The 136802-nt window shown below is 53.4% G+C and overlaps 29 protein-coding genes and 1 non-coding gene across 30 annotated transcripts; 7 read left to right on the forward strand and 23 right to left on the reverse strand.

Moving 5' to 3' along the window:
* Positions 1–5553: 5553 nt before the first annotated feature.
* GLRG_03686 (methyltransferase domain-containing protein) lies at positions 5554–6162 on the reverse strand (the record flags this gene model as incomplete). Its single annotated transcript, XM_008094371.1, has 1 exon — positions 5554–6162. One exon carries the CDS (start codon positions 6160–6162, stop codon positions 5554–5556), a length of 609 nt encoding a protein of 202 aa, XP_008092562.1.
* Positions 6163–9465: 3303 nt separating this feature from the next.
* GLRG_03687 (uncharacterized protein) lies at positions 9466–9752 on the forward strand (the record flags this gene model as incomplete). The annotated part of the gene is made up of 2 exons (XM_008094372.1): positions 9466–9689; positions 9740–9752. The coding sequence occupies 2 exons, from the start codon at positions 9466–9468 to the stop codon at positions 9750–9752; spliced, it is 237 nt and encodes a 78-aa protein (XP_008092563.1).
* Positions 9753–12157: 2405 nt separating this feature from the next.
* On the reverse strand, positions 12158–12481 carry GLRG_03688 (uncharacterized protein; the record flags this gene model as incomplete). The annotated part of the gene is made up of 2 exons (XM_008094373.1): positions 12158–12330; positions 12412–12481. 2 exons carry the CDS (start codon positions 12479–12481, stop codon positions 12158–12160), a joined length of 243 nt encoding a protein of 80 aa, XP_008092564.1.
* Positions 12482–18085: 5604 nt separating this feature from the next.
* Positions 18086–20085, reverse strand: GLRG_03689 (uncharacterized protein; the record flags this gene model as incomplete). Its single annotated transcript, XM_008094374.1, has 2 exons — positions 18086–19401; positions 19491–20085. The coding sequence occupies 2 exons, from the start codon at positions 20083–20085 to the stop codon at positions 18086–18088; spliced, it is 1911 nt and encodes a 636-aa protein (XP_008092565.1).
* Positions 20086–20543: 458 nt separating this feature from the next.
* On the reverse strand, positions 20544–22146 carry GLRG_03690 (glycosyl hydrolase family 18; the record flags this gene model as incomplete). Its single annotated transcript, XM_008094375.1, has 5 exons — positions 20544–20984; positions 21086–21174; positions 21296–21654; positions 21729–21874; positions 21952–22146. The coding sequence occupies 5 exons, from the start codon at positions 22144–22146 to the stop codon at positions 20544–20546; spliced, it is 1230 nt and encodes a 409-aa protein (XP_008092566.1).
* A 1025-nt stretch (positions 22147–23171) lies between these two features.
* Positions 23172–25501, forward strand: GLRG_03691 (LysM domain-containing protein; the record flags this gene model as incomplete). Its single annotated transcript, XM_008094376.1, has 4 exons — positions 23172–23284; positions 23356–24336; positions 24404–24529; positions 24622–25501. The coding sequence occupies 4 exons, from the start codon at positions 23172–23174 to the stop codon at positions 25499–25501; spliced, it is 2100 nt and encodes a 699-aa protein (XP_008092567.1).
* Positions 25502–25678: 177 nt separating this feature from the next.
* Positions 25679–26654, reverse strand: GLRG_03692 (uncharacterized protein; the record flags this gene model as incomplete). The annotated part of the gene is made up of 3 exons (XM_008094377.1): positions 25679–25807; positions 25870–26084; positions 26162–26654. 3 exons carry the CDS (start codon positions 26652–26654, stop codon positions 25679–25681), a joined length of 837 nt encoding a protein of 278 aa, XP_008092568.1.
* A 1787-nt stretch (positions 26655–28441) lies between these two features.
* Positions 28442–29829, reverse strand: GLRG_03693 (3-isopropylmalate dehydrogenase; the record flags this gene model as incomplete). Its single annotated transcript, XM_008094378.1, has 5 exons — positions 28442–28677; positions 28735–29455; positions 29539–29610; positions 29682–29702; positions 29779–29829. The coding sequence occupies 5 exons, from the start codon at positions 29827–29829 to the stop codon at positions 28442–28444; spliced, it is 1101 nt and encodes a 366-aa protein (XP_008092569.1).
* Positions 29830–30582: 753 nt separating this feature from the next.
* Positions 30583–33051, reverse strand: GLRG_03694 (PHD-finger domain-containing protein; the record flags this gene model as incomplete). Its single annotated transcript, XM_008094379.1, has 3 exons — positions 30583–30766; positions 30841–32907; positions 32996–33051. 3 exons carry the CDS (start codon positions 33049–33051, stop codon positions 30583–30585), a joined length of 2307 nt encoding a protein of 768 aa, XP_008092570.1.
* Positions 33052–41657: 8606 nt separating this feature from the next.
* On the reverse strand, positions 41658–43660 carry GLRG_03695 (uncharacterized protein; the record flags this gene model as incomplete). Its single annotated transcript, XM_008094380.1, has 3 exons — positions 41658–42008; positions 42082–43349; positions 43390–43660. 3 exons carry the CDS (start codon positions 43658–43660, stop codon positions 41658–41660), a joined length of 1890 nt encoding a protein of 629 aa, XP_008092571.1.
* A 7929-nt stretch (positions 43661–51589) lies between these two features.
* GLRG_03696 (uncharacterized protein) lies at positions 51590–52357 on the reverse strand (the record flags this gene model as incomplete). Its single annotated transcript, XM_008094381.1, has 1 exon — positions 51590–52357. One exon carries the CDS (start codon positions 52355–52357, stop codon positions 51590–51592), a length of 768 nt encoding a protein of 255 aa, XP_008092572.1.
* A 1344-nt stretch (positions 52358–53701) lies between these two features.
* Positions 53702–56067, forward strand: GLRG_03697 (uncharacterized protein; the record flags this gene model as incomplete). The annotated part of the gene is made up of 3 exons (XM_008094382.1): positions 53702–53741; positions 53798–53876; positions 53943–56067. 3 exons carry the CDS (start codon positions 53702–53704, stop codon positions 56065–56067), a joined length of 2244 nt encoding a protein of 747 aa, XP_008092573.1.
* A 662-nt stretch (positions 56068–56729) lies between these two features.
* Positions 56730–58583, forward strand: GLRG_03698 (major facilitator superfamily transporter; the record flags this gene model as incomplete). Its single annotated transcript, XM_008094383.1, has 3 exons — positions 56730–57112; positions 57170–57695; positions 57744–58583. The coding sequence occupies 3 exons, from the start codon at positions 56730–56732 to the stop codon at positions 58581–58583; spliced, it is 1749 nt and encodes a 582-aa protein (XP_008092574.1).
* Positions 58584–58959: 376 nt separating this feature from the next.
* Positions 58960–59565, reverse strand: GLRG_03699 (uncharacterized protein; the record flags this gene model as incomplete). The annotated part of the gene is made up of 1 exon (XM_008094384.1): positions 58960–59565. One exon carries the CDS (start codon positions 59563–59565, stop codon positions 58960–58962), a length of 606 nt encoding a protein of 201 aa, XP_008092575.1.
* A 2767-nt stretch (positions 59566–62332) lies between these two features.
* GLRG_03700 (uncharacterized protein) lies at positions 62333–63841 on the reverse strand (the record flags this gene model as incomplete). The annotated part of the gene is made up of 6 exons (XM_008094385.1): positions 62333–62951; positions 63007–63064; positions 63148–63252; positions 63341–63496; positions 63570–63588; positions 63824–63841. The coding sequence occupies 6 exons, from the start codon at positions 63839–63841 to the stop codon at positions 62333–62335; spliced, it is 975 nt and encodes a 324-aa protein (XP_008092576.1).
* Positions 63842–65887: 2046 nt separating this feature from the next.
* Positions 65888–65959, reverse strand: GLRG_13096. The gene has a single exon. It is a non-coding gene; the product is annotated as a tRNA-Thr (tRNA).
* Positions 65960–66254: 295 nt separating this feature from the next.
* GLRG_03701 (WSC domain-containing protein) lies at positions 66255–68262 on the reverse strand (the record flags this gene model as incomplete). The annotated part of the gene is made up of 2 exons (XM_008094386.1): positions 66255–67981; positions 68037–68262. 2 exons carry the CDS (start codon positions 68260–68262, stop codon positions 66255–66257), a joined length of 1953 nt encoding a protein of 650 aa, XP_008092577.1.
* Positions 68263–69570: 1308 nt separating this feature from the next.
* On the reverse strand, positions 69571–70053 carry GLRG_03702 (uncharacterized protein; the record flags this gene model as incomplete). Its single annotated transcript, XM_008094387.1, has 1 exon — positions 69571–70053. One exon carries the CDS (start codon positions 70051–70053, stop codon positions 69571–69573), a length of 483 nt encoding a protein of 160 aa, XP_008092578.1.
* Positions 70054–71995: 1942 nt separating this feature from the next.
* On the reverse strand, positions 71996–75434 carry GLRG_03703 (eukaryotic translation initiation factor 3 subunit A; the record flags this gene model as incomplete). The annotated part of the gene is made up of 3 exons (XM_008094388.1): positions 71996–74947; positions 75013–75276; positions 75432–75434. The coding sequence occupies 3 exons, from the start codon at positions 75432–75434 to the stop codon at positions 71996–71998; spliced, it is 3219 nt and encodes a 1072-aa protein (XP_008092579.1).
* A 2916-nt stretch (positions 75435–78350) lies between these two features.
* GLRG_03704 (GGL domain-containing protein) lies at positions 78351–78750 on the forward strand (the record flags this gene model as incomplete). The annotated part of the gene is made up of 2 exons (XM_008094389.1): positions 78351–78511; positions 78630–78750. The coding sequence occupies 2 exons, from the start codon at positions 78351–78353 to the stop codon at positions 78748–78750; spliced, it is 282 nt and encodes a 93-aa protein (XP_008092580.1).
* A 2832-nt stretch (positions 78751–81582) lies between these two features.
* On the forward strand, positions 81583–82546 carry GLRG_03705 (selT/selW/selH selenoprotein domain-containing protein; the record flags this gene model as incomplete). Its single annotated transcript, XM_008094390.1, has 2 exons — positions 81583–81678; positions 81965–82546. The coding sequence occupies 2 exons, from the start codon at positions 81583–81585 to the stop codon at positions 82544–82546; spliced, it is 678 nt and encodes a 225-aa protein (XP_008092581.1).
* A 1478-nt stretch (positions 82547–84024) lies between these two features.
* Positions 84025–85263, reverse strand: GLRG_03706 (calcineurin-like phosphoesterase; the record flags this gene model as incomplete). Its single annotated transcript, XM_008094391.1, has 4 exons — positions 84025–84123; positions 84189–84488; positions 84569–84970; positions 85084–85263. 4 exons carry the CDS (start codon positions 85261–85263, stop codon positions 84025–84027), a joined length of 981 nt encoding a protein of 326 aa, XP_008092582.1.
* A 6577-nt stretch (positions 85264–91840) lies between these two features.
* On the reverse strand, positions 91841–95545 carry GLRG_03707 (PHD-finger domain-containing protein; the record flags this gene model as incomplete). The annotated part of the gene is made up of 3 exons (XM_008094392.1): positions 91841–92927; positions 92979–94012; positions 94070–95545. 3 exons carry the CDS (start codon positions 95543–95545, stop codon positions 91841–91843), a joined length of 3597 nt encoding a protein of 1198 aa, XP_008092583.1.
* A 4744-nt stretch (positions 95546–100289) lies between these two features.
* Positions 100290–100643, reverse strand: GLRG_03708 (uncharacterized protein; the record flags this gene model as incomplete). Its single annotated transcript, XM_008094393.1, has 1 exon — positions 100290–100643. One exon carries the CDS (start codon positions 100641–100643, stop codon positions 100290–100292), a length of 354 nt encoding a protein of 117 aa, XP_008092584.1.
* Positions 100644–101881: 1238 nt separating this feature from the next.
* GLRG_03709 (leucine Rich Repeat domain-containing protein) lies at positions 101882–104546 on the reverse strand (the record flags this gene model as incomplete). Its single annotated transcript, XM_008094394.1, has 2 exons — positions 101882–104419; positions 104514–104546. 2 exons carry the CDS (start codon positions 104544–104546, stop codon positions 101882–101884), a joined length of 2571 nt encoding a protein of 856 aa, XP_008092585.1.
* A 6814-nt stretch (positions 104547–111360) lies between these two features.
* Positions 111361–111690, reverse strand: GLRG_03710 (uncharacterized protein; the record flags this gene model as incomplete). Its single annotated transcript, XM_008094395.1, has 2 exons — positions 111361–111532; positions 111587–111690. The coding sequence occupies 2 exons, from the start codon at positions 111688–111690 to the stop codon at positions 111361–111363; spliced, it is 276 nt and encodes a 91-aa protein (XP_008092586.1).
* A 7099-nt stretch (positions 111691–118789) lies between these two features.
* On the reverse strand, positions 118790–119818 carry GLRG_03711 (uncharacterized protein; the record flags this gene model as incomplete). The annotated part of the gene is made up of 1 exon (XM_008094396.1): positions 118790–119818. The coding sequence occupies one exon, from the start codon at positions 119816–119818 to the stop codon at positions 118790–118792; it is 1029 nt and encodes a 342-aa protein (XP_008092587.1).
* A 1263-nt stretch (positions 119819–121081) lies between these two features.
* GLRG_03712 (biotin-requiring enzyme) lies at positions 121082–122281 on the forward strand (the record flags this gene model as incomplete). Its single annotated transcript, XM_008094397.1, has 1 exon — positions 121082–122281. The coding sequence occupies one exon, from the start codon at positions 121082–121084 to the stop codon at positions 122279–122281; it is 1200 nt and encodes a 399-aa protein (XP_008092588.1).
* A 3310-nt stretch (positions 122282–125591) lies between these two features.
* On the reverse strand, positions 125592–126149 carry GLRG_03713 (uncharacterized protein; the record flags this gene model as incomplete). Its single annotated transcript, XM_008094398.1, has 1 exon — positions 125592–126149. The coding sequence occupies one exon, from the start codon at positions 126147–126149 to the stop codon at positions 125592–125594; it is 558 nt and encodes a 185-aa protein (XP_008092589.1).
* Positions 126150–130854: 4705 nt separating this feature from the next.
* On the reverse strand, positions 130855–132640 carry GLRG_03714 (CoA-transferase family III; the record flags this gene model as incomplete). Its single annotated transcript, XM_008094399.1, has 2 exons — positions 130855–132200; positions 132250–132640. 2 exons carry the CDS (start codon positions 132638–132640, stop codon positions 130855–130857), a joined length of 1737 nt encoding a protein of 578 aa, XP_008092590.1.
* Positions 132641–136802: the final 4162 nt, after the last annotated feature.

A 136802-nucleotide genomic window follows, 5' to 3' on the forward strand; every position in this document is an offset into this window, starting at 1 on the left:
TACTTACTAATAGGTAATATATAGTTACTACTATAAAGAAAAGCTTTAAATAAAGACTTTAACCTTTAATTTATACCTACTAATTACTAATATAGAGAGCTTAGACTTTAGGATTATTAGTATATAAACTAATAATACTATTACTTTTTTAGATAAATCCTTTTCTACTTATAAGGCTAATAAGCTTACTAAGGCTATATTTACTACTAAGGAGAAGTTAATTCTTACTATTAATAACTTACTTACCTTTAATAGTAGTATAGTATCTCTAACTACTAAAAGGAAAATCCTTTTCTAATAAAAAAGCTAAAGTAAAAAACTTTAACTTATTAATAAAGAATCTTTATAAGTACTTAAGTAGTATATTAAATAATAGGCCTATAGTATATATATTATATTAGTTTACTAGCCTAAAGTATACTTTAACTACTTTATTATAGTATAATACTAATTACCTAACATAAATAAGATTAAGGCACTTAACTATTATATTATATAGTAAATAAATAACCTTAACTATAGTTTATTATTTTACTTACTTAACTTTAAATCTATAAAGCTTTTTATTTTTATAAATAGATTATTTATAAATAATAAGGACTTTACTTTATAACTAGAATTTATTATTATTTTTACTAATAAGGTACCTATAAGTACTACTATAGGTAATAGATTTACTATAACTAGTAATATTATTTACTTTAGCTTAATAAAGTATAAGTAAGTTACTTAAAGTGTACTAGCCTTTAAGATCTATAGTATAGTTACTAATACTAATATTACTTATACACTTAGTATAACTATTATAATAATTACTAACTACCTTAAGCTACTATATATACTAATAATCTTTTATACTAACTTATACTTACTTTATAAGTGCCTTATTAAGCTTAGGACTATAAAAAAAAAAGGCTTATAATTAATATTATAGCCCTTTAGTAGTTATATAAGTAATATAAAGTCTATAAGGTATAATAAATATAAGGTAATAATAATCTTACTAATAGATTTACTAAATTATTACCTAATAAGGCGCTAGAATAACTAGTTAGAAATAGGATAGTTTAGATTAGTATAGAGGGATAGGTTTCTTAAGCTATATAATAGATTATATAGACAAAAAGTATTAAATACTTTTATGCTTTTAATTTTTATTACGTTTTTAAGCTTTTTAGCTACTAGGTAGTATTTAGGCTATTTATAGCGATTTTTTTTTACTTTAGAAAGTTACTAGTGTTAGGATATTTAACTATTTAATAGTAGAGCTAATCTATAGTTATATGATTTACTATTATATAACTTACCCTAGTGGCTTACTTATACTACTATAAATATTTATAGTAATAACTTCTTCTTCTTTTTCTTATTATTTATCTTAATAAGTAACTAGTAGTTAATTAAACTATTACTGCTTTATAATTATAATCCCTATAATACTAATAATAATATTAATAATAATCTTATAGTTAAAGTTATATTTATTATTATATAGAGTAAATTTAAAGTAACTAGGCGCTTTTATATTTATTTAGTAGTAATAGTAGACCTTAGTTAATTTCTTTAAGGCTGTAATCTTAACTTTATTACTAGATTATTAGAGGATATAATAAAGCCTTTAGACTAATAGGTAGCTAAAGTAATAATAAATTTACTATAACTTATTATCTATAAGATAGTAGTAGGTAATACTTTGCTTATATTAATTAAGCAGTATCTATATATAGCCCTATTTCTAGATAGTAGGTATAATAGTGTTACTTTAGATTAGCTTATTAGTAAGGTTATTAAATTTAATACTATACTAATCTATATTTATAAGGTAAAGTAGAAATAGGGTATTTAATAGTATTATATAGAAAGTTAATATACTAAAGGGGGTTAGTATATTAATTACCCTTTATAATTTAAAGTAGTTACTACTACTAAAGTAGATTTTTACTTTACCTACCTATAACTTATTTATAGCTAGATTTCTTTTTATTTAGTAGTAAAAAGTAAGATACTACTTATATCTAGCTATTAAATGTTTAGCTACGCTAGAGTTAGGCATAATACTATAAAATAAGATAAATAAATATTACTTATTAAGAGTAAAAACGTCTATATTAGGTAGCTTATTATTATATAGATTCTTATATAGGGAGTTATTTTTTATAAGAAAATAGGTTATAGATTAGTTATATAGTAATAAAAAGAGAGTAGGCCTATTAATAGTAGATAAGTTAAAGAATATTATTAATATATAAAACGTAGTGCCTAATTCTTTATCTTTATTACTTTTTATATAGTTACCTTTTTTATCTAAAGTAAATAGCTTATATCCCTTAAAGTTAGTTATAAAGTAGTTAAAGGCTTTAGGTAAAAAGTCTGTTAGATACTACTTTTTATACTTATAGTAGGCTTATTACCTTTTATCTTTTAAGTGCCTTATTAACTAATAGTTAGGCTTACTATATATATAGCACTTCTTTATAAATAATAATAAGGGTAAAGGGGGTGCTTATTACTATAGATTACTATTAAAAAGGCGCTATAGTGTAAAGTTACTATAGCTATAGTTACGTTAGCTAAATTACTAGTAACTTTACTAGCTATTATAAGTATAGTTAGTTTAGTATTAATTATCTACTTCTTTAGTTAGGTATTAATATATAGGTTATTTAAATTATATTATATTACTAATTACTAATTAAAGCTAGCTATATATACTAGTAAACGTTAAAGATAGATTAAAAAAGGTAAGGGAGCACTTTTTTATTTTATAGTAAGAGTTAAGTAATTAGTTATAAAGGGCTATATTAGATAAGGTATTAATCCTTATAACTATTCTTATAAAAGTAGTTACTCTCTTAATAAGTAACTTTAGGTATTTAGCTTTACTTTTATTTAGATTATTTAAGATAGTCCTTATTAAATTAGTCCTTTATAGCTTAGTAAGGTAGGCCTAAAAGGTCTCTTTATTCTTAAAATTACTTTTTATTTATATAACTATAGTAATAAAGTTAGTTTAGTTATAAAGATAGTTAGTATAGTACTTTATAGCCTTACCTTTAAGTATAATAAAAAAGGCGCTTATAAAGTGCTCTTACTAAATCCTAGCCTTTACGTAGTAGTTATAAAAGATTATAAGCTTTAATTTAAGTAACTTATATACCTCTTTACTATACTTTATCTTATTAAGATATAATTTAATAAGGTTAGTAAGCTAGTAAGTTACTAGTAAGGTAGTAGTAACTAGTATAACTAATAGGTAAAAGTAAGCATTACTTACTTACTTAAATAGTAAAAAAATAAAATTTAGATTATTATATAATAAGGCTAGATTAATAGGCCTTTATTAACTTTTTTAGACTTAAGTAACTTATACTAAGGAGGTAATAATATAAGAGGGGCCTAGTTAATCTTATATTAATATTATTTTTAGTAGTAGGTCTATAATATTTCTTATAAAGTTAGGTTTATTAATCTTTAAGTAAAAATCCTTACTTTTTTTTTTTTTCTTCTTTAATATCTTTAAGCGTCTACGCCTTTAGATTATTAGCCTTAAGGGTATAGTAAATTTATTTAGTAATAGTTAGTAACTTTACTATTAATACCTATATACCTCTATATATTAGGTAGTCTCTAAATTTAATAATAGTTTTATAGGTAGTACCCTTAAAGGTATTAAGTAATTATTCTTTAAAGTCTTTAGTAGTATATCTCTATAGTTATTAACTATATAGCTATATAAAGCTATATTATATTATTTAAAGTATAATAATAGTACTTAAGGCGTTATATTACTTAACTTAAGTAAGGCTATTAGAAATATTAGCTAAATTAGTTATACCTTATAGTTATATAATAATAAAAGGCTAGCTACGCTTTAAGATAAAATATAAATCCTTAATATCTTATAAATAGATATACTTTTTTACTTTAGCTAGCGCCTATAGTTTATTTTACTTCTTACTTAGTTTTTTTTTTACTATAGTTACTTTTTATTAGCCTTACTAACCTCTTAAATATAAGCACTTACTTTTTACCTATAAGGTTAGAGGTAAATCTATATATTAGAGGAATTACTACTATTAGTATAAATAATAATAAAATAAGTAAATAAATAATATAATATAAAAAGGTATAAGTAAGAGATAAAGTAAATAAAAAAATAAAATAATAAATAAATAGATAGTAGTAAATAGCTTTAAAGAGGCCTTACGCTTTAGTAACATAATAAGATAGCTCTAAGGAGGCCTTACGCTTTAGTAATATAAAAAGATAGCTTTAGGGAGGCCTTATAGTAAATCTTACTTAAAAAATAAGAGGAGATATACACTATCTCTAAAAGGAGATATATATAGACCTTACTTTTTAGTAAGTAAGATACTATAGTTAAAGAATTTTTAAAAAAAAAAAGTAAAAAGTTAAGGTTATATACCTTACTTAAAGGTAAATAATAAGTAGTCTTTTTAAATTAATTAGGATAGTAAAGTTAAGTAAAAGTTATATTAGTTACTAATAACTATACCTTACTTAAAGAAAAAGAAAAAGTAAAAAAGATAGTATAGTTATTAATAAGTATTTAAAAAATAAAAAAAAGTAAGTAAATTAAAGTAATATAAGTAACTTTTACTTTTTTTACCTTACTTAAAGAATAAAAAAAGGTATACTTACTAAAAGTAACACTTAGCTACTAATTATCTAGTTAAGGGAAAAAGTTATAATTACTATAAGCTATACCTAGCTAATAATATAATATTAGAAGTATATAGAGGTAAGATTAGTAAAAGCTATTTACTTATAAATACTATATTAAAAGTAAATTACTTAGGTAGTTCTTACTTAACTACTTTATAGCTAGTCCTATTAGTAAGATCTTATTTAGATAAGAACTTATAGAAGTTTATTTACTTATAATTTTATATAGGCTATTACTACTATAATAAAATAAAAACTTAGTAAGATAAAAATCTTAATAATTAAAGGAAAAAAAAGTTAAAAGATAAAAAGAAAAAAAACTTAAAAAAACTTAGGTATAAAAAAAATAATTATACTAAATACTATAAAGGTTATTAGTAAGTAAGTAGTATATAAAAGAAAAAACTTCTCTAAAAGTAATAAAGTTAATAGTAGTAATAGTAGTTATTATATAGTAAACATAAGGCTTAAAGGGTTATTTACTAGGTATTATAAGATCTTAAGTACTAATAATCTTTAGGCTAGGTAGCACTTTAATACTTTAATCTAAGCTACTATAGTAAGTAAAGTATTATAAGCCTCTTTTAATAATCCTTACTAATCTATAGTAGTAGTAACTATAAAGTTAACTACTAATTAGTATTAGTATTATAAAGATTATAATTATAAAGTAGTAATAGTTTAATTAACTACTAGTTACTTGTTAAGATAGATAATAAGAAAAAGAAGAAGAAGTTGTTGTTATAGATATTTGTAGTGGTGTAAGTAAGCTGCTAGGGTGAGTCACGTGATAGTAAATCACATGACTATAGATTGGCTCCACCATTGAACAGTTGAATATCCCGACATATAGTCTTGGAACTCCGCCTACCTGTTGTTGTTCAAGTTTGTATAGATGTTGTTCACGAGCTTTGGCCAGTCGGCGATGGATAAGGCAAGGTACCTTAAGAAGATGAAGTCGTACGAAGGACCGACCCATGCGCTTTCGGCATCGTCAATCTCAAATCTGACATTTGGCGGGACAAACTCCGGTTGAATGGCACTCAAGTCAATACCAACAACCTCCGCGTTGGGGAACATGTCGCCAACCTCGATTGCCCATATACCCGTGCCGGTGCCCACGTCCAGGATGCGATGGGTCTTTTCCGTGTCGACAGGGGCCAGGAAGAGGCTGCCAATCGTCTTCACCACCAGGGAATGGCTGAGGTCGAGCCTGTCCATTTCCCTCTTGTCATTGGGGAATTGGTACGAGCCGGACCGGTATGCATGGTATCGACGGCCGTACTCCTTTGGGTAGTCGATAATACTGGAGGTCAAGGACGCAGTATACGAAGAGAGTCGGTCTTCAATTGCGGAGGCATCGTCGGTTAGGAATGCCTCATCAACCTCGATGGAGGAAGGGACGTCTTCGACAGTGACCGTATTTGGCGACGGCATGGATGAGGCTGTTGCAGGATTCGCACCGGGCTCAGACATGATGTGAGCAGAAGTCGGGCAGGTGATGTCTCGGAGAAGAGTTGTCGGAAATTTTGTGCCACAAGCCCAGGTTTTTATCGTAAATTAGACAGCTTCCTATGTTACTCTACCCCTCACCTTGGCGCCCATAGTGCTTGCGTTGTTGGTAATGTTGGTTGAAGTTGGATGAAATGGCCCCGCCGTGCGAGTATCTTATCAACCAACATTGCACTCTTGGGTATCTGCAACTTAGTTGGTGTTATCAACTTGCGGAGCTTTCAATCCACGATGAATACTTTCATGGCTAGTGCACATCTTTTCACTAGTCAAACTGGTCCTGTCTGTCTTGCTCCGGTTGCCGAGCCGTTCTATACTTGATGGCATTACTACCTGATTCTTTCATGAGAGAGCTCCAAACCGTACTGCCCACGGTATCTTCTGTAACATGATCAAGACACAGAATTTCCACGCGCAGCTCTCTTCACCCTGCCCCAGGACCGGCATACCGCCTCCATCAACAGGTGGTGTCTTCTCTTATGCGGTTCTAATTTGATAAATCCCGGCGACATTGACGAAGTGAAATCGCCCAGAGGCTCATCGACAAACAATATGACGACTTGATATGTTGAGTCGGGCTGCCGCACCAGAGGAATGTTTCGAAGTGCAAGTATTTGTTGCAGCAACAATCGGAGTGCCCGCAAAGCCGGGATGCTTGGTCTTGGAGATTGACGGAGTGGCCAGCTGAGATGACTGCCAAGATGTTGCTCACGTTATAAATGGCTCGCCTCAGTTCCTTTCAGGAGGTGTGATTCTCTCCCCTAAAAGATATAAAGCTCGTGGTGTCGGTCTTATTTGCACCTTTGAGTGACGAGCTCATACCTTTAGTAGGCGTCAGTACTGCTATAAAGTCTTCAGCTAGGTAAAGTCACAGTATCGGTATTAGCAAAACCTCATGTCACTTAAAGAAGGTTGAAAACGGAAGAAGGGAGTTGTACAGTAGTGTAGATAGAAGTAGGTTGCTAGAGGGCCCTCAGCATTTTTGTCCATGTAGTAGGGCCAGCTGCCATTTGGACCGGCGCGATCAAACTAGGCCACCAGCTCGTCGTCCCGGCAATGGTCAGGAAGCCAAGAAACAGAAAGAGTATCGTATTTGCACCCAAGATCGAGGGCTTCAGAGATAGACGAACCGCAGTAGCAGGTGATAGCCTGTGGTAGTCGTGGTCCTGTATTCTGCAAGCCCACGAAGTATGCTACCCCGGAGAGGCCCAGTATGGTTAGGAGGGCATGACAGACTAGAGTGCAGGAAGAGGCGAGCGCTGTTAAGTAATGCTTCGCCGGCGAGTCTGGCACCTCCGAATCATCTCCATTGCAGCTAGGTTTATGTCTTCTGCTGTGTTTGGTAGAGAAGAGTAGTTGGCCTTGTTGCTTTCAAACACTGGAAATGCATCGCGAGGAAAGTCGCTTCGACTGATGCGTGTTACAACTTTCAAAGGACAAAGAAGAGGAACCTCAGAAGAGAAGACATGAAATTTGGATGATCTTGTAGGCCTGGCTAGACAAGAGGTTCGCTTTTGTGGCGATTGCGTTATCTATACAAACTTGGACTAGAGTAGAAAACAGACAGATCGTCCAGCGAAATGATAAATCCAGTTCATGACAGGATATCTGCAAGTGAATAATAGAATGAGACAAGGGCCGAGACTCCTCTAATCAGAGATGTGCGGCTTGGAAGCAGTACGATGGAGGTCGTTGGAGTAGTCACGATGCCCTCCGAATTCGTCCCATTCCGAGAAAGACGCATGTATCAAGATAGGTTGGTTTGAAAACTTATGAGGTCTTGTTGGTTTGGATCTTACCCCCTGTTATTTGTGCCGCACATTCTCGCGCCTGCATGTCCCGGATACCACAGCAGCTTACGCGAATAGGAAAGTCAGCAGTGAATTAGACCGGGGTGGAGTCCAGACTTGACAAAGGGCGGCCGATTCATTGCCGCCTGTCATTAATATGCCATGCTTTAAAGTCGTCCTTCGTATGCCTTCGTAGTATTGCGTCTTTTCTCTCCAACTTCATTTTGCACACACCCAGTTTGCGCCCCAAACCCCATCGCAAGCCATTGAGTAAGCGCATAGATCCCTGCGTCATTCATATACTTGTTTCAGTCAGCAACTGAATTTTTGTTTACACAGAACAACTCTGTCAAAACCTCTCGCTCCACAATGGCGTCTGAATACGAGGAGATCAGCGCCGAGACATCATCCCTAAACGAGGAGCTCTCGCATCTTAGAATGGAAGATCTAGATGCAGAAGATTGGGTTCATCGGATGAGAGCGAGGCCTCAGCTGAAGCCTTCGACACTACTCTATGTCTTTTCTGCAATTGTCATAGTGAAGACTTAGACGACAACCTTGATCATATGCGAAAGCGGCACGGCATGACCATCCCCTATCCTGAGAGCTTGATAGTCGACCTCGAGACATTGCTCAAGTATCTCCACCTTGTGACCTACGAGTACACCGAGTGTCTCTATTGTGGCTCAATCCGGAATACTCCACAGGCCGCACAACAACATATGACTGGGAAGGGGCACTGCAGAATCGATATTGACAAAGAGAACTCCGAATACAAAGACTTTTACGACCTTGAATCCAAACCTGACTCGGATGACGGCCGCTTTGTTGGCCCGAGACGCGAAGACTTTGTGGACGTGGAAGACGAAACAAGACACTTGCCGTCGGGGAAAACGGTCTCCCACCGGAACGCTAAGAAAGTTCGCGATCATCGAGATTCGAAGTCGAGAGAAAGAGACCAACAGTCTCTCCCTTCTGGAAGAGGGGGGGGGTGCTTCCTGGACCTAACTGATTCGGCTCTGGTGACCAAGAATGGGAAGAACAAAGACCTGGTTGTGTCTAAGGAGAGCAATAGCATGTTCCACAAGCAACTGGCATCAATGAGGCAGGGAGATCGGTTGGCTCTTGCTCACTTGCCTCTTCCACAGCAGAGTCGCTGGTTGCTAAAGCCAAGAAGCAACAAGAGATTTGGAACCGCTTCGAAAACGACCAAGCAATCAAACTTCAGTGTAAAGCTAGGGGATAATGGTTTGTTGTCGCTCCTGAACCTGGCAGCGATGTCTGGGATGATGCACCTCTAGGGTGTTCTGCTAGTGTGGAGCAGGACGAGGAAGGTTAGGGATTAGCGGGCGTGGTAATATGTATATGACTTATTCGAGGTCGACCCCGATAATTTCAACTCCCTTGCCCTCTCACAACCCACACCTCATCGAAGCAAAACGCCGTATCCCCCTCAATCCATCAAACTTTTCACAAGATGTCTGAGGCAGAAAATCCCTGTCCAACCTACGAAGCCCTCCGGGCCAGCCCGATCACGGTGGTCGCCGCACCCAACAGCGTCGAGCTGCTCTTCATGACGTTGCAGGGCACCGTGCAGAGCGCCATCGAGGTGCTTTCCGACCCAAGGGACTCAGACACGCGGACACCCTACTGCGACCAGGCAACCGGGACGTACCACCCTGTCAGCGCGCCTAGGACTAGGTACCTCTCTCCTCCCAGCAAGATAAATAGAGGTGCTCACCAAGACACAGCTACACTGGCTGATAGCGGCAAGGTCAGAATCCGGAGACTTTGCCGCGTATCACGAGCGGTTCCACCACGAAATAGCAAAGATACTGTCACGGGTTAGAGCACACAGCAGGGCATATATGGATTCAGGTCTAAAAGGCTTAATTGAATGTAAGTGAAGGTAACGAAAGTGAGGTCCTATATATATAGGGAACGAATGTGAAACACCACGTTATATAGCACCTGACAGTGCTGTTACATATGGTGGAAATGCATGAAGCTATCGTGACACATACACTGCACGTGCGGCAACAGAAAGACCCCCACACACCTATTATAGTGCCAAAAGGTTAAGCAGAAAACGTGTGTCCTATAGTCTCACGAGCTAGGGCATATCACTTTATTAGACAGGTGATGGAAGATTTCTCGGGCTTTATTGCACTGCTAACTAACACAAAATTCTATACTAGTATATGCCTTAGGGCATAGACATATGTACCTAGCATGTTATCCTTTTCGGCTATTACTATATTATAGCCCCTAGACGTATAACAGCTAAGACAGCTAGCGCAGGCGTTTATTAGGTGGGAACGCTAATCAGTAGAGGACTCTATTATAGGCAGCTTACAGCCTTATTCTTGCGCCTACTTACATATATAGCTAGTACCAAGGCCACAGTAGCTAGGATAGTAGTGCTAGACGTGACAATAGACTACTAACTACTATAAGCATGAACGCGCCGTTGGAGCAATCGCGCAGGCCGTACCTGAAGTTGAAGTTGCTTCAGAGACAGGCTGGGTCTTCGCTAGAGCAGCTCAGCTCGGACCACTATTCCAGCATGTTGTTGAAGTAGGTCTAGCCGCATAAGGGCAGGGAGCTGAATTTGATGGTTGAAGTGGGGGGTGCGGTGGCTTTCTTGGATGTACAGGTGGTTGTGGTATGTGTTGTAGTTGCTGTGCCTGCAGAAAATGTGGCGGAAGAGGATTTGGATAGGTTTGAGGAGGTAGTCGTTGTCTATACACACAGTGCGGTCAGTACTAAAAAACAGACGATAGGATAAGACAAGAAGAAAAGCGATTGCCTTACTAACACTATAATCTAACGCAAGGACACTAGAGATATTACCCTTACCATAACACTGGCTGTATATAACGTTCTAGGTGTAGCTATTATTACTACAATATATACTGTTAGGCGTATTCCCCCTTATCTAGTCATATGGTGTCAGTTTAAAGTTGCAGTTACTAGAGAAGTACATGTACGGTAGGTGCTACAGAAGTTGTCACTAGTGTTGCAGGCGCCGTCCAGGTTGCAGCAGTTGCCCCACTTGCCGGCGTACAGCTGGAGGCTATGGTTTAGGCTGCAGGTACTGGCGGCGCAGTCATCACTACGTCATGACACACCAAGAAGTCAGTTTCCTCGTTTTTATAGTATAGCATCTTTAATGTCAATTTAGGGATGTTTCATTGGCTTCTGCCAGTAGATGGATGGCACCACTATTATTGTGGAGACGCTCAATATCTTAGCGCTACTACGTCAAGAGTGCGCGATCCCGTGTGAGGACAAGAACAGATTTATAGACAGACGGGCCTGCGCTAAGTGATCTACGTGCATCACTAATACACGATTGGTTTTTCCTTAAGCTTAGAGTGGAGGAAACTACTCATTATTGGAGTTAAGGATATTTACTTGTTGTCTCCCTTTCTCCTTCTGGCTAGTACATAAAGTTCCTTCACAGGCATTCATTCGTTATCACTGTTGTTCTTCAGTAAGGCTTATTGCCAATTATGATGAACTATAAGACCGCATTATGAGTGATGGATACAGATAACATAGGAATCTTTAAATCAGTAGTGAAGGTGTAATACCGTGCACCCTAGTTGTTGGTTTTTTCCCCCCCAACTGCTCAATACTTTTGCAATTGTCCAAGTATGTGTGCCCATTTCACGTGGCTGCTTGAAGGATGGAGATATTACGATTGAATGAAGGGAGGCCCTGTTGATGCTGGCACTTGCTTGATGTCGTACTCACAGTTGAACCCTACCTGCATTGTATCGAGCGCACTGTAGTCTGGACACTGGGGCTCTTTGCCACATACCAACGTCATCAACGAATCCCTATTATTAGTTCACAACAAGTCTTGTACAGATGCAAAAGCGTCAATTTCGCTGTGGAACATGTAATTATTTAACTTTCAATATAACAAAAGACTTGTTAGTTAAGACAGGTTTGAGCACATGCCCAGTAATCACAGCTCAAATCCCGAACAGTCACAGCGTCTACTGTCACATGAGCACGCACCGGTGGCCAAGTAAGCATGGTCATGTCTTCAGCAATCTTATTAGTCGTAATAATTAATATTCTGAACGATCAGCCAAATGACCGTGGCCTCCAATCCTTTCTAACAACCCCGATCATAGAAAAAAAGTCCATCAAAGGCTCTAGTTGGGCCAGGGCTTGCCGCCGGGGTACCAGTCCTGGTTGCCGCAGCGGGCGGGGAAGCCGGGGACGCTGGGGGGGACGCTGCCCCAGGTGCAGCGGCCGAAGCAACACTGCTCAGCGCGCTCGCAAGGCGCGGCATCGGGAAGGCATTGCTGGCGAACCTCGAGAGGAGCTATGTGCGAGTTAGTTCCTGTAAATAAATGGTTCCAGTTCCAAAAAAAAAAAAAAAATGGACAAGGGCACTACTACGTACGAGTTGTGCTGGGGGCAGCGCTGACGGCCGCGGCCATGGCCGTGGCGATGATAGCGAGGGAGAACTTCATGTTGATGGAATGTGAAAGGATATGATCTTGTTGAAATGGTTGAGATGTTGAAGCGCTAGAGTGGTGGATGAGGGATAAGACAACTTGCTCAATGGAACTGGAGAGCAACGATGCTATTTATATTATAGACGATTGTCGAGCATTCGCAGACCGAGTCCGAAGTTGAAGTCCGAGTTGGTGACTGAGCCTTAGAAAGCTGGAATGCTAGTTTCTTGGCGGGATGGATACTCCGCTTTAATGACATGTCACCAGCGATAATGTTGCTTTCTATCGGCCATGTTTCCCTATGGAGCTAAAAAGGCTGGGCGGGCAAGGCGCGCAGTTTGGGCATACTAAATCATCACATCAATGCCTTCTGCAACGAGACGGAGCCTCCAACCTAGTATACCCCGCAAGAACAGCCAGTCACAAGCCAGTCAGACTTGCTGTAACCCCGGCCACACTACATCTCGTACATCGGCAATCACCTACAAGCGACCGTTAATCCGCACATTATGCACCACCATTACCTCCAGGCGAAAAGTCCGTGGTGGCATGCTCGAGACCGAGTTTCCTACTCTGGAGGAGGCTTAGTGGGCTCTGCCTCGGTACAGCACGGACCAATATCCCGCAATGGGAAAGGAGTGCATTCAACAGTACGCATCCGGTATGCAATTAGTACTATTTACCCCAAGATGTACGGAGTAGGGTGTACTGTACCCGTCTCGCATGATCAACTTTTTAATGGACCGTTAATTTCCCATTGTCCACCTTCCTGTCCTGTCTGTGGTAAATGAAAGTACTTGTGTCAGTCAAGTTCGAATCCTATCAGCGTCACATTTTGGCGGAACTTGACTGCTTCTTTCTGTTTGTTGATCTGCCAAGGCTCTCCCATAACGGAGCAGTCTCATCCTGGGAAACGATCATCCTCCAGTCGTCCTGTCAGGCTTAGCTAACATGATGGAGTCCAGGGCCAACCCGGCCTATTACGCGGGAAGTACGTCTCTAAGCGAATCAAGCATAACTTGACAGGAATCGGCCCTTGCGACTGGGGATTGCACACTACCCTAATATGCAACGTTGCGGTGCATTCGAGCCGCTTGCTGGCAGTGGGATCGGACCGGGCTGGTGTTCTCCGAAAGTAACTATGAATACGGATACGTTCGCAACCAACACGGATCTTTTTGGCTGGTTTCGAATTTGGCCCGATAATTCTGATGGGCAGGTTTGTCGCGGCATGCTTCACCAAAGCATCATAATACACGCGCGCAAAGAGGCCCGCAAGCAACCTTCTCACCTCTCCCATCATTCGCGGTCGGCTGCTGGCCATCTGGCCTCATAGCTAGTCCTGCTTCTATCAGAAAGGACCCGATAGAGTCTCCTGCAAACCGCTTGACTAGACTACCTAGTGGATCCTATAGCGGATCCTTGAACCCATATTTGATGGTGCCATAGAATTAGTAAACCATGCCAACTGTCAGGCCATCCAGTTGATTACAATGCATTTGTAAGATTACAGCAGTCCGATTTCAGCATTAATTGAATGGCCGAATGCCGTATCAATAACATCACGATACGCATTGTGTATGAGCTGGGGTGATGCTGCATGGCAGGCTAACGATAGAGTGTTTTAGCTCCCACAATGCCTAAAAGATCATTAATAAGGGTACATGTATGAAATCAGGTAGATTGCTGCCAGGAAACGTCCGAGAATGCAGGAGAGTCCACGGGCTTCAAAATAGCCTTGGAAATAATTGACCGCGCCATGAACGTAAAGTGGTGGGCTGTAAAGCCCAGCTCCTCTGCTACCCGGCGGTATCGGTGCATTATTCAGGCCTCTGTCCTTCCCCTGCCACTCGATATGGGAAATGACAAAAGCTCACCGACAGTTGTGCTCAAGTACAATGAGATCTTCATGAGTTGTTTTGAGAAGTTAATCACGGACAAGAGACCCAGTTCGACGTCTTCGCTTCCGTCGCATGGATCATGATCGCTTGAAAACAGAGGCCCATCGTCCAAATCTTGGAGCATTGGCGGCGTAGATCAGATTACTTGCTTGATCAGTTGGCTACTTTATATCACACAAAAGTTACGCCACAGTAGCGCGTGCGTCGTCATCATCTTTACTATCGCTATGTTTATTCCGAGCTCACACATCGTAATAACAGTTTATGCTGACATCACCGTAAGGCACGCATGATGTTCCGCGACCCAGTGAAAGCCGGAATGAAGACTAAGTGCTATCTGCCACAATACCCGGAATATTGACCATCTTGTTGTCTATATAGATAGGGCAGGATACCGCAGTATTACAATTACCTATTGCCGTATTAGAATCTAGACCTACCTATACCTGCGGTGTTGTACCGCTGGGAAAGTCACTTGGGTGGCCAGCAGTTGGACGTACAGAAGATGCCGCACATGAGGGATAGGGCGAAATTTGCGAAAATAGAAGCTCTGCAGAAGGTTATTCTGTCTATGGCGGTTGGTATACAGTTCATCGTGTCAGAGACCGAGGACTTGGAGAACTACAACTACAGACTGTTGATTAATAACCACAAGATGCCGTTGAGACTGCCCTCTGAATCCTATAGAATAGATCCCCATCTATCCCTCTCCCATTCTAGATTATAGAACTACGATTTAAAGTATATATATGCACTGTATTTACAAAATATTATGTACTACTAGGGGGGGAGGAGCAGATAGCAAAGGAGGTCCAGCTATATCAAAAGCCCGCCTAATCATAGATTGGAATTCCAGGAGGCGCAGCATCTCATCTTCGATCCAGAACCAGCACAGCAGAGGCTGTTCACAAGAACGAGGCTTTAAGGTACATCATCAAATCACACTGCCTGTGTATATTCAACTGTTAGGCTAGGAAGTAACAAATCTAATGTCTTTCTAGCCAAGTCTTTGACATTTAGGTCTAGCAAGTAATATATAGTCGCAATCTAGGAAGGCAAGTAAAGTCTAAAGTCACTTAGCACAACTGCAACAACAGACCCTTCTCATACCCATTATTTATCTCTGCTTCCTACTTGCCTCTTAGTTAGGTTAACTCTTTAACAGCTAATCATTCTTGAATAGTCAAGTATAAGATAGTGAAACGTTCTTGCTGTTCTGATTTCTTACTATTAAGCTTGCCTTATCTTGTCTTTGTCTTTTTGTTTGGAAAGATGTGTGATGTTCCTAACTTTGTCAGAGACAACGATGACGAAGACAATGACAATGAAAACGAAGACGAGGACGGAGAGATAGCCGACGCCTAGATACACTGTAAGTTATATCTCTTTCACTTCTTAAGCCGAGCTGACAAACAATAGTAACTTACGGTACCACTTACAACATCAACTATAATATTCTTTCATCCCGCCTATGGCGCTGGCCTCCTCGTGGGAGGCGGGGGTAGCAGTCGGGAGCAATAATCCGGAGGGCTAACGGCGCCAACCACAACAATATCTGAGCTCTATTACTCTTCTTACGGACAACTTTATTCTTACCCTCTGCATACCTCGAACACGACATTAGCAACTAGTAGTCACGCTCCCTCGGGCTCATCACCTGGTCGTCTTACTTCTCTAAACCGGTCGCCTCCTGTTCTCTCTAAGCTCGTCACTCATTCAGCTACCTCGGGCTTCTTGAACGAACTTTCGTCGAGACAGCAGATGCCACCAACGGTCACGGTGGCTTGAGTTGTACAAGCCAGCATATCAGCACTGCTACTTGGAATAGAATAGTCCAACGAGAAACGAAGTCATAGAAATAATGAGCCGGGATCTTTCCAGCCATGATTTTGGCGAAACGCTGCTCAGAATCTCCTGCTCAGAACTCCCAGCACGTTATTGGCTGGTACATACATAACCTCAACATGACACACGCAGGCAAACCATGTGTTGCCGTCCTGTCCACTTGTACAACAATCTGATGTCTGGTTGAGTTACATGCATCATGCTACCGGCCGTTCCGCAGCGGCCATGTCCTGATATAAGGCCCGACTAGGCGCCAGAGACATCAAAACTGTCACAATATATAAGGCTTTAGTTACAACCCTGTAACCGACAGCGTCGTTTTATTACGTAGCAAAAACCCTTTGGTACTAAAACCAAGTGCCCTTCTTGAACTGGGGTGTCATATGCGTGTCAATTGCTATACCTTGGCAAGCTACCTTAGATCAGCCGATTACTACAAAGGTAATATCACAACCTTCATTCATTGACAGAAATTTAACCTGGTTGAGTGTACGAATGACGACCTGTATTGTGGGTTACAATATTGAAGTTGTTTCTGAGTCCTCAGAGTTCAATTGTCGAGCGTAGAACCCACAACGATAGACATATTATTAGAGATGACGGCAGTTTCTATTCGACTCCGTCCCGTGCCGGCTATCCGTTTCCCGCACTTCGTATTAGCGCACAAACGCACAACTTATTTATCCAATAGTTCCCGTTCTAGGTCACATCAAACGAGGAGAGGGTCATACGTATAATACCGACGGATCTGAGGGGTAGCCGGGCGCCCTGAAACGACTCTTCAATAAGGGGGCTTGCTAGCGTCCACAATATTGCACCTGACAACCTGAGCTTGATTTAGTGGTAAGTTCTCACGAGCTAGAGCACAAAGCAGGTAGGGAGATACGAATGAGTGAAGAAAAGGCTTGTATTGTGGGAAGATGAATCTCCCGGGTGGAGGGCCCATATAAAGGGGGCCCTCGAGCTCGTTCATGTGACATGGCACGTGGTGTGGCTGACGACAACCGTCACACATACACGAGCCTCCTGTGATATAAGTGTTTCTCAAGGCTCCGTGTTGAGTTGATGAAACTATTGAAAAGTTGTCTCATCTGATGCAATAATATGTGACCTAGTTGGGTGATCATCAAATACTGCGTATTTTCCCGACAGCGCTGCCAACTGAATCTTTGTACAGAATCAAGCGCCCATTTCCTTGCCTAAGACAGACAAAAAACAACAAGGAAATCCACTGCGGTAAGAAGATCGCTTCTCCTATGGGCCCTATTACATAGGGATGTGGATGCGTTCCAGATGCTTGTAGCCCTTGATGCGGGCTGGCGGCCATACTGGTTCTGGGGGCCGCACACCCCTGTTATCACTGCTGGAAGGCGGCCTCTAATACGAATCACCACGAAGGAGTGGCCTTCAAATCCTGTATTCCCCTTACCTACTAAGAACCTAGGATAGCATACTTCAATAATGACTACTGATCTATAACTTTTTGCTTGTTACTATAGTAATCTAAAAGTAATAGATATCCTCCTCTGTAAAACAAACAGATTTACTTAATATAGAGAAGGTTATTACTCCAACTACAGCAATGTTAAAGACGCTAGGAAATAAGCAGTCAGCTGGTCTAAACCTCTGTTAGTAGCACGATACAGGTGGTTTAGAAGTGGCGGTTAGTAAAATTAGTTTGCCTAACTAACTACTAGGTTCCGAGATGTTTAATCAATATTATATTCAAGAAGTTCAACAACCCTCAGGCCGCCTCGATATATGAGGCTACAGACTGGTAAATACCTTGGACCCAATACGTGTTGCCGGGGAGTAAATATACTGTAGATTCCGTGTATCCGACCCCAACATGTAATGTTTGATGAGGGATAGATCAGTCCTCATATCCAATATCCTCCTCCTCGTACACGTACTCCATTTCGGGAGCCGGTGTAATCAGGGCCCTAGCTTCCTCGTGTATCGAAGAGGCTGTCTCCAACACGTTGGTGAGCGACGTGGGGAGAGCATCGAACGGCGTGGCGAACGCGACGACGTCGACAGGCACGGTGGCACTCGGGTTGATCAGCGGCAGAGAGTTGACCCCGAGGTCACCCAGATCGCCATCGCAGTCGCCGTCCTCGCAGCGCAGGAAGCCCAGGCCCTCGAGCAGCTCCTCGTCGGTCGCCTTGCGCGTGGAGTTGCCCTCGTCGACCCAGACGTCCTCGGGGTCGAACGTCGCCGGGTCGAAGTCGTCTCTCTTGTTGAAACCGGGGCGGTTGGTCTTGCCGGCGACGATGTTGGCGGGGGGCGCGTTCCTGTACAGGCGCGTGTTCCTCTTGCTGGCCGGGTGCGCGTTGTACCAGGGGTCGTTGGTCATCAGCGCGAAGCCTGGGTCGTCAATCAGCGTGCTGGGCCAGCACGGGTTGGCGGGGATGCCGTCGTCGGCGAGGGCGTCCGCGGCGGCCATGTTGGTGAACTTCATCTTCATCACCCTGGTGGTCGCTGTGCGCGTCACCACGAACTTGGAGACGACGCGCTTGCAGTTCCGGACGACCTTGGCCAGACGCCGCCCCTGCTCGGGCGACAGCTTGTGCTGGGCGGGACAGACGCCCTTGAAAAGCTGGCCGGCGCCTGCGTTCTGCCCGCCGGGCACGAGACGGATCCATTGCCTCATGTCCCGACCCTGCCAGATGGCGGCCGGGGGGTACTCGTCGCGTTGGCAGTTGATGTTCCGGGCCTGCATCCAGCCATTGATCCACTTGGTATTGTGATCCTTGTGGTACTTCTCGACAACGGGCCTGATGCCACCGCCAGCCGCCGTGGTGCAGGTGAGGACATCCATGCCCCTCTGGTTGTTGATGACGGACCGGTAGTGCAGACACGGTTGGGGGTACAGCCCGCCGTTGCACGTCTTGGTCACCGTCTGGCGCTTCTGAACGAGCCGCGTCGAGGTCTCCGACTTGGGCCGGAATGCCGCGCGCTTGACAAGGCCGTTGCCCTTGAGGTCGCAGTGACTGTCTTTCTCGTCCGCCTTGTCCGACTTACCCCGGTCGCCACGATCGTTTTTCGAGGTGAGCGGCTTGTCGAGCTTGACGTCGTAGTCCTTACCTTGGAATTTGAAGATAGACTTGCCGGCCTTGGCGATGCCTTTGGCGCAGAGATTGGCGAGCGCCGGAACTGCGGCCTGTATGGCGAGACGAACGATCCATCCTGGTGAAGAGAGGGGTTGTTAGTATCCGCCAATGTTGAGAGATGAGATTGGGGAGGGGTGAGTTGTTAGTGCGGACTCTGGGACTTACCAACAATGGGAATGAATGTCAAAGGCGTGAGTGCGGCCGTGATGGCAATACGACAGAACGCCTTTGCAGCAACCTCGAGGGCCAACGCTTCGGCAGCAGCAATCGCAGCGTCAGCCGCCTCGTCCTTGATCTTCTCCTCCATCTGCTCCTTGCTAATGGGCGGCATGAAGCCTGCACAGCAGTAGCTCTGGGTACCTCCGCTGCAGGTCTGGTCCTCCTTGTCGCTGTGGTGGTTCGTGTTCTGCGTGAGCTCTGTTTCTAAATCGGCGCAGCCTCCTGTGCAGGCCAAGCCTAGTCCGCGGTATCCCCTCCATCGACATTTGCCCATGGTGGTTCCCTTGTTACAGCAGAGGGTGCGGTACTTGTCCTTGGGGCACCTGTCCATGGTGGAAAGAGACCCCGGCTGTCCGTTCATCTGGGTTGCCTCATGGTCGCCTTTCCGGCAAGGTTCACCACACTTGGTGGTGTAGCACACGCCCTTGACTTCTTCGTCTGCAATCATGTCCTCGGACAAGGACACCTCCTCATCCGTCCAGTCCTCAGGATATTGCAAGCTCTTACTATCCTGGTCCACCTGGTCTAAAGCCCAGATCATGGACCCTCCTACACCGATGTGGATTAGTATGGGTTATAACGTTCTCTAGTCTAATAATTTTCTTTTGTTGACATATGGTAGTCGATACGGGCTTGGGTTGACTCTTCTTACCTAGACAACGAGAGTTGGCGAACGACTTCTTCTTGAGCAAAGTTTCGGCGTCATCGTATGAAACCCACTGATCATTGTCCCAATGGATCCCTGTTTCGGCGGCATTAGCGCAGGCATTGGAGGTTTACAGTCGCTCGCCGCAATAAACTCACACTTGACTCCGGCCTTATCATCGGATTGGGGTTTGAGGTCTTTTTCCTCGATGATGTCAAAGATCTCTTGGAGAGTCAAGATGCCGGAAGCCTTGGAACACGGGCCCTCTTTCGCGCCACCCGTGAACTGGCAGACACCGTTCGGCTTGTTGCAACTCGGATCCTTCAGGGTGAACGAGCGGCCATAGTCTGTTCCTAGGTCAGCCATTGTACCGATGAGGCGAGAGAACAGAATAAACATCTGGCTGGCTGCTTACATCCTTGACCGAGGACAACCTTCTCGGGCTTGAGGCCCGCACGCCAGAGGAGATCCAAACCCATGTCGATCTCAGTGAGGTTGGTGTGTGCTGCGACAATAGGTCCGACGAACTTTGAAGCAGCATCCCACACGCCGTGGATGTCGTACGACATGATGTTGAACCAGTCGACATATGGCTGCATGCCAGCGAGATCAAAGTTCTGGAGGTACCAGTACGATGCAGGCAGAGTGATGGAGTAGCCAAAACGACTCCCGAACGCAGCCTTGATGTCTTTGCACAGCAGCACAAAGTTGGCAGTGTCGTCTGCGGTTCCACCGCGATCACCTGGGTCCTTGTCAGACGATTGTAGGAATTTAAGGGTGATGAAACCTACTAGCTGTTGGATACTCCCAGTCGAGGTCCATTCCATCGAATCCATAGCTCTGGTTGTCCCACACGTTAGCTCTCGTTCGTGACCTAGGTTAATGGCGTTCTCACCTCCATGAACTTGATCAGACCATCAATAAACATCTTTCTGTTTCCCGCACTCGAGGCCATGGTGCTGAAGGCCTTTTGGTATGGGCCGGCTGCGAGTGCATAGAGAGTTAGTCACCTGAATATAAACTGATCAATGCAAGGCAATGAATCAGATAGGGATCCGAAACCCCGAGACATTGCACAGGTTAGATTGTATGACGGGGCGCTTACGGTCGTTAAAAGACCAACCACCAACACTGACCCAAGTCTGTAGGCCAGCCTTCTTTTCCTTCAGCTTGGTGAAACGGTTGAGGAGGGTGCCAGCGTTCTTGTCCATGGGAACGATCTGAAACGATGACGGATCGAAGAAGACAAAAGCAAAGTTGATGTGAGTAAGGCCATCCAAGTTGAGGTCCTCGGGCGAAACGGCGCTGCAGGCTCGTGTGTTGGCCCATGATTCATAGTAACCGATGGTCCGCTTGTTGATGCTGCCGCCGTCCTTGCTGCAGGAGGGCCGCTTGACGTCGCCACAGCCACCGAATCCCTCCTGGCATCCGGCGTCACAGAAGTCAGAGGTTGAGCCACAGAAACTGGCGGGACAATGTCAGCTAGCTCCGGGTGTGGGGGGGTCTCTCAGCCGAGGCGGTGGAATCGGTGGACTTACCCAAACTTTGAGCAGCAAACACCAAGAGGACACGTCTGTTTACCAGGCTTGCCGTACTGGCCACACTCGGCTTTGGCATCACAGTTGGAGGTGCAGTTTGCGGCGCCACATTCCGAGGGGGAGTAACCGCAGAGACCGCTGCCGTTCTAGACGGCAAATCAACGTTAGATGAAGGAATTGCCAACACTGTATAATGTCAGAATGAGGAAGTATGGTAACATACACCACTGCAGCAAGCGCCGTTTACACATGGCGTGTTTGCATTGCAAGTTCCGACTGGAAGCTCGAGGTCGTCGGCGGCAACAGTGTTTTGCAACAGACCATAGGCAGAGTTGAGAGCAAAGTAAGATTCTGCAATGGCTTGGTGTAAAAGAATGGACAGGACCAAAGTGGTCCAAGAAGTCTGAGGAAGACGCATGGCTAGACAGACCAAGTGGCAGAATAGCCAGAAAAAGAGTGTAAGGGGGGGGGGTTAAAGAACGACTGTGAGCAAGACTCTGCAGACCTCGTTCATCGTGTGGGCAGCCATGGTCATTTAAGAAACTCGTTCTGAATCGAGATACCGAACTCACTTGCCTCGCAATCGTTCAAGATCCTTCAATAAGGAGAGCGGGACAGCGGCGCCACCCGGAATGCAGGGGTATCGCGCACCGCCTTTCGGCACGAGAATTAGTTCCTGCGTCTCGAGGGGTCGGAGACGGAATCTTTTTGCGGAAAGCTCGCGTCCGCTGGGGGTTCGGGCTAGATGCCCCAAAGGGGTTATCAACTGACTCAAATCCTACGAGCTCAAATGCAACCTGTAGCAACTAGTGCTTACTCTGAGCCATGTGATAAGCTTATTCTCGCCCTTGAGATAGCCTTTCGGGCCGCATAGGCTACCGGCTTGCAGAACCTGTTTTCGTATGCAGGGCACGCGTAGGATGCAGAACCCTGAACTCGCCACCTACCAAATGAGCCCATTAGTCCTTGGCAGCGACTATGTGGTCTAGACATCGTGGAATTGGACCGAGAAGTACCGCGACGGGTGCCTGATTAAACAAGATTTTACCTACCATCAGGATGCAGATTTACCCCTTACTATTGCATCGAACCCCATGATCCAGAACCTGCAGGACTTTTGAAATCACCCACTTTCGGCGTGGTAATATTGCTGCCTACCTTAGTGTCAGGTACTAGGCTCTTGGCAGGGAAGTGTGAAAAGATGCTGCCTGTGTCGTCCGAGTCGAAGGACAGTTGCGAATATGGAGTTTAACGCAAAGGGGTTGTTATTCCCGGTGCATCCAGACCCGGTGGAGTTTTGGGAACTCGAAGAGGGCTCTTATTAGGACTTGGACAACCTATTCATCCGGTCCTTGCAACAGCCTACCTGCTCACGCTTCATCACTCGCAAACTGCACTCTTTTGTTTGTGACGATGGTGTCTGCAAAGTCTACACTTGCCGTGATGGCACTTTTGCCGTTTGCCTTGGGCAAGTTGGGTTTCCAACTATATCCACTCATTCCTACTCAGCCCATGGCCGAGATGCTCGGCGTCAGTGAGAACTGCGTCAAGGCGCTGTAAGTCCTCTCACACGTCTTCTACTTACATCCCGAGTGCCCCAGACATCTGATTCGTCTCCAATGACTAGGAACACTACGTTGCCGTGTGATGATGACCTCTTCAGGTGGACTGTCAAGGTCGACGACGTCTACTGGACTGAGCAAGACGTCAGCACCCTTTGCGTCCCGGACTGTCAAGCCGACGCCCGGACATGGACGGAGACCGTCGCCTCCGCCTGCTCCGAGGACTGGCTCGTCGTCGGCGACCGCGCCGTGCCGGCCGAGACTCTAAGTCTCCGGTTCGTCGAAGGCCTGGAGATGGCCTGCTTGCGCGACACAGGCAGCCAGTGGTGTCTCCCCGCGTCCTACAACTGGACCGGCTCGGACGTCGTGCAGGTCGACTGCGCCGCAAACCCCGCCGACCCGTGGTGCATCAACCCGGCCAACGTGTCTGCTGAGAACAGCCGCATCTCCACCCTCTATGACGACGACCTCTTGTGCTCCGAGTGTTTCCTCAACATGATGTACCGCAGGGTGACCTCGGAGTTCCTCCCGGACACTGACCACTCTGACTACCTCGTCAGCGAGTTCCAGGACATCCAGTCTGTCTGTCAGACGAGCGTCGGCCCCCTGGCGACGCGCGCCGTCCCGCTGTATCCCTACGCATCGGAGCTGCAAGAGCTCAACGAAACGGCGCCGGAGCCGACAGGTACCCCGTCCACCGGGGCACCCATCGTTGGAGATGACGGTCTTCCCTGGGACCCGGAAGAAGACCCCGATGATCCCGGCATCGACGAGGAGATTCCCGACGGCGAAGAGGACCCCGATGAAGCCGAGCCGGAGCCGGAGCCCGCCGAGCCCGTCGTGCCCACCAACTGCACCGCACGTGCTGTCGATGTCCGGTACGCAAGCCTGGACGGTATCGAGGCGTGCAACGAGCTCGGCGAGGAGTATGGCGTCGCGACGGGCCAGCTCATGTACGCAACCGGCGCAGACGATTGTTACTCGTACGACTTTGTCTGCGTACCGGAGGCCTGTCAGCTGCTCCGCGTCAATGCCGGGGACACTTGGTACGTGTCATACACACGTTGTCGCTGAGAAATCAAGTCGTTTGAAAGGCTGCTAATACTTCGACAGCGAGACTATTTCGAAAGCCATCTCCAACGACACAGATCCAGTAAGCGTGGCACAGCTCATGACTTGGAACCCCAACCTCATGGGTGCTTGCGACTTCCTGGCCGAGAGCCAGTACATCTGCATCTCGTAAGTGAATACATCATGTTTCAACGCCATTGCCTTGGCCATCATTTCCTTGCCCATCTCAAACCTGAAAACCTAACGTCCGTTTCTCTCAGACGACCTGGCGGCACCTGGGTCAAGCCCCCCGATGCAGATATCCCCGAGAACTCGAACGGACCAGTCCGCGGTGGTCCGGGAAGTACCGAGACCCTCCCCATCGTCACGGACCCCTCCACCGTCCCGGACGACCGCAAGCAAGAGGGCATCCCGGCCAACTGCAACCGGTTCGTCAAGGCGGACAACACAGCTGCCTCGTGCTGGAAGATCGGCAACGACGCCAAAATCACCCAGACGCGGCTGTGGGAGCTGAACCCGGCCCTCGGTGCCAACGGTGAGCACTGCGGCACCCAAATCTGGCTCGACTACTACTACTGCGTCGGCACGGCCGAGGACGGCACCACCACCCCGACGTCTACGCAGAGCGGCCCCGCCACGACCGCCTCGGCGACGGCCTCGTCGGTGCCTAAGCCGACGCCGCAGCACGAGGGCACCGACCCCACCTGCAACAAGTGGACGCAGGCGGGCGATGGTGCCGGGTGCTGGCAGCTCGCCACGGACGCGGGCGTCGACCTCGCCCTCTTCTACAAGTGGAACCCCGTCCTGGGCGCCGACGGCGAGAACTGCGGCAGCATGATCTGGCCGACGTACTACTACTGCGTCGGCGTCTCATCCGCCGCCGTGACACCCACTACCACAGTGGCACCCCCGGCGACGACGACGGCCCCGGCCAAGCCCACCAACACGCAGGCCGGGATCCCGGCCAACTGCAGCCGATTCGCGCAGGCCGGAGACGGCGCGTCGTGCTGGCAGCTCGCAAGTGACAACGGCATCGACCTGTCGGTCCTGTTCGCCTTGAACCCCGTCCTTGGGCCCGCGGGAGAGAACTGCGGCACGCAGATCTGGCCGGACTATTACTATTGTATCGCGACAAGTTGAGCTGGTGACGGGACGACGTAAAGACCGCGTCCACTGTGGTGGATCAGGTGTTCATGTACATATATATCCATGTCATTTGTCTCAAATTCTGGTGTGCTATAGAATTGGTGATTATCACAATCAGAGACCGAATCGAAACCGTGTACTGCGATGCTATAGCAAGGAGAAACTCGCCCGTCAATCCTCGTCTGACCAATCGTACTGGTCATTCATAATGGCTGCGCGCGCTGGCACGGCAGCCCGGAGAAACTCCTCCTTTCTGAATGCGCTCGGCCAGCCGTACTCGCGGTACAAACTCTTGATTGCCTGTTACCTGTTAGACACTTTCCGGTGGATCGACTGGGGCGTGGGTGCATCATCAGACTCACCTTGGCTTCCGCGTCCTTTGGGGCACAGATGGCGGCCCCGAAATTCCCCGCCGCGGGTGCTGGGACCAGCTTTAGGGATGAGATTTCATCATGCATCTTGTCGAAGAACGTCTTGAATGAGAGGGCCTTTGCGCCAAGCCACGGCTTGTCCTCTTCCGCCTCAGGCGGTGCGTCGTCGTATAGATAGTAGTCATCTCCTTGGGGGTAGACGCATCCTGTAGGTAAGGTAAAGCAAATCCTCCGTCAGCACGTTCTGTCAATGAATTAGAGAAAAGAGATGGGGAGGTCTAACCTCGCTCCGTATCAATCACCCAAATCACACCAACCTCTGCCTCCTCGTGTGTCAATGAGATGATGTGCGGCGGCACCGGCTTGTCGAACGGCCCCAGACCGAGCATGGCGAACGGCAGCTGGTGCCAGTTTGGATCCTCGTCCTGTTCAGGCTGCCATTTGTTCCTGAGGTACGACCGGACCATCGTCTCGTAGTAGACCATGGCATCGTCGTCTGCGGCGTCGCTGCCGGGAGGGCCAGCCCGCGGATATGGGAGGTGCCGCAAAAGGTCTATAACCGTCTCCGACCGGCCCAGCGTCTGCAGCGCGTCGACGTTGAGCTCCGCATTGGACCATCCCGCTGGCTCTGGTGGTCCCTGAACGGCCTCCGGGTGCAGATGGCCCATGTCGACAAGCAGCTGGTAGTGGCGCTTCACAAGCTCGACGAGCGCATCGCGGTCGTAGCCAAAAACCTCGGGCGGCTCCCTAGCAGGCTTCTTCTTGCGACGGAACATGGCTGTGTGTGTAGGGGGGGACGGATGGGTATCAGGGGATATACGTGCGAGAGGAAGGGCAGTTAAAGAGAAACACAGATTAATAGTTGATGATGCTCGGCTCAAAGCATTTCACAGGTCGCAAAACACGTGTGAAGACAAGGAGGGAATGAATGCTTGTTATGTACCTTATCGACTTTTCTCAAGCGGTGTAGATGTATGGTTAGCTTGTTATTCCCGGGATGAGGAGGGGGCGGGGTCAATGGTTGCCAAGCACAAACAGCTTGCTGCCTGCTGCAAATCTCCCCCCTGGATACATGCGCAGGGGTGTTTTTTTGCCTCTGAGAGATCTAGATTGGGCGACAAATCTCGACGAGTATCCGCGTCTCGGTGGCAGAGAACTAGCACCGGCGGCATCGGGAAACATTTGTCGTATTTTCTATACATCTGCCTGTGTGATACGTATCAGTAAGTTTTGCAGAATGTTTAGAAGCGGCGGCCATGTGGCCATCAAACGCCGGTTGCCAAACTCTTCTCGTCGCCGTGACATTGATCGCTGCCAGTTTTTCATTTGGTCAATGCCACAAAAGTCGATACCATTTCACAAGGCTTATGACCCTCAGTTGTCCTGGTTTGACATGACATGGGTTTACCGAGCAAGGAGAAACATGAATCCCGGCTTATTCTCTCATTTCAGCTCAAGATCGGTAAAAGGTTTCTGCCTGGTGATGAAACCCATGGCAGGCGATGAAAGCTCATAGGCCACTTAACAGCGACTATGCGATGATAACGGAGATCCCCGAGAACTGTCTGTGTATGGCCTTGTGAAGACAACGGAGCATGGATAATGTCGTCTTCTGAGATTTGATGATCCGATCCACCCGTCTCTCAATCAATTGAAAGTAAAACCATAAAAAAAGAAGGAGAAAAGGGAATACTAAATGTGGCAGTTGTATATTACTACAAGAACCGGGAGCCAACCCCGGACATGGTGTACCACCTATTAAAAGAGGGGGAAAAAGATACTATTGACTTTTCCCAGCGTGGAGCGCCTGACAATTGATAACAAGAAGACGAGGCTATCGCGATCGATCCTAGATATAGATACGACGCTTCGGAAATTCTGCTTGGGGAGACTGGATACATGCATAGTAGAATTGTCCATAAGCCGTAGACTAACCTTGTTTTCTACAATGGGCACCTTCTAGCCTGCGCCGAGGACAAGCTACACAGGACTCGCGTCGAATTCTTAGGCATCATCAAGAACACCCCTCAATACCAATATGGGACCCCAGCCGTAGCCAACAGTTGAGCAAAAGACCGTCTTAGGACACACTTAAACGCGACTTTATGCAGGCGAACTACAACTCTGGCGAGTTTGCCAGTTTTGCGGTAAACGAGCATCTACATCTTCTTCCCCTACATGCCTGTTGTGTATTTTATTATCCAGTCCTAAATTTGGAGGAGCTCAAGTTCTCAGGATGGCAAGAAGATCAAGCCAAACGAGACCTAGAGCAACATCCGGAGCTTGGAAAGTGTTGGGAGGGCGACAGCCTAAGTGAGGCGTTCGCAGGAGCCCACGGCCAAAGAACAAGGCCATAACCATCGAAAACACGTGAAGGATCCTCGTGACAGTAATGTAACCGAGTCTCTCATCTTTACCTCAATAAAACCGGGCCATGTCCAGCAAGCTATACAAAACTCCACGCTCCAGACAGGCCTTGGGTGCTTCTTTTTTTCATCATCTTTACATTTTGACTTCAAACCCGCCCTCGCCGATTAATTCTTAGATGACGACGTTGAATCCCCTATGCCTTGAGGATCTTGTTCAGCTCCGTGACGATGGCATCGCCGACCTCCTGGGTGCCGGCGGTGCCACCGAGGTCCTTTGTCCTTATACCGTTGTCGATGACGGCCTTGACGGCATCCTCGACGGCCTTGGCCTCCTTAGGCAGGTTGAGAGAGTAGCGCAGCATCATGGCGACAGAGAGGACCGTACCAATGGGGTTGACGATGCCCTTGCCGGAGATGTCGGGGGCAGAGCCTGCACGTCGTTAGCACATTCGGAACGAGACAATGGTAGAATTGAGGGCCGACGTACCGTGGATAGGCTCGTAGATACCGTTGCACTTGCCCTTGCCGTCGGGAATGCCGCTCAGGCTGGCACTGGGCAGCAGACCGATGCTGCCGGGGATGACACTCGCCTCGTCGGAGATGATGTCACCAAAAAGGTTGCTCGTAACAACGACACCGTTCAGCGCGCGGGGGCTCTTGACGAGCAGCATGGCGGCGGAGTCGATGAGCTGGTGCTCGATCTTGAGCTGGGGGAACTCCCGCTCGAACAGCTCCGTAATGACCTTGCGCCACAGTCTACTCGTCGCCAGCACGTTGGCCTTGTCCAAGCTCCACACCGTCTTCTCGCCGCGGGCAATGGCAAGAAAGCCCGCCAGGCGGCCGATCCGCTCAACCTCCTCGCGCGAGTACGGCTCGCTGTCCCACGCCTTGCCGTCGCCCGTGTCCTCCTTGCGCTCGCCAAAATAGATGCCGCCTGTCAACTCCCGGACGATGACCATGTCGGTGCCGCGGCAGACCTCGGCCTTGAGGGGAGAAAAGTCGACGAGGGCCTCGGAGGCGAAACTGCAGGGGCGCAGGTTACCGTAGGTGCCCATTTCCTTGCGAAGCTTGAGAAGCCCCTGCTCCGGGCGGACGGCGCCGGTACCCCATTTCGGGCCGCCGATCGCGCCGAGAAGAACGGCATCGGCTCCGTTGGCGGCGGCGAGGGCCTCGTCAGTGAGAGGGGATCCGGTGGCGTCGATAGAGGCCTATTCGGGCGTGTTGTCGTCAGTGTGTGCTCCTCAATTGGGTCATCTGCTGGGCGCGGTCGGGTGGATTGCTTGGGACTTACACCGCCGAGGAGGTGATCCTGCAAGTTGAACTTGCCGGCCGAAGGGCTATTGGCCTCAATTGTCTTGAGCACCTATGAAAGACGAGAATTAATCAGTCTCATGGTGCATGCCTTTCTGCTGACGATTGAGTCCATCGGCCTACCTTGACAGCCTCCGCGACGACCTGGAATAGGGTTTGATTAGCTTTCTTGCCCCCTCATCTCCTCGCGTCTGCCGAGCGAAGCTCCTGTTAGGCTCACCTCGGGACCACAGTGGTCGCCAGCAAACACGACAATGTTGTGCGTCGCCATATTGAATATGATTGGGAGGGAATGGGCGTTCGTAGGGAGGCTTCTAAAGAAGAAAGGGGTATCTGCGCAATGGGAGAAGGAAGGTTGTCGAGGAGAGAAAGTGTGAACAGCGAACGACTTGCACCGGTAACCTAAACAGATGAGCTGCGGCCCCGCATCCCACACAAGATTTAAAAAGTGCAGGCCCGGCCTCAACCCCGCCTTCCGAAGTCGGAGGCTCAGGGAGCTGCGAGCTCAGCTCTTGCCCCGCAGCCCCAAACACCCCGCAAAGCTTCGGGGCTTAGTTCGGCTTCTAGCGGTGCCCGGTTCGTTCCGGTTTCCACAAATTCGTCTTCTTCCGTCCACCTCATCCGACGACGACCATTCCCATGTACGTAGGGTGGATTTGGGCAGAACGACACAAGTCAACGACCTGCCCGTGGTATTACCGGATTCGTTTTCCGTCCTCGGGTAGAACACATCTACTGAACACTGATCTCATCACAGTTTGTCTTCCCCATTTGACGGCGACCTGTGCATCGTCACTTTACCTCAGAGCGCCTCGGAGCGAAGTCTCAGCATCATCTCATTGGTTATTTATCATTAAGCCGCAAGTTTATACTTGGGTATCATATGTACTCATCAATATCCAAGATGATTTGATGGCGAATCGCCCCGTCCTCTTTCTAGACTTTTTGTTCTTTTTTCCCCTGAGTACCATCATCGGCTTTATCGCATCTGGTCATTATCATTCAGCTCGACCGCATCCATGGATTACCGGAATGATTTGCGAGCCAGAGGGCTTGCCCCTGATGGACCCAGCGCCGGGCCATTGCCGCGCAGCCGACCACCCCGCATGTTGGGCGTGTTCGAACAGAAAGCACAGATATATACAGTTGGGATCGTCCGCCTGGAGATGTTGATGCACAAACCATGAAGCCACATTTCGCAAGATTCGCTGTCCGACTGTCAGTCCCGGTCAAAGTGAAGACATCCTGTGTAGGCTGGCTGGAAAGGGATCGGGCAACATACCATTGAACCATGTACTCTCCTTGTTTATTTGCTCCGTTCCGACAAACGCACCGAACGTTATAGGTCGCCTTTGTTGGAGACGGAAGGCTGACTTCGGTGAATGCTGTCGGCGACACCAGCCCCCCATGGCTATCTTGAAAACTCCCGGGCGCAAACAGCTGTGACGCTTGGCTGGACGGGGCCTGCGGCCCTCGCCTCTGCCTGTTCTCGACCAGCTTCCGTAGTTCGCTTGCTGCGTCGCCACCCTTTCCTTGCGGCTCGTGCATGATGGTCTCCGCTTCACTCTCGGCGTCATGTTGCGAGACTGACGCACCGAGGCTGCTCGAGCTGTGTTCGCTGACACTTCTTCTAGATGAGTGGAACACAGAAGCGGAAGATGGTCTTCGAGGGTCGGGTAGTGCAAAAGAGGTATTCCGGCTGGGGATGATGATTGGCTCGTCGTCTGTTGAAGAGTCGTCGTCGTCCGATTCCCAGCTCTTCTCCCTCCGTGGCATCTCCCGGGTTATCGGTCTTCTCTGCGTGTTACTGGCCATTGGGTCGTCCAACACCATTGTGGCCTCTGCCCTTGCTCTGCCTTTCGAATCGATAGTGAACTTGACAGCGGTCCGCGTGCGCGGGGGGGTTGCCTCGGGTATCGAGGTCAGGCCGGAAGGACGAGAATGGTGGTGTTTGAGAGGCGATGTCCTGCCGGAGGGACGGCTCGGTGGCCGGCCCGGGCCAAATGCTGGCCCGTTGGTGGCCTGCGGTCTTGGTTGTATGGCTGGGGCGAGTTTGGGCAAAGCTGCCTTTGCCAATCCGCGGCGCCCTCGGTTCTCGCTGACACTGCGCTGCAGGCCGTTTGAGCGGCTGTGTGACTTGGCGGGCGAGTTTATGGATGTATTGCCGGTTGGTCTACCAGTACCCAGCTCCTTCGTACTGAAGGAACGCCGAATGTCGGTGTGCATTGGTGCTCTGGATTGGGATTCCGCAACAGCAGCCAAGGCGAACTGGGCTGAGCCTTGCGTCATGGGAATGGCGGTGTTCATGCTAGAAGACGACGGTCGGCCAAACAGCAGGCCCGGATCAACTCCGCCCGGGCTCCCGAGGCCAAAGGGGTCGTCCACCGATGTCGAGAACGAGGTCGATGACATCGACATGTCTGCTGAGGCGGAGTGAATAGCATGCATGGCAGGCTTGGGAGCCAAAGGCCGAGTCCGCTTGGTAGGCTGAGAGCTCTCCTGACTACTTGGAGGTGGCAGAGCACTTGCCTCCTGGAACATTTGCGAAGCGTCGAACGACGGCATGTGGCGGTGACCCGAGGTGTGGAATACATTGGGGCCAAAAGAAAAGTCGATATCCATTCCTGACATGTCTGGACTCGGATCCCAGAAGCTCGCAGAGCCATTTGCCGGACCGGTCAAGGGGAACCCGAACATATCGGTGGCGTTCACAAAGGCCGCTGCCATGTTGGGGTGTTGTGGGGTCCCGGAAAAATCTGGCTGGCCGTAGCCGTGATCATTTTGCATATTGTCGGCCTGGAGCTTTGAAACCAGTTTCCGGCCGCCTTTGTGGGAAGATGGAGGAGGAGTGGCCGTCTGCCCGTTCAGGTCCGCGACGCTCTCCCTGCCTTTGGACTTTTCTGACACCACGCCCTGCGATACGGTCTCTGGGTTCGGCGGCCCGCCCTTTAGGCCAGGAAGCTCGGGTTCTTCGTTCGGGGGTTTGGGAGAGGAAGGCAGTCGTTGAGCGGCAGCAACTGGCGGCAAGGGTAGGTTGGGATTGGGCGAGAAATGGTTGGCATGTGTTGCTATCTGTGCAGCAAGGCTCTCGGCGGACAAGGGCCTCTTCAGGGTGGCCGAAGGCGGATACGTAGTGGTGGAAAAGTCGGGGAAGGAGCCCGGAGAAGCTCGAAGATTGCCGGGGGTTGTATTGAAGACGGAGTATTCCTCTGCAAAGCGAGGCGTCCAACCGCCAGCGTCGTCAAAGTGGCCTTGTCGCTGTTTGGGGGTCTCGAAGACGGGACTCGGGAACGTGGCGGAGGTGGGAGTCTGTTTAGGTGTGGGCGATTGAGCGTTTGGGTTTCCAAAGCTACAAACGAGTTTAGGTTAGCCAAGGAGGTTCTGGCAGGAAAGCCGGCCTGTTGATCTTGCGGCCTGTTGGGAGGCAGAAGACCAACGTGAACGGGGTAGGCTGGTTGAAATCTTGCCTGGACGCCAACTGATCCCCACTCATAGCAGTTCTACTGTAGTTCACACAACCCTAACTCGACATAACGTGAACCACCGTCACCAAGCGGAATTGTCGCGTTTCGAAGATGCTGAGCGGTTCCGAGCAAGGCCAGAAAACGCCCAAGGGTCGCAATCGGGTTGGAGGCGAGCAGAGGCAGGGCGGCGTGAAGTTGATGGATCGGCTCGTGAATGTAGATATGTGGGGCTGCCCAGGGTCGTATTTCATTCATTGATCATTACAGTGAGGTCGAAGACGGTAGAGTCATCAACAGGGAAATAAAGCGAGGGACGAAGAAAGGACTTGTGTGAACAGAAGCGTTTCCAAGTCCTTGATCCGAGGCAGGGTGGCTGGGAGTCGAGGGGGCGGTTTGCGGTTTGCAGGCAGGGAGGTCCGTGAGGTCAGGAGAGACAGCGAGCGTAAGCGTACCAGTGGAAAAGAGGATACAGAAGCAGAAGGATATCTAGTCGTCAGAGTCGCGAGAGAGCAGAGCAACAGCCTTGGCCGTAATACTAGGCATGCACAGCGCAGAATCGGAGGTTGCCGCAGCACGAGAGGAAGGAGGGGGGGGAGAGGAGGAAAGGAACGTCCAAGGGCCAATGATTGACCGTGAGAAGAAGAAGAATGAGAGAAGGAAGGTAGCAATAGCAACTACAGAGAGCTGCAGGCAGTTGCAGGAGCAGGTATGTAGAGTAGCAGTTGACAGTAACCGTACCTCGCTGTGAAGAGGCGTAGGTAACCTCAGGACGGCGCACAACGGTACGTAGAGAGGCACAGCTAGGCAGAGATGGGGTTTCCCCCTTCCCCTCGTTGGAGACGTGTTGATGCTTGGTAAATTTTTTTGATATGTGTGCACGGGTACATGAGGGTGAGGTACCTCGAGTTAAGGCAACCCGGTGGTACCTATCTTGGTGGCTAATGCGTTCTATTGGCGGAGGACGACGTGACAGGAGCACTGTCCAGCGGAGCACAGCGCACCTGGTGTGACTAGACTGCCCACTATCCGTGATAAGCTACAGGCTCTGCTAGGAGCTTCCCGGGGAACGACGGTTGCTCATCTCGTTGAAGGTTCGGTCAATTAAACCAAGAGACGTTTGCTTCTTGACCTCGTTCGCCCTCCCGTCCGTTGTTTCTCTCTTTCTTCGACATGGAAGCCACCTGCGTCTGCACATGACAGCACTCGCCATGACATGACGCCCCTTAACGGCGTTGGCTGCTTCTAGACCCCCCCCATCGATGCAGTTTGAGTGGAAACCGACTGTACAGGACCATAGGTGTGGCTCAGGCAGGCAGCGAGTAGTGGGAAGCCACGCTGGGAACCTCTAATGGCCGAATCATCATGAGCGCACTGGCGCTGACAGCGAGATGTTTCCGCCTGAGGGGTGCCGGAATCACAGCCGACTCTCGCACAGATGATGACGCTATGGTGCAGTGATGGCACGTCAAGGTCCTCCTGGAGGAAACAGCGGCGCATACTCGGGGTTTCAAGGTTCGCAACGATCGGATAATGAGTGGGATGTACGAATACCAGTACATGGCAATAGGCTTTCAGCCAGCCAACATGGAATTGCAAACTGGCGTCTGCCAATCAACGCACCCAAAGCAAGGGCAACCGACTAATGGCGCAATCCGCAGCAGAGAGACGGGCCTAGCCAAGGGCATGATGCTTCGACCCGGGTAGCTCACAAGTACCAACTGTTACTGCTGCTGTTGCTGCGGTAGGGAGACGGCCGATAGCAGGGAAATGCGATGAACTCTAGGGGCTGAAGAAAGGGCTTGCTCCAAGGATGTTCCTGAGTGGAATGGGCTTGTTTTTTGGGGGAGCCTGCGGCCAAGACATGCAAATCAGCATCTGCCCAACCACATGGGAATTGTTCTGGCCGGAGAGACTCGGTGACATGCGGTCGGTCCATCACTGGCTTCGCCTTACAGTATCCATCGAAGGCGGCGTCTCGGAACCGCTGTGCCTAGTTATGTTTCATCCTAGGCCGAACATCAGTTTGCTGAGCCGGTTGCTGGTTGCAACGGCTCGGCTGCCGAGCAAGCGAAATGCCCAAATGTGATGGGAAGGGATGGATCGTCTGCAGAGTCATGCAAGGTACTTGGCCAAGCCAGAGGCAGCCATATCTTCCGCAACTGCACTACAAGGCGAGTGGGGAAGCCAGATACACTCCCCGTACAGATATACACATATACCTACCTGCCTACCTCCTCCTACCTACCTCCTACCCACCTAGAGGTAAGTAGGCAGGCAGGGAGAGAGAGACTTCCCGCAGACAGGGAGAGGCAGGCAGGGACGACCTGCAGAGCGCCATCCATCCACAACTCGGCTGTAATCCTGCGCCGACCTGCGAACGAATGTACAGTACGGAATTTGGTTTACAGCCAGCCAGGAATGTCTGTCTGGGCAGCTAATGACAGGCTGCACTAGGAGCGATAGCCGTCGTCAGCAGCAGTTAGTTGTAGGATGAAGTGACTACCTAGCCATTTGGATAATCGTCCCCGCTCAACAATCAGTTATCCATCCGATCCGTACGGATACACTGCCTCACAACCACACTCATGGCGTCATTCCACGGCCTCAAGGGACGACCGACCCGGCAACCCCCCAGAATCGTCCCGTCCCCAAGACGACTCCCTTGCCGGACTGGTCACCAAGACCTCCGACGCATGCAAGCGGCGTGTGTGAGTCAACACGGCGCGCTGCGCTACCGGTACTAGCCCCGTCCGTCGTGCTCTCTCGCAACGCGCTGCACCTGATCGCATCGTAAAGCGCCTGTGTTTGCGTCAAGCCCACTGGACAGGTAGGAGCGGCGAGTGCTGGATCAGGGTACTCGTTTTTATTCGGTTGCCGAATCAACCCCCGCCATCGTGTCACTCGACGAGCTCCTCGTGGTGATGCCACTTGCGAAGGACGAGCCCTTGCTGACGTCTTCGCTCTGGCAAAGATGAATCAAGCCAAAGGCCGTCATCACTCGAAAGAGTATCCACTGTTTCGGAGCTGGCTGCAAGTAAGCTTCAGCTGTGCCTGGCCAGGGGCTTCTCCCCTACCACCGCAATGAAACCTTGCGGATGCAACTTTGCATCCTCAAACCCGGGACGGATTGGTTGGAGAGACAACGTAGGCAATGAAGCCCTCTATCAGATACCAATGGAGCGCCGAGGCGGTTGCCTTTTTAGTAAGACGAGGAGCCTCTTTTCCAACAATCGTCTTCTTTCCCATGACGGCAGAATGACAAGGGGAACTCAAGCCTCTGCCGAACAGGTCGACCAAAGGGGCAGAGTGAGACACTTTGCCGGCCGCTCGAGCATCAACACCGGTTACTAATTGGCCCCGCAGCTGACCGTAGCTGACCTCTTACCCTTTGTTCGCGCTTCAACCTCCTTTCGGCAACTGCACCCCTTGACTATTTCTGCAGGATGCCGATGCGGAGCGGGTATCTCACAAGTTATTAGCATTCTCTAGTAAGGCGGTTGGGGCCTCCTGACACTTCTCACCACTCATCCCAGAGTTATGAGCGCGGACGGGGCCTGACAGAACAAACTAGCGCCAAGATCCAGTCCAGTCCTCATGCTCAACACTCGTCGTGGTGTGTTATAATAGATAACGGGACTGCACTCAACGGCCATGTCCCAAAGTCAAGTTGCGCAACCCTAGAGGCCAACATGCCTGACTGTTGTTAAAAGGCGGTGCACGGAACAATGCTTGTTGGTTTGGCTGTCGGAGAATGTCAGAGTCACAAGCGCCTGACGTGTAGTTAGCGCCATCGGACGAACTTTCACGGCGAGAGCATACTGGCAGGCGCCTGAGCCGCACCTCAGCAAATAATTCGGCAGTCTCCAGGCCAGTTCTCGTGTCGCTAGCCGGATAGTATAAGCACAAAAGCCGCCGCGGAAGAGTACAAATCATGCCGTAGTATGCAGGTATCAGACGAAATGGTGTTTAGCTGAACGGGGCAAGAAGGACATCGGACGGTCTGGTATCTACACACACCATTAGTGGTCGGTCGCAATTGATTGGGTTCGCTCGGCACTGCTACGATTGGCGGTCCATTGGTCCCCCATCGTGTATCAACACCATTATCATCATCATTGCTGCGGGCTATTATCTCCGGCGTTCGGCATGAAGTGATGCTGGCTGGATGCCGACAGCCAAACATCCCCCCGCCACCTTGCTACATATGCGGAGCCATTCGAGCCACTTCAGGCAATTGAGGACAGCAGCCCGGCTCGAAAGACAAAGTCCCATCAATAATTCCATCCAGGGAACCAGGAAAGCAAACATCAATCAAATCGATTGGCTGGCACTACTTCATGACAGCTGCCATGTGTGTGGTGGGGAGCTGCGTAAGCAAAAGCTGTTGCCGGCCTGTCATTGGCTCATCGTCACTGCAGCTGCAAGGGGTTTTTAAGTGGTTGCAGTTGAATGCTCATTGGGTGATGAGACCTGGGTAGGCCATAAACCTGCACCGGCTTGTTTTACGCAGTACGGAGTACTCCGTATAGCAACGAAGTACCTCCAGGTCTGCCCACCCAATATGACGATACAGGTACTGTGCTAACTTTGGACATGCTGGAAGTTATTAATGGAAGGCGCCCCTTTCACTAACAGTCGGGTCCCTGCCGCCCCCCGAAACCCCGCTTCTTCGCGAGACCGCCGCAGCACCATCCAAGACCTAAACAGTGGCAGGTAGGTGCCTTCGAGTTTCTGTTCAGGGTGGCCGGCCGGGGCGTGGCATCGACGCCGACTCCCTCGCCAGCCGTTCCCGACCTGAGCGATTACCCCCCTGTTTTGTTCCTGGATCATCCCGTCCGCGTCGTCCGCGTCCAACCGACAGGGCTTAACGAACAGCCGGGATACGACTTCGCACCACCAGCGCACAGAACGGACATCACCAGTGGGGAGAGGGGGAGGGGGAGGGGGAGGGGGTGGATGAGGATCAGCTGCACGGCGGACGAAAGAAGGCGCGCAGCAATACCTACCACGGCCAGGGAACCATCTCAGCCGTACCCGGTTTTTGCGTCATCCTGTTCCGCGGTTAACTGCTTCCGTAGGGCGAGAATAAACACGATCGTCCGCCTATCGCCTTTTCGGTCCGCCAGATGCCGCCATATGAATGGTGCAGTACTACGTAGAGGAGGGAGAGCCTGTGAGCCGACCCCTCGGATACATAATGGCGGCGTCTTCCAGTCGAGACGCATGAATTTGGGAAATTGGAGAGAACCGGGACTCCCCTCCTCTGGCATCGCCCACTACCGTCGCGGACAAAAACCGTTGGTGGCCTCTCTTGCCCAAATAGATCGTCTTACTTCCGGGATACCTGTCGGATCGAAACAACCATCTATCTTTAGCAAAGAAAGACGGAGAGGCGTCACAGGGGAGGGGGGTGTGAAAAGTTTTGCAGAGTGGTTTCCTGGAAGAAATCCACGGGGGGAGGGGATCTCCAAACGGGCCTTCTCCGTGAGTTGTGATGGAAGGGCTAGTCTCTGGCGCCCAGTTCTCTCGCCCGGGACTGCCGTCCTCCATCGAAACGAGAGCTTGTTGCAGCCCCCAGTCAACCAAGCAGTCACTCAGTCAGTCAGTCGTCCTGGGGATCCCTCGACCAGGCCCTCATCAGACAGACAAGCCGGTGCGGCCCCTGAGTCGTCCAAAGTCTTCGTCCCAACATTAGCCGCCGTCACCCCAATTCTGCCCGGCACTTTGCCGTCCGTCCGTCGTCGTCGTCGTTTGTTTCCTGGAGCGGTGTATAGAGAGACCCCGTCGATCACGCGTTTGTACTGCGTTCGAGAAGATGATCCACCGAAGAACCGCGCACAACATGCTACCCGGCCCGCCCTTGAGTCCGCCCCTCCCCTCCACTCTCGAGTAGAGCACTGGAACAGTAAAACCCCCCTCAAGACACTGGATACCTACATGATGCTCGGGCACGTAGTCATACCTCCCCCCTCCCCCCGCCGCCCTCGGTCACCGTCGGCGGCGGGCGGGCAGTCGAGGCGAACGAAACGGTGGTCTCTCCCGATAGCGTCCACCGGTCACTCCGGGTTCCTGGTCCATCCATCCCACCATCCACCGGCCTATCTGGTTCCTGGTCTGATGTTCTTCCTCCGCAAGCCCTGGTTCTCTAGCGTGCTCTTCGACCCCCGACAGCCGGTGGGGAGCAGCCATCTGACCTTGTGAAGGGAGGTGGGGGTACGAGACTAGTAGGCAGAGCCAACAGGCAAACTTCGTGGCCTACCTAGCAGCATCAGCCCCAGTCGGCAGTTGGTCGTTCCTGGACCATACCCTTTCGGAAACGCAGATCGCAGGGCAGGGCTGCGTGGTGGAACACCACCACGGCGGCGGCGACGACGACCAAAGCCAAGTCCACGACACGCTGCACCCCAAATTCCCGTGCCCGCGGCCCAGGCCCAGGCCCAAGCCCCCCCGGTCCCTTCGCTCGGCGTACCTACCTCCTCCACCGATCTTACTCTCCTAATCGGCATCGAGGCGGTTCCCCTTTTCTCCTTTCTGCCTGCCTACCTTCCTGTTTCCTGTCCCGCAAAGGGATGAGTCCGGACGGCAGGCCCCACCCTGGAATACATGGCTCTCGAGTCAACGCATGCCACGTCTTCTTCCCAACCCTCTCGGTATCCCAGTTCTCTTAACCCCCCTTCCCTCCTTCCCCCCCCCTCCCCCCTCCCCCCTCACCCCGGTTGCTGGTAGAAGGAAACCGTGACTCTAAACCCGCTAAGTTTGCTGGACCGGGAGGGGGTGAAGGTAGCAAGGGCCGTCCGGCCCCCACGCTCTCTCCCTTTTCTTGAACCATTCCATGTTTTTTCTTTCGACAGCTTCGCGGCCGGGGGGGTTGTTCATTCACGGCGAGGTTTCATGAGACGGTTATACAAGGCGGCGATAATGGCCAAGGGGGGGGGGGCTTCGAGGAGTCATGGGGGGAATGCAACAGAAAGCGAGGTCGCGCGGGTTTCGGTTTGGAACAGAACCAGAAACCCCTCGCCGGGCGGCCCTGTCGGCTTCGTTGCCGCCCTCCCTCTTTGTGGGACGCGTGTGTCACAAGCCTGAGTGACCCTGACCTCTCAGTGCCGCGTCGGTCATCTGGCGCAGGAGGAGGAGGAGGAGGAGGAGGAGGAGGAGGAGGAGGAGGAGGGAAACGACCAAATCTCGCGAAAGATCACCAAAACTGCCTAGTTCTGAAATGGGCCGTTTGTTTGATTCCTCATTCTGCGCGTGGTATTGAGTGATGGAGATAAACGGGGGGAAAATAAGAAATTCTAACTGAGCACTATTTCACCAAGAGGATTTTTGTCCAACGATAACATTTCCTTTCCCTTCCATTCATATGATGGCATTGTCGTCCTTCCTCGTCCAGTGACTTTCAAAACAAGATGAATCCTTCCCGTTCCTTTTTTTTATCCGCGTCCTCCCTCCCCAGTTGTCGGTTCGCCTCGTCGTCCCTTTTTTCCCCCAAGTTCCCGTGAGTGAGTAAGGTATAGAGAGAGTAAAAAATAAAAAATAAAAAAGGAAAGGAACTCCCATGTATTTCCACCTTTTCCTCCCCTTGATATCATTGGTATGTCCTCCTCAAACAAAAAGAAACAAAAAAACGGAACAGCAGAAAAACAAATCAGGAAAAAACGAAACAAGGAGACTGGACGGCCCACGATTCTGGGGCCGTAGGTACATACCACCTATTTAGCTATCTACGATTAGGTTTGTCCTGGACAGAGTCCGCGACGAAGAAAAAGGAGTAAGTGGATAACCAAAAACTTGCGATTCGAGAAGGAGCGAGCAAGAACCAGAAAAATAATACCAAAAGACCTTCCTTGAAACAGGCCGGGAACTAGCCCCTTTCTCTTCCTGTGGCATTCGTTTTGGGTATGGCTGGCCGGTATTGAACTCTGCACTCTGGATTGTTCGTGTGTCGGGCGGGCGTAACAGCAAAAACTCGAATCCATTCCTCCGCTTGAACGTGGCATGAAAGACGTACAGTCGTGCTTTACTCATGCGTCAATTCAGCGTAGACAACGGCTGACGAGAACGAAAAGAAAAGGAAAAGGAAAGAGAAAAGTAGAAGAAGGGCAGGAGGCTTCAATCGTGATGGTCGTGCCGGTAGGTAAGGTAGTAGATATTTTGGAAAATCGTCCATGACACAGTTCTTCTCTTTTCTCCATCTCTTTCCTTTCCTCCTCTTCTCTGGATTAGGGGGGGAGGATGGCTGAGCGGTCAGACCCATGCCCAATCCCCCTAGCAAACAAATAAGTCCAACAACCCTCGAGTACCTCTCCCACAACTCTTCCGTTCCCCTTCTCCAAGGTTTTTCTCGTGATGCCCGTGTCTATAAAAGGTAAGGTCAAGGGGAAAGGCTTCATTGTCATTGTTTTTCATGACGTTTCGGATCGGCGTGTTTGTACCACAAGCACGCGCTGCGGCGGAGGTCAAATTGTGTAAAAAAAATAAAAGATAAAAGACAAGGCAACAACAAAAAAGAAGTGGTATCAGTCGTGTGCAATGTTTTTTTTTTTTTTGGCGGGGGGGGGGGGGGGGGGGGGGTGCGGTTTTGCAACCAAATAATCTCGAGATCAAAGATGGGTGGCAGCAACGGCTGGGCTCGCCATCAAATCATGCCAGGCATGCCCTCCAAAGGATTGATGACATTCCCCGACTGTCCGTGGCTCGCTCCCATTTGTGCATGGATCTGTGGCATGGGCGGCGGCACCTGTTGAAGGTGTTGGTGTTGTTGGTGATGGTGCTGCTGTTGCATCTGAGCGGGCGTCGGCGTGTTTGTGCCGGCCACCGCCGACGGGGTCATCTGGGGTGTGATTGGGGCCTGCTGTGGCATGGAAGTCGCCGACTGTTGTTGCGGCTCAACCTTTGGCTTGGCCATCTGAGACGCCGCCAAGTTGCGGTTGTGGTTGCTCTCCCGTCGACGCTTTGGCGCGTCCTTGATCTTAGGGTGGGTGTGACACTAGAGAGGAGACGAGTTAGTCGCTGCTGTGACGCATGGCGGTTTTGTCACGGCCGGGTGCCGCGTTACATACCTTGTAGGCGTGTCTGAACCACGTGGTGCCCTTCTTCTTGCTGCTAACGAGTGCAATCCAATCATTGCAGCTGCCGCACAACCCTTCCCAGACGTCCGGGTTACCGTCCATTCTGCGAGTCTCCTGGGGCTCCTGGAACGGGTTGCCGGTGGCGGCGCTGATGCCGTGGGTGAACGACTTGTCGTACCAGAATGCCGAGTTCTTGAGCACCAACCAGCGGCCGGGCTTGCAAATTCCGCACCATCCCTCACGCTTGTTGCCGTGGCCCCTCACCCATCTAGGGGTGTATAGGTCGCCCTCGAACCGCAGTTCTTGCTCGTGCGGGACGAGATCCGGGTCGGACGGGTTCATGTCTTCAGGTGGAGGCGGGATCTGTTCCTCGTGCAACGAAGCGTAGAGGTCGGGCGGGTCTGACAGGTCCGTGTAGTGGCTGTGAAGAGAATGGGGGTCGGCATTGCTCTGAAGCATACGGAAGAGGCCATGGGACAGTAGCGGCGGCGGGGCCTCGAAGTGATGGGCATCGGGATGGAAGCCGTTGGACGGCAACTGGGATGGCAAGAGCATGCTGTTCATGCTGTTCCTCTGGTACTGCGGCTGGGCAGCCATCATGAACGGGTGGTGCTGCTGGGCTGCTTGGAGGTTGGTGAAGTTGAGAGGGACCTGCTGATGCTGGATAGTGGGCGACGAGTGTCTAGAAGACATGCGCTGGTGAGCACCGAAGGCGTCGTGACCGGGATGGAACACGAACGGTGTTTGACGCCGATTCTGTTGGGTTCCATACGATCCTGTCGACCATCTCTTTGTCGTTCCACGCTCAACGCTGTACGGAGCAGATCGCATTCCCGGACGTGGTGATGGAGAGGCGCGGCCACGGCTCTGGGTCCTGACGAGTTCAGATCGGCTTTGAGGGGTCATTCGAGGAGACGCCACGGGCGATAGTTGCGTCGACGACATCAGCGAATTGCGGTTAGACGGCGGGGGGTAATCTGAACTGAATGACGGTGCCTCTGACAGAGCAGCGGAGAAGTCTTCGTAGGATGGCATGTCGGATAGAGCACCGGATGTCGACATGGTGAAGGATGAGCCCGACATGCGCCTTGGGTTGGGGCCACAGTCGAAGTTGAAAGGCTCGCCTTCTTGTTGCTGGTATCTCAAGTCAAGAACGGGAATAGCCTCATCCGAAGTGTACGCTTGGCCAATCATATCAGTGTCCAGGTTGGGGAATTCAAAGGTTTCCTCGCAGGGCTTGTGGTTCCAGTCTGGTAGTACTGTTAGCATGCGAGGTAACCTCTGGCGAGGTCGACTCACTATTCTCCATCGTGGTGACGGGGTAGAAGTCTTGCTGGTGAACCGAGACGGGGCGGGACATGGCGTCGCTTGGAGTCTGCTGCATCGGAAGGGGCGAAGAGTCCCACGAGGTGAGGGCGCCGTAGTCGTCGCCCAAGCTGTAAGAGAAGCCCTCGTGGATAGTAGCAGGACGGGGCCGCATGCCCTGGGACGTCGGGGTAGTCCAGACTCCAGTGGGCGCTCCTACGCCCTCTTGTTTGATGGGCATGTCGTTACCGTTCATGTTGATCATGGGCGTTGTGCGAGGCGGAACGTCTCTTCTGAACTTGTTGTTGGGGTTGAAAGTGAAGGAAGGTGTCTGTATTTGGTGCCGACTAAATCGTACTTGTAAGTCATGTATGCCGGAGGCTGCAGGGACGGATTGGGTGCCTACAGCTGTGCCTGAGCAGAGTCCATGGTGCTTAGACAGGAGGAGGACAAGGGAGCGTGCGGTTAATCAATTATTGGGTCGATGCTGAACGGGGACGGTGGGTTGTTAGCATTGATCCTCGGACGAGGGGCACCAAGGGTGGCAGTTGCATCTAACGGCAGTCGCAGAGGGGGGGGGGGTGGAGGTCCCACAGTGCCCACGTAGCGACGAGCGCGATCCTACAGGACGCCGACTGGGAAGCACTTCCAGGAACTTACTTGGAAGAGTCTGGCGCAGTGGCCAACCTCGGCGGAGGGAGACAAATAATCGCCGAGCCAGGCGAGTAATGGGCGGGCGGACAGGCGTGCGTGGTTGCCGCTTGCTGGGAGCAGGGGAATGCGTAGATTTCTCTCTCCCCTTTCCTTTCTTGACGCTTCTGGATCTCTTTTCGTCCCTCTTATATTGCAGGGCGTGCCGTTTGGTAGTGAGCGTTAGGGACAGGCGGGTCCTCGCGATGAGGCTAGTGACGGTGGTAGCGAGAGGCGGTCGGGGTTCCCGTCCTTGGATAGACTGCGAGGTGTAGAAGGTGAGTGGTGGCGGGCAATTGTGTGCCGGGGCTATGTAGGAGTAATGTATAAATTCGTACGATACTCGAGGCAGCAGGGTAAAGGAGCGTGAGGAGTTTGCGGTAACGGGCAACCTCGTTTGATGACTTGGTGACGAAGATGAGAAAGCGGTGATCGTCTGGGTTCCTGGCAGGGTGAAGAGAGCCAGCTCCCGGAGAGTAGGTATTATAGATGAGAAGAGGCAACACCCCCTCGGGAAAAAGAAAAAAAATAGTATTATAGGTTACAAGGCTCTCTCTCCCTCTCTTTTTCCGAGTCAAAGAAAAAAGGAGTGACTAGCAATGGTAGTCAAGAGCAATGAGACCTTGGTAAGTGGGACGCAAAAGGAGAGCAAGAAGAAGACAGGTCGAGGGGCGGTGCAGACGGATCCTGGAGGTATAAAAGAAGTAGTGTGGGAAAAAGAAGCATCATCCATGAACAAACCAATAGGTCTGCACGGTCAGGTTCGGAACGTCAGTTGGGGCTAAGCCGGATTCCCTGGTACAACCCTCTTCCTGTCTGTGAACCTGGGGGGCGCGGCGGCAGAGGCAAGCGTGCAAGAATGGTGCTTGGCCTGGCTCAGTAAGAAGAGAAAGACGCAAGGGCGACTATTGCAGGGATGTATTTCTGGTGGTGGACAAGGTCACATCTGTTCGTCGATGTGGATGTGTGGGAGCGAGATGCCGATGAGCCAGGGAGCGGCCTAACTCCCACCTGCTTTTGGAAATCGAGGACAAGGATCAAACAAGCCAACAGGGCTATACCCAGGTTGTGAATGCGTGTTCATAAACTATGTATATGGCACGAACTCGGTACTGCAAGAAAAAATGCGTGATTGGGAAGTGGAGAGGCGAAATCTAGTTGAGGAAGAGACAGAGAGAGGCCCGGATGGAGAGTGGAAGGACTGGGAGGGAAAGAGCTGACGGTGGTGTGGAGAATCCGAGGGACTGAGAGCCAAATTTGGGGGAAGGAGGGGGGGGGGGGGGGGGCGTGGAGGAGCAAAAGAGATACTTGAGATGGAGTAAAAAAGAAAGGCGAAAGGAGGAGCCCATGAACAGAACGGACAGCCAGCCAGTCGTAGAGAAGCAAGTGATGGGATGGAAAAAAATAAAGGGAAAAACCAAAAAGAGGAATGACTTACCGGATGGACGTTCACCTGCGGTTACCGTAGCCCATACAGTACCTACCATGGCGATTATTTCCTTCCAAAGAGCCCATCCATCTTGTTATACGGATACACCTACATGACCTTTTCACACAACACCCTCCCTCTTCTAGATCTTTAGACCCCCCTCCCCATTTCCGCCTCCTCGTGTCCTCTCCATATTGTGCACTCACGGCGGTGCAGGTGTGGATTTGTAGCAGAGATACTCGTCGTGACGAATATAGGACCTAACTTGGGCGACGGACCACCCGCTGGATCGCCATGTAGGTATCTCAGATATCCGGACACGACGTATGAGCTAGGAGATGCACCCCTTCGACCCCTTCGGTGGTCTCCGGCCAAGGCCATCAGGACTGAAATTTGGCGAGGACCCTAGCAAACAGAAGAAAATAGCTGACGAGGAGGTGGCTTGTCTCATCCCATACACCCACATGTTGCAACATGACCCCAGAGGCCGGTGAGAGAGAGAGAGAAAGAGGGAGAGGAAGAGGGGCCAGGAGACTGCAGGCGAGGCATCGGAACGGGTCATGGTTAGTGGCTCGGCCGGCATGTTGGACTTCATCTTTTGCTGCGCTGCACACAGCCTAGCAATACGGCGGATGAGTTGGAAGTAAAGGCAGAGCCGAAACTAGCTTAAACTGGGCCTGGTCTGATGCTCTACTTGGTTGTTCGTGGTTTTCAATCTCACTGCCCTTCTTCTTATCGTGTCTTTCCGCGGACGGGTTTTGCGCCAGGTTCCAACCTTTTTCGTAGCGGAAACCAAGGAAGAAGCAGGGGTCACGGACGAACCTCAGTCCAGTATCGGAATGATACGATGCGACTTGTCTGGAGTGTCAGTTGGTAGGGTAGGCCGAGTCCGTACGGCACGTCTGCAAGGTAAATCCGCCGCGGTGCTAGGCCCATTTTTGATCCTGTCCCAGGCCAATGGAGGGGGGGGGAAGGACATGGGGGCCATGGAGAGGGGTCTCGGGCAACGTCTGTGTAGCAGCCGGGTGTGGGAACTCGGGATTCTGTCGGCGGCCTTCCTGGGGCCAATCAGGCTCGGGTACGAAGATCATGAAAAGAGAGTGTTTGGCAAGAGAAGCAAGAGGATCCTGACGTCGGGCTCTCGTTTTGGCGGCGAGAGCGGTACAGGGGTAGCCTTGCTACTATTTTGTCAAATCCCTGGTTCCCCACATGATGAACCTGGCATCCTATCCTTTCCAGCAGATCCGCTCTCGGGCTTCTTTTTCTTGTTCGTTCGGCCGTCGTGCCAATGACGAGCAAAGCCGCGACAGGCATAAACAAGCACGGTTGCAGCCATGATGTGATTTTGGGTTGATGCGAGCGAACAAGAAATGCCAGTCTTCAGATAGATCGATGAGTCTGCGGTGGCGGCTGCAAAACAAAGAGGCTGATTTCAGATCGCAGCTCGTCGAGCTAGCTGAGCTTAAGCTGACCGCTGCAGCATGCAAAGCACACACGAGATCGGAGAAGATGCGCCTAGGGTCGATGTGAGTGGATGACAGTTGGACCATCCATCTCGTTCCATTCTGTCTGGCTGGCTGGCTGTGTTCCGGGAGGGGCTGCAGGAACATATCTACCAGCGGAGTGTTGCCGAGGGGAGACAGCCTCGGAACCATGTGGACGAGAGGTCAGACGAGATCCCAGTCGCAGCTATGGCTCAAGTTCCAGTTACGGTTCCAGTTCCAGGTCCAGTTGTTTCCAGGCCGGCCCACCTGGGCCCTGATACGATTCGGCAAATAATTGGAATCTTTCGCCTTGTGCCAACGGGCTAGCCAGCCAGCCCGGGGTTGGCAAGTGGGTTCGAATGTTTGGGCATGGTTAAGAGGGAAAGAGGAGTCAGGTCAGTCGTCGGTTCCGCTGCCCAACAACAGCCGAAGGGGACGAGTGTCCACGCGACAGGCATCGCGTCTCCGAAAAGGCCCAAAAGGGAAAGAAGATGAGAGAGAGTAAAAAGGACGACATGATGGCGTACGGAAACCTTGTGGACGGGCAGCAAAGGCAATAGTCGGACCAGTCTCCCCGCGGATACGGAGGCGAAAAGAAAAGGGGGGAGGGAAGTTACGTGTGCATGCCATGGTATTGAATCGGGAGATCAGAGCAAAAAGAACTGACGAAAAGATCGTGCCACTTAGCACCAGTGATGGAGGGTATATGGGGCGCCATGATGGAGCCGGGACACTGTAGGCCTCTTTGACATCGTTGGTCGGCTTGACATGGTGGTGATGGTGGTGGTGCTGTCGGCACGGAGCAGGCACGTTTGAAGTTGACTTTGAGCTGGCCAGCGGCGCAATATGATTTGTCGCTGAGGTAAGCATGTGCAGGGGTGGGGCTAGAAGAGGGGAGGTGTGGTAGGGGGTAGGGTACATGGCAAGCGGGCTGGCCCTGGCCCTGTGTCTCGTCGTTCCCGTACCTAGAGGGAGAGCGGGGTACGTACTCTCTCCTTGTGCCCCCCCCCCTCCTCTTCCTCTTCCCGTTCTCCGTCAACACCAATTGAAGTACGGCGTATGTGTCCGTGTTATGTGTGTGATGTGTGTGTGTGTGTGTGTGTGCACTATACCACGTATTTTTGTAATATTTTGTATGTATGTACCTTGCAGAGTGCAGCTACCACACGGCATCTTGCAATCTGTCTAATGACATTTTATCACCTGCTGCTGGACGTGTCCCGTCCGTCCTTACTTTGCCAGCTTGAAGGTTTCCAACCAGGCGTATCGGTAACGCAACCTCGTTTGTTTTCTTGTTCTTTTCTTCGTCCGATCCCTGCCTGCCGCGTGTATGTATGTGACTTATCTTGGACTCAACTCGGTGCCGAGCAGCTTGTCTGTCTCCGGCCCTCGACCTTTCGTCGTCTTCTCCGTCGAATGCTCCTCCTGTCAAAACCTTGCTTCCTGTCCAGCTCCCCTTTCCGATGTGCCGAACCCCCCCGCCACGTCAAGGAGCTCGAAGCCACACGTTGAAATGTTGAGCCACGGTACGGAAGCCGCGTCCCTTACTATGGCGTAGTATGGGTAGGTATCCGTAGTTTGGTAGTGTAGTGTGACAAACCACTGACTCGCGGTCGTGACTTGCTGGATTTAGGTCTTGTCGACTCCAAGTCCACTGGGGATGTGGGGGCTGTGCCAGGGGTTTTGCAGGGATGCAAGCCGTCTCAGATCTGTCACAGAACCACACACCCTTGTCTCGCTTTGGTCTCCCGACTAGGTTGGCCGTTGACCGCAGTCCCTCTTTGTGACCTCTCAGTTGCCACGCGAACCCCCCTCCATCCCACTGTCTTCCAGCCTCTCCGTGCTGCTATCGTGTCTCATTTGTGTGCTCACCAGGCATCTCTCACGTGCCTTCCGTCAACCACAGCTTTCGCGCCTGCCAAGGATGCTGCCGCGACGTTACTGAAGCCTTCGATGCTACTGCATCTTGTAGATCACTCGGCTTCACTTTCGCCATGACAGGTTAAGCCTCCTCTTGCATCGCCTCCCGCCTCATCTACGTGTATCCAGCAATCAATCAACCCACTCTGTGTTCGTTAGGCCGTGGCGTGCCGCACCTCACCTGCCATCAATTGCATGTATGAATGATACAGCTTGTATTCCGTACCGCTTCGTTTCCGTTTGCATGCTTGTTTTCTCCTCATGGTGGCAGCCGCTCCGGCACAACCCTTTCTGCCGTTCCTTTGGTCCCAAGTCCTCCTTGTGCTTTGCCGTCTGTGGGGTTCGTCCCCATCCAAACGGTCTGCCCCCTTGTGACTCTGCCAGACGTCCGGCTGCCGCGGAAACCAAATCCAAGATCGAATTATATCAAATACTTTTGCCGCACAGATGCCAGCGTTTGGGCTCTTGTATGAGACGTGAGACTTGTCAAGAACTGGCCAAGTCAGGACGAAACTCACGACACATCCGGATCCTCTGGCTAAAGTGGCTCTCCCTCAGCGCCTGTTACTTCTTGCCTGCTTATTCAACCATTACGGGGTGCCGTAACCTTAACCTCCCTCTGCAAATCGACCTACCTGTAAAGACGGGTTCCGTCCGGCTCTTGCGCCAAGAAGGTTCACTGATGCTGGCGATCCAACAGATCTGGCCTTGCGAGTGGTTGCCCCTCACCCCCCTCCTCCTCCCTCCTCCCTCCTCGCCGTTGCTCCCCCCCCCCCCACGCCATCATCCCTTGACGCGCCTCTTAGCGAGCCGCGCCCATCGTCTCGGATAGCCTGCCATTTATTCCGTCGTCTGCTGTGCTGGATATACGTACCTCAACCTTGTGCCACAATGAGCTGATCTGGACCACAGCTTCAGAGCCACAATTCTGACAATAGAGGATCCGGCCGAAAGCTGGCTGAAGGCTGATATCGATAAGAAAAGAAACTTGTTGTTCTTGAAAACAATCAGGATTGCCAGCAAAATACCAATCGCTGAACGACTAACTAGCCGCTTGGCAGCAATAATCCGCGTCACGTTACGGGTAATGAGTCGTCCATCCACATAACAGAAGTCTGCTATAGCTCAGCCATCCATGGATCTCCTAGATAATTCCATAATTTTCTCATCTGCGATGGTCGCCTACTCTCGTCATTGCGGTACAGATTGCGGCCGCGCCTTGAGATCTAGGGATCACCATCCGGCATGGAGTGTACACGCGTAAATTGGCCCTCCCCCCAAAAGAAGGAGAAAAAGAAACAATTAAAGAAAAGGTCATCATTCGTCGCCAGCACTGAGCCCGTGGATTGTTGAATCTTGCTGTGCGAATACGTTGGTGACAGCCCACCCATTTGCGAATACTGGCATGGCGCTAACGACGTACATCGCCAGTCAAAAACTCTTTCGTCCGGTCCTAAGGGTTGTGTCTCTGTTAGTGAAACTTAGCGTGGTCCTCCTTTGTAGGGCAACGGTCACGGACACCCCTCTTGCCGCCATCACACGCCACGGACGCCGCAAGGCGAGGAAACTAAGAATTAACGCTCCCCTTTAGATCAGATGTGTATTCCGAGAGCCGCCCAGAAGGCCGTCCTTGACCCCTTCGTCTGTGCGATGGATGCAACGCTCGTCTCTCGCCGTTGGCCTCCCAGAGTCTCCAGTCTTCTCTGGCTGGCTTCTGCCGTGCCTTCGATGAGTTGTTCTGTGGATCCTCCGGACTGGCCGCCGGCATGGGCTGGCTGTCTTGCTTGCATGACAACCACGGACGTTTTGGGAAATTACACCAACTCTCCAGCCATAGTCGTTGTCTATAGCACAGCTCTTATGGAGATCATGGACCAATGATGACGCGACTTTATCCCGCCATTGATTGTTTGTCGACTCGGCTCAACTAGACACCAGACATCACGCAGATTATTGGGGGAGGCTGACAAGATCGTATCTGCAGCCGCAAGGGGAAAGGAGGCGAGCAAGGTAGCGATGAACTCTCCGTAGTGAGCTATGTTGGTCCGCGTTTTATCAGTCTTATCGATGCGTTTGATGTTTATCATAGCTAGAGCTAGTCCGGCTCTCTCATGGGTCGGCCAGGAAATGATGGGCTTGACAAGGCATTAGCTCCTGCTGGATGTGCTTTTCTCGGGTACCAGTTGATCTCTAGGTACAGGGACACCGTAAATAGAATAGACTGGATGTCATAGACTCCTCACGCCATCGCTCTTAGACAAACTTTCGTCAGTTCGTAATCCGGGCAGCCCTCGGGCTATCGAAAAGAAAGCAACCCTGACAGTGACCAATTGTGTGGACAGAGGAAGACTCAATTACGAAGCCGAACACGCTCGCGCGAGATCATTGGTGCAAGATCGTACAACAGGTGAACCTGGAGTCCTGGACGGATATTGTGCAGGGGCAAGGGGGGCAGAAGCTGGGTGTATGATGCTTGAAGTTGGAGTCCGGCAAGCATCACCAGCTGTAATCGCCCAGGAGAAACCCATCAACCAACCGATTGCTGCCCGTTAAATCGATCCTTCTCGATTTCAAGGCGGCTTCCCAGTTCAATTTAGAGTTCCAACCGAACAACTGGGTCTTGATAGTGAAATACAGCTTGATATTCTGGTACAACGCCCTCAAAGCAGTTCTAGTCTTTGTTGATCCTTTTCCATACCTCTTGCTCAGCTGCGGCTAAAGTTCCGCCGGCAGCTTGCGCCCACTTTTTTGCCGTGTCCCAAACCCCCTCTTCGGGCTGAGCTTGGAATCCTCTCTCAGCAGACGATGTTACCGCAGCATGATGAGCAGCTCTCTGGTGGCTGCTGAACTCAGACGCACCGGCGTCCTGTTGGTAACCCGGAGGGTGTTCAAGGCTACATGCAGGATCGCCTCCTAGCGAGATGGGTCGTGGTCCAGTCATCTGAGGTCCGGTAGCAATAGACGTGGAAGAACCTCGCAACGCCGAATGAGAAATGGTTGGGGGAGGAATGCCCATCTGTGGAGGGTAAGGAAGGGGAGCGGGCGTTGATGCTGGAGCTTGGTAGGCCTCGCCCGCCTTCGGAGGCGGAGGCAGCGTCGAAGAGCTTGTCACGGGCACCGGGGCAGCGCCTGGCTGGGGCGGCGGAGGGCTGCCATCATTCGTCTTCTGAGTTGGAGTTGGCCGCGGCGCAGGATATGCTTGTGCGGAGGCTGTCTGGACAGGGAGAGACGGGGCGGCAACAGGCTGTGCCGGCGGGTATGGCTGCTGGTGGGTGGATGATGGTGCGAGTGCGGGTGGGGGTGCGCCGACTTGACTGTGCGATAGCTCGGGGGCGTTATTGGAACTGGCGCTGGAGTGTGGCTCCTCAGTTTGCGGAGTAGCCCCCGATGCCTTGGAGGCATTGATCGGAGTGTCTTTGAAGATGGGAATGGCAGGCATGGCTTGATGTCAAACTTCTTGGCTTAGAGTGAGAGATGAACTGAAATGCGGGGTCACAACGTGTATAATGCTGCGAGGTGTCTATGCTGTAGGATGGTCTGAGTTGAATTGAGTGGATGGCGAGCGTCTTTCGTGAAATGTGTTTGAAATCGGTTCGGAGTCATAAACAGACGTGGCACGTTGTGTAGTCCCTCCGTGACAGGCGGAACCTTATGTGACGACGTCATTGCTGATGGTTGGGGCGCTGTCAGGTGACTAGAGGTAGCAGCAGCCCGGACCTCGAATGCATGTTTCCTTCCTTTGCTCCCATGTTCGTCCCTACTGCTTCCTGGGGAAGCGGCGTCGTTCCGAGAAAAAAATGTCTTTGTGGTTAATGCAAATGACGGCAATGTAAACAATTGTAACAGCGGGTATGGGGACAGTCATCGGGCAGCTCTTGGTAGCATCACTTGCCTCGCGGTACTTTCCGGGAAGAAATGCCCTACTGGTACATCTTGGAAAGTTAGAGTTACAGGCGTTCACCGAAGTCCCCGGGAGGTGCTGGCCTCGCATCAACTGTTTGGTCTTTGATACGGCGCAAACTGTCGTGTCAAGTTCATCCACTCAGTTCTCGCTTATGCAAAACAAACGATTGTTAGGCTGCGAGGCATGAAGCAACCAAATATTCAAGGGACAGTCCGAGCAACGTGTCTCATGACCAATGGTTTGCTACTGACTTTTCTGCTCACCAGAGCCGCAAGACGGTCTGCTGCCTGAAGTGCTTGGACCGCTTGAAGTCGCGAATCCAAGCTTTAGTGGATGGGAGGAAGCGGAATCACGTTGTCGATGACTTGACCTTAGCTGGCCAGCTGTGCACGCAATGCAGCGATACCACAAGGACCATCTGTTGGACAGATTGCTGCCATAGCGAGTGAGACTAATTCCATCAGGAACGCGTTGCGTGTCGTGTCAAGAAAGTGTTGTGGTTGTCGTGAGGTCAGGTTCGAGACGTGACATGCGACAGGTTATGGCGTCGTTGCAGTTTGGCTTCTCTGAGCGTTTGCACGTCGAAGCAAGCACGGTACGTACCGTCCTGGCTACATAATGAACAGTCTCGGCCTATCGTTATCCCGATCCTCCACAGCTCTCGGTTCGAGCCACGGCCTCTGGGGCTGACTTTACTCCAGCCACAGTTTCTTGTGCACGGACCAAAAGGCTGCCGAAGATGATGATTCGTTGCTCATGAGGAGGCTGAGGGTAATCCGACCTTGAGGCTGTCGCTATCGATCTGTTTTCCTGTTGGAAACCCATGACACCAACGCGAGCTTGCCCTCTGGCTCCAATTACCGGGAGCAAGTCGACACAATGGTAGGCAAAGTCAGTGAGAGGGTTCTCCTGCGGGAGGGTAAGTCAACGCGTAGCTGTCTACTATGATGTCCAAATGCTGATCGCGAATCACAGGCCTGGAGAGAACCGACAATGGTATGAAGCAAACCAGCTGGCCGGATGTCACACCAATCAACCAGAAGAATTACTATACGTAAGCTCCCTAGGATGGATTTTTTCATACGTCGCTTCGTCTTGATGCTGATGTTGTTTTCGTCAGGGATTACATGAAGCGCGACGACCAGATTCTCGCTTTACGACTCCAAGGCGACGCCACTCGCGACCGAATCGTTCAAGCTGCTAAGGACAGAGATCGTGCTCTAGCACAGAGTGGCCGCGCTGAAGTTCCTCTCGTTATTCCCGAAATCCAACCTGATGAAGCGCCTACCGATGCCGCCGCAGGTCTCGACCCATCTAAGGTTATTGTCATCCACCCTGGCAGTCAGAACCTCCGGATTGGGTTCGCTAGCGACGCACTTCCCAAATCGATTCCGATGACACTGGCGTCAAGATTCCCGCAGACTGAGGCTGAGATGCACGAAGCCCTTCCCCGTCGGCAGTTTGAAGCGAAGACTCAAGACCAGCAATACGGCGAGGAGTGGTCGAAAAAGTACAACAAGATGTGCAGCGATCTCAAATTGGAGATGCGCGCAAACAAGCGCAAGGTACTGCCCAATTCTAAGGAATTGGTGCTGAATTACAACCGCCGGACCGAGCCCGAGATAATTCAAACGCACAACGACCCCTTGCAAATCGATTGGACCGACGTCAACAGCCTAGACGATCCCAAATCATCCGCCTCCTGCTTCATCGGGCACCAAGCACAACGAGTACCTGACGATTCTCAGCCAAAATTTAAACTTTGGTGGCCAATCCAGCATGGTGTATTCAACGAGGACGATTACCTGAATGCCGAACACCTTTTTGACGATTTCGAGACCCTGCTCGATAAAGCAATCAGACAGGAGCTGGGTCTTACCAAGAACAGTATGTGGAGGCAGTACAGCTGTGTCTTCGTCATCCCCGATCTTTACGACAAAAAGTACGTCGAACAGGTCCTCAGATCTTGCATGACATGGTTCGAGTTCAACCGGATATGCTTCATTCAAGAGAGCATGGCTGCTACGTTTGGTGCAGGATATACTCAGGCCTGTGTCGTTGATGTCGGTGCCCAAAAGACCTCCATCACTTGCGTTGAGGATGGGCTTTGCGTCGAAGACTCTCGGATCAATCTGAAATACGGTGGTTACGACGTGACGGAGACCTTTATCAAGATGCTGCTTTACGACAACTTCCCCTACCAAGACATCAACCTCCGTAAGCGCCACGACTTTTTGCTAGCAGAGGAGCTCAAGATGAAGCACTGTACCATGTCCCAAGCAGACATTTCTGTCCAGTTGTATCAGTTCCATCTGCGAGCCCCGAATCAACCGACGCACAAGTACCAATTCAAGACCTACGACGAGGTCATTCTCGCCCCTATGGGCTTCTACGACCCGACAATCTTCGACAACAGCACCAAGCTTCAAGGCCGCAGGAAGTTGATTGAAAGGTCTTACAACGCCTATGACGTGGATATTCCTGATGACCCGACATCGGCAGCCCAGTTTGGCATTCTGGCTCTTGTCAAGCCTTCATTGAATGCTGCTCCTGCAAATGGCTTCACACAGTCACAGAACGATGTGTCGACGCCAGTCAAGGAAAAGTTGCAGCCATTCGACTTTCTCAAACGGGGCGAGAACGGTATCAATGGCACTCCGTTGGGATCCAATGCTCCGTCGCCGGCGCCTGAGGGTGTTAGCACACCGGTACCTGCGCCGTTTGTTTTTGGCGGAAGCAAAGATGGCGCCAACGGAGGCAGCCCGGCTCCTCCCGCAAGGAATGGCGGCACGCCGGGACCGAACGGTGCGACGACGGCACAGCCGCCTGCTGGCATGTTCGTTGATGCCTCTGCACGCAGTGCCAAGGCAATCGCGATCGAACGCGACGGTGTTCTGCCCACCGCACCATTGGATCTTGCTATTCTTACTAGCATTTACAACGCCGCCAAGGGGGACGACAAGAAGTTACGTGATTACCTGGGCAGCATCATGGTGGTCGGTGGCGGATCAAAGACTCCACAGTTCACTGTCGTACTGGAAGAGAAGCTCAAGGCTAGGCGGCCTGACCTGTTTGACCGCATTCTCGTCAGCAGAAGCGCGAGGGACATGGACGAGCAGGTCGTGACATGGAAGGGGGCTAGTGTCTTTGCCAAACTGCCGGCCAATGATTCGTGGATCACGCCATTCGAGTTTGAACGACTTGGCGCTCGGGTGCTGCACCACAAGGTGCTCTGGTCGTGGTAGACTGTATGATGACGGAAGATAAATCAAAATGCCGGCAAGAATTATCACGGTTTGGGAAAGCAACGGAGTCGGGGGTTCAACAGGGCTACTCAGAAACTGGTATTTTTTGGAGGCAAGTCGTGAGAAATGCCTGGCCACTGGCGTTGGGCGTCATGCTGATACCTCTTTCAATTCAAGGGGTAAAAACATCTTGCGACATGTAGCTAGGCCAATAGAAGTTTGTCGAGCGACCATCACAAAAGAAACCCTCCCCAGGAAATACCCGAGCTGAAATAAAATAAACAAAACACCAAATCTTTCTAACGTGTTTACTCTCCAACATTTGCGATTGGCCGGGCCCAAACTTTAGCGGGGTGTCTACTCCGTAGTCGTGTGCGTAATGGTGAGGTAGACGGTTAGTGCGGCGCTTATGTAAAGCGGACGGACTATCGGGGTTGCTGTTGCTATGTCCCGCACCGGCACTCCTACGGCAGCTACATACCCACCCACATTGACGTACTTTCTCCCTTCTGATCAACAATAAACAAAACCGCCCACCTCTCTCAGCATTGCCTCCGCTTGCTGCGAGATGTAAGAGTAGGTCCGGAAGGTGGTCTCCTGCAAAAACACGAGAATCACCTGAATTGCTCGGCACAACGCCTATTGCGTTACCTACCCTCACCATGGCGCTTCTATCCCGCTATCTGCCCTTTTCCGAGGCGACCACAACACTGCAAGCAGTGACATATCTCCTCGGCATCTCTCTCTTCTCCATTTCCTTTCTCGTCTTTCTCAATAGCAGCATATCCTTTGTTATTACCGACCTAATTGGCGTCAAGGATGGCGTCGGCGACATTGTCGGCACCCTCGGCTTCGTGGACGAGCTCGTTGCGCTCATCGCTTGTCCCGTTTGGGGGTTGGTCTCGGATCGGCTGGGTGTGAGATGGGTCGCAGTTATCGGATACGCCGTTATTGGCGCCTCCCTCATACTTTTCGTACAGGCGAAGAATGTGTATCCGCAACTGCTGCTGGCGCGCATTTTCTTTGCCATTGGCGCAACTGCTGCGTAAGTAAATTCAACCAAAGTCTTGAGCGGACGCATGATTGATATTCTTCACGATAGCGCCACCATGGTAACGGCCATCTTGCCATCTCTGACGGACGACGACGACAACTCCGACACATCCGCAGACGCTGTGAACAAGCCGACCTACAACCCCCGACTCAGCGTGGCCATGTCCCTCGAGTCCGACATGACCATCACCCCGGCGCGATTTCGCGGCATTGACGGAAACGTCCAGGCCGCGACCGCGAGCGAAAGGGAAGAGGCGAAGGCCGGCAAGCCCTCGGCGTTGTCGGGCTATGTGGGATTATTTACGGGATGCGGCGCACTGGTTGCGCTCTCGTTATTCCTCCCACTCCCAGCTCGGTTCGGCGAGATTGACGGTGTCACATCGGCCGACGCAGTCGCCGATAGCTTTTACGTCGTAGGCATTGTGGCATTTATCGTATCAGTTGTCGTCTTTTTCGGGCTGAGAGACCTGAAGGGCGAGGAGGGCAAGGGTTGGAACATCCTTCTGGGTCTCAAGGCAAACTCGGGCCTGGAAGACGACGTTGATGAGCACGATTCAGACCACCAGACACGGCCGGTAAGCAGTCCTCTCGCAATATCGGGGAAACATACTGACAGATCGCAGAAGGTTCTGCCATACCTTCGTTTGCTGCGAGACTCTGTCACGCTGGGCTTCACAGACTCCCAGATCGCCCTTGGATACCTGGGCGGCTTCGTAGCCCGAGCCTCTACGGTCGCCATTTCGCTTTTCATCCCTCTCTACATCAACACATACTATATCAGTAATGGCTTCTGTCACGGGTCTCCGCATGACCCTTCGCCTGAGCTGAAGAAGGAGTGTCGGGCAGCCTACCTTCTTTCGTCTATTCTGACTGGCGTAGCCCAGCTGTTCGGGCTGTTCGCTGCACCTTTGTTCGGCTACTTCAACAGGAGGCGCAGTCGCGTCAACTATCCTATCCTTGTCGCGACCGCATCCGGAATCGTCGGCTACATTGCCTTTCCCCAGCTGCAAAGCCCGGAATACAAGAACGTCGATGGCCGAGGGGGCAGCCTGGCCATCTTCTTCATCGTGATCCTGATCGGTATTAGCCAGATTGGCTCCATTGTCTGCAGTCTGGGTTTCCTCGGCCGCGGCGTTCTTACCGCAGATATCCCCAAATCGCAGATCATCGACACGTTTGAGGATTCGACTGAGGCCATGGAGGCACCTACCGAGTCTGCACCGTTGCTACAGCACAATGCGAGTGCAGATGCCGTGTCGCGAGTGCGGCTCAAGGGCTCCATTGCGGGCATGTACTCCTGGTTCGGAGGAGCTGCGATCTTGCTGCTCACAAAATTGGGCGGCTTTATGTTTGACGCCGTGTCGCACGGCGCGCCTTTCTACATGATGGCGTCCTTTAACGCGATCCTCTTCTTAGCCAGTTTGGGCATTGACGCCGGTCGCTTTTATAGAGACAGGCAGTGAAAAGTAAGAGAAGTGACAAGAGCAACAGACATTATTATTCAATCATCTGTTCATATGTAACTCACTCGACGTCCAGGGAGGTCCCGTACTCACCCGTCTCTCCATAAACAGTGCCAACATACCTCCGTGACACACAAGACCATATCCAATGATCCCGTCCCCAACAGTCTACCCACATTGAGCACAACGATACTCGTCGAACCAAACGGTCTCGCAAACCTTGTCCATCCTCGGCACATTTCTTTTTCCTCTCCCACCTTCGGGCATCTTGCTCGCCCCTCGCCTAGCAAGCTTGCGTCCGGCTTGTTCCCTCCGGCCCTTTCCCTTCCGGGATAGACTCGAGTGTGCTTTGCGGTAATGTCAGAGGCGACGTGGATCAGGTCCAGGGCCTGTCTCTGGTCCGTCCCAATCTCTCGGCCTGGCTCCGCCGTTCTTGCGATCTTGCCCGGTGCTCCTCGTACACCGGGGTTAGCATCGGCCCGCGAGACAGCAAGAGACGGCCCATCGTCACCCGCAGCACACTCCGCACGTCTGAAGCGGCCCGCTCGCATTTCTGCGCCTTTCTGATGGCCTTGGCCCAGGCCAGCTCCTGGGCGTCGGGAACGGCGAAATACGGGTGGTCCTCCAGCGGCTTCAGCCTCGCCCACATGCTCGCCGGCCTGCCTAGGGGCGTCGGCGGGCCAAAAACGTCGTCTGCCCGGGTCTCGTTGGCGGGCCCCACGGGCTCTTCTACGCGGCGGCCAACACGGTGCTCCGGGTTCCAGTTGGGCTCGCTGAAGGTGGTTGTCTCTCTCCCAGCGCTGCCGCATTCGGAACACACAGAGGGGGGGGACGCGGGCCCGAGTCGGCGGGAAGTGCCAAGGAGCCGGCGGAGGGTGCCGGGGCGCTCTCGGACTTTGCGGGCTTCATAGCAGACTGGACAGGGTATCGTCGCGGTCCACGGGCCCGATGGGGCGTCGGGGTTGCAGGTGACGTAGGGCATGGTTCCCGGGGAGACCTGTCGGTGTCGATGGGCTCTTGCTGTGGCGATGCTGATATGTCTGGGCTGTGTCGAGCGTGCTCTGCAGTTGTGTTCTGTGACAGTACTCCTGCTCGAGTATCATTAGTAAAGCAAGAAGAGGTCCTATAATATACTTATTAAATGCCATCGCCCACCACTCACAAAGCCGTCCATCGACATGCGGCCGCGTGGTCCTCGGCCTTCCAACACTGACACAAAGGGTGCACGAACAATCCCATTGCTGAGGTATTCAAACGATATTTTTTGCTTGTTAGAAAAGAGACCGTGGGGGGAGAGCTTTATGGCCAAGTCCTTTGTGGGAGAGAACCGGTTCCCGCTTTGTTTTGCTTTGGTATCTTGTTGGATGTCTGGCAAGCTGGTCTCCTTTGAGGGTGTTGAATGGTAACTGGCTGTTCGTCGCGGCCGTGTTGGCGAAATTGGGGAGTAGGAGGGGTTGGACTGGGCGGTGAGGTATTGGGCCGATGCCATGTTTCTAGATGGCGATGTCGATGTCCTTCTCTTGGGAATACTGATGGTATGGATTGATGGCGGGTGTTTGCATCACTGGGGCTGACGTTCGATTACAGCCGTCACGGTCGAACCGCATCCAAGTGAGCGCCTTCTCTGGAGGCGAAGGCCTTGAAGCCTCTCGATTTGCCTCACGAGGCTTTGATAAGGGGCGGGGCTCCAGGTCTCTCCTCCCGTGCTACCAGAAGTTTTACGATAGTACGGAGTAATGCCCCTTGTGTTTGCACATTCTCGAACTCACCTCACTTTCTCGGCGAGAGCCCCTCTCTGCCTTGCGGCCGTATGCAACTTGCAAGCACACTTGACCATCCAATGAAGAGTCTTGGTTAGACCTTGCTTTCAATAACCCGCGTCATTAGTACGGCAACAGTGCCGCCGTCTACTCGGAATGCCCCCCCTCTACAATACGTGTATTCTTGCTTCAACAACAGTAGAAGTGCGTCTGGGTGCCGGCTCATCAGGGATGGGGCGCCAGCATCAGTGGCCAGGACGTAGAAAACCCATGTGCCAAGCCCATGGGAATAAGTGCAGGATCACGGAGTGTGTGGCTCGCCGTTTCGAGGGCCTTCTGGAGAAGAAATTCCAACTGCCTAGGTTCTGCGACAAATCGCATTGTCTTGTTTGATCCCCAAAACAAGAATCACAAGGGGGGGGGGGGGGGGTCCAGCAACACGCGGCCACACTCTTCTGCGGTGCGATGGTGTGTCCACCATGGTTCTTGAATTTTGCCAGCCTACAGCAGGTTCACCGAGTAACCGCCGAGCCTCGAGACACGGGAGCAAAAGGAATCGACTCCTGAGAGATGCTCCGCAGCCCACCATATTGTCATCGCCCAAAGGCCATCCCGAGCGGACACGTCTCCCCGCCTGGCGGGTCATGTCTGTAAGCGACGACGATCTCGGGCTTCAGCAATGGCGAGACAGATGGAAGCTCGAACGAGCCTTTTGTACAGTTCGACCTGAGCACTTTCTTACGCAGGATAGGAAACGTGAGAACAGAGAGTCGCCAACGTAGTGGAAAGCGCACCGCCCCCCCCCCCCCCCCCCCCCAAGCCGCTCTGGGCAACCGCAAAGCTGCACCTGCGCCAGCGAAACTCCCACGTTTTCCTACATGACCGATGGTGTCGTTTGCTGGTAGCCGCCAAGTAACATCGTTCTTGTACGTACACATCAGTTACCTCGCCTCGAAAGGGGAATAACTGCGGCGCACCCCTATGCGGGTTGGACTGTGTTTGTTGCCCACAATAGATGAATCCAGCGAGGGCAGAAGTAATGATTCCGGAAAGTGATCACCACTTCGGCTCGCGGGGTCGTCCCCACAGCCATGGCGAGGACTAGCAGCCCGTGGGCATTTTGTTTTCGCGGCCTTTCACTCGTGGCAACGGCTATGATCCGTACCCGTATGGTTGGTTGGGCACATCGGTCGATATAGGCATACGGGCCCGGTCAAGTAGCCCATGACAGGGGCCTTCAGTTGCTACTCCCGCGTGCTTGTCTCTTGGTTGCCAGTCGGTCTGGCACTTAGACCTGCTGGACGACAAAATGCCGCGAAGTGGTTCCAGACCGCCAACAACGCCGGCCGGGCCGGGCTGGGCGACTCGTGACGGCACGTAGGCTTTACAAATCCATGCATCCTTCATCACCAACAAGAGGAACGTGCGTAGACTTCCTCATCAGACTACTAGACCTCTTGTTTTTGCACCGACAAAGCAACCCTCGAATACTTATAGGATCAGCGGAGCGGCGGGATGTTAAACAAGAGCAGAACCAACACTCGGGTCGCAAGCCTAATAATATCATGAACCACAAACCACAGGTACTATCCTCGGAAGCATCGCCTTGTTTTGAGTAAACCATTTCCTTTGCAGTTATAAGCCAGCCCTTCTCACAGACACCCCCGTAACCAACGCGATCGACAGCGGGCCAGAGACCAAGTTGTTGTTTTCCTTATAGAAACCATGCAAAAGAGACCATTTTTTGACTTTTTTGAACGATACCGTCCTTGAGTACCTAGATGAAAAAAAGCCTTTCATTTATCGTGCAACGACCAGAAATCAGCCGGCCCAGTCCTCGGAAACCATGACGCAACCATCCTTCTGCACATCTCCCCGAAAACTGGTCCTTCCCTTCCGTTCTCTATCCTTGACTAGAGCGGAACTATGTGTCGGAGCACATTTCTTGCCTATATGTGGGCGGATATAGGTGCTGAGTAGCGTGGGCATTTATTTGCCGCCGAGGCTGGGGAACGCAGACTCATCCTTAGTGTTGATCTGCGCACCGCCCTCGCGACGGCCGCCACGGGGGGCACCGCCGGCGCGGGGAGCACCACCGCGGGGGCCATCGCCGCGACCACGGCCGCCACGGTCACCTCCGCGGGCACCTCCACGAGCACCGCCACGGGCACCACCGCGGGGACCGCCACGGTCGCCGCCGCGGGGACGCTCAGGCTCGACGTAGCGCTGGTCGATGTCCAGAAGCTGCTTGGTCTTGCGCTCGCGCTCGCGCTTGGTCTTGCCGCCGGTACCGATCATGAAGGTGTCGTCGTCGTCACGGGTGACCTCCTTGGCGTTGGCCCACTCCTTCTTGAGCTTGGTACCCTCGTTGGCCTTGCGGATCTCAGAGCCGCTCTCAAGGGCAAGCTTCTTCTCAGCCTGCTGAGCGAGGTAGTCGGCGTAGGAGATATGCTTCTCCTCGGGCTCCTCGGGCTCGACGGGAGCAGCGGCCTCGGCCTCGGCATCCTTGGCCTCGGCCTGGGCGATGGCCTCACCGGCAACCTCGTCCTTGCGCTCGGCCTCGCCCTCGGTGGCGCCCCAAGACTGAGCAGCCTGCTTCTCGGAACCGCTTCGCGGAAGGTCAGCACCTTGGCCGTTGCCAACGAGGCCAGACTCAAACTCACCTGACAATGTTCTTAGGCTGGCGGTCGTCACGCTCGCGAGGGAAGCGGCCACCGCGACCTAGTTTTGTTGTCAATACGAGGACGCCCTCATTCACCCTGCATCCGGTCTTGGAGCAAGGGGGGCGACAAGAAGACACGAACCTCCACGGGCGCGGGCACCGTAGCCACCACGAGGGCCACCCCTAGCGGGCTCTTCGGTGGTCTTGCCGCGGTTGCGGTCGCTGCCAGCACCGCGGTCGCGGAAAGCTGTCGACAAAGGATCGAGTAAGCGGGCCGAAGCACAAAGCGGGGTCTGCGCCTCCAAGGGCGGCGATTAATGATGGAGTCGACTTACCGGCCTCATTGCCAGAGACGTTGGTGCGGCGAGCACCAGTGTTACCGGCGGCACGGGTGGGAGCTTCGGGCTCGACACCTCGCTTGGTTGAACGCATGGTGGTCTTGTCAACCGTCTTCACGGGCGCCTGAGGAGTGTCATCCTCGGCATCGTTGCCTGTTGTGGGTTGGTTAGGGCATGGTTCAGATCGAGGATTCGTCGGGTATCGTTAAATCGAGGGAATTCATACCGAGGAGCTCGAACAGGTTCTGCAGAGACAATTGTTAGTCGGGATCATGAGGCCGAGCATCGTGGCACATAGAAACATTGAGGACGACGATCGGGGGTTGGGGAGCGGCAACAACAACAACAACAACGACGACGACGACGACTACGAGGTCGACGCACACACAAACACGCACCGCCCGCACACAACGACGAAGTAAAAAAAAAGTAATGACGAGGAAATAAATTCAAGTACAGAGGGAAAAGAGCGAGGCTCACCTTGCTTGCGACCGACATCTTGTCGCCTGGATTGTGGTGTACAATAGCGACCTAGTCTAGGATGATGATTGGGGTAAAAGACAAGGTTAGAACACCATGACCTGGCGGTGGTGGTGATGCTCAATGGGGGGGGGTATGGGCCAGTTGGTGCCGGTGCTATGGTGATGTTACGGATGGGGACTCTCAGGTGAAGAACCTGCGCGATGGGGCAATGGAGGGGGTTTTCCGGACGGGGACAAATCACAACAGCAAGCAGCACCACACGGCAATCTAAAAGGGAAGCGACGAAAAATAAAAACAAAATAAACAGCACAGAGCAAATTAGGTCAGGCACCAAGGGCACGCCAGCTCTGCCATGCCACCAATCGCAGGCCAGCATTGGGCACAGCACGGGCGGTACAGGCGCTGAGAGCGCCGTAAGGGCCTCTCCTTCTGGGTTCCCCCAAGATGATCGCTACTGTTGCGGGCTCGCTTAACAATTCTTCCAACCTCCATTTTTTTGTGTGTTGCCCGGCCCTTTTCAGTGCTCACAACCCAACCTTTTTAGGGTTCCAGACGCGCCTGCCTTTCCCCTCCTCCCCCTCTTCCTCCTCCTCCAAGGTGAGGGTCAAAGAAAAACAAGAAAAAAAAACTTTGGGTCGCCTTAGCGCAGTAAAATAAAGCCGGCTGGGCAGCCTCGGTCAATCTGAAGTCCCGGTGCCGAATTTCTAACATCGCCAGACTGGGTTCCGAGCTCAATCTAGACAATGAAAACAACACAACTACCGTCGTATTCGGTCGTTGTCGTCGCCCTCATGGATTGCGAAAGCCGATGCAAGAGGGAGGGGCGGGACTCTCGGCACGTTTCCATATCGTCCCTTATCTGCCGGTTGTAGCCCCAGCTCCATACGTTCCGGAACCTAAACCGTGCACAAAACTCTCGCCCGCAATTGCTGCCGCTGCCAGTGCTGGCTGACTCCTGGCAGCACCAGCCGTTGGTTCGACTGAAAAAAAGAGGGGAAAAGAGAGAGCGAGAGATGGAGATCCTACATGGGCGAACGATCGAGAAAGCTCTGTGCACCTTTTTGCCCTGACCTCTGAGCTCTTGAAACCCGGCCGTTGGTCGAAGCACGCCCTTTCCCCGGGTTCAAGACGCCAATGTCGTCTGAGTACAGGGAGGCTCCACAACATGAAGCTGGGGGAAATGTCTTTTTTGAGACGACGGTTCCGGTACTTGCCGTACTTGGATAACAATGCCTGGCCGATGACGATGGGTGTTTAGCACTTGTACCTCATATCCGGCTGTGGTTCAGGTGATCGCTGGCCGCTATTCCAAAGTTCTTTCGACGGTTGAAGAGCAAGTAGTAAGAGAAACAAGTACGCCCGAACGGCGCTCGTGCAAGAACCTCTCTGCGGGTCAGCCACCCTGATAACTTGAAGCGACCCCCCGGTCCTTTACAAGCAGTTTCGTCTGCTCAGGACGAGCATATCTGGCGTCGTGACAGTCAATCGGTGGCCGTTTGCGGTTTCCTGTCTTGTACAGTAAATTGTGGCGCAAGAAGGCAGGCACTGTTACACTTACACCGAACCCGGGCGAATCGTGGAAAGAGCGGGGCACTCGGGCAGCTTCACAGGCGCCGTGGAAAAGAGGATGTGATGATACCAACCTCCCTCTCAAAACTCCGACGTAGCTTCATCGAGAGGTGGCCGTAGATAAAGAGCCACTGCGTCCTCTTACGTGCCGCATTGAAAACGCATCAACTTGCTTGCAAAATATGATTGCGCTCCGAGAAGGATTCAGCCTGCCAACAAAGTCATTGTCGTGAGTTCAGGCGGCGCGTTGCCATTGACAAACAGGCAATGTCGCCCGCATACAGTCGCGGTTTCAAGAGAAACCACAGCGAATAAACCATGGGGTTAGCGTTGTATTTCTCACAGTCTCCAACTACACATAACGTGATGAAACACACAGCCCGTCGCCAACTGTCCATTGCCCGGCTCATTCATGTGAAAGCCGCCTACAAGAGAGAGGGAGGGGACAAAAATGCAAAAGACTGGGCCCGGTTGGGCCCGTCACACATGTAGTGCCAACACTGTGGATCGAACACAGGATCCCCGCATTACAAGTGCGATGCCTTACCACTTGGCCATGCTGGCGGTCGTGCATTGCATCTGCGGCCTCGCAATGGGGATTATCGAGGCTCCCCGTTCGACCGCCCCAGCTTTAGACCAACGTCACATGACACATACAAGGAACGGTTAGAGCATAGACAATGAGCCGAAGCCCGATTAAACTGCAAAAAAGGTAGTGATTAAATACAAGTAAGGTTTAAAAGTTGTTCAAAGAGTCTTAAGTCGCACCAAATGCCTTTTTTTAGGGGGAAAGGGGATAACTCCCCACCTGTCGTGTCCATGCCTAGGCGTTATCTCCGGGAGATGAGGGACGCACTCCTTAGTAGCCAGTGCCGAAGCTGCCGCACTTGTTGGCAGCAAACGAGACACGGTTCTCAGAAAGGCAGTCGTTGTACTGAATCTTGCACTTGTTGATGGCAACACTGTAAGAATCCGAGAAGAACCAGCGCTTGGCGAACTCGGGAGCACGGGCGTACACAACAGCATCATCGCGGCGGCCACGGCGGTTGTTGTAGGCCTTGCAGCCCTGGGCGTAAGTGTTCTGGCACTGATTGTACTGCTCCTGGCAGGCCTCTTGGCAAGCGTTGGGAACATTGTTGGATCCAAAGGACTTGCACGAGCGAGAGTCGGACTTGGTGTAAAGCTTAAACTTGTTTCCGGCCTTGAAGTCGGCGGCAATGTCGTTGCAGGTGACGAAGGGTATCTCAATGCCGCCAACGGGTTTGCCAGGTCCGTATCCGTACCAAAAGCTGCTGGGCTGTTTGCAAAGACCGGTAGGAGGAGGAGGGACAACAGTGGGGGCAGCGGAGACCGTCGAGGTAGGCTTGGAGGGGCAGGGAAAGGTAGAGACGGAGGTGGTGCCCGGCTTGTATCCCTTGGGGGCCTTCTTGACGAAGCAGTCCTTCTTGGAGCAGGAACCCTTGCCCTTGCAGCTGTTGGTGCAGTAGCTACCGATGTCGTTGCACCAGGCCTTGAAGTCCATGCAGCCAGCAGAGCCGGGCCATCCGGAGCCCAAGCAGGCGCTGACCTGGAGCTTGCAGCTGTTGGAGGCCTTGGTGCAACTGTCGGCATCGTCGAAGTCAGGAAGGTTCTTGTTGCACCAGTTGCCGCAACCGTACTCGCAAGTAGGGGGGGTCACGATAGTGGTGGTGCAGACCGCAGGAGCGGTGGTGGTCACGGCGGGCTTAGAGGTAGTAACAGGCTTGGTCGTGGTTGCAGGCTGGGTCGTGGTGACAGGCTTGGTCGTGGTCGGAACAGGAGCCTGGCTGGAGATGGTCGTGGGGACAGGCTGGGTCGTGGTCGGAACAGGAGCCTGGCTGGAGATGGTCGTGGGGACAGGCTGGGTCGTGGTCGGAACAGGAGCCTGGCTGGAGATGGTCGTGGGGACAGGCTGGGTCGTGGTCGGAACAGGAGCCTGGCTGGAGATGGTCGTAGGGACCACGTTGGTAGTGCTGGGGATGCTGACGGGGGGGAGAGGGGTGGTGCTGATGATGCTAATGGAAGAAGAGACCGAGTTGACGGGAGGCTTGTAGCCACATGGCTCAAGAGATCTGAGCTTGTTGGCGACAAAGATCTCGACACGGGCGGCTCCACCGCAAGTCTTGGTCTTGTCTCCATTGCAGAGAGTGTTGCACTCCTCTTTGGCAGCAGGCTTGGTGTAGTTGCCCATGACCACGCCGCAGTAGCACTCGCCGCCGTACTCAAGACCGGCAAAGGGGTAGCCGTCGTCGGCGCAAGCCTGCAAGCATGAAGAAGGAGTCATGGTGTCAAAGGCAACCTGGTCTTGGCGCTCGGCAATGGTGCGGCCATGGTCGGTGTCGTCGGTGTAGCAGCCGATGGATTCGTAATCGTTGATAGTGACGCCAGTGGAGGAAGGGAACGTAGTATCTTGCCAGATGGAGAAAGCACCATCGCCACCACATGTCTCGCTACTGTTGGCAGTGCATGGCATGTTGCAGCTTGCCTCGGGAAGAGAGGGGCTGTTGACAGTCTGGCCGCAGTAGCAAACACCGTAGTACGTCAGACCGGCATAGCGGTAACTGTTGCCTATCGAGGTGTTAACATGATCAACAGGTCAAGCGTGTTCGCAGGACGTACGTACCTTTGCAATCGGCAACACACTTCTCAACGGTGTTCTCAGACTGGTTAGATGAAGAGCGGAAGTCGAGGACAGGCTCCCCCAGGGTTCCCTTTTCTTGGAAGCAGCCAGAGTAGGCGAAGGGCTGGAAATCATCAAGGCATGGTGGCAGCTCGATGGTGGTCGCGGTGACCTGGGCCAGGAAGGCTGAGGCTGCGAAAGCAGCGAAGGCTCGAACGAGAGGAGCCATTGCAAAACGATAGTGATGGTGAAGGATTTGAAAGAATGACCAAATTCTATGCAAGCTAAAGAACAGGAGTGAGCGAATGTCTTCCCGGATAGGGTTGTGTGATGATCAAGTGAGACGATGTATGAATGGGAGGCATGGATGGACTCCATATATAGTCAAATTCCATCATATTGGGCTCACGATGGGCGGCTCAACTGCAATACAACCGGAGCGGTCGATGGAGTGGTGTCAGGTCGGCCAGGGCCAACGTCACGGCTAGAATGCTAGTGGCAAGTCCAAGGATTGATGGAGACGCTCGACGTTCGGTACTACCTTAGCTAGGTATTGCGTTGACTGCTCGCCGGTGTACACACAGACGGACGGCCTAATTACACGGAAAACACGGCAACGATAGCATACGGCGGGTGTTGGCGCAGGCACCCAGGTGCTAAAAATGCAGTACCATGTAGATGGGCAAGGAGCAGTAGGACGCCACAGCGCGAGGATGACGGAGGAACGCCAGAAAAACAACAGTAGCACCGGCAACCGGTGTAGTCACACCTGCGCCGACAAAGGTCTTTGCAGAAATGGTGGGTAAGGGCCATACTCTTTGAGGTCAACAAGCGTGGCCGATGATGTATGGGACACCCGCCAAACTGGGCCCGGACTGGCGACCAAGAATAATAGCCATGGGTCCGAGCAGACTGTGACCACGCTAGATGGAACGTGGGAGGAGAATGAATGGTCCAGGCTCTTTCCAACTGGCTGTAGTCGTCAGATCACGGTGGGATTGGTTTGCGGGCGAGTAGGCTACAGGCATCGCGGAAGAGGGCGGTCAGGGGTATTTCCCAAATAGGGAATAAATGGACCCACTTTCAGAGACACTGCTCGGTCTTATTGGGGCTGCTGAGGATAAGCTCAGTTCATCCCGTCCACCAGCGGCAGGTGAACAAGGGGGGGAAGGAGAAAAGGCTCGTACCTGCATATGCTACTAGTACTTGCAGATTAGGCTTAATCCCTCTCGACTGACGGCCTTTTCATCTTCCTCTATTCCACCTTCCCACCCAAGCGTCGCCCAGAGGTACCCTGAACCATTGTTTGGCGCTTCCCTGCTTCTAGCATGTCGTTAGACTCAATCTTTCGGGGAATCAATCGTCTGTACATGACCCACTAGTACAAGCCGACAGTGGGGTTGGATCTTGGCTTTTGCTCGAATCTGAATCAGGGGCAAATCACCAAGCCAAAAAACACACGCCGCTGCCGTCGTGTGGCATTGGAGAACGACCTACAAAGCCCAGAAGCCTCACTTGTCGACCGATCGTCTCGCCTTTACAGCAGAGGAAGATGGCAGATGTTCTGACACGTACCGGGTCCCTCGCCTGCTCCCGCTCCTCCCCTGCTCTCATCACCCTCGTTCTCGCAACCGGCCACCCCAGTTCTCTTAACCAACGTAACCCTAAAGCCAGCTTCGTACCAGCGTTGCACCGCTTGTGCGTCTAGCTCGGCCGAGTTGGTTCGTATAGCCTTGCTTGATGCGATGCAGCTGCAATATTCAATCGTACCCCAGGTTTCCGACCAGGCCATTGGGAAACCTCCGTATTGTTTGGCGTTGCCGTCGATAACAACACGGGCAAGGCTTCGACGCACGGGGCACACATACAGCATCTTTCCAACATATCCGTACATCCGCTCGGGCGAATTTTGAAGTTCCTCAGCGCTTAGGTAGGTAGCCTCATCGGACGACACGAAGACCCCGAAGGATGCTCTGGCACCGGCTCGCTCAAATTCCACACTCTGTGCTTGGTGTCCCATTTCCAATGACATGGATCCACAACGTCGGCACGAACAACGAGATTCACAGACAATGGAAGGAGAATCTCCGACCCAGAACAAAGGCACAGAAAAAAAAAAGACTACTGCTACTACTAAAAACCCCCCGCATCCAGGGGTTCGGCTGCCTCGCCAGGATGTTTACCGCTAGCAGGCCTGTTAGGCGAGAAGCTAGGCCGCCAAGACCTCAGCTTCAGGCGGGAACGACTGTCTAGGACCCTCGACTGAACAGTTGCAACTATTGGCATCCCGCAGCGCAGTGTACCGATACTCCGAATTCGAACCACGATCGGGAAGCGACCGAAGCCTCCCCATCCTTCACAACGGTGCGCCTTGCGATCTGTAGCACCCGTCATCGTTTCATGGCGGACTGTGGCTCGACACAAATCCGCGTTGATGAGTTATCGGGCGAAACTTTGTTTACTCCAGTGGTTTCGGGTCACATCAGGTCTTTCAACTCGATCGTACAACTATGCCATTACCATTGCCGATGTCTTTGTCAGTTTGCCATCGTTATGCCAAGAAGCGTGCCTCAAAGCGAATCAGAACGGATGGCGCCCCGTGGGAACTGCTCGCGTAAAGCTCCACAGCACTCAAACAAGCACAAGAGCCTTCCAACCATGGAAAGGTATCAATACATCCGAGCCAGCCCAATCTTCGGACGATGCTCGCCCGAACGCTACCGTCTCATGCAGAGCACTTCCCTCGTGACAACGGTCCCTTTGTGCATACAAGAAGCTTTGTCGAGTCTCTTGCGGCTCCTGCCAACGACGACTCGACAGAGAAAGCTGCGCCCTCCGTCACCGTCCATTGCATCGCCCCATATCAATGCAACTGGGCCACACACACCTGAGAAAACGCCGCTATTGACCCCTCTCTCAAGAAAAAGTGAGTTGCCGTGTCTGACCGCCCGTCACCGAGCGACGCCCGTTTACACTATAAAGAGCTAAGCGCTTCGTTAGTGGGGCCGCACTCGAGGCGCTCTGACCAATGCTCGTTTTAGGTAATCTAAGCGTCGATCCCGATGGTGCTGACGACCATGCCATCCCCCCTAATGCTGACATGGTTCTACCTGACCTCGTATAGACGGATACGACCAGAAGAGGTCTAGGCAAATGAAGCTTAATAGGACTCGGCCAACTGCCAGCAAACCCTCTCCCTAAGCTCAATCCGAACATGCAAATGCGACAGCCTTTCGCTACGTCCTAGCAGGGCCGGGGGCCTGGACCTGTCAGGCCGGCGACCTTCTTCTTGGCATACCTGAGTCGGGCATCTATCTAGTGTCTCCTGTCTGCTCAGACGTTCACGATGTTCGGCTCGGGGTTCGGGCAACCACCCGAATGTGAATCGCCCTTCCCTGACGAGGGAGGCTATCAGAAATACTCTTAGCCACCACATCCCCCTCTACTTGACTGTCACGGCTTGGCGATATACACCCTCCCGCGCCGTCATTGCCAAGAGGCAGCCGGGAGTAACCAGAACCGGCCTGATACCCCCCTCACCTATCACACTGGCATTCAAAAAGCAAGACGCCCGCTGGGGGCCTTCCCCAGTCCTGGTTAAGTCACGACAATGGAATCCCGTTCTCAAGCCGCCTCCCCGCAGGCATAGAGTCGCGTTGCAAGAGCAAACCGAAAAAAAAGGCTTCTTGTGTATAAGTGCAAGAAAATTGAATTCCAGCAAGAAGCTATGCTAAAAAGTCATGTCACGTTTCACCCCCGTCCTCATTGACGATTAAAGGCCATCTGTTACTTCCATTCCAGCTCCCCCCTCTGTAAGGAGGGAGACCATCCTCGTTGGGGGGGCTCTAGAGTACATCCTTTTTAAAACAACTTCCTGCCTAACCTAGAACGCCGATGCAGACTACAGTAACCACTCTTCGTTCTCCCATTTTCCATGACGAAAGACCTCGTCCCTCGAGACATTAAGCCTTGTCGCGGAGGTGACGGGGAACCCACTTGCCAGGGGCGCCCGACGGCTTGAGGGGCTCCGCCGGCGTGGCGGGCGAGGCGGTCCGCTCGGGGCGACCGTTCTCGCGGTCGTCACGACCGGAGCCACCCCGGTTAAGGGGAGCGCCGCCGGAGGCGGTGCGGGGCGGAGGCGCGCTGTCGCTGGCACCACCAGCGGCGGCCTTAGCGGCCTCACGCTCACGCCAGCTGGGCTTGTTGCCGGCAAGGTTGAGGCGGGGCGGTCCACCGGCACTGGGGCGGTCGCCGGATTCGGTACGCTCCACAGGAGCGGTGCGAGCAGGGGGTGCGCGGGCGGGCGGAGCCGAGTCTGCGTTGGCGGGGGAGGTAGGCTTGGCAGCGGCCTCGCGCTCGCGCCACTTGCCAGCGCCGGGCAGGTTGAGCGGGCGACGACCCTCGGAGCTGGAGGGCTCGGCGCCGCGCTCGGGCACACGGGAAAGTGGTGCCGTCCGCTGGGCTTCTCTTTCGGCCTTGCGACGGGCCAGGGCTTCTTCCTCGCGTCTCGCCTGGAGAGCGGCCTTCTCCAGACCTTCCTGGCGCTCCTTCTCGCGCTGCTCCTTGAGGCGCTGCAACTCGGCCCGCTTGGCCTCGGCGCGCTGCTCCTGTTCTTCTTTCTCCCTGGCGGCACGCTCCTCGGCCTCGCGCAGGACTCTCTCCTGCTCCTCGCGCTCGCGCTTCTCGCGGAGCTTGCGCTCGCGGTACTCCTTCTTGCGGGCAGCGATCTGCTTCTCAAGCTCTCTCTCGGCATCTCTGCGGCGCTTCTCAAACTCGTCGCGGCGACGCTCGTGGAGGTTGGAGCGGAATGACTCGTACTCGGGCATGAGACGGGTAAGGCGGTGCTTCAGCTCGACGCTCTCCTTGTGCTTGATCTCGGCCTCCTTCAGCGTCTGGGCCTTGACAGCCTCGTACGTGGCGCGGTCCTTCTCGATTTGCTTCTGGTAGTCCTCGCCAAGCTTCTTGGCCTCCTCCTTTCTGAACGCACGCTCCAAGTGGTCAATACGCTTCCAGACGATGCGGAGCTTCTCATTGACATCGTTCTTCTCGCGCTTGAGCTGCTCCAGCTTGATTGCGTGGATGGCGCCCGAGTCGAGGTTGTCGAGGTTCTCCAAGTCCAAGTCGATGGTCTTGGTACCAATCTTGAGGTCGGCAATCTGCTTCTTCAGCTCCTCCTTACGGACGCGGTCACGTTCGGCCTTCATGCGCTTTTCCTCACGCTCCTTCTGTTCAGCAGCAAGGCGCTTGTCCTCGGCGTCCTGGAGCAGTTGCTCACGGAGACGCTTCTGACGGGCGTTCTCTCTCTCCTTGCGGGCCTGGGCCTCGGAAGCCTCCTCCTTGCGCTTCTGGATAACATCTTTCCTGGCAAGGATAGCGTGGTGCTCCTGCTCGGCACCAGCACGAGCACGCTCCAGGGCAGCTTCCCTAGCGGCCACAAGAGACTGGTTGTAGCTGGGGTCGATGTAGAAGCAAGTGGTGTGAAGAGACTTAACAAGGCGGGTGAGTTGAGAGCGGACAATCTCCGATGGGGTGCTCTGGAGACGCTGAACAGAGCTACCGTCAGCCTCAGCGGAACCAGCGGCAGCCCCAGCGTGAGCAGCCTTAGCGGAAGAAAAGACATCGTTATCGAAGCTGAGGACACCGGTGGCGTGGTCCATGCGAATGGCGAGGTCACCCTTCTTGTTACCGTTCATAATGAACTTCTCAATGGTGCCACGAGTGACTTGAAAGGGTTCGGGGAACTGGGCCAGACGCTCAACGAAGCCCAGGTCGACGGTCTCGTACACCTGTGACAACTGTTGAAAGAGTCTGGTAAGGATGACCTGCTGAAGAGGCAGAATGTACTTCTCCATCTCGGCATCGGCACCGATCTTGGTCAAGATGGGAGAGATCTTCTGGCAGATGGAGAGGGGGTGAAAGTCGACCTCGAGGATGTTGTAAAGGTCGCGGATTTCGGGACGAGCGCGCTTCAGCATCTGCTTAGCAAGAGCGTCGCGGAAGAGGCCAGCACGAGTAGGGGCTTGGCTCATGCCGAGAAGGTGGGTAAGCCGAGCATTCTTGTTCTTCCTCGACTCATCGAAGTCGACCATGGCACCGCGGGAGCGGGTGGTGCTGATGACGGGAATGGCGAGAGCGGACAACAGCACGAACGAGGCGGCCTTCTGAAGGTCGCTCTCGGTAGCTGGGGGGTTGTCGGCCTTCTTACCCTGTCCGCTGGCGACGACGACAGCGGACTGGCGCAGGAGGGTGTAGTATCTGGACCAGGCGGCGGCGTGGAAGAGGTAGTTCTCGCCAACGAGGAAGATACGGGTGAGCTTCTCGTAGTAGTTGGCCATCATGATGTTCTTGGGAGGGCGCTTGCTGAGGTTGAGCAAGGTATGGATATCCTCAACGGAGCGGAAAGCCTCCTGCCAAAGCTCGAGCTCAACAGCAACGTTAAGCTGCTGGAAACGAGTCTCCAGGTGACGCTGCAGGGTGTCGGGATCGCTCAGGTTGATGGCGTGCATCTGGGCTGAGTACTTGGCGGCAGTCTGGACGTGGTTGCGGAGCAGCTCGCAAAGTCTGCGGAACTCAGTCTTTCTGGTGTACTTCAAGCAGAAGTCGAAGGCCTGCATGGCCGTGCTCTGGTAGAGGACCTCGAGACGGGCATTGTTGCGGAGGATGTCGAGAACGGTACGGTAGGCCTCCCAGAGAAACTTGAGCCACGGGGTGACGATGGCACGGTCGGTACGATCGCGGGACTGCTCGCCGGAGACGGTGGCGAGGAGGATAGACTCCGGGGTCTCGCTAGCCTCCAGGTCGTCGATATTGGCAGTAGAGGTGTTGGCCTCGATGCTGGATTGGACCTCGTCGGCCTTGGCCTGAGCGGCGGTAACCTTCTCGGCGGCCAGCTCAATAAACTTCTTGAGGACCAACTATATGTGTGGCCTTGTTAGCGACATTTGCCCTAGCCAAGATCCACGACAAACAAATGGCCTACCTCAATGGTGGCGACGTTGGTGTTCTGACTGATGTTCTTGTATTGATACAGAGCATCCTTGGCCAGCTTTCCCTTCTTCTGCTCGACGGAAAGCTCAACCAACAGGAGCATCACCGGCTCCAACGACGCGATGGGAACATTTCGGCTTCTCTTCGAGGTGATGTGCTCGTGGAGGAGGGTCAGCGCAGCCGGAACCTGGTTGACGCCGATGAGCTCATGGGCGCGTTTCAGGACATTTTCGGGTTTTTGATGGGGTGGAGGAGGCTATAGTATGTTGTCAGTACCGTTGTCTGTTTTCATTGGAAGCAAAGATGACGCCTCGTGGCAGTCAGGTCAGAGAGGGGTAGCGTCAAAATCGGGCGGAGAAATCTTGAGCGTAAGGTTGGGAGGGACCCAGAGGGCAAGGCAGAAGGGCTCACCATGATGGGCAACCTCCTCTGCGGGAAAATAGTATTCTCGAGAGGGTCTCTGGTGTGAGTAGTTGCGAGCGCAAGCCTTTGGGTGCGAGCGGGATATTGACTTGGCTGTCGCTCGAGGTGCGTTTGGCGTTGCTGAATAGAGGCGGATCACAGGAGGAATTTTTCAATTTCGTGTGTGGCCACTATGCGAGTCCTGAGGGGCTCGAGTGTCCGTGCATGGGACGAAACGAATATCACGTGATTTGGTTGATTATGTCAGCAAAGGCTGACTCTCGAATTACGGGCTTGTTCCCCCAGCCTTGAGATTTGGAGATTCACTGCGACAGGCCCCCATGTGTGTGAATTTACGCAGTACAGATGAGCAAAACGAATGCAAGCTACCGGCATCGGGCTTGGATGACCGAACCATTGACGTGATCAACGCCTGGTCGCTGATTAGTGATCATGAGAATGACCAAATACAGATTGCGTTCAAGCGGCGCGTCGTCTCCCAAAACCTTCATCCGTTCGGTGGGGTAGCTCGTTTACGATCTGTACCTCGATTTGCCAGCCCTGATAAACTTGTCTTCAAGGACTCTACCAACTTACTTTCGGAACCCCCTGTGCCTCCCCTGCACAGCCCGAGGTAGTCTGCAACTTCACACACTCTTCGGTAAACCGGCAGATTGAAGAGGCTGATTGGACCTGACTTTGAGGGGATGATTTACACATTCGTGGAAGAGTGTGCTAGCTTGGCTTTCCCAGACTGGACCAGTTGGTGCTTCACGGCAGGAGTGGGTGAGTGTGTCCGCAGGCTGGACCAAACCAGGAAAGGCCCGGTATCTAATCGGTCGGTCCATTGTATCTGTTGGCTACAGCCGTTGTCTCCCTTGGGCTTCTCCATTCGATTAGGTAGCGCTGCGTTCTTTGTCTGGCCGAGATGGGAAGGTTGTCAGACCGGCTGAATGCGTCACTTGGCGCTGAGAGTTCCGCGGTGTGTCACGATGCTAAACTCCTATCGATGCCTTATCATACAACAACCCTCACGAACAGTCTATTCAGGGCGCCGATTGGCTCCGGTACCGAAACTAGCCGGATATAGAATGCCGCACGAAGGGTGTAGATCCCTCGTACACAAAGTTGGCTGCGCCGAGTCAAAGTCAAATCGTGATGGCGGGTTTTGTACGGCGTTCTGGAAGAAAAATTGAGTTGCTGGCGGTGTTCGGCTCATGATGTCCAAGGTACGTAATGTTTGTGGACGCTTGACATCAAAACGACACATTACAATCGACCTCTGCTCAAGATGTTGCGTATCGTGGTGCGTGTAAGTGTATTCCTTGCTAGGTAGCCGACTACAGAGAAACCTAATTCTGGAACATTGCCCACGGGGGCCAGTCTCCAGCCAATCCCACCAAAGCTGTCCAACGCTGGATGGGTCCATGCAGAACATCACCCTCTCAAAATTACCTTCTCTGAGAGGTGACTGGAACCACAATGAAGACATCCCCGGCGGACCACTCGTGACAGCAGGTACTAATCGAGTGTGTACATACCGCCCTCACCGGCGACGCGCTATCAGGTACACTGCAACATACCGTCCGCACTCGTCAGTTTCGTAAACCACTAGCTATCAGGCTAACGGTGAAGGGTATAGCGGCCGCTGAGAAGCAACTAGCGTTACGGCAGAAACAGAGATCAGAAGTAGGGACCAGTCACGTGTTGCATACGCTAGCAGGAGGTTTAGGTGCAAGGCTGGCTGGCTGGGTCTGGGTGGGTTGACCGCCTGCTATCTGCAGCTTAGTGCGGTGTTTATACACTAGCTTCTACTGGTAATTCTCTAGCTATATTCAGCTAGCCTACCTACTAGTGGCTCACGAAACTGACGAGTGCGGACGGTATAGTAGGTCTGGTACCTACATTATTCTTGTGGGGGTTGAGACCAGGTTAGGTAGACCAGCAGCAAGCACGGCAGACGAGCAAGCGAGCAGCAGCTTACATGTATGATGAGGTTGGCAGTCCAGCCCGCCGACAGCTGGCACAGACTCTCGCTTCGCTTCGCTACGTACGTGCCGTGCAGGTGCCCTGCGGGCCGCCATGTAGGTACCTACATTGTTGGAGGGGACGGAGCAGTTGCTGCTTCCATGGCGCACCTGGTGGCCCTAGCGCGAGAGGTAACCTTGCCCTCTTTCCGTTCACGTTAGGGGAACCTTCCCACGCTCCGCAATCCAATTCAATCCCAGTCCCCGGTCCCTCTCTGTCTAGTAGTGCATGTCTCTCTCTGTCCTGTCCTGGTCCCCAATTGCTGGACCACTCTCCTGACCTTTCCCTCGTCCTCCCCCGTCGCCCGTCGTCCGTCCCGTCCTCTCCTTTGCTTTGCTTTCCCAAAACCAAAACCATTATCCGAGCAACCAACCTACCCATCTCGACGCTGGTAATCCTTCCCCCCAATCCAATCACCCCCCGACGCTCTTTTCTTTGTCGATTTGCTTCGATCGAAACCGGCCTCGGTCATTATCCCAATCCCCACCGCCGTCTCAGAGCTGTGAGTTTTTTGCCCCCCTCGACTATCCATTTAATTCCCGCCATCTCCCGCCCTGGATTGTGCTCGTACCACGGGGTGGTGGGAAATCGCGACAACAACCGCCAAAGCGGAGTCAAAGGAGGAAACTCTAATCAAACTGACACGATATGCTCTCTCAGCAGGACCGTTCTTCCAACAACACCACCACCGCCGGCGCCGAATCCTCTGTTGCAGCTGCCGCCGGCGCCACCACCACCGCAGCCTCCTCTTCCTCTCCTCGACAGCGGCAGGATCACGCTCATCAGCCTCGCTCCGACGACAAACAATCGCGACGGAAACCAGCCGACGCCTCTGTTACCGCCGTGTCGTCGTCGATCCCCTCGTCGTCCAAGTCTTCAGACCCACGAACCAAGGCTACAATGCCTCAATACACCTCGCGCGATGTCGGCGACCCGTCGCAGATCAAGAAAAACAAGCAATCGATGGCCGATCTCAAGTTGAGGCGATTGACCGAACTCAACAACCGCCTGCGCGAGGATCTTGAAAGGGAACGCATTCCTGTGAGCAATGCTTCTAAGAGGTAAGTTTCTTCTTCTTCATCATTAACACCACCTATCAAGATTGTGTCAATGTGCCGTCAATTGACTCATCGGGTGATGGCGACTGGATGAAGCGGGGACTAATTCATTTTCTACTAGCATCATTGCCTACTGTAACAGCACGAGGGACTACATGGTTCCGTCGGTTTGGGGCGCCGTTCCCCGCGGCGAAGATCCTTACGCACCACAACAAAGCGGCGGATGCTGTGTGGTGATGTAGAGCAACGGCTGTCAAGTGTTAGCGATGTCGGTATCGGAACAGCCGTGACCCCTTCGATCGCATTGTCATTTATTTTTGTTTATCGCGTGGGATACCAAACCCCCGAGGGCCATCGGGAACGCAGCAAAACCTCCTCCCGAAACAGCGAGCCGGCCCCCATCTTAGAACGGGAAAAAGACGGTGTTTTCATCCTTATTACTCGGTCGTGGAATCGACGGAATCCAAAAGTCCTAGACCAGCGCGGTGTCGAAGAGGAAGGCTATAAAAAGTTTTCTAACGATTGAGAAAGGGGGGAAAGGGACCGATATTGCCAGCCAAAAACATTTTTCTGCCCCCCCCTCGATGGATCAAGACGAAACGGCACGGGTAGCGACATGCGGGTCAGTAATATTTAGAGACGAACAGGCTCGATGAGGAGATGGGTGGAGGAAATAGGAAGCGAGGGGAGGAGCCGAAGAGTGAAGAGGCAACGGTCCCCGCTACGATAATGCTTCCATGCTGTTTTTTTTCTGTTGTCATTGGAGAGGAGGAAGTGGTCGGGGAGGCAGAACTTTTCGGCGGGCAGCTCTTCAGCATGTAATAATTATTTTGGTGTCCTGTACTCATTGTTTCTCTTTCTTGGGCCTGTCTCGTTTGCTTCCCCCCTTTTCCTACTATGTTTCGCACTGAGTGTGTGAATAGCCTCAATCCGTCAATCACATTGTCTTACCAAAATGAACAACGGGTGCTCATTACCGCTCGAGCTGATTGGTACCAGTGATCATTACAATTATCGACAAATAATGCGCCATGTATCACGTTTGAATGCTGGAAGAATTAGGGTTTCCCAGGGTAATTTCCAAAATGAAAAGGGTAAAAAAAGAACCCTTTCCCATGCCTGCCACCCCCGCGTTGCGCTCGTGGGACAACAAAATCACTCGGACCAGCGGTGGTACTATAACAGGTCATTTCAGCCAACCAATGGCCGTATTAGCGGGGGTCGGGGGCTTTAGCTGGCAGGCCAGAAACATAAATATAAACATGTTCTGGTTGAAGGGTGAGGCCGACCGTAAAGATGCAACCCAACCCAGACACAGGAAGCATATCCGTAGAAATCAGAGACATCAGCCCATCGCTAATCGAGTGGCAGCCTGGGGGGCTGGGGACTGAGAGCGAAAAAAAGAAAAAAAAAGAAGACGAAACAAACAGGAAGGCAAGTAAATGACCACGGCCCTATAAGTTAATTTGCGCGTATATTAAATCTCCCTGTAGCATGTTGGACAGTGTGACATCTTTGCTTAGGGCTGCTCTGTTTCTTAGATGAGGGGGGATCCGAGCCGGGCGCAGTCGTCCAAGAATCATGTCTCTCTCTCTCTCTCTCTTCGCTGTTCTTCGTATTGGTCGATTCCATTTGCGTCAATCAAACCGGGGGCAGAGACAGAGAGAAAGAGGGAGGGAGAGGGGGGAGGGAATGCGCGGGGATCGGCAGGATGGATACCTAGCGTTCAAGCCATAAAGAGGACGACTTCATTTCCGTCAGGGGTACATCGGGCGGGTTGCGGGTTCGTTGTTTGCTACGTTGTTTGCTACCTGCCCTTTCCCAACTGTAACTCCGCCGGGTCACTACTCGATACGATACGGAGCAGAGTCACTTTCAATTCCTCTCTTACTCGTACAACCTGTCCATCCCCCCTCCCCCGCTGCTACCTACCTACCCTACCTACACCGCGAGTCTCGTTGAGTCTTCCGTCCAACGTTGTCGCCCGGACGGGGTCCGTTTCCTTGGGATTCGTCTCCTTTGGCCAGCAGCTGTCCCCGCCCGCCCCCCTCAATTGGCCATGGATGAGCATCGCAATGGATGCGATTGGTCTGCTACCTAAAGAATGAGAGCTCACTGTGTGATTCATTCGGTGCTTTTCAGCAGTGCGTATATTTTCCAGCGACGAACGACGGCACACCAGTCTTCTGGCTTCGAACGTCGTAGGTACCATCCTTCTGCCGGCCCCCTGATCTTTCATTCACGTCTTTTCCGTGGCTCCACCCGTACCTGAACTGCTGCAGGGTGTTGGGGCCACATGCTGCCATCGCTGAGCCGGGGTGTGCTGCTTTTCTATGGGCCCAATTGTTTTTTATTTTTTTTATTTTTCCTGCATTCCTTCCTCCTAACGCAGGGGGGTTGCCGGGGGAGAACGTTTCCGGCCGAGTGATGAGCTGAGAGGACCGCCAGCTGAAATCTGAAGCTGACGGCTGGCAAAAACCTGCAACACAACCATATTTGGTCTCTGTTTCTAGTCTTTCCCCTCCGCCGGCGCTTTCTTTTCTTTGTCAGCCGAGTGACTTTTGCCCTCCCTTCTACTTCCTGATTGGCTGACTCTCCGCCGCATTGCACTTTTACCTGGCGACCTCCCACCACCCCTCACGTCTCGTCAGTGACGCCGATGACGCAGGACGACCTATGTGAGGCGCGATCCCCCCCATCCCATACCGTCATGCCGTCGTCCCGGACCTGTTACACAATCATAGGCGTGCAGCGCAGGCATTTGAGCATCGACAATCTTGCGAGGAAAGTGGCTCATCTAACATTCCTCGATAAAGCTTGTCCGCAGCTTTCTTTCTGGGTGTAAACAATTGCGGAACTTGCTGTTGGCGCACAATCTCTGCTGCTTTACTCTCGGAACCGAGCTTTCGGAGCTGACCTCTCACGTCAACGGGCGCAGACAATCGGGTTTATCCATTCGAGCGACTGATTCAGCAACCACCCGACGCCAGGGGACTAGTCAGTATCTCGCCGACTTGACGCTCCTGTCCACGCCCCCGTCTGAGCGAAATAGTCACATATTTTGGTACCTAACAATGGCCGAGTCAACGTCAGTCTCTGCACCGACGCTGCTGCCCCGCGTCGCCATCCAGTTCTGCACTCAGTGTAAGTGGATGCTCCGCGCGGCCTATGTAAGTCCAGCCCCAAAAGCAACCTGCCGGTTCTGCCTTTCCCTCTTGATTGGCGCCACCCATACGCGCGCCACCATCCGTACCTTGGACGTGGATGGTTGACTTGAGGTGACCTCATCCTTCTGACACAACCCCGGCACCTCTCGTCTCCTTGGCCTGTTAGACTCCCATCATCGCGATCTAAATCTCCCAACTAAATCATCATTTCACTCTCCCGTTACTTCCCCAATTCTGCTACATCGTCTTGAAGCTCTAATCCCGCTAACATACCCCCTTCAACTCCCAGTTTGCCCAGGAGCTGCTCTCGACATTCTCAACATCCATTGGCGAGGTTGCTCTCCAGCCCTCGACAGGCGGTACCTTTGTCGTTACCCTCACCCACCTCCCCGCCGGCGCCGAAACGGCCTCGACCACGGTCCTCTGGGACCGCAAGATCGAAGGGGGCTTCCCGGAGACCAAGGAGCTCAAGCGCCGCCTCCGAGACGTCATCCAGCCCGACAGGGACCTCGGCCACGTCGACCGTAAGCACGCGAAGCCGGCCGCAGACACGGCAACGGTCTCCGACACCCAAGCCTCGGACGCGGTAGCAGCTGCGCCGACAATGGCCCCCTCCGCCGCCCCGTCCGCCTCGGACGTCGTCTCCCAGCTGAAGAAGCACCCCGCTAATGCAAATAAGGCCCCTGCCCCCGTTGGCGGAGAGGAGAAGGGCCCCACCCTCAGTGACGAGGCCCGCGATGCCATCAGCGCTGCCCGCGCCAACACGGGGCAGAAGGCCAAGACTGAGATCACGCCCGCGGGCCATTTGCCGGGGCAGAAGTATGACGAGCCGCCGGCCAAGTTCAGCAAGAAGTGCGAGGACTGTGATTGAGCTACGCAAACCACCACTGTGAGCGTGCCGTCCGAGGAGACGAAAAGTAACAGTATTGGGCGGGCGAGGAGTTGACAGAGAGCATTCCGCGCCTTCTTGTCGTCCAGCGACTGTCGGTGGGGTGGGGAGGGGGGAGGGGACGGCGAAAGACGGCAGACGGCTGGAATGTGGGCGGTCGGCGGCGGTGGGCGGGACGCCCACACCACCAATGGTCTAATTAGACGGCCAGAGATGCGTGCCTCACGGACCCTTGCCGAGACCGCGGCTTTAGCTCGAACCAAGCAAGGTAGCCAGGCTTGGGTAGCTAGCGAATGTCGTGCCCAAAACCAAATTCCCTTGATTCACACGTCACGCAAAGGTCCATCACAGGGAAGGGGGGCGACCGAAAGTATAGGCTTTGCATTGTCATCACTAGCCGTAGTATCATCCTTTTGCGCGGCACCCAAGCGTGGACCCCGATCAGACCTAGCCGCGACAACAAAAAGCACACGCTTCATGCCTCGAGTGTACAGAGACCAGAGACTTGGGCCAGGATGCCAGACCCTTCCGTCCCGGGATCACCCAAATGGCGATCCCCGAAGTTGATGTCTCGGTACCCACCTCCGCTGTTGACCGACCAGATAGAAGCCTAGAGAGAGAAAATGAAAACAAGTAGTGAAAAAGTACAAACAAAAAAGACAAGGAGAAAAAGTTCTAGTAGCGGTCCGAAACCATTTCTGCCCCGTGAGAAAAACGAGTTCTGGTTGACCAACTGATGGAATCCTATCCCTTGACAACAGAATGCCAATCCTATCCCCGGCTTGGTCCCCGGCGTTCCGAGTGAAATTATAGTCATACAGGTGCTACTGTGCTGGAACCGAAGGACAGCGTCAGGGACGGCAATGCAACGGCCCCCAGTCTGAGACGCGAAGACGAAAAACTGTAGCTGGGACAGAGTGGGTGGCCATCGCCCATGTCACTGTAACCGCCTTAGACAGCTAGTTGTTAGCACGTAAACCGGCTGGCCGAGAAACAGTCTGGCAGCGATGCCTGCTCATGCTGGCGGCTGGTGAGGACAAAAGCCGTCATGAACGTCGCGTTGGCTCTGCTCTGGGTGCGTTATTGCGTGTAAATCACTCATTATTGGACCCCAGGCGAGTTCATGTCCACCTCGGGGTTTCGCACAGAGACACGAGAAACGTTGTGGTAGCCATTGCAAATTCCAGTTTTTTTGTGTGTTTTATCTTCAGCTACCAGAAAGCCGTAATCGTGAGCAGTTCGCACGGTTTATGGTCGGATGGGTGGGCTTGAGCAGAATCGGACAGGGTGGAGGGTTGACGGAGGGGGACCCATGAGGATTCCATAATGCGGGAGGGCGGAGGCGGGGACGAGAATCCCGCGTCGATGGGCAAAAAGGTCGTGTGGTCGAGATGGGTGGAGAGGCAATTAACGACGGCCGAACCTAGAAAGACGTGTATGTTCGTATAAACTCTTCAGAATCACTTGGAAGCGGATTTTCGGGGAGAAGTGACTGGTCGGCTGTTGCCTCCGAGAACACCAGGAACGTACTTTTGTTTCTTCTCAGCGGGTTTTAGGATCTGTGAGGGCGAGAGAGATGAGCAATGCGACCAAACGGACAGTAGTTTCAGCGTGTGTGGCTCACCTGGAACGAGCAGAGCAAGCTCTCGTCCACGCTCATCATAGCTCCAGCATTGTCAAACTCTCCACAGTAGTTTGGTGCGCTGAAGAGAGTGACCAGTTGACGCTTGGAGAAGAACTCGTAACCATCTTCCACGACCTGATGAGCGCGGCAGATCAGATCCATGTCGTGCTTCTGGAGGAACCGAGACACAACGTCGGGACCGAAGGTAAAAGAAACACCTCTGTCGTTTTCGCTCCAGCCCGTGATGTCCTTGTCGGGATCCGACCACAAAAGATCGCAGAGAAGACCGCAGTCAGGAATCTGCAGAATGACACATCAGTATTTTGAGAGCAACGACAAGCCAGGCCAAGGCTTGGCCACGAAAACAGGATTCAACATACGTCGGTGGGTCGCATGACGCGGCGAATCTGCTCCATGGAGTTCAGATCAGGGCTGAGACCACCGTGCATGGTGAAGATTTTCTCGTCAATGATGGCGGCAATGGGCAGGCAGTTGAAGCAGTCCGTAAATGTCTTCCATAGCTTAATGTTGTAGCGGCGCTTGCACTCATCGTAGAAACCGTAGATGCGGTTGATGGAAGCACACTCGTGGTTGCCGCGAAGAATGAAAAAGTTCTCGGGGTACTTGATCTTGTAGGCGAGCAACAGGCAGATGGTCTCGAGGGACTGCTTGCCACGATCGACGTAGTCACCAAGGAAGAGGTAGTTGGCCTCAGGAGGGAAGCCGCCGTACTCGAAGAGACGCAGCAGGTCGTAATATTGTCCGTGGATATCGCCGCAGATCTGAACGAGGGGTCGGCGTCAGCAGGTCTGTACTACCTAGGAGGGTTACGAAGCAAAGAGAAGACAGTGGCCAAACCGGGTCACTGAAGAAGGGGGGAAAAAAGCGTACTCACCTTGATCGGGGCCTCGAGCTCAAGGAGGATAGGCTGGGAGATGAAGATCTCACGAGCCTTGGTGCACAGGTAGCGAATCTCAGCCTCAAGAAGCTGGACTTGTTTGCCAGGACGGCTGCCTCGAACCTCGAGGAGACGGTCGATTATCGAGTCAAGGTCGACCTCATGTTGGTCCGCCATCTTTTATCCTCACCAGCCAGAAAGATGGCCCGCTGATACCGAGAAGGTGGTTCGCGACTGCGGCAAGCAAGAGTATTAGAGGGGTGTATGCTTTGCAACGGCCGGAGGCAAAGGATGCCCGGATTATGGGGACGATGCACTTCTCGGATCTGCGGCGAGCAGCACGTAATCAGCACGGCGCAACGCAGCCAGGTGTGATTGTCGGGGGGAGGGCTTGTTTGGAGGCAAGCGGCCAAATGGGCGATGTGGTGAGAAGGCAGGAGAGGGGAGAGCGCGAGCGGGACAGGGCGGTGGAAGGGACTTACGGCGAAGTGATCTCAGCTCTTGTAGGCCTTTCTTCCTGGAGGAGAGAAAGTGGCGACAGATGGATGGCTTGTTTGGGAATGTTCGCAGACCAAACTATGTGGTAGCGTCTCGCGTCGTCGATGAGAAAATTTTCGTCGTCCCTATGCGGGATCGAGTTCGCCTGTATGGGGTGGAAATCGCCGCTGAAATAGGGCCTTCTCGCTGTGTTGATAGCTTCGCCTTTATTTATTTTTCTTCTTCTTTATCAGTAGTCGCCGCAAAAGCCGGGAATGGCGGTGCGTGGATCGTGTGACTGATTGATCGTCGTTGTTTTGAATGTTTTTGAGAGATGAAAATCTCTGGTTCGCGTTGTCGTCTTGATTAGACGTATCGTCGCCGTTGGGATCAAGTATGGCCTCGTGGGGGGAAAGAGACTTTGGGTGGGAGGAGAGGTGAGGGTGGATTTGAGGGGAGGAGGATTTTCGTGTTTTGTGTTGGGCGGCGGCGGGCTGCTTGGTCGGAAAGGCAAGAGAGGAGCAGCAGGACCAGGCCAATCCAGTCCGGGAAGAGAGATGGAGGGATCGGTCTTTTCTGCGTCTGCGCCTGCGCCTGCGTAGGTGGGTGGGTGTGTGAGCGAGCGAGCGAAAGAGAGGCGTGAGGGGGGCCGCTCGTACTACAGGGGGTAGGCTAAAGAGGGATAGTGCTATGGGCACTAAGTGATCGCTGGTGGGTGTGGGTGGTGTAGATATTATGGGCTCCCTGAGAGCCAAAAACGCAGAAGAGGAAGCGAAACGAGATGCACGAGAGGCAAAATTTTTCTCGAAAGGGGTTCTCGGTTTTTTCTTTCTTTTACACAGTACGGCGTACAACGAGAGAGAACGAGCGAGCTCCTGTTTCCCGGAGGCAGCAGAGAACAGAGAAAAAGAGGCAGACGCCGAGGATCGTGTACGTGGGGTCAGGGATGGGGAGGAGATGCCGAAGGGCGAGAGAGCAAAAAAAAAAAAAAAAATTGAGGAAGAAGAAGAAAAAAATAATTGGGGTCAGTGAACGGTTTACATTTCCCCCCTTCCTCTTTCGCGCCAGATGCTGGTGCTCCGCTGCGCGCTCTTCCGCGTCTCGTCGTCCGTCTCTACTTATCCGTCAAGACCTGTCTGTATTGTTACCCAGGTCGGTAACTTGGGGGAAGTAAATGATGGCCAAGGTACCGTAGGCAGTTAAAGCAAGGCACTGCGCGCAAGGTACGTGCTGCTTGGGTTGGTAACCAACGTGGCTTGGAGATGATGCCAGCAGCCAATCCACCCAAAACACACCCACCCTAAGGTGTCCTCCTCTTGAAGCGTGCCGCCGAGTGCAGTGGGTGGTGTAAGTACCTACGTACGTAGGTACACCAGCATCGGCGCATCAGCAACGCCTCGTCCCGTTTCCCACGTCCCAGCACGCCAGCCAGCCGGTGAGGTCAGCAATCAGCCCGTCAACCAGTCAGGAAGCGTCGGGTTGAGCAGGTACGTTTCTATCGGCGACGGGAGGAATGGGAAGCGCGACTTGGGCGTGCGTAGCTGCGGCAGCAGGGGGGGGGGGGGTGGCCTGCCCTGCCGTCAACCGCAGACGTGCCTTCACTTTGCGATCGTGCCTTCCCTTCCCTGCCCTACCTAGGCGGTACCTCACCTTAGGTCGGTAGGTACCTTAACATGGTAGGCACCGTACCTGAGGGCCTTGACCCTGTACCTTCGGTACCGATGTAGGTAGGCATTGGGTATTGCCGCCTACCTCTCGACCGAATTCCCCAAGACCAACTAAGCTTCAGGAATGAAGTTTGGGTGGTGAAGGCACGCCAGGAGTAAAAACAGTAGATAATGGCTGAATGGCTGAATGGGTAGAGTTAGCTAGCTACTGCTACCTACCTATGCAGTACCCCAACTGACGGAACCAGGGGGGGGAAGGGCTGGTCGCACCGCAAAACAGAAAACGCCCTTTTTGCTTTCAAGGAAATGCAATGGCAAATCCAGCATGGAGATTTCGACACGCAGGTGCGATTGATTGCCAGTGCTACCTAGTCTGGGGCAACTTGCTGCCCACCTATGGAACAACTGGGAAAAGTTCCATGACCCAGCAACAAGGGTTGGCCACAGGGGACCTTGACGAGCCTGGAAGCTTGAGGCTCCTTTTCAATTGGGATTCTCAGTTTGGGCCTACACTATTCGTACACTACTAGTGACTAGTTAGTGCATGGGCACTGGGCCGTGGGCCGTGGGCCGTCGAGTGGACGTCGGGTTGGGGTAGGAAATGTCACGTCCCGGGGTCTCGAAGAGATGACAAACCCACCGGGCCACAGGGGACTTGGACATGCCGTGACGGCACCGTCGCACTGGGCGAGGCTTGCGGACGGGGGACTCGCCGCTGGAGCTGTTGCTAAACTTGTATCACGACGGCTTCCACATTGCGCGCGGGCTCAGCCTCCCCCTTGCCCGTGTTGTGTTGTGTTGTGGGAGATTCGCCGTCATCGTTCGTGCCTTAATTAGTCCCCACACCTGGTTGCTGCCGGTAGGTATTTTTGTTTACTCAAGATTGGCAGTGTTTCCTTCGACAAATACAATACACCATACCCCCCTTCACTGCAGCTAGATTTCGGTTCGCTTGGGCTGAGAAGAGATAAGATTGCCTGCCTCCTCAAGACGAGTTCGGGTGTTTGCAGCCACGCGCCGGCGATCCTTGGCCGGTGTTTTGCTCATCATTGCAGTATACCATCTATTCCCTGCTTTCTCACCATTTCACCTTATGCAAGCAAGTCTTCGTCCTGTCTACAAGCCACTCTTGAATCCCATTGCTTGACTGTCCAGTCGGCATCCCTCTCTCTCTCTCTTTTGTTACCCTTCGTTCCTTGGGCTTAGCACAGTGGCTTCTTAAGCTTTTTGGCTTCTGACATCTTTGCACGGACTTTGTTGGACCTCGCCGAACCTGACTCCGTCCTATATCGGCAATCTGTTGCTGGCCGCCACCACCACCGTTTTGTTGTTTGTGAACCCCTCCCAAGTGTTTCCGAAGCAGCCGTATCCATGCCGCCGCCCCCCTTTCGGCATATTCCTTCTACGTCTATGCGATCCGGAGACTCCTCCCTGAGCTACGTACACACAACACTATGATCATCAGGGTCCGACCCCGGATCAGGTTTTCGACGACGCCCACGTTGGACGGTCTGTTTGTTGCCTGTCCCCAAATTAAAGTATTCTCCGAGACCATCTTTCACCGCATTCATCTAAGCCTACAATGACTAGGTAGGTAGTCGCCAGCGCCCGCCTGCGAGTGTGTGCGTGCATATACGTGTCTTACGTCTCTAAGAGGAGAACTCTATCACTGTGGCAGCCCAAGACAACGACTCGTGCATCAATTCTCTACGCCTGTGGCTGCGGTGTTTCTGCACCCCGGCCATGCACCAGTCCGCATCTCATGTTTCCGGAACCTAAAGGAGAGGGGATTGCTCTCGAAACAAACAATACGTGTCTTGGCCGATGAGGAACAACATCTTAGTCCATGCTCTCGGCCGCCTCTAGTACCCCGAATCCTCCATCACGCTTGTTGGTGTTCCACTGGCCTATCGATATCATGATGAATGTCTCTTCACAAGCTTCCCCGCTTGCGACGGCCAGCTTGGATTGGGGAGAGAGGGTTACTGACTTTGAGATCAGCTGAACAGCCACGAGCCATTTCAACGCAAGACACTCCATTTCTTTTTGCTCGCGAAATTCACGTCTGACGTCTGGCTCCGTCCTTCAGCGGGGTTCTTCAGAAACCTTCCAGGTCTGCTAGGTGATAGGCCGGCCTGCCTTTGGAAGAAGATGCCATGGCTTACTCATGACTTCGCGGACCGACTCAGCGGAAAATGCATTGCTGGCCAAAATACACTACTGATAGCCACCCACCAATACCAAGACTCGCCATGCTGTCCGTCAACATATCCCAAGGGAGACTCTATCCCACGAGTTCGGCCCGTTATTTTCGATGTAACACCCGAGGCGAGGCTAAATAATTCAGTGTGCAACCTGGCCAGACCGGTCCTTGCAGACAATGGGGAAGCCAGTCGATCAGGATTCTGATCAGACGGGGGGCCATCGACGTGCCAAGATGGGCCAGCTCATACCCATCTTGTTCGCCGGCTCGATGCCTATTCGTCCCCTCGTCCGGAGAAGATACTTAGCACTTAGTTGCCAACCAAACACTGACGGCGGCTTCAAATAAATAGCCACCGATGCGCTCTGTGTTTCGACGACTTTGCACGGTCGCAGACCAGGGGGGGGCATCGTCCGTGGAGCAAATCCTGTCTGTCCAGTCAACGATGGGAACAGACAGCCAGACAGCCTCGCCGCAATCCAAGATAACTGACCGATCCTTTATAGTGTTCGGGACGTCCCAATTCCTTTCTCCTCCAGTCAGGGGCGGCGGGGGGGGGGCTAGACTTCCGCGCAGCCGGCTCGGAATTCAAGAACCGAATGGAGTCCAGAGACAGACGCCAGCTGCGGGAGAATCGGCAACCGAGTTAACAGCCAATGGGGACAACGAGGTCGATTACGTCAGTCATATTCCTATGTCTGCCTGGCAGTCAGCCTGCGTCGACGGACGACGTACAGGGTCGTGTCGTGCAGCGCAGACTTCCTTGGCAATCACTGCCTTCTCTCGCTCCATCTCCGCTCACTCAACTCCCGACTCTTCACTCCGCTGTGCCTATCGGCTGGCGTCGAAGAGTCTTGGGGCCCTGGGTTGCACCTCTCCTTCCACCCGAAAACCGTCATGACAGCGTCGCTCTCAGCCGACTAGCAGAGAAGGAGGGGGCCCCCGGGGAGAAGTGGCGCATACACAAACGTACGATGTACGTACATCAGCTCTTTGGGTGCTCGAGGATCCAATTGGCGCTGATGTTTGTAGATCGGGTGGAGCCCCTACCTTCCGCCCCCAGCCAAACTGATGTCGCCCCTCCCCCTCCCCCACTGGGCAGCTGGGTTATATTTGCCATAGCCGGCTGGCGAGCGTGCAATAAGACGCTGTCGACAGAAAAGGCAATCGCATTCCCATTTTCCACCCTCTGGAGGGGTCACGTCACATGACTGCCCCGCGACGTCCCGTTCGATTACCAACATATTCAGATGGCGTTGGTCGGCATCGGCTCGAAGGGTGCTTCCCCCCCCCATGACAAACTGAGCGACGTGGCAGCGCATTTTTAGTGCCCCTCCATGAGAGGAAGTGTGTTCAGAAAGAACAGACCCTCCGCAAAAGCTCTCTCTCACATGCACAGTTCAAAAAAACCTGCTGCCCGACTGTCTCAAGTTTCAATTAACCCATCTTGATGTTGCCGTTTCTTGACTCGACGTCGTCGGTGCCCCCCCTCTACAGCCCAGCAGGGTGCTGAATCCGGCGAGCCACGAATGGGAGGGCCCTTTGGCATATCTTTAGAAGGGGGGGGGGGTTGCCCACTCGGTCGTCATCGCGGTTGCTTAGAAAAAACAAAAAAAAACATTGCTACTAACATGGACAATGCTTACACACATACATCAACTGGCGCCAATCGGACTGGCTCGACACGACCATAAGGCTGACGGGACCACTGGGATGTTGTATATACTGTGTGTGCGCGCACGCATATCCGGGGCTCTGAACTCTTTGCGTCGTCTTTATATAAATCGCAGAAATGCCCGCAACTTCTCCTTGCGTTCCGAGGAGATGACGAAGGGAGAGGGAGCCGCGGGAGATGGAAGAAGCAAAGAGCATACTTTCTTGGGAGCATACAAAGTCAGGGGAAATTGCGTAAAGCAGCCCTCGTTCATTGCCGTAGCTATAGTACCAATGGACTAGCTAGAATATAACCTCCGTTGTGTTTGGCTATACCTTTCACAATCACTCCCTATCCCCCTGTTTCCCGAAACGCCCTTACAGCCATGATTTAGGGTGGGCCCCCTCCCTATCGATCCTGGTAAACGCCTGGTCTTGACCATTCAAAATCGCAAAGAAGAAAGAAGAGCTTAAAGTAGTAGAAGCAGGGGGTGGTCGCTATAGTAGGCGCGTGGTAGTTGAAGGTTAAGAAGAACAGGTGGAGGAGGTAGAAGAAGAAGAAGAAGAAGAAGCAGAAGAAACGGTTTCAAGGTAAGTCAGAGGGAATCATAACGCGATGAGGTTGGAGAATGAGAAACAAGAAAATAAGAATAAACAGGTATTCCGGGAGGGGCGCCCTTCGTACAAATACAATTTCGTTTGAAAAGGCACAATTTCGTCACGCATGTGTCGTCGCTTCTACGATGGGGACGGCTCATCTCCTCCTGGCCGATGCTCGGGCACTCGTCCGTTTCCGCACTTTGCTGTTAGACTTGGCCTTGCTGACGATCGTGTCGGCGGCGACCTCGTCGTTGACGGTGGGCGACGCTGTGATTGTGCTATCTTCAACGTCGAAGGCGAGGCCTTCGAGCTCTTGGTCGTCCATGTCGGTGAGGTCCTCGCTGAGACTGCGAAGAGCTTCACGACCCGTCCACTGCTCCTCGATGATGGTGGTGCCCTTGGGCTTGAAGTCAGTCAAGTACCAGGGCACACCACCTTCGGATAGCGGGTCCGTGGACTCGTTGCCCAGGCTGCCGTTGGATTGCGGAGGTGTTGGTGGCGCCGGTTGCGCCGGTTGCGCCGGCCTGCTGACCGTGACATAGCCGTTGGTTTCGGGCGGTGTGTCTGAGGGTTGCATGGTAGACGCTAGTGAACCTTCCGTCTTCACCGCCGCCTTGCCGTTGCCCTCGTGGCCCGCAACTGAGGAGCTGGACGAATGTACATCGCTGGGTTTCCCGAGAGTCGATGTGTTGACTTCTATGTTGCCTTCATCGTCGTCCTCTCCTTCGGCATCCACATCCATTTCGTCACTAGCAGCGGCCGGTTCTTCTTCGGCCTGTGCATCGTCGTTGTTGGCCACAGTGATCTGCTCATTGGCAGCGTCCACCATAATGGTATCCTGGCTAGGTTCGGTGCTCTCCTCCGTATGCGAGACTATGATCGATGGCTGTCGGAACTCGATACTGGCCTCGAGCATGCCCTCAAACTCTTTGGCAAGAGTGTCGTAGGGCTTGTGTGTGATCTCGGCTTCAGTCTTCAGAGCCGTCTCGAGCTGGGGTTGGACGGCCTTCAGTATTCGCTTCCCGAGCGCCTTTCTTTGTCGTGGGTCGTTGAAATTTTGCTTGACAGGTGAAAGGGCGCCGCCCTGGGAGGCGCTCTCGGTATGTTGAGGCTCTGTATTGATGCCGACGTTGATTACTTCACAAAGATCATGAGTGAAGACGAGGGTGTTTGTGTAGAATCGGCGCTCGAGTTTCTCCTGAAGCTCCAAAAGGCCATCTTTGAAAATGTTCTTGTCGAGGCTGGAATCGTGGTCAGCAAACCATGTTGACGCGGCGGGTGGGTGAACTAACAATATCGCCTTCTCGACAACCGGCACGAAAAGCTTAGCGATCGGGAAATAGCACGTGTCCACAAACTCTTGCTCGAGCTCTGCAGCATCGAGTTTCTCCTGTTCTCTTTGCACAACGCTTTCAGACAGGAGTTTTAGTTCCCAGAGGTCCTTGAGCAACGTCTCTGCGAACTCAACGCGCCGCACAAGCCGAGACTTTCCAGAGGGTCCCATTTGCGCAAAGTTCCTCCTCGTGAGTTCCATTGATGAGAATGTCTCCATTTGCAGCTGCAAACGCTTGAGAAGCGCCGCACCACGACGGGCCTCACGCTTCAGCGTCCAATAACGGCACGCCTCGCTGACAAAGTCCTTGCGTTTACGGAATGGGAAGCGAGATAGTGCCTGCTCGACAATCTCAAAAACAGCCTGGGGAATGATGGGAGCACCCGAAGGCAACTTCCAAATCTGCTTCCCAGGTTGCCCCTTCTTCTTGTCTCCACCCACGAAGGACGCGAATTTGGCTCCAGTCATCTGGCTCTCGTCGAGCGGATGCTCCGTCAGCGCATGGCGATGGTTGGCAGCCAATGCATGGGCTGCTGCTTGGCTGTCCGCCCAGATACGGCCCTTCATTGCGCGTTTGTAGAACTTCTTAGCTTCCCGCGCTGCCTGAGCAACCCCGTTGTCTTTAGCATAATCTGCCGGGCAGTGCCTATCGCAGAAAGCCTTCAGCACCATGTTACTATCCAAAACTGCGAGGGCCCCGTGGCTGTTTTTCATCTTAAGGAACAGCCGCGACCGCCGCGCACAGGTTACGTGGAAAGCTTGGTAGCAAGACTTGTTGCTGCATTGGATGCAGGCGCCCATCTTCTGATTGCAGATGTAGCAACTCAGTTTCCAGCGCGTTTTGGGAACCTTCTCCACGTCCATGACTGGCTCCATAAAGGTGGCGTTACCCAAGGAGACTTCCGGTATCCACATGGCGCAGAGGAGATGGGCCCATTTCGAAGAATTGGTCTGTTTAAAGGCTCCGTCCGTGTTAGGGCAGAATATGCATGTCTAGAGTCAAGGTTAACAACACCGTCAAGACTTGTCAAGAGAAGAGGAGGGGCTTACTGGTATGCCACGCCCAATAAGCTGGCACTTTCTGCAGAGCCACTGTCCCTCGGGGATGAAAGGGACACCATAACACTCCTGGTGGACAGCAAGATCGCAGCCATCGCAGAACACAATTGCGTTGGTGTTTTCGCAGTCGCCATCGTCGCAAATTGCGCACTTGCTGTCTTGTTCCTCTCCGACCTGGGGCTCGCCATTGACCGCCGCCGCCGAACTCGACCGTGGTCGATGAGTCTGAGGGGGCTTGGGGTTTGGCTTCGGTATCCGCTTCTCCAACGCATGCCATTCCTTTTCAATCTTGGTGATGGCAATCTCAAACACTTCCCGGGTAATCGGTTCAAGCTCGTGGCCCTTGCGCTGCTCCTTGTTGTAAGCCTCCAACCACTGGTCATCCTGCTCGTCCATGTCGTACTCGACACGTCCCACGTTAGTGCCAGAAGTCGGATGTGCATCGCCATCGATCTTGACAGCCGCCAGTTCGAGATCTTCTTCCAAGTTCGGCTCCGCGGCCTTGATGAGCCTGCCTTCGGGTCGGATGTAGCGATCGGTCTCCTGGTAGCCCACATTCATCATCGACTTGTCGACGTATCTCGCCTGGCCAAAGCTCTTGCTCTCAAACTGCTCCACCTGGTCTGAGCGACGGTAAGATGGCGCCTTGAGATCGAGGCGCTCCTTTGGTGTTTGGTTACGAATGGGCAGAACCTGAGGCACTCGGGGCATCGACGCCGGAGCCAGGTCTCGGTTGAGAAAAGAGACAGATTCGCGCGGAGGTCTTGTCCGGCGTTTTTGTGGCGATTCGCTTCCAACGATGGAAAGCGCAAAGTATGAATTAGTTGTCGGGGCCGGGGTGTTACCGGTCGAGGCCGGATTCATCTCCCTCAACGGCGTACTGGAACCGTTCATCGGCGTCGAGGGTCGAACGGCAGCCGGAGTTCTGGGAGGTGATTTGGCAGTTGGTAGAAGGATCCCGTCAACTTCTTCGGAGCGGAATATCATGAACGTGGCATCAATATCAAGCTTCGGATGGAACTCCTCCCAGCCTCGCTCCTCTCTGGGCTTGTAACCTTCGTTCTCGGCAACGGCGGCGGCAACCGCGGCAGCAGAGCTGAATTCCATGTCGTCTCGGTCGGCAGCGGTTCGTAATCTTGCGCTTCTTTCTCGTCTCGGTATTACGGCGGATACGGTGCGCGGCTCCCTTGGCTGTCTGCGCACTGTAATGGGGGTGTGGGTTCCGTCATCATCGACGAAGCGGCCACCGCCGCCGGCACCGCCAGGTATGTATCTCCTTCTCTTTGGCGGCGGTTCGGTCTGAGGGACAGCCGAAGGGGTAGGGTGCTCGCGCGCTGATCGGCTGGGCGGTGGTGCGGGGGAATCGCCGACCTCGCGCGCAATGCGAGCGGCATTCGTAGTCCCCGGAGGACGTCCCCGTTTTCGACCGGTGGGAGGTCGGCGCGGCGTGGAAGGTTTCGAAGGCATGTTTGGCGATTGTTTTCTCTTGGAATTATGCTTCTTTTGATGGGCTATGAGGGGGAGTGTCAAGAATCACCGCGTCGGGAGGAGGTGGCGCGCGGAGTCGTAGTGCGGTTGAGGGAAGGGGCGGGGCATTGGCGAAACGGGACCGTGCACGTATCTCCGACACGCAACAAGGTTATAGTGTGAAAGCGAAAGTAATACTGGCTTGGAAACAAGTTGAGAAGGACATCAGGAGACGAGGTGATGTCGAACTTGCGGCTCAGAGTTACTCCTGCGAAAAACAGAGAACGCGTGAGGTTGAAACGCACGGACCTAGATACCATTGTTGGCCGCAGGGGCAACGCGCTATTAGTCATCTGCAGATGTAAGAGGCAGGGGGTGAATGGGGTTCGCTTCAGGTTTTGGGGGGAAAGCCATACCCGCATCCACCTGCACACTAGCGTCTTCTATATGACTTTTGATTGGATACGCTCCCCATTTTCCATATGGGTTTTATCAGATCGAAATGCCATTCCTGGCAGGGCCGTACGTAGTCCCCTTGTCGGCAGCTACCGTTTATCCTCCCCGGCCGTTGGCCGCGGTGACCATCCCATCATCACATCTTTACTTCTTAGCGCCTCTGCCCGTCTCGTCAGTGCGGCCATTGTCTGCTCGCTGCTGTGCATCATATAACCTACCCACTCGGTTGCCATATGGCTGGCTGCATGAGGCCGTCACGGCAAGCATGCAGGCAATGAGAGGTCCACCGCACATCTCACCACAAGTTTACATGTACCGAGTCATTTCGTTGAAGCTCAGACTCGATGGGTTGCACATCGCGACAAGACAAGAACGTTGTTCAATTCGGCCGAGAAGTGGGTTCGCACTATACATAATGGTGGCACCATGGCTAAGGCTGAGACTCGTCGCATCAGCACAAGATCATATTCCTTGCGCCATGGAACCCTCCTCATCGATCCAATTAGAGCCCCGTCGCACGCCAACGCAGTCGAGAGCCTTCTGCTCGAACGTCCGCAGTCACCAGACCTGCGACCGTTATTGATGGCACTGCAATCAACCCCGGATCTACCTCCACATTTCCGGGCCCTTTCTCGAGGCGGCCAAGTCGCGGCCAATGTGCCTTACCGCCCGCCCCCCCTCTCGATCGGACACCACTAATCCACCACCACATGGCCACCCTGTCCGGCAAGTCTCTGATCAGGGTTCCGATCAGCTAGATAAATTGCGGTCAGAGATCAGTCCAGACGCATTTTAGAGATCACGGTTCGCGAAGCCTTTTCATCTCACGTCTTTACCCATGACGTCCTGACAGCGTCATTCAGTCGTCAGTCGTCAGCCGTTGGCAACATGTATACCGTACCGGCATCGCATGCTTCTCGCTATTCTTGTCAAGACATGCCCTTTGGAGCGTTTGTTCCTTCGCTGGTAATGCGTTTGCGGGCGAACTGTGCGGTCCTTCGGTTGGCCCATCCCGACCGATCAAGTTCCCACACCACACCGAGAATATTCTCCGCGACTCAACAGGGTTGAAGATCCCCAGTGATCTAGTCGGTCGAGTGGCCCCAAGGTGGATGCGCTCGTCGTATTAATCAGCTGCTCTGTTCCCTTCGATCAGCAGACCCCCTCGTGTGTTTTCCGGAGTCCATCCTCGACAACCACTCACCCGATCAACCTTGCACCGAAATAATGATATCAGTGGGAATCACAACACTCCAGCCGAGCAGCACCATCTTGTTTAAGCCTGATGCCAATGCGTCTTTGCGATCGCCAAACACGATGGTCGCCTCTGGCGCGATCGTTATGAACAATGGAGCGCATAATTGCAGAGTTCACGGGACATGTCAATTACAGACCCAACACATTCACCTAGTCTTCGCAAGCGAAGTCATGGTCACCACCCGCTTCATCGGGTCGGTCTGGCAAGTCCCCAGCGGCAGTGGGGAAGCCTCCCGTCAGCGTCAGCGTTTGCACCCGTGAAACCCCAACTACATCATCGGACATTATCCTCACCTTTCACATTTCGTTTTCAACCCGTGTCGCTGGTCTCGCTTACCTTCAAGCGTAAGACGCTTTTGAACGCTGCGACCTTGGTCCACTAGCAGTCTGTCCAAATTGCTCCTGCTTCCACCTACACTATACCATCCCCAGCAATCGTCTCCTACCTACTGAATGGTGCTTGAGCATGAAGGTATCTCCCAGCCCATGCATCCTGCTCTTTCAACCATGGGAGGGTGCTTTTTTCAGGTGCTCTGCTCAATGGGTCCCCGAGCCTTTTAGGGGGTGGCATACATACGACAACGCTAGCATGACGAGTCTTGATGATGAAAGTCAGCGTTGCTCGCGTGCAAAGACGGTTCCAACGGCAACCCATCCATTAGGCGTCTTGCCCAAGCCTTGAAAACTTTCGTGTTGTGAGCCAGCGCTTAACAAATGTAAAAAATCTGTTTCGCTGAGATTTAGAATTCGGCTTCCTTGGTTGCCTCAAGCCACAACTCAGTCCCCGGTTGTCTTAGTGACACCCGCCTCCGTGGCCGGGTATTGTCGACGCAGAAATTTCAAGCCACTATACGGCCTGGGGTTCACCCAAAGATCCGGCTAATGTGCTTTCACTGTTGTTTCCCGGGGTTGACGTTGTGTCGAACTCATACATCTGGCTCGGGAATATGTCATTACCTACTCGGGATGATGCCAACTTCCTTTTCTCCACAATCATTTGGGTGAAGCCATACCGGCTCGGACGAATGCTATCGGGCCGGGGCGGCAGAATAGTCAAGAATCGCGTTCAGTCTCTCCCGATACCAACGACCGACCAATGAATGAGTCAGTGGACATGACCCCAGCCGGCACAACCTGCGCGAGTCGACAGACAACTCGTGCTCTTCCTGGGGGCCGATCCCGGAACGCTGCTCGACCCGCTCTGCCAATACGTCAAATGGAAAGTAGGGTTAGGCCAGGGAACCGCTCCTTGGTACTACACCTCTCCAACGTATCCCGATGCATGGCGGCTGCGAATGCATGTCTTGGTTCTTGGTGGTCATCGGGATAGCCCCGCGTGTACGGGCCACCGGTGTACAGAACAAAGCGATAATTGGTGGCAGTTGGTTTGGCGGCTTTTTTATTTCTTCTCTTGTCAGCTGTCTTGCAGGCCCCCCCTAGACGGCTCATACTGGGGGGCGGTTGTGATGCTCGGTTGCAGGGAAAGATCTCCGAGCTTATAAAGCTCCGAGTAAGGCCATGTCAGGGAAGTTTCATTAGCATCCGCGTTTCACTCCTGCCACGCCGCGCTGTCTGGCCACAGAGGCTTCTGCTGGAACACGGAAGAGCAGATGTCCAAGTCATCCGTCTTGGCTTGGAAATCTGAATCATCGCCAATCGTGGTCGATAACATCCGTCATTCATGCGGACCGAAACCGGACACCAGGTAATCTGGTCTTTCCGGTACACCTTTTTGTCATCGTAACCGCGCGGCACCGCCTTTGTAGCTTGCAGCGACGCCAACGGGTTGCCCCGTTTGATGTCACTGTTTGTGTTGCTTTTTGTCCCGATTTCTGACATCTAGCGTTTGCGACTGGGTTTGAAGGCGAACTTGCGATTTCCAATCATCTTTGCCCATGGATACTTCCTATACTACGCCTGTGCTTCTGGAAACTCACGCCTTCTCGCGCGTTATGACATCGGATTGGACTATCCGGGTTGCAATGGAAATACCAAGCATGCCGTCCCCTGCGGGGCCAGAGTAGGGAGGAACCTGCAGCCCTATAATCCATGTCTTCATACCACCAGATGTATCTGCTACCTCCATGAGGGAACCCGCTTCCTTTGATAAAGAGGTGATCATCATGTTCCCCGGTCTCAAAACGGCCTTTCCGAATCAATTGGGCGCTGCTGGGGGAGACACCCCTCATGCAGGAATCGCCCATCTCAAAGGGCCTGTTGCATCCATCGGTTCTATCATGGTGCCTCAAGACCAGGAGGGCTGGCCTACGAGACGCGGCGGCGGGTCACTCCGAAGACACCAGTGATGGATAGACGCCTTTTCCATGGATAACAAGTCAATATAAGGTTGTAAAAGTGGGCACGGCGACTAGATGCCCATGAGAGGACACGTAATGGTGTTCCCCGCGGTATGCCTTGCCGGGTTCCATGTTGTCATTCGATTCATTTTATTCTGCTTCCCGTATCTGTTCCCACGCTCTTTTGCACACGAGGTAAATAAATGATCGACCTCGGACGATGGACGGTGTGACAGATGATGCGCACCGCAGTAAAGCCGAAAGGAGGCCTTTTATCATGTAGGCCCTTATGGCTGACGAGCACAACAAAGTATCCTCGAGACATCACATGGAATCATCTTCAGCAATAGCTTGGGTACCTGTTGTTTTCATATGTAGTGGTTGTACTACGGTGACTCCTGTGGAATGCTCACCCGAAACAATACCATAAATCTGCCGTTTTCTCGTTGACTTACTCGCCTTACATACGCTTTTTTCTTATGCGTCTGGATTGGCTTCCGTTTTGATCAACAGTGACTCACAGGAGAAGGAGACAGAATAAAACAAGATGCACATGTTATAGGAGCGTGTAGATCGACGGACGGATCATAATCGAAGCGGTGCTTTGCCTCATGGCTGGCTTCGAGTTGCTCCTAGCACAAGGAAACAGACCGTACGCGCTCCCTCTCCGAATACCCTGCAGCGGCCACGCCACCCAGAGCAAGTGCCAACGTGTCTATCCGCCGGGGGCCTGCTTACGCTGGTCGATAAGATATCAAGGAGACACGAGTGTTCGGTGCGGTGCCATCGGCACCGGAAGGGCGAAAGGCAAAAAGCCCTCGGCAAAGAACGACGCCGTAGAACAGCCCCTCATTGGCGTCCATGAAACGCCTCCAACTGTTCTCAAAATCGAGCAAGGGCGTCATTTGGTACCTCGCGCCGGGGCGGGGCTCGGATTTTTCAGGATCGCTCCAAGAAACTTTCATCTCCGCCTCGACCTTTGCCCCGTTCCCACTTGTGTCGAGGATCTTTGCGATCTGGTAACGAGCCCTGGAAAACTCCGTCTTGTGAGGCGGGAAGTTGTTATCTGAAGAAACCAGCTCAGTCATTGGTGGCTCGAGGGAATTCGCTGAGAACATGCGAGTAGTGTACAGGTATTACCAGACGATAAAGCTTTGGTATATAATTCTATAATCTCAGTCAGTTCCTGAAGGTCAGAGTAACCGACTGAAACTTTTAGTGCGGATAAAGAATTTGGATGACGTTTCAGTCTGGATTTCAATGTCATCTGATCCCTGCTAGCTGAGAGGGTGAGCGATGACACTGCTTAACACAGTTGACTCGGGCTGGTCTGAGTTGTCATGTTCCGTATACCTAGCAATAGCTTAATCAAAGAGTAGGTTCTGTGCATCTTAAGGTGGTTATGATGTGGGAGGGGGGAGGTCGACGCCAGGGTTGAATACTCTCCTACTGTTCGACGAATAAGCAGTCAAATATCGACATTTATCCAGACTCAGCACGTGGAAAACAATCGTATGGTCCCGCCTCTGATCCTTTGTCGACATAGCCGTCAAGGACACGACGAAGAGGCAAAAGGTCATGCAAGACCAGGTTGAAGAGAGCTAGATCTCAGAGATAACGTCAAGTATTACGAGGCACAGTGGAAAGTGGTCAGAAAGTTTTCAATCAAGTATGCGTGTCATCATGTATTAGAAGTCGCCCACCAGCTTGTCTCTAAGACAAGTGCTCATCTACCATAATAAGAACAAACTACTATGCAAGCAAACTCATGCGGGAATTTTTTTTCGTGCCCCGTGATACTAAAAGAACAACACAGGCCACTCGAGATGTGTTTCCACCAACGCCAGCTAAGCCCGGATCCGCAATATGCGTAACTAGGAAGGAGAAAAAGAGGTCGACAAGTCTTGAGAAGAGAAGAATCCTGCACGCCCAACGTCACTCGCTTTTTACCCCTTCCATCCCTAGAGAGACCTCGTCGAGGTCGCGCCAAGAAACCAGAACAGACGTGAAGCAACAGGATCTATTGTGGCTTTCTACCCACCTTGGGCAGTGGAAACTGTAAGAAGGAAAATGCGGACACTGAAACCAGATAGCCGCCAAACCAAAAACGCCTCGTACGCTATGCTCTACCATGATGGGGATAAATGACCAATAACACAATGAGGCGGACGTGTATTGAATGTCCATGCTTGTTGCAGTGCGGTATGCGATGCTGCAGAAGGAAAATTCGAAAATGTAGCCCAATGGTAGAATAGAACCTCAAGAGGGGGGTGGGTATCATGAAGGGTATCATGTGTAAAGGGCGACTTTTTTTTTTTTTTTCGATTTAACCAAGGGTGCGGCCACTGTGGATGGCCGGAGGGTGGTGTGAGGTAGTCCGAGGGGTTGTGGGACTAGGTCGAACAGTCGAGGCTGGGCTGAAGTCTGGTACCGAGTATGTTGGCGGGCGGGAGGGATCCCAGCCCTCCTCACTGAGCACACTGAGGTAACCATTTCCAACCTTGTCCCGCAATGCCTCGATCTTCCGGCGGTATATCTCCCCGCTGACATCCCAGTCCTGAGAGTCTGGCGGGGCCTCACGGGTTGTGTAGATGGGTGGGAGCTCGGGAACCACGCTGGTATCTATGCGGGGCACCTCGGGCTGAGAGTTGGATTTCCGGCTATCGGAGAGCATAGCCGATGGCAAGGGAGGGATCTCTGGGGCCAAGGAGATGCGGTAGTTGCTGTCCGAACCCGCTGCAGTCACCGTGGCATCGGCGGCGAGAACCTTAACGTTCCCAGAAGCCGCCTGCATGACACCGGGCGTCACACTAACGGATGCATCTGTGGTCGACAGGTCCACGATTCGCCGCTTGGGTGTCTTTCGACGACGAGTGGAGCTAGTGTTGACTTCGCTAGTGACAGCCTTCGGGACAGGCCGCTCCTTGCGGAGAACGGACGACTCCTTCGGGATATCGTAGATGATAGCTGGCTTGCTCACGTCAACGGCAGGAATGACGGTGGGAGCAGGCTTGACGACCGGTACAGCAGCTGGCACCGGCGTACGCTCCACCAAGTATCTCCTCTCCGAGTAGGTTGGGCCGCTGTTGTCGATGACAATGTCCTCAGTGTAGCCCGGCGTCTTGCGGAAGAGGTTGAAGATGGTGATGCGGTAGTCCTTGTGAGTGCGGGTGAAGGGGTTGCCCTCGACCCAGATCTCCCGGATGTCGGGGATCCCGGTCAGTCTGGCAAGCTCCAAGGGATCCGACAAGCGGTTGTCTCGAAGGTCCAATCGCTCCAGGGGATACAACTTCTCCACGCCGGCGATTGATTGCAATCGGTTGGCTCGGAGGTTGAGGGCCGAGATAGCCGGGAGAGGATTGCGCGTCAGGGAGTGGAGCCCGTCAATCATGCAATGTGAGAGGTTGAGAGCGCGGAGCGCGGTGAGTGTGGCCAGACTGTCGGGAATCTGAGTAAACAGGTTTGACGACAAGTCCAGCGAGTGAAGCGTGTTTGCAAGGGGCACCAAGCTAGTAGCAGGAATCGAAGTCATCGAGTTGTCGGCTAAACTGAGGTGCTTCAGGAATCGCCACTTGGATGCTGGCAGAACGCCCATGTTGAGAAGGTTCGACGAACTTCCAACGCGGCTGTGGTGCCACGAGTCTGAGAGGCTGGAATGCGAGCTACCAGAGCCAGAGCGGCGGACCTTGTGTCCGCCCCTCATGTGCGAGGGGTTGCGGGAGCTGGCGGGACGAGTGGGCGAGTTGCTGCGCGGTCTTGATCCCTTGGGTGGTGACATGGCTTCAAACGTCTCAGTTCTAGCCAGGGAGGGCCGTCTGCCTTCGCCGGGGATCTCGTCAACGGCATGGTCATGTATGTTCATGGAGCCGATGCCCAAGTCACCGGTGGAGTGGCGCGGTTCCGGAGAGCAGGGCACCGAGGTCGACTTGTGAAGCTCGGCGTGCGGGATGACGGGACTCCTGCGAGGGCTGGAGCTCGCGGGCCAAGGCGTGGTGGGTGAGGATTGTTGCTTCGAGGTCCTCCTGCGTCTCTTGTCCATATCGTCAAGCACAATGTCAATGAGGATATCCGCGGGGTCCTCCACGCCGGCGCGCTTGAGCGTCAGCGACCTCAGCTGCTCGGCCAAGCGATCCCAGCCAAAGAATTGTCTAAAGTCGATGCTGCTCACTTCGAGGGCTTGCAAATTCTTGAAGACGTACAGCGGGACAGCCGAATCGAATGGGAATTCTTCGTAGCCACGGATCAGCCGGGCGCGCCAATCGGGCGCAAGTCGCAGGCAGGGAATCTTGGTAAAGGCCGAGTAAAGGTATTTCAGGTCGGCTTGGATGGCAGCCTTTTGTCGCTCGGTTCGCGCAGCCGAGATGCTGGCACCGATGCCGAAGCTCGTCCAAAGAGCCGACATGCCCGACATGACGCTTCGGACGCTGGACACGGAGTGTATGGAGCCAACATCGGAGCCTCTGCTTCGGGATCGCTGGGTGTTGCTCAAGAAGGAGACGTAATTGGCAGCGGTAGAACTATCGTGTAGGTTCTCGAGGCGAATTTTCATGGGGCCAACGGGAATGGCGAGTTCTTCGAATCGAGAAAGTAGGTAAAAAAGATGGTGTGGCGTCAGAGCCAGCTTCGCTGACTTGACGTTGTGCGAAGTAAAGTTCAAAGTGCCGAGAGAAAGGGCGGATGCGAGGCCGCTCGAGGTCGAAGCCGAAGTCGAAGGCCGTTCAGGGACGACCGGGGACTGCGGTGTGGGAATCGAGGCGATGGAGCTGACACTCTGAGAGGCGCCATGGCGAGAGGCTGCCTGTCTTCGGAATTGCAAGGCGTTGGCGAGAGCCTTTTCGTGCGTGCGCACAAAGCTGGCCAGTTGCTGCAGAGGGTGATGTTAGCACAACCGGCGCGGGAGGCTAGGCGGCGAGACCCAGCAGTAGAAACAAAAAACCCGTCGTCGCGAGTTGACGTACCTTGATGAACAACTCCCCGTCTTCCGAATCCATGATCAAGGACGCATCGAGGGCAGACGGAGTACAGGGGTATAAGGGTATCTGGGGGAGAGGGGTCGGGGAAAATGAAGGAATGGCGAGGACTGGCGTCTAAAATGGTCCGAGGACGTCTCTCGAGTATTGTATCGGATTTCGCAGGTAGGTCGGACGACGGAGGTTCAGTCGTGACCGGTTATACGGCAGCCTGTACTACAAGGGGTGTTAGTACGTCGTTGGTCCGTGGTCGGGCGTCTTGAAAGCAAGTGAGAGTCAGAAATCGGGGTGAAAGGTTATTGGGGAAGGGGGAGAAGCGCTGTTGCGACACTTTGCTTGGCAGCACAGCCAGGATGAGTGAGCATGCTGGTGAGAGGGGCCACAAGCGATGTATCCCGTTGCAGATGCCGCAGGAGCCGTCTTGTCTTACAAGGCAGGAATTTCGAGGGGAGAAGTGCAAGACGCCGAGGGCAACGAGGGCAGCCGAAAATGGTGAGTAGTGAACAGTACAGGCAAACAAACACAGGGCAGAGAGAAGAGATGTAACAGGCGACGATGCTAACAGATGTGCGTGCGGGTGCGGTGCGAGGCAAAATCTGCCTCGTTCCTCGAAAACGAGGCGACATGATAAGCAGGCGAGGTGGTGAGGAGTCACAAAAGCGAGGTAACAGGCTGGGCAAGAGGCAAAAGACGGCAGTGATGGGCCATGGTCCTGTGTTCTTTCTTGGTGTTGTTGTGGTGAAGGCAGACAGACCACGACGGCGCGGCCGAACAGAGAGCACTCACCTTTTGGGCGGGATAGATAAGAGACGGCTCACCGGCGACAGTGGCTCTCCTTCTTGGTGTTGTATTTCGCAGAGCTCCTCGGGCGGACGGGTGGGCGAGGGAGGTGTAGTCGAAAGGGACTGTCGGGAGAGTAGACAGCAAAAGAGGCTGGATATGTTGATTCGAGGTCAAGGAAGCTATTTCCAACCTCCTCACGACGACTCTGTAGAACACAGAGAAAAGGAGTGTGAGGAAAAACCGAGAAGGGTCTTTCTTGAAGGGAAGGGGGTGGTCGGACGGGGTCCGGGTTTAATAATAACAATGGTCGCCTACGGCTCCCCGATGGTTGGTGGTCCAGTGAACCCAGCGCCGCCTACCGTACCAACCCACGCACCTTGGCTCTCTGCCTCTTCTCTCTCTCTCTCTCTTTCTCGCTCGCTCGTGTCTGTCCTTGGAACACGCAGTACGTACCCATGCCGCACACACACCTCTCACTCAATTAACCCACCTGCATCCACACCATGAAATCCACAGATGCAGCGAAGAGAGACCACCAGCCAGCCTACCCTGACAGGTGACCCCTGCACCAGGACACCCCTGGACTGGGTGTCTGTCGACAAGACCCGTCGCCGTCTCCAAGGGTGGATATCGAACAGAAGCACAACCCTGACCCTCCTGGACTAGCATACCCCCAGCTGCCCTTGGACACTCAAGCGCCCATGGACGTGCTACCTAGTCGACCCTGCACGCTTTGTCCAAGAAGCGCCAAGGAAGGTTCGCCAGCGGCAGCGGTGATGGAATTAAGCGACAGTTGTTCTAGGCCGGGTGGGAGAGAGGAGCCTCTGGCTGTCAGCAACGGCAGACAATAGGAGAAGGGGAAGGTGCTTGTTCGCCGCTCTTGAAGGGTCGACAGACACTGGCGCGGAGAGGATACACAGAGCGATTAAGCAACTGGGGTCATCCCTGCCTTCTGTGCGGCGGGTCATTTGCTCAAAGCATAGCGAGAGCAGTTGGTGGGTTGGACGTGCAAAGTACTGAGTACATGAGGGAAAGAGCCACAGGCCATCTACGGAGTACATAGTAAGGAATATGCGAGATGGACCTTTCCATTTCGACTGCAACTGGGCTGGGGGGGGGGGTTCCTACTATTTTTTTTTATTTTTTTTTGGTCTTCTCCTGAATCATCGACTGGCGCTGGTGAGGCAGGGAAAGAAGGGGGAACTCACGATGTTTAGTTGCTCCTGCCTTCTGCCAACCTTTCCTGCCCCCTCCCTCCTTCCTGCCCATCCTCATCGTGACTCGCCTCGTTAACAGTCAGCCAATACTGGCCGTCGAGAGCGGTCTGCATGTGAGGTACTTGCCTTCCTGCACTTGCACCTGCACCTGCACTTGCAGACTCCGTGTGTTTCTGTTTTGCCTCTTCCCATTTGGCAGTCTTCGTCACAATATTTTTTTTCCCTGCCGCTTCTGCTGCACGCCTGTTTGACTTGCACCTTTGGCTTGAAGACGTGCATCGCAAGCGCAGCATGCGGCGACAGGGTGCATTTGACCATTTGATGGCTGATTTCGTTTGATCTTTGGCCCTGGTCTCCTGTCCTTGTCAATTTTTTCTCCTTCGTGTTCAGTCTCTTTCTCTCTCTACACTAATCGCCCCCCCCCTTGCCGCCTATCCGCATTCGTACTGCATGCATTTCCTCGAGAACAGACGATGGCCACGACTCGACTTTCCCAGTCTCGACTCGTCCATGATTGAATGCCGCCATCTCCATGTCCAACCCCCCCGTGAGAGCCCCGTTATCTTTCCCCTTCTCCCCTGGATAGGTGGTATTTCCCACATACATGGGCCATGCCGCCAACGTCTTGCGAGTTACGACACCCCTAAAGATGACATGCACGTATGTCCCGTATGCCGGCTGTGGGTATTTGGGATCTTGGCACCCTAGATACCTCTTGGTACTGGCTTTAAACAGATGGACTATACTACCTGGGAGCATCCAATCCGTCGAGCCCTCCGGCGCACGGCCGACCCGGCCCATCAGCCCCTAACAACAATCCCACCTCCGTTGTGTTCAATTCTCCGTGGCAGCAACGTTGATTGAGTCGAAACAGCCATCGACCAGAACCCCTTCCTCCGCCGCCACCTCCGCCGTTGCTTGTCTCGCCATTGGTGACCGTGGCGACGTCGAGCGGGCGTACGGCAAAGGACAGTCAGATGACACAGGCCGCCATGAGAAGGAATGGAACATTTGCGAAAGCACACGATTGTTCGCTGCAAACCGTCCGTCACCACTCACTAGTTGGTGGTCACTAAGACTGGCGGCCGATGAGCGGCCAGTGGGAAAAGTCGACGGTACGGTACTCTGTACATGCCAAGGCCACCACCTAGTCACCCGTTTGTCGCCGAGATTTCGGAGTTCCTTAAGGGGAGGGGGGGGGGGGGGGGGTGCAAGGAGGGGTTCGACCGACCAGTGATCCTGGCTTACGGATGGGGCTTGCGCTTGGCTCCAAACGTATGACAAGCGACCAGCAAGCAGCAGAAGGCACGAAGTATCGTACAGATGGACGACGAGGGGGGAGCCAGCGATGGAGTGAGGGAAAAGAATCAAAGAGACATGTCTATGCCCCCCCCGAACGACATGGCATCTTCGGCCTCGTTCCCACAGTCGACCGGCGAGTCTCACTTGGCTACTACTGCATGGACTTTGTTCATTCCGCACGTCGCCTTCTCCCCGGAATTCGTCAAGTCACCAACAATTACCTATCTTACCAGCACGGGGCGCACACAGACTCTCCGGATTCTGTAGCTGTCGCATTCCTAGCACACGAGACAATCACATCATTGCGACTCGGTCCGGATCCAGCGCATTGGGATGGCCAGGCGAATGCGAGCAAGCAGCGCGGGCAGCGCACCGTCCATAACGTCGAGCAAAGGCCAATTCGCCCGCTACTCCCCGGCGGGTTCGGCCTCGGGACCGGCTGGTGCGCATTTCCACCTCATTTCATTCATGCGAACTAGCATCAAGGATCTCGGACAAGCCAGTGAGCCGGCGAGCCAGTCCAACCGCCAATTGCCGTAGTACTCCGTAGACTATTTCATTTTCTGCAGTGTACGCAGTAGCGCACGTGTTGTTCCCCTTGTTTACTTTGGACCGGGGAAAAATATTGTTTTTGTTGACGGGTTCGCCGCCCTTGCACCGCCGACATCTAGGTAGTTTACGTTTGGCAACATGCCTGGCAGGAAAGGGCAAGGCCAACAAGAAAACGGGCCGTTGATAACGCATTCCAGCGACCATGGTCGTCTGCTCGTCATGCGCATAACATTACCGCAACGCCGTTGCCCATCGCGATGGCTGGTATGTTGTCTGATGGCCCAGCTCCACGTCGACAATGCGATCCGCTGCAGCATGATGCCATTTCAACATCGGGTAGCTAGTGTGTTTGTACGTGTGTTTGTGTGCGTGCGTGTGTGTTGTTGTTGCGGCCCCTCTCCGACTCGGACGCGACAACGCGCAACGAGGTCGCTTGGGCTGCGCGTCGTGGGCCGCATCGCAGCTCCGTGCCGGTGTTGACATTAACATTGTCGGCCGACTCAATTCAATAGTGCGCAGTGGGCAACGGCAAAAGCAAAGCGCGGTAAGATTGCAGCGGCTCAGAACGTCCAATAATGCGCATGGATTGTCACGACGACATTGGATCGTGGCGGAGACGGTCAATCTCGTCTTTCCCTCGCCTATTCCGCCTGCCGGTCCACTCGAGGCCCCTCCATCTCAGCACGGTCATCCCATGTCTTGCACTAAGGGACCCCGGGCAAATTTGCACCCTGCAAGCCACCAGAGGACCCTCCAACTTTCCTCCACCCCCTTCCCTTTCGCTTAGCGGTGGTACAGTACTACGTGGTATTCCCCATACATAAACCATGTACGGATAGTGGTAGTTGGTACACATAGGAGACGGATGAGGAAAATCTGCATCTCACCCTCCCTGCGCAAGGAAACCTCAGCGGCCGGGATGGTTGCTACGTCCGTGCGCGGGCGCTCGTCAGTTTTGGAATCGCCAGACGACCTTTGCGCAGGGAAGTCATGGAATCGTCGGCCAGCACTTGCCAGAAGGAGCGTTGGACCCTGTCCGTTTCTGTCAATTACTGCCAGTTCCCCCGTCTAGCTCTGGAGCTTCTCCGATCATCGACAATGCATCCCCATGAAAGCCATATTTGACGGCTGCTATCGCTGCTATCGCTGATAATTGGAATGGGGTACCGTATAGGAGGCACTATCGCACGTTGCAACAGTAGAGAGGAAAAGGGGGGGGGGGTCCCTACTTCACCCGTCATGCACCGTTGACTTTTCGTTCTCTCCGTGACAATCGCTGCTTACTGTTCAACATCAGGTATATGAGCCTCATCAGCTCTCCTCCTGCGCACGTCAAGCCGTTTATTGCCTTGACGTCAATGAGGTTTGCACGTGCCGACACAGATAGTGGTCGTGTATGGAAATAGGTAGACGGCTACGACGCTGGGGCAACTTGGAAGTAGCTTTCAAATATTGCCGCCTTGCCGTCAATCTATCCGCTTCTCCGGGTTCCGAGTGTCAAACACATAGATTGGATGTTTGCCACCGCGAGTACGCATTTAGCAATTAGCTACATGAAACCTGGGGCAAGGGAACGGAGAAAGAATGAGAGAGAGAGAGAAAGAGAGGGACAGAGTAGAAAGGAAAAGGGCTGAGAAACATTCCCCACGTCGATCCATTTCAGATAGGCATTGCGCCTCAAACCCCAAACTTGGCCGGTCCAAAATAGTAGCATCTTTAGAAACAACCTACCTACGCCCGGCATCGCCGTTATCTCTACAACGGAACCCCCTCCGCGAGGCTAGTCCTAAATCCCGTCGTCCCCATCGGACCCGACTTGGACGCCATGACGGCCGGCAGCTGCTAATCCAAGAACGGCCGCCGCCTACCTACCTATGTCTCTCATCCTCCATGTCGGTAATCTGTGTTTGGGACGCTAGCAGCGCTGCCGATCGCTCGTTTGATAGTCGCGTCCATCATCTGTTCCGGGCCGCGCAGGACTCGAGAGATCTGCCTTTTCCTCCTCCTCCTCACGTCCGATGCAGAAGCCACAGGCTTTGGTTGTCGTTCCCCCACTGGTTTCCGCCCGCCGATCCCTTTTCGGCTCTTCTCCTACGGCGCTTGCTTGCAACCAATTGTGGCGCCGGTCAGATGGATCGTGGCCTCGTTGATGCCCCCCTCCCTCCTCACTTTCCCATGTGCTATTGTATGCTTGTACCGATGACAAGCTCGCAAATGATACCTCCTTCCCCCCCCCCTCCCCATCCATCTCACCTTGTTTTCTCCCGCCTTCTGCCGCATGCATGCAACGAGTCGACGCATCACACACACATACACAGCGGAAGAATACTGGATCCAGCGACGGCAGAACTGGGCGTCGAACAGCGTTTTCCCGTCAGTATGGAGTCTAATCCGGCGGGGGGGGGGGGGGGGGGGGGGGGGGCAAGCTGCATCCCAGGACGCGCGCAATGGGCAACAATTATGTCATACCTCCACCAGCCCGTGGTCTGCGATGCCTCCTGATTGGAGACCGCAGCGATACTCTTCACCATCATCCCTGCAGACCAGCCGGGCGACCCCAGCTCACGGGCTTCTTCAACCCCCACACTTCACTCGCAGTGGCCTTTTTTTTTTTTTTTTTTTTGCTTCTCTTTCGTCTCGACACCATCTTGGAGACAAGACAAATACTGTGTGTGGATGGCATCTCATCCTTGTCCCAACGCCTATTCCCATTCTAGGCCATACCTTGTTCACGATCACCACCGTCATCTTGAACCCCTCCTCTTCACCCCTCTACTGCGCTGCGCTATGCATCGACGCATCAATCACATCGCCCATGCCCGTGGGAAAATGGCACTTGGATGGTGACAGATGCGTGTGGAACATCTTCGTGCAGCCAACAACACACTAAAGTACACTACCTGTCAACACCCTGGTCATCTCCAGGTAACGTCGACCGCCCATACGTTGGGCCTGTTTTCCCACGTCTCCACGACTGCGCTTCACCTTGCTCTCTTTTTCTCCCGCTCCCACTCCTCGTCGTCGTTGTCATCATCGTGCAGCATGCTCTTCCGTTTTGCTTCGCTGTCGTTGGTCTCCGAGGGCCCGGGATACTTTACTGACGCGCCGTTACATAACCCCCTCCGCTCGGCATCCATCATTGTGGACTCTTCGCTTCGCGGCAAGGGGGAGAGATGCATCGGTCAAGCGCCGCTGCCGACGCCTCACTCTGCGAATGGCTGCATCGTGAGATTCGCGACAGTCCCCTTGACGTATCGAATGCACCCAGCGCCCGCCTGTGACTTCTGGGAGCCGGGGCGGTTAGCCCGCATCTGCGACTCTCTCTCACCCGGCCACCGCCCGCATCCGTCAGTGCGGAGCAGCATCCATGTGCTGAGTATAGCCACGTCTTCCCCGCATTCCTGTAGGTATTAATCCGTCGTCTCGCTGGTCTCTTTGGAAAAGCTTCTCCCAGGCACATAAGTCCGCGCGAGGGTAAACGTCTACCTACAGGGTGGCAGGGGTAAGTTTTTCCCCCCTATGATGTTATCCCCCATAGATGACATCATGATAGAGGGGGAATATTCACCAAAAGTGAAGTTCTGTATCAGGGGGGTGAGCATTAGTTACCTAACAGGGGGAAAAAACTTCGGCCGGATACCATCGTACATGCTAGGAGGAACAGAAAAGGGGGGAAGAGTGGAAGTTGGAGAGCTAGAATGCCCGAGGTAAACTAGCACAGGTACTCTACGTCTCTAACAAACACGAGTGGCACTTGAAGCGAGCTCCTATGCCTATAGTCTTCCACAGAGACGTCGGTCTTCAGGGGCGTACGTCTTCCATTGGGAAATGGGACTAGGTATCTGCACCTACACCTAGGTAAGTACCGTATACTGAGGTAGGCTACACCTCTTTCTCGGCAACGTTCGATTGGCCTCCCGGTTAGCATCGTCCTGGCTTGGGGCCGCAAACGTCGGTCAGCCAACGGGAGTGCACGGCCGGCCCATCTCGCGCGGGTGGTTGCAGCACCTCGGTGCGTGAGTCTCTAGAGACGTCGCTCCGAGGTAGACGCTACAAAATGCTAACATGTCGACTTGGACTGTTGCGCGGGTACGGGTACACTACACACCCTGAAGGGCTAATACTGTGCATCCACTCTCCATGAGCGGCGAATTGGCGACCATCTTCACCCCCATCTCTGGCAGTCCTATGGTCCTCTGCCCTACAGGCTACGCTTGATTTCGGCGCTTCCCCTCAATCTACACGCTCCGTGCCGTGGTATGCTACCTGTCATCGTGCACGATGAGTCTCTCTCACTTTTCATTTACACCGGCACCAAGTGTGCGCCTTCGTGTCGCCGTGTGCCCCTCACCGCTCCTCCGAAGGTTCGTGAGGAATGGCCTAGATCCAGGATGAAATATGAGGCAAACGCATGAACGGCAACGGCGAGAATGAATCGCGATCGCGACGCCGTGTCTCGTGTAGTGGTTGCCAGACGCATGCAAACCTCCCCATCGCAGCAAGTCGCCTGGGTAGGTAGGTCGAGGTCGGCTTGGACGCCATGTCTCCGTGCGCGGGAGCTGGACTTGAGCATTCATCATGTGCGCGCCGTTGGACCATGGCGACGACGAGTCGGTTCACGGCCCCATACCCCTCCTCCTCCTCTTCCTCCTCCTCCTCTTTCTCCTCCTCCTCCCCCTCCCCCTCCTCTCTCTTGCCCGCCATCGCACACGAAAGACGGGTTCGTCTGACGGTCATGTCTTTTTGGACGTGTTGGACGGAGATGGGGAAGCGGGCGAGGTCGGAAGGCGTAATCGCAAAAGTAGCGAGTCAGCCCCGGAATCTCAAGTGTTGCAGACGTTGCGCTGACCCAGGTACGAGAGAGGCGATCATCAGGCACTTGAGGCTCGTCTCAGGCATGGCTCTTCTCCGGGGGGTGTTTGTTTCGCCAGGAGGCGGTGGAGGATGCAGGTGGTAGTATCTCGGGGTCTAAGGGTGTGATGGAGGGTGCGGGTTGGCAGATGCCGTTTCCTCATTCGACAACCGCCCACCCCCCGACAGTGAGACAAGGCGCCAGACCCGACTAGGTCGCCTGCGCATGCGGCGCTCACAGTCGCGCGACCTGACCTGCAGGCGCAGGAATCATTTGACATTCAGGCACTTCTCTGCATTTAGCTTCCGCGAGGGCCACCCGAGGTCAGACACCGATGGCAAAAACATCACCCAGGCGTGACAAGAGGCAGAGAGAGAGAGAGAGAGAGAGAGAGAGAGATGGTAGTTGTGTTGCTGTGCCAAGCTGGCAGACAAGCCAGCAAACAACGGGAATCCTAGAGGCAGTTGACGACGACGGTTAACCACCGAGCTCGCAGCGGTTCCGAGCCGGTTCGGACGCCAAGGCCCTTCTACCAGTGAGGAGTGGCGCTCCTGCGCGCATGTGGCTCCCTACTTGGCTCGGTGCGTGCAACGACGGACACACCAATGAGATGGCGGACATGCGAGGCTGGATGTCCGGAGGAGAGACTGGGGCGGCGGCTGACTCGCTGACAGGGCACGATCGGCCAGCTGTGCGATTCACGTTTGAGCGTGAGTCGTTTTCTTCTAATGCCTTCATAGTCGAGCGAGCGGTGGCGGCAGAACATCCGTCGATCTCGCCGGATCAGGGCGTACTAGGTGGCTTAGGTAGGCTTCCCGTGAGCGACCGAGTGCTGCAGTAGCGAGACTTGCAACTCGGCATATCGACTGCCATGGGAATCCCGACGAGTCAGAAGTAGCGGATGGGGGGGAGGGATTCGACAAGCGCGCGAACGACATGTCGCTAGAATTCCCAGCATGCCAACCGGAAATATGATACGTCGTCGTTGGGACGAACTCTGCGCACGCCGGCGGGCCGTGATGACATAACAAAAGCATGATGGTCTGGACGGACTATCTTTGTACATGCCTACCTACCTACATAGGTACCTAGCGTCGACGCCGACCAGCACTACTGCGCCTCTGCCACCAACGTTGCTCGTAGCCGCTGCAGGAGCAGACGGTTTGCTCTTGCTGAAGCTGACAATGGGTGACACGAATCTGTCCGTCGGTCGGGGGGGTGGTGCCCGGATGACGGACGACGGAATGGAATTATCGCCGGTCGTTGGGTCGGCGCAATGAGGATCCAGTATCCGGGCGATCCTCTCTTTGTTGTTGCGTGAGCTACACCGTACTCCGTACTCCTATCCATGTCCCGGGAATCCTGGCAAAGAGACGGGAAAGTTGGACAACGGCGTCACTGACGCTCGCGCTACATGGTTTAAGGTGGGATTTCCAAGGGGGGCAAAAGAAGAAGAACAAGGCTACTTGAACCCTGAAGATCTCCAAGAGAAATGCCATCTACCGAGAGCTGGAATCTTGGGCAACAGGAGGCACATGCCACTCTGGGGTCATGGGGAATGAGGAATGTTGGACAGAATGGACGTTTGTCATCTCACTGGCTGCTTCGCTCGACAGGGGTTACCAGGTTGGTCGGGCTGGGGAGCGATACGCCTGTTCAATGCTCACCGCTCGTCGAGAGAAAATCTTTGCTTTTTTTTCGCCTCCTCCTGCAGGCTTGTGCACCTTTTTTTTTTTTTTTTTGTCTCTCTCCCCTTCATGCAAGCGAGACTGCACAGCAACCGCTGGATCAGTCTGTCCGCTTATCGAGTAAGCGGCGCTATCACGAAATCGTCCTAGCACCGTCGGTTGTGATGGGCTGGAGGGCGGTTGACGGTACGGTACGTAGTCGATTACTAAACCTATGCAGTAGGTATCTCTCCGGTGGTCCGTGCTGCTATCTGCTCGCTCATGAGTAAACGGCAACGAGGCAGCAAAAGGAGGGGCATCTGGACCCTGGAGCTCTGCCCCTCGATCTCGTGGGGGAAGTCGGCGAGGTCAGTTGGCGGCGGCCAACCAAACGCCCTTCCCGTCTGCACCTGCACCACGCAACCCGAGTACGCAAGACCACCCACATACACATACGCCCGCAAATAGACGCGCTCTGAATCGTCGTCGCCTTCTCTGGCACGTTCCATCCACCTTCGTCCACCTTCGTCCGCCTTCGCGAACTCAACGGCCGACGGCACGCACTGGCTCTCTCTAGCCCTGCCGCCGATGAAACCCCGCCTCTCCTTGAGCTGCCTTCATACAGACACTGGCGCGACCGTTGTACCGAGAGCATCATGTCCAATTGGCCTGGTCCAGCATTCTGTGACATGCCAGTGTTACCGTGTGCTTTGGAGGACACGCCGTTTCTGCCACTGCCGAGATCTAAGTCCCGCACCCACTGGATCTGATGCCATGCTCGCGATGCTGACTTTCCCAGTTTCTTATCCTTACATACGGAGTAGTAGGTAGTGCTAAGGCCGCCTCTAATCGGATTGGGACCCCCCCCACTGCTTCATCTCGGATGCTCTGCACCACATATCTAAGGGGTTCATGTCGAACCCTGGACCTTGTCTTGCGCTACTCGCCCATCTCCGCTTTCGCACGTCAAAAGACCCAGTCGCAGCCATGTTCTTTGCTTCCTTTCTGCGGGTATCGTACACTATGGATTGGCACTTTAGACCACTATGAGCTGATTGTCTATCTGAACGTTTACGCAGGCGCCGTCATGTTACAGTCGAGGCTTGCGAGCAAGCTCATCGATGCATCCATCGCTTTGTGCTCGATACACCGTATATGCTTAACCGCACGACTGCGCCGGGCACTTTTGGAAAGATGGGTCGAAGGAAGACTCGCGGAACCGGTTCCCCCCCTCGTCGTACTTGCTCACGCAATATCCTACACCGCAAGTGCGAATCGCGTCGTTGTGTGTGCACGACTCTGCCTCGACGGTGGTGCAACCAAACTAAGTCACATGGCACTCTTCCTGGGTATGCGGCAGTACAGAGGAATAATGTACAGATATGTCGGGTTGTACCGGTCTACCTTTCGCTGTCTCGTCCCATCTGCCTCGACAGGGAGGAAGCGGCTATGCAGTCGGCCAGATCAGACTGCCTCAACGGGCCTCTTTGATGTCGGCGCCCGGAGCCGCCATCTCGGAGGGTGGAGAAGGCGATCGAGTCCTGTCTGCACGTCCCCTTCGCAATTGCTGGCCCCGTTGCTTGTTTTTGGGGGGTTTCGGAACCCGCCCTGTGCTACGGATACCAAATTTCGAAATACCTAGTGTAGTCCAGCATGGCGCAAAAGTAGGTAGAGTGGCCCACTCAATCCAGTGGGGTCAACATCGGCCGAAACTCATTGTCTGGCGACCAGCCCCCGACTGTCGGACGAATCGACCGAGGGGCGATGACGGCATCGTTCGAAATATAGAAAAGGCGGGGTGGACCAAGAATGCCAGAATAGGACGGTAGCGGGGTTGTAGGAAAGGCCACTGGCGACCGTTGTTCTCCTTCGTCTGCTTCAGAGAGGATTATACCTCAACACAACCAATCCCACGCGCGCGGTGAGGGGGGAGGGGCCTCTTCACACCGCTCAGCAAGCGCCCGGCGTTCGCCTTTTCCCCCCTCAACCAAGTTTTCTAACCGGTTGCTGGTTTCTTTGGGAATGGCCTCACCTAAAGGCCAAACCCCTCCGCTTTGCATCTATGCCCCTCACTCCCTTGCGTCTCAAGACAAGGCGATCGACGGCTCCGTGTCTGGGACAGGATTAACTTCCCGTCCTGCGCCGTGCCGCGCTGCAGAACACTTGCAAGCCGTGCATTTTTCTTCAGGTGTCTCTCCTTCCCTGCCGCCTGCGCACCCTCTGGGGGAGATATTTGTTCGTTGCCCGTTGAAGGTTTTCCGACGTGGCCTTTTGGCAGGCAGGGATAGCCTCGCTGCCTCGCCGCCTCGTCCCCTAGCTCCGTAAAACTCGAGGCTGACTGACCGCCACAGATCGCCAGCAACCGTTCTCTCAGCCAGACCAACCTGGGTATTCCATCCGTCAAGGTGGGACGCGTGGTCAACTAGGCCAGCCAACTTGTTTTTTTTTCTCGGACCTTATCCCCCCCTCCCCTCTTACATCTTCACCCCGCCCTTGATTCTAATCGCGACCATGACCGATCCCGTAGGCCTTTGCTCGATTCGCATCCGCTAAAGAAACTCGTATGTGAGATCGCTAGTTGACGCTTCGTCCACGTATCAAACGGAACTCGCCTTCTTTCCCTGCCTTCCCTTCTTCCATTCCCACAAAATCCCATCCTCTGGGTCCATGGGATATCAGGGAAGTGCCGTGGTCTTACCCCTCTACCGCTTCCAGTGAGGCTGGGACGGAGTCGGCTCCGCGCGCGCACTGGTGTAGTGTACTTTCGGCTTTGCCGCTCCCTTCGACGCACGCCATTATAGGCAGGCAAGGACAAGGCAAGACATCGTGGGCTGCCAAACTTGTCGTTGTCGGTCCACCGCACAGTACCGTGACCGATGATCAGGGGGGGGTCACGCCAAGACAGGAGTCGATCAGGGGCATCATGCCGATCCGTGCTTTCTGGGTATCTCCGGTCTGGGTGGAGAAAGATATGAAAGCGTCCAAGGAGAAGCTTCCTACGATGTATGGACGGGCGGGCTGGTCAGCTTGCTGGCGAGCACACACGCCTCGCTGGCCGAGGTGGTTCAAGTCGCTCCTGCCATGTTTTCTCTCACCACTTCTGCGGCCTTGGAAGCGGGACACGAACAGGGGGCCGGGCGCATCTAGGGCTTCATCGCTCGAATGGCAAGCCGGTCGGCCCCAGGCTCGGCAAGGCCCCGATGGCTGTGGGGGATCGACGATGCCGTCGATGACTCTGCTTATGGAGTCGATGGCGCCCGGGGAGGGTAGCGGGGTCATGGTCGATTGCGCTTTACGTCTGTATGTGTTGTAGATCTATCTGGCTACCGTGGATATGTCTCGATTTTCATCGAGTAGTGTCAGTCGAGGCGTGCTTGAGGACTGCGCTTTGCTGATGTGTAAGTGCTTGCCTCTGACTTGGCTAGACTCGCTCCGTTCTGACGGGTGACTACGACCGTACTGCCCGAGGTTTGTCTGGTTGAGAGGGACTCTCCTGTCTTCCACAGTTCGCTGAACCGAGGATTGTGGAAACCCCTTTGATGTTGTCGCGATATCTCGCAACCATGGCTCGTTTGAAAGGCCACAGGAGTGCTTGTCAACTTTATATTCGTCTGTGATATCTGGATGGCTATGACTCTACCCATACTCTACAGGAGGCCCTCTACGGCCCAGCTGTTGTGAAGAAACTCCCTTGCTCCCTTTCCACAAGCTACAGGTGCTCGTGATGTGGTGAGCGTAGCCCCCTCGCCTTTTCTACGATTGTGCTCGAGAGCGCACTAATGTCGATATCCAAGACCATGATACAGTAGTTTTACATTCGCCGTTCGAGGAAACACGGCGCGGGGACTCGTCAACTCCTCGAAGAGAACCCGCCTCCTCTCAATGGGCATATCAAGCCCCGATCTTGACCAGGCGGTCGATGGCGCGCCCGTCATCGAGCGCCCACCCGGACGCAACGTCGAGCTTGAGCTTGTGGCTGCCGACCTCCATCTGCATGAACCCCTCCCTGGTGACGGCCCTCCTGATGCCGTACCACGCGGCCCGGAAACCCTTGCCGGCGTGGCGGAACGGCACTGTCATGAGGTGGTTCTTGTCGTACTCCCACTCGGCGCGGGCGCGGGCCTGCTCCTGCCGGGCCGCGGCGCGCTCCCGCGCCGGCGACGCGTGCGACGGCGCCGCTTGCGCGACGATGCGGCCGGGCATCGAGACCTGTTGGGGCGGAACGACGAGGACCTTGGTGCGGCCCGGCAGCATGCGCTTGCAGGTGATCTCGAGGTGGATCGGAGTCGTCTTGGGGTTCAGCGCGGCGCCGGCACCGGGGGCCAGGCCGCGGGCGTTTGGCGCGAGAAGGGCGGTGGGGACGGCGCGGACGAGGCGGACAATGTTGCGGGTGTTGTAGAAGAAGTAGGAGCCGAAGCCGGCCATGGCGAGACAGATGACGGCGAAGGCGTGCGGGACCCAGGCGGCGATGTCCTCGGGCGGGTGGAGGAGCATGGTGTAGTAGTTGATGCCGGCGTACGAGTAGAACATGAGCATGGCGGCCCAGGCCGAGAGCTTCATCCAGAAGTGCGAGCCGGCCTCGTACAGCACCGTCGGCTGGCTGCGCTGCGCGAGCTGCGCCGTCAGGGCGTAGGCGGAGCCGGCGGACGACACCGCGGCGGCGGGGGAGACGGTCCTCGTCGGGCCCGGGGCGGTCGGTTTCGGTTTCGGCGTCAGGGTCTTCGGGGCGGTCGCGGCGCGAGGGACGCTTGTGGCTATACGGGAGGAGGAGGGAGGTTTCGCGGCGTGCCGTAAGGCGGTGATGGAGCCGAAGAAGCGTCGGGAGAAGGGTTGGAGGGGCTGCGGTGTCGCGCAGAGGGGGGCGGTTCTCGGGGCCAAGAGGGAGAGGCCCAGGCCGAGGCCTCTCGCGAAGGAGGCCATGGTCGGGGTATCGCAGTTTCGAGATGCGGCTCGAATGCACGCGGGAGGAATAAGAAGGAAGTGGCCAGATGCTGTCTTCGTGGCGGGTAGTCGTGGTTCCAATTGGTACGCGGACGCTCTGTCGGACTATGTACGCGGCGTGAAACAGCAGTGACTTTTTGGGGCGGGAAACTGAAGCTATCCAAAAAGTTTTAGTGGATCACCCGTCCGGCGCGCCGGGGAGAGGAGGGTCCTGCGACCGGAAAATGCGACGTCCTATCTGCGACAGGGGGGCTTCTTTCGGAGGGCGGCGCAACAATACAACGCTTGGCCGGTAGTTCTACGTAGGTAGGCAGGTATGTTGATGTGCTTATCCGACTGTATTAGAGTATCAGTACGGAGTAGGAACCTGTGCGAACTTACGAGGATACGTACCTTACCTGGCAGGCAGATACGTATTGGTCACCGTCATCCAATGTAACAGGCACTGAGGAAGGCTAGCCGGCCAATCAGGTACGAGACTACCGGCCAGTGAAGCCAACAAAAATCCGCGCATCTGTCAGTCCGTTTTTCCTTCCTTGGTCTGTGCGTCAGCGCGAATAATCGGCGATAAGCCAGCCACAGGGCCAGCCAACGGCCGGTCCCCCCAACAAGGCGTGCGTTACTGCTGGGAGCTTTGGGGGTGAGCTCGACAATTTTCCCACCCCCTGCTGGGTCCACGCCGCGAAAAAAAAAAAAAAAGATTCCCGGACTTTGGTGGTGTGCAGGCAAAGGCCAATGCCCGAAATCTCAACCCACTCTGCGCTGCTTGCTCCCTTTTTCCTCCGAACCTTTTCGACAGGGTATCACGAGAACGACATCCGACCTCGCCCCTCCTCCGCCCTCCTTCCCTCCGACGACCGAGAGTCAATTGAGGCTCATACTTTCCCACCCCGGGTCGACGGTTCCGCCAAACGAGAAAAGAAAAACAACGACGATAAGATGGCTTCCCTTGCCACGGCGGCTCGTCTCTCTGCGAGGGTTGTCGGCCGGAGAATACCCGCAGAGTCCACAGCTCGAGGTCCGTAGATTTCACCCCCCCCCAGAAAGAAAACGTGCAACTGCAATGGAATAAGAGAAAGAAGAACAAGGAGGAGGAAAAGCTTCCCTCTTCCCTCCCTTCCCTTCCTCCCGGAACCGCACAGCAAACAGACAAGGCAAGAAGAAACGGGGCTGACCACGTCGACTGGTTGACGAACAGGCTTCCGGACCTCAGCACGATGCCTCGCCGCGCAGAACTTCACCATGCCCGCCCTCTCGCCGACCATGACGGAGGGCAACATCGCCAGCTGGAAGGTTAAGGAGGGCGAGTCCTTCTCGGCCGGCGATGTGCTCCTCGAGATCGAGACCGATAAGGCCACCATGGACGTCGAGGCCCAGGACGACGGCGTCATGTTCAAGATCTTCACCCGCGACGGTGCCAAAGCCGTCCAGGTCGGCACCCGCATTGCCGTCCTCGCCGAGTCCGGCGACGACATCTCCTCCCTTGAGGTCCCCGCCGACGAGCAAGCCTCCGCCTCCTCCAGCAAGCCTGCCGACAAGGAAGCCCCCAAGAGCGACACCGCCGACCGCCGCGAGGCGCCCCAGGGCGAGGCCCGCGCCCAGCAGCAGGGCGGCGCCCCCAAGACCTCGGGCGGGAAGGCCCGCGAGCAAAGATATCCCCTCCTCCCCTCCGTCCAGTCCCTCGTCAACGAGCACGGCCTCGACAAGGACACCGTCAGCAGGATCGAGCCCACGGGCCCCAACGGCCGCCTGCTCAAGGGCGACGTCCTCGCCTACCTGGGTTCCATCAACGTCGAGACCCCGAGCAAGATCATGGCCCGCGTCGTCAAGATGTCCAAGCTCGACCTCACCAACATCAAGGTCGCCGCCCCCAAGAAGGCCGCGCCCGAGAAGGCCGCCGGTAACAAGGCCGCCGCGGAAGCCCCCGCCGCCCCTGCCAACGCCCAGGTTGCCCTCCCCGTCTCCCTGTCCAAGGTCCTCGCCACCCAGGAGCGCATCCAGTCGACCCTCGGCGTCTTCATGCCCGTCTCCACCTTCGTCGCCCGCGCCGCCGAGGTAGCCAACGATGACCTGCCCCCCTCTGCCCGCAAGCCCACCGCCGACGAGCTCTTCAACCAGGTCCTCGGTCTTGACAAGCTCGCGCCCCGCGGCTCCCGTGGCCACTACCTGCCTCAGATCTCCGCCCTGCCCCAGGCTTCCCTCCTGTCGCCCCGCCCCGCCGCCGCGCGGTCATCCCCCTCCGACATCATCGACATCCTCGCCGCGCCCGCCAAGAAGGCCGCCGCACCCAAGACCGCCGCCCCCCGCCAAGCCCCCGGCATCTCGTCCGCTGGCAACCTCTTCACACTCACGGTGCCCAAGGGCGACGAGAAGCGCGCCAAGGTGTTCCTGGAGAGAGTTAAGCTGATCCTGGAGGAGGAGCCTGGCAGGCTCGTCCTGTGAATCGCGTTCGACGTTGCGTGAGAGAGTGGGAGGGATTGGAAGTAATAGAGAGAGAGCCGATGATTCAGAGGTTGCGGCAGGGAGCGGGGGGAGAAAGCTCGTTCTTCCGCACGGGAAATGTACTAGTAGTATGTTGTGGACGGATACAATAGAGGTCATATACACCCCCAAATTTCAGTTGTTTCTTCTTACGAGATCGGAACGCGCGGAGGGAGCGGCACCCATTGCTCGTCTCATGTCTCATTCAAGTTGCACGTACAAAGAATGGCAAACGACCACTTGGATGGACGACCGGGTACTCAGCTGGCCGGGGACCATTGGCATCGTCGCGAACGGTACGTGGCGAGGTTTCCGCCATCAAGAGGAGTTAACTGGTGAAATATCGCCTCAAGCGGAACCGGCCGTCCGCTGAGGGCACCGACGGTGAGACCCATTGGCGCATCGTCATCTCCTTGCGCATACATGGCGCCGCCGTCCTACGTATACACATCTCCTACCACTCGACACAGTCACGCCCTTCACCAGATTCATCCGTTGCTCTTGCACTTCACCTGCAGCCGTATTCCTCAGAACACGACGAGCCGCAACAGAGCCAGCCGTTGTTGTCTTCCAAGTAGAAGCAGAGACACCCAAGACGGGGGACTGGGGGGTCCTGCCATCTTCGCCATAGTCGAGGTGACGAACCGTCCGTCGTTTGCACACAATACACTCATGCCCTTCCGGGCTTGCGGTGCGTCCAGCCGCTGGGTTGACGTATGCCTTCCGTAGCCTGGTTTGAATGGGCGAGAAAATCCAGCGCGACGCTGTCACGCCACCGCCGCGTGGTTCATCGGCTCGCGCGGCCTGGCGAGACCAGATGTGCCGTGAGATCTTGCTTATCGCGCGCACATGAGGCAGTGGCGAGAGAGCGTGCGGACTAGAGGCGACCAAGAGGGTGGATTAGGGGCGAGAACGACGATAACCTGCCACCGTTTCCGATCGGGCTGCAACGTAGGGGAAGATAGATCTCGTGATTCCCAGACCTAACCCGAAAGGCAGATGGCGAATGGAGGAGCATTGATGAAAGTGCCGCGGAAATATCGGTCTGCAGAGAAGTGACAACGATAAGGCGTGTGAATTGTACGATCCCTGGATGTCGCATTCGCCGTAACGACAGTGATGCTTCTTCCATGCCCCGGACGCCGCATTCGCCGGGTCGTCGGCCGCCAGTCCCGTTCGCTCCGTCACGGCGGACAGGAAGCATTGTCTAAGGTCTGACATCCCCTCGGATCCGCACTGCCCCTGCTTTCGTTGTACTCCGGCGCAGCACGCGGCCGAGGCGGTCATGCCCTAGACCAGCCCTCACCGGCCGGCTTCGTGGGTGGCGACCCGGCGCCGGGATCTCTAGCTTCGCTCAGACCGCGACTTGTCACCATCCTTGCATCGGCATTGTCGTATCGTCAGCCTGAGTGAAGCCATCTGAACCGGCAAGAGATATGCCGGCAAATCGATGGCGCGAATGGCAGGCGTCAAGCCTGGCGCTCGAGTAAAGGATAACAAAGCCCTCGAGCGGCTATACGGTCGCTCCCAAGGTCAGCGACCATACACACGGGCCGCATTCACCCCTCGACAAGGCCTCCACTGAAGTCTCAGGTCGTCAGATTAATGGCGCCGCCTTATCAGGCTTCGCGGCCCTTCTTATCGATTTGCCTGTCACTTTCCCTCCCGCCTCATTCGCTACCCTATTTCGCTCAACCAGCAAGCCAGTTACACAGCACCTACGCCCTCTGCTGCCTACTTCCAGTAACCATTCATGGACGACTCCCCAACATGATGGGGATCGAGGCGCCTTTTGTAGCAGGAGGATAGCATCTTATGGGCGGCAATATTGGGTATCCAACCATAACAAGAGTTTCAATCAAAATCACACCTGCCTTTACTTTTGCCTGCGACAGATAACACATCTCTGGGTCGATAGGTCTGGGGGTTCTCAAAGACGGATGACAATTAGTAAGGAAACCATGGAAATTGCCTTATTATACACAGAGGTAATAAAAACCATCACGGCAGACGTACAGCATTGACGGCGTGCGCACGTGTTTGGGACTTGGCCTTCCGTGGGATGTATTTCACAGTGGCTGTCTTGAAGTTGTTGGCAGACCAGTCGATCCACAAGTTGGCCATTAGGATTACTTAGGGCATCTACATGGCCCGCATGAAAGTCAAGAGGACCCTTATGACTTTCTGCTTGGAAATTGTGCGGTCGAGTGGTGATCTTCCGGTTGATGATTTTGGAATTTAGTGCAACGGTCCAGAGGCTGTCGACTTGGTTGAGTCGTGTTACTAGAAGTTCTTGAAGTAGTAGTCCTCTATTAGGTGCCTTGAAGCCAACTTTAAAGGGTTAATTATATTACTACTTATTATCAAGCAGGTATACTATCCGTCTTGAATGGGCTGTGTACATGCATGTACTTCAAACGTAGAGGCAAATCAAAGTATTATTCTGTGATTATCTTTCCTAACTGTATTGTCTAGTTGACGGACGAGGGTTATGTACTCAGTCATATGTGGTTGAATCAGATCGGTCCAATCGTACAATGATTCAGACCTGAGGTCCAAGTATCCACTCTTATGACCCTTGTCCCTTATGTGCTGAATCATAGGATAGTGTTCCAACAATCTGTAATATTAGTAAGCACCTAATTAATCTTATTTTTAGTATACTTGACTATTAGGCTATAGATAAGATATTCTGAAAAAATGAAGTTATTTTGACAAAAGTAGAAAATGCTGTAATAGTTGGAAATTAGAGGTTATCTATAAAGTGGGTAGCGTTTTCTACATGCTGTTCAACTGCATTGGTATCTCGACATTGACCTGCCATCTCATCAACATATCAAAACAGACAGGATGGGGACCGAATCTCTTCATCTAGCTTCCAAACCAAACCATCTGTCCTTCAGCATAATGCAGAGGTGTATTGTGAAAACCATCACTAACTTCCATGGATAGACCCGCCCCGTTGTCCAGCAGCATTCCCACAATCTCATGATGTCCTTTCATGGCTGCGTAACGTGACAGCGTCTGACAATTGGTCGTTGATTGGTTCACATCCACTCGAGCAGAAATGCACCGTTGGACGAACTCCTTGCACCCTTCCTCCGCAGCATAATGCAACAATGACTTTTTTCCCGGACCATACTGGCGTTCCCAATCCAATATCCTAGCGTTGTTGTCTAGAAGAGCCCAGACAATCTTCGAATACCTCCCCGATAAGGCTGCTTGAAGTGCAGTGCCATGAGTCGCATTGCGAACGTTGACATCTGCGCCTCTATCGATCAGGGCGCGGACTATTCGCTCGAATCCCACAGCATAGGTCGGTAGCAGAAGATCCGTCTTTGTCATGGCGGGTCAAATGGTCGTCGGCTTGCGCATCGAGCAGCATCAGCATGACACTTTCAAACCTTTTGTCGGGGCTGGAATCATTGAGCTCCCTTCCACGCATCCGGTAGAGGCGACTCCGGAATGACCGCGTTCTTGGTTGTTTAGCATGGCCAGATGACGCAGCCTTTAACAGATTTGGGTACTTTCCAGCTGTCGCGGTAGGGTCCGCGCCGCTCTGTAGGAGCATCTTGACGACTTTAGCGTGACCATTCCACGATGCCGCATAGAGTGCATTGGCATAAGTCTCCCCCTTTGGTCCATCATCGTCTCCCGTGGCGACCTTGGAGGCAATATTGTAGTCTTGCTTTGGATCAGCGCCGTTTTCAAGCAAGAGTTGAACCACATCTTGCTTCTCATTCGTTGAAGCGGCTATGAGGGCGTTGTGATATTGAGGTCCTGGTGCCAAGATTTCTGCTCCCCGATCTAACAGCTCTTGCACGAGCATTCTTTTGCCTTTGGAAACTGCTTCGTGAAGAGGGCCTACGCCGCTTTCGGCAGTAATTATCCCCATTCCATCCAAAATCATCTTGGCGGCGTCATACTTACCTTACCCTCTTTAATGGCTGTTGTGAGAATATCGCTGGTCGGTAAAATATAATTTGGCCGGTTCTTTAGCATGGCAAGCATTGATGGACCGCCGGCTTGTCATCGCCCTTGACAAAGCAGCAAGCCAGTAACTAGAAGTCACATGAATACCGTGGGGAAATAAACATCTGGATTATTTCCTCATGCCCGCTGTCGCAAGCTGCTACGAAAGCACTCCAACCTCCAGGACCGTTTGTCTGCGCACCAGCCTCGAGTAGCAGCTTCACTGAGTCTATGTGGCTTTGATTTGATGCTGCAGTAAGTGCATTGTGATAGTCGCCACTCGAAAGGTTGACGTTAGCACCACCAGCAAGCAGGGCACGGATTACAAGGAGATGGCCTTTATAGGATGCTGCCCGGAGTGCATTTCCAAAGGCTCTGATGATACCCCAATACCCACTGTCGCGCCTCCTCATCTACACTATAAAGTGTTCAGGTAGATCTTTATTCATACAGGCGTTCGGGCTGGCCCCATGCTCTAGCAGTAACTGCACAATGTCGTCATGACCTTGGCTTGAAGAGGCCATAAGTGCATTGTCGAAGATCGATAATTGAGTGTTTATGGTTACTTTCCGGTCCAATAGGAATCGTACAATTTCCAGATGTCCTCCAAAAGATGCTGCTGATAGGGGGTCTCCGTATTTTGGGTTTGGGATGTCAGGATGAACGCCTCTGTCGAGCATCAACCACACCGTCGAGATGTCCTTTTGTGCAAGCCGCTGCAAGAGGCAGCAACAGCAAATAGCAACAGAAGAGCTAGAAGCAAATTTATAACATAGTTATTTTAGCATTTGTATAGGTAATCTCTGGTATTTAACGATAGATTACGGATAGTACGTGGCGAAATGCAGCATGATTGGTGTGGCCTGCTGTAGGGGGTGGGGTCTTAGTATGTATTCGGATTCGCCTAGGCTTGACTCAGGGAGTCTAGTCTTTTACCCCATGGAGTACCGAAATATAGATAGATCAGCACCCTCCTACATATTCCAAATCAGGGTACCTAATCCTTCGCTTGAATCTTGACCCATCTAGCCCCTTAGTCCTCCCAGTCCTTAGTTGTTAGTGTAGATTTTGTATACTTCTTTCTGGAGTTTGGTGTCTAGGTGAATACCTCAAGCTATGTTGACGAGAGAGAGAGAGGTGCAAAGTGTGCCATGGCAAGAGCAAGAGGGGAAGTAAGTGCTAGTGCTTATTGTTCTTTTTTCTTTGTAATGTCATTATTGGGACTGTGACCAGCCACAGCCGCCGCTGTCACAGCCACATCTGAATTGCCGTCACTATTCGCCTTATCCCTTTAATTGCGAACTGACCTCACTAACCTCTTGTGCGGGGTAGAGCAAATCAGATCACGGCATTTAAGTCCGAAAGCCAATCATTTTAGAGTACTTCTAGTTGTATCCCCTTAACCGCGATAAGGCTCATCTCCACTTATTTCTCCGCACTACACTCACGTGATAAGAATCCATAATTACCTAACTTATAGCGTGGCTCTTTAAAGAGAGGGAAATTGCTAGTACCTCTGGTATAGGCAAAAATAGGCGTAGACAGAAGTACTGTACATTTTTTAACCTTTGTGGGGTTATGATTGGTGCCCACTGTGGAGATAGGGCCTTATCGCAGTTAAGGGGACAGCGTTTTGCCTACGCCAAAGGTAACAACAATCTCCAAATCTACATAGAGGTACATTATAGTTTAAACAGCCTTATTAGCCCTCTATTGGTGTGTTTGCCTGACTTACCTCACCCAGAGCCTGCCTTACTTTGTATCTGTTATGTATCTCCAAAAATGAGGAGTAAAGGTGGGGATAGGTCCACCAAGGGGTTAGTGAGGTCAGTTCGCAATTAAAGGGATAACCCTCTACAATCCCACAGGCATGTGACGTGTGTATCAGTGACCACTTGTCATCCTTATCGCCATTACCCCTGTGGCTGGCTGGGCTGTGGCCTGTGGCCCCGTTTATGTGCGCCCACCGATTAGCCGCCCCGTGACCGTCGCCGTCGCGCGCGGCCGTTGCCGCCACATTACCTAGACTAAGGACCCAATGCTGTGTGAGCAATGGGCACAGCGACGAAGTGGGCCAGTGGGCGCAGCCCGCGGGGTAGATATCGCTGGATAACCGTACACACACAAGCAGAAATCAGCATCAATCAATTAAACAAGGATTATTGCGGTATATATCCGTACGTACTTCCACAATTTGAGTGCCACCCCTGCGCAGGTGAACAAGTCATGAATACTCTATCAAGGGGGTCATCTGTATAGGCGAATCACTATTAATAATTAATCGAATGAACCAATTACCATTTGACTATCCGTACTATCAACTAGCTAGTTTTCGGCATCGCCGTTCAGCCAGTTCAGGAAACAAAAACATATAAAGGCTCTAATGTAGAATCTTGTCGTCTACTAAAATCATGACAATGTCTTTTTTTGTATTCAACCTGTATATACTGGCAAAATGCGCGACTCTATAATCCTTATAATCACCTCTTTCTTTGTTGCGACGTATTGTGCAGCTTTGCAACCCCAGCTGCTACATGCAAGAGCTCCCACAAAGCTTGCGATTGTCGCAGGTCAAGCAGGAGCGGCCAGCCCATATTTCTGCGACGCAACAAAGGAGGCTGCTGTACAGAATGCTATCAAATGGATGCATACATACGCTGGATCGGCGTCCACATTTCTTGGCCATAGCAACGCTGGCCAAACAGCTGCATTCGTTGCATGGTTTGGTTGTAAGTCATCCCCATTCCAATCTAAGTTATAGAAAACTTATCATGTTTTTTTTTTTCTTTCTCAGGGACGAATCGAGCCTTGGCGTCTGATGTGAAGCTGCACGTCATCGACCCTATTCTCGCATTAGGCGCTACAGCCACTATGGACGTGTCTTCGCTCGAAGCGAGAAATGACATTATATCTATCGGCTGCGGAACACCTCAAGGTTCGCAGATATGCAAAGGCGATCCTAATACTGTAGCGTATGCAGATCCGAAAGACAACACCGTTGTCCTCTGCCCCGCAGCGTTTGCTAGATCGGGGTTCTTCGGAAAAGACTCAACGGAACAGACCGCGATATCAGACTGGGCGACCCAACGATATATGCGACCGTCTGGCGCGTTCTACCTGCTGCATGAAATGACACACCTACCGAGTTTAGTAGGAGGATTCAAAGGTTGGACGGCGGCTCCTGTAAAAGCATCCCATGATTATGCTTATCGCGTTAACCAGTGAGTGGTAAACTTTATATTTTGTCGAAACCCTGGCTAAAGAATTGCGATAGGTGCGCCAACCTAATGGATAAACAAAAGCTCAACAACGCCCAGAATTACGCTTTTTTCGGACTCGAGGTCCTGGCGAACGGAAACTTAGCCAGTCATATCATTGGTAATGATGCGCGCGATAAAGATGACGAAGCATTTCAGTGGCTGAGAGGCAAAGGGGGGAAAAGGTCATTAGGATCTGATTTCAGCCAAGGTGACATCCTCGGCCATTCAGAACCAGAAGAGTAGTCTGAAATATTAATTCTTAATATAATTAAACTTTCTAATAAATCCATTGAGGCTGGCAAGGTCGTGCCAGTCAGTCTCTTCGCCGTTACCATTGTTAAAGTCCTAATCATCGTTGATAAGGACGCTACAAAATGCCTACTTTTACTTACTAAAGGGAGGCAAATACAAAAGGGGTTAGATATAGCCACCTACCAAGACGCCTACAGCCAAATACCTGTACTCCTCTGCCATGTAGTCCCCTCAAGGCCTTGTCCCGTACGCGGACGATCACTGGCTTGTTTTCTCCCCGTCATGTGTAGGTGTCGCAAGGTAACGGATTCTGCGTCATGCCGCCAGGTCGGACAGACGGCGGGCGAGCCCGATTGTGACTCCTCTAGGGCCCCGGTCAGGAAGAGAAGCCGGGCTCCGATCTCGACCTGGTGCTTGGAGTCTTTTGGCTCCATCGCCGTCCCGCCAGGTGCCATGGCTTCTTTTCGGTGAGGAGAAAGGACGGCACCACGCAGCGATGGTGGCCCCCCTCCCCCTCCCCTTCCTCTTCCCGAAAGCCTTTTGTCTGGTACTCGACGCCACCCGGGCAGGTTCGCCTCGCCTCCTCCAACGAGCTCTTTCTAGCAGGTGCACTCCTTGGGAGCCGCGAGGCGTCTTGCCGCATCGCTGGCCAGTATATATTACCGACACGGGACGGGGTTGGTGGAACAGCTCCGGTCGTCCCACTAACCTGCCGCCCCCGGGTCCTGTTGGTTGGTAGAGAGGAACACGAGGGGCTATAGAGACGCCTCCCACGATCCCAGCGCAGGGTACAGGGGCGGCGGCGCCGGGAGGAACTCGGTTGCATGTTTCGCTGGCTCATGTTCGTTCCCAGCTTGGTCGTATGGCTGGTTTGTTGGCAGAGAGTGTCGATGGCCAACTTTTGTATTCCTTCACACTGAAGTAGGTAGACGGTAATGAAGAACTAGCCGCGGAGCGTCTTTCGTCTATGGTCTATCTCCATCCGTGTCCCAAACATTGCTCCTGTGTCTAGACCAGGCCGTGTAATCGACATTACTCATTGATGAACCATCATGCCCCAACGATATCATCCTGCACCTCCCAGTCCTCCCACAAGGGCGCGTCGGCTCCGTTGGGCCTCGATGCTCGATTATGCCCGACCCGCAACCCCCCGATCCTGACGGCCTCCCTCGGCCACCTCACCTCGGCATCGAACCCGGGGCTCCATGCTCTGTGCATCAGATCCTCTGCAAAAAGCTCCGGGTGGAGATGCTTTACGCTGTGCAGGGCCCGCTTACCGACCTCGTCCACGGAGTCGTGGTGCCGCAGGTCGAAAAAAGCCGGGCTGTGCGTCTTGCGCAAGCGCGCCTGGACTTCGGGCGGGTACGCGCCCAGCGACAAGAGAAATACGTCGTACTGGCACAGGCTGGTCCGACAGGCCCACGAGCCGCCCTCCGTCGCCCGCCGGTACAGGCCGGCCATGGCTCCCACGGCGCCCAGGGCGCCGGTGCCGTAGTCAGACATGGGGAAGGGGGGCACGACGGGCGCGTCCAGCCCCATAAAGTGGCCCTGTTCCCAAGCGACGCCGGTGACGCAGTCTGCGATCTGTTGCCATCCCGGGCGTCCTGCCCACTCCGCCTTCGCCACGCCCAACTCTGATCCGCCGAAGCAGTCCTCTGCGACGTAGACGAAACCCTTGCCGCGGCTTGCAGCGATGACGGCCAGCTTCTCGGGTCCGTAGCCCAGGCGGTCGACGACACCTGGCCGATAACCGTCCAGTATGACGTCGGCACTGGCGAGAAGCGACTCAAAAGTTGCGCGATCCTCTGGATCTTTGAGGTGTAGGGAGGTGGCGTGCTTGCCGGTGTTGACGTCCACCTGGAAAAAGGGGACGTCGGGGAGGTTTGGCGAGGTCACTTTGAGGACAGAAGCGCCGTGGGCCGCCAGGGAACGGCCGATGGTTGGGCCGGCAATAATACGGCAGAGCTCCAATACTCGGATACCGCTGAGGCACTGCTCAGCTCCCGAGCTGCTGCGTCGCGGCTCGAAGGGAGCTGGTGGCGTGATTGACTCTATCGGCTTGACGGTCAGGGGAGGTAGTTGCTCAAGCACTTTGCCGTGGGGCGTGTTCGAGAACTGTTCTTTCTTGAGCACAGGTACCCCGGCCTGGCCTTCTTTTCGGTTCATTTCTTCCAACTCTTGCACGGAGAAACATTTCATTGCGGTCTCGATTGTTTTGATACACTCGCTGTAGCCCTGGAGCTCTGGGTTGAAAGCGGGCAGGCCGATCATGTTCAAAGCCCTGGAGGCCTCGAGTGACCCATGGAGGTGATAGTATTCGCCGACATCCTTGGTTTCATAGAGGTTTGCAGAGAGGCGCCTGTATAGGATGGACTGCGCCTGGTTCAAGTCGGTGTCTACGATATGTAAGCCAGGGGTTTGCTGTCCGAGACGTGTCCCACGTACCTGGGATTTTGGCCTTCACGTTGGGGTGACCTTTATCCATGCCGTTGACTGTTGTGAGGTAAGCCGACATCAAGAAGCACGCCGTACGGGCTACGTCGACCTCGATATGCCTCTGGGCTTGAGGACCGTGCCGAAAATCCGACAAGGCGGCGGCAGCCATGCCCTCGAGGGCTTTAATGGAGGCCGTCGCCTCCTGTTCTTTGAGGGGGCATGGGAAGTAAGGTACGTCGCCCTGTGGCGCGATGAAAACGACGTTTCGCAAATGCTCGACAAATTCAGGTGGGAGTTGTCGTTGGCATGCGGCGATGAGTGCAGCCAACGCATTCTCGGACCCTTCCTTGACAGAATAGCTTGTCGTAGCCCTTTGAGAACCAGGTCTCTTGGGGACCATTTTTGGTCCGAGGTCGTGATCAAATCAGAAGAGCGAAGATTGGCAAAGTTTCCGACAGCCACTCTGCATAGTACACATGGCCAAAGTATATATAAGCACATATGCATCGAAAGATACAGCCGAGCAGCTCTCTAGATAGGCGGCCGGCTGTTGTATGTTGATCTCTCCACCAAGACAAGACGAAAGTTAAGGGTTGTGGAGCCGGGGACAAGCAACCCCATCGAGCTAAACAGGCTTGGGAGCGGGAGATGGGAAGCGGGAAGCGCGAGGGTAAGTGAAAGGGACGGGCAGCTTGTCGGCCACGTTGGATCAAACGTACCCGATAAGACGACCAACTGACAAATTGGACCAACTGCAGGGCGTCGGAACACCGTACAGTAGCATGTTGGGATGTTAGGGTGGGGTTGGAACAGGAATTGGGTGCGAGCGACATGTAGTCGCCCGGATGCACTTCAGCCGTAGTCGAAGATACGGTAACGCAGGTGGGGCGTTGAAGAAAGAGGGGTTAGCTACCTACACCATATTATCTGGCACCATGGACGCGGAACCTGCAGGGTCGGGGGCGCGGAACACCTATCCAGGGTCGTCCTGGAGTCGAACCAGGTGTGTTCCTTAGCTAGCTTCATCAAGGACACAGCTGGAAAACAAAGACCATGATAAAAGACGCTTGGTCAATGTCGGGGTAATTCAGCCTCATCGCTGTCTTTGGGTAAATGGAGAGGGCAATATAGCACCAATGACATGCGATGCCATCGAGTTGCCACTGCCTTGATGTTGGCCAATTATTGTATATCCGCAAAGAAGGGCAATGTCTTGCGTGCTGGGTCCGAACGAAGAGCGCCGGAAGCGGCAGTTGACCGACGACGAGAGTCAGCGGGTGCAACATCCGATCCGATGACCGCTGTTTGCGGTATTTAAAATAATCTATCTGCTAGAGCCCTTGTCCACGACGGGGATTTCAACCATAGGTGCAAGTCCGTCCTGTTTACTGGATGCTTTTGCGGTTATGGCAAGGTTAACGTTGGATCGGGCTTCAACCAATCTCTGCCCTCGTTGCGGGTGCCGCATGCATAAGAGCGGCAGGGCATAGAGCGAAGTTACCCGGCAGAGCATCTGCCACGAAGAAAGTATTGAGAGTGGCGGAATAGGCATATATAATAACCAAGGACGGGAGCATAGGATATTAGATTAGGACGCGAGGTTGAGAAGAACAAGTAGGTAGGATGATGTGCTCGGTTAGCCAATGGAAAACATGCCAATACGTCGTTTCCCACCATGCAAGCTTTGCGTAAACGTGACCTCGTTCTGGTGCGTTGCGATTCATGTTTGACTTCTTGAGTTGGTGCGCTATCCGACGATAAACAGTTGTGGGTTTTGACGGCGACGAGGATTGAAAGAAAAGTACCTGCCTAGGTATGCGCTCGGCGATATTCGCGTTGTACTCTGTAGTGGAGAGGGAAAAGGCGGAAACAAAACCCTGAACGGCAAGTCAGCCAATCGCGGTTGCATCGGGATCGGGTTAGGTGGCGTTGCACTTCTTCAAGGTCCTGAATTGGACCTTCCGACCCGGCTCTGCTCCCGGAGAAGAAACCCGGCCAACACCATAAGAGTCCGTGAGAGGAAAGTGCGAGTTAGGAAAAGGAGAGGGTAGGCGCCCGTCACGGTTCAGGTGGTCATGGTATTTACTTCCAAGCACCTTCCTAATTCCACGGACGATCAAAAGGAAGGTGCATTGCAATTTGTATCATGCCTACCGGTATCGTTGTCTACAACATGCACGTCGCCATTCCCACCAGCTCTGCACTTCGTTGTGCATCCGTATGCATGACATTATGCATCTCTACATAGTACACCGGAAGTCCTCCGGAGTTATTGACTTCCACGGTGTCCATGAAAATTTCGCCATCGCAGACCAACCGCGCCCTTACACCACGGCAAGTCAACTCCTCGTAAGCCTTATTAAACGAAAACATGCCCGGCCGATACACAAGGATCGAACGAATTGCCGCCAACGGGCCAGGCCCTGTCAGACGCGGCCATCAACTCGAGCAACATAGGTCCCTTGCGTACCGTTCTGTTGGAAACGTTCCAGTCGGAATGCGCGCCACGATCGAGAACCCGCCGACCCCGATAAGAAATAAATACTTCCGATCAATAGCTAAGCATAGGGGGTGGGTTCTGGGCTTCTTCGTGCTTTGGTCAGTCTACCCTCGCCCGTCTTTTGTCTTCACTCACTCCCGCCAAGCGCCCAGCAGGATTCCACCACAGCCTAGCCAAAGAGATCGGCCGAAGCGTGGCCGCCACACCTTCGGCATCCTCAATCCCCTCTCAGCTTCACCTGCCATACATGAATGTTACCTGGGGCAGCAGGGGAAAGAGGGTAACAAACGCCGTCATATGCCAGATGTCTCGGGCAGTCTTTCTTTTTTTGCTCAGCTAGCGGCAGCGCCGTGGCTTGGAACCTAGCAGGATACCACATACCTAATTTGATTCAGCACTACGATCGAGGCCATGCTCGTGCAGGAGCTCTCTGGAGCTTTCCAGAGCTCCCCACCAGCGCCGTGGGTCTAACCTGGGCCGCGAAAAGTCTGTCAGCGGTACGGGACGAAGCTACCCTTGCCCCCTCCATCAAACATTGGAGATCATCACCCGTTACCGCCTCGTCATGTCGTACCCACGTATACATCGCGTACATCGTCTTTCGCACACAAAACCATCCCTGACACAAGCTAGCAGCCAATCCGAGGGCAGCCTTGACGTTTCCAGCTGCAACCTGTTGAACGAGATGGCAGCCCATCGAATGCAACGGCTGTGCTACAGGTTGCTACCTAGTCTCAGCTCTAACAGACAGCATCCTGCTCCACGTGCCTGTCAATTCACCTCCCCGGCACGTCAGTCAACATAATGTCCACTCGTCGAACCATGTGGACATTCATCAATAATCACAGAGCACACTCCCAGCAGGCGAATACAACAAGTCACTGTCCACCATCCTCCCAGCTAAGATTACCATTGCGATGGAACGGGATGCGGCAGGAAAGCAGCCCCTGATTGCTTGCTCTCCCTCTCCCTCTCCCTCTCCCTCTCTCTTTCTGTCACCCATTGAACACTGTGAGGTTTGCCCTCAAAGACTCTCGAGCGGCCACAGACGACTGGGCGATTCAGACATCGTTCTTGTGTATCCGTTCTCTCTCCAGATAGAAGAATCAGTGGCGCCGTCACGGCCGCCTTCTAGCCCGGGACCTACCGCGTGCGGGCGTATCTTGGCCTCGACTCTGGCATGCCAAACCGCAAAAAAAAGAAAGAAGAAACAAAAAAAACCCCGGGTTGGACCTGGGCCTGGGCTTGTGTCTGATCTGTCACCTGCTGGAACGGACATTTTGGGCCTCGCCTCACACATCTGTTCTTCACAAGGCTTGGGGCCAGGGACTACTACGTAAACAGAAGCAAGCCACCCACGCCCCTTGACTTGAATCGAGCCCTCTCTCGAATTCCTCAAAGATCGACCCGCAGGCTGCTCCAAACCCACTCACATCAAAGTCTATTGGGGAGGGGGTTGCTGATTGCCCATCAAATTCGACGACCCCCTTGCCCTACAATCGTATAATGCGGTCCTAGCTTCAATGCCTTGTCCACACACCCCTTGCTCGATTCTCCTCCCCCCCCCCCCCCGGTCTGCATCCTGGACGCTCTTAGCCCCCACTCGGCATCGCATGTCATTGCGGTTGCACGACTCGAGCTCGCCTTGAGAGCCCGACTCCACGACCCTACCTTGTCTGCTTTGCTAAGCCCGAAGGTGGCTCCTCTGGTCAATAGGTATTGACTCTCCCCCCAAAGTTCCCAACCCCCCTTTCCTTCTACCTGGCCTGCCTCTCTGTAAGGCGTGACAAGTGATTGCATGCTTGCCCAATCGCGGGCCTCTTCTGACTTCTGCGTGGGCCGGCCTAGCCGCTTGTCCCATATCCGATCAAAGTCTCGCTGTTCCCACTCTCCCTCTCCCGGCCAGGCTCTTCTCTATCCTTTCTTCATCCTCGTGGCATTTATCCTCGCCTCTTCTCCCTAACGTCCGTTCCCCGCCTTCGCCGACCTCCGCTACCGCAACGGCGGTCCATCCTGTCCTATCCCAACCTAATCCTCCCCTTCCCCTCCCATCCCTCCCCTC

Source organism: Colletotrichum graminicola (genome assembly GCF_000149035.1).
Source record: "Colletotrichum graminicola M1.001 genomic scaffold supercont1.11, whole genome shotgun sequence".
NCBI classification, from domain to species: Eukaryota; Fungi; Ascomycota; class Sordariomycetes; order Glomerellales; family Glomerellaceae; genus Colletotrichum; species Colletotrichum graminicola.